General features: G+C 41.0%; 8 protein-coding genes and 1 long non-coding RNA gene across 15 annotated transcripts; 3 read left to right on the plus strand and 6 right to left on the minus strand.

Moving 5' to 3' along the window:
• Positions 1-981: 981 nt before the first annotated feature.
• On the minus strand, positions 982-16,968 carry xpo6 (exportin 6). The gene is made up of 24 exons (XM_020653208.3): positions 16,235-16,968; positions 13,912-14,002; positions 13,520-13,632; positions 12,993-13,190; positions 12,409-12,568; positions 11,556-11,633; positions 10,927-11,458; positions 9,573-9,699; positions 9,347-9,456; positions 9,078-9,186; positions 8,855-8,947; positions 8,266-8,335; positions 8,011-8,170; positions 7,036-7,128; positions 6,534-6,678; positions 5,887-6,036; positions 5,553-5,742; positions 5,308-5,463; positions 4,928-5,042; positions 4,605-4,776; positions 4,248-4,409; positions 3,946-4,044; positions 3,199-3,429; positions 982-2,026 (listed from the first exon to the last, which is right to left on the minus strand). The coding sequence occupies exons 1-24, from the start codon at positions 16,235-16,237 to the stop codon at positions 1,925-1,927; spliced, it is 3,459 nt and encodes a 1,152-aa protein (XP_020508864.1). The 5' UTR covers positions 16,238-16,968; the 3' UTR covers positions 982-1,924.
• A 1,265-nt stretch (positions 16,969-18,233) lies between these two features.
• antkmt (adenine nucleotide translocase lysine methyltransferase) lies at positions 18,234-23,745 on the minus strand. Of its 3 annotated transcripts, none has more exons than XM_020653201.3 (6): positions 23,650-23,745; positions 21,769-21,932; positions 21,311-21,415; positions 21,084-21,224; positions 20,771-20,821; positions 18,234-20,132 (listed from the first exon to the last, which is right to left on the minus strand). In XM_020653201.3, the coding sequence occupies exons 2-6, from the start codon at positions 21,928-21,930 to the stop codon at positions 19,905-19,907; spliced, it is 687 nt and encodes a 228-aa protein (XP_020508857.2). In that variant the 5' UTR covers positions 21,931-21,932; positions 23,650-23,745; the 3' UTR covers positions 18,234-19,904. The 3 variants fall into 3 exon arrangements, with proteins under 3 accessions (XP_020508857.2, XP_065821216.1, XP_020508858.2); XM_065965144.1 differs by having other exon boundaries at positions 21,769-23,384; positions 23,650-23,700; XM_020653202.3 differs by lacking the exon at positions 23,650-23,745 and having other exon boundaries at positions 21,769-23,643.
• A 606-nt stretch (positions 23,746-24,351) lies between these two features.
• On the minus strand, positions 24,352-28,197 carry hirip3 (HIRA interacting protein 3). Its single transcript, XM_065964691.1, has 9 exons — positions 28,065-28,197; positions 27,134-27,254; positions 26,904-27,048; positions 26,348-26,728; positions 26,111-26,263; positions 25,809-26,029; positions 25,514-25,661; positions 25,022-25,120; positions 24,352-24,770 (listed from the first exon to the last, which is right to left on the minus strand). The coding sequence occupies exons 1-9, from the start codon at positions 28,139-28,141 to the stop codon at positions 24,583-24,585; spliced, it is 1,533 nt and encodes a 510-aa protein (XP_065820763.1). The 5' UTR covers positions 28,142-28,197; the 3' UTR covers positions 24,352-24,582.
• A 1,020-nt stretch (positions 28,198-29,217) lies between these two features.
• On the minus strand, positions 29,218-36,202 carry kctd13 (potassium channel tetramerization domain containing 13). 2 transcript variants are annotated; one of them, XM_020653252.3, is made up of 7 exons: positions 35,798-36,202; positions 34,115-34,375; positions 33,643-33,812; positions 33,125-33,208; positions 32,077-32,129; positions 31,690-31,885; positions 29,218-30,662 (listed from the first exon to the last, which is right to left on the minus strand). In XM_020653252.3, the coding sequence occupies exons 2-7, from the start codon at positions 34,350-34,352 to the stop codon at positions 30,414-30,416; spliced, it is 990 nt and encodes a 329-aa protein (XP_020508908.1). In that variant the 5' UTR covers positions 34,353-34,375; positions 35,798-36,202; the 3' UTR covers positions 29,218-30,413. The 2 variants fall into 2 exon arrangements, with proteins under 2 accessions (XP_020508908.1, XP_020508907.1); XM_020653251.3 differs by having other exon boundaries at positions 33,125-33,214; positions 35,798-36,201.
• A 957-nt stretch (positions 36,203-37,159) lies between these two features.
• Positions 37,160-54,626, minus strand: sez6l2 (seizure related 6 homolog (mouse)-like 2). 4 transcript variants are annotated; one of them, XM_065964644.1, is made up of 19 exons: positions 54,381-54,626; positions 53,526-53,607; positions 53,185-53,313; positions 52,864-53,079; positions 47,179-47,312; positions 46,789-46,981; positions 46,421-46,606; positions 46,133-46,316; positions 45,866-46,029; positions 45,033-45,227; positions 43,119-43,257; positions 42,551-42,747; positions 41,693-41,887; positions 41,120-41,314; positions 40,823-41,014; positions 40,604-40,642; positions 39,861-39,978; positions 39,627-39,738; positions 37,160-38,506 (listed from the first exon to the last, which is right to left on the minus strand). In XM_065964644.1, exons 2-19 carry the CDS (start codon positions 53,581-53,583, stop codon positions 38,477-38,479), a joined length of 2,676 nt encoding a protein of 891 aa, XP_065820716.1. In that variant the 5' UTR covers positions 53,584-53,607; positions 54,381-54,626; the 3' UTR covers positions 37,160-38,476. The 4 variants fall into 4 exon arrangements, with proteins under 4 accessions (XP_065820716.1, XP_065820718.1, XP_065820717.1 ...); XM_065964646.1 differs by lacking the exon at positions 54,381-54,626 and adding an exon at positions 54,147-54,167; XM_065964645.1 differs by lacking the exon at positions 54,381-54,626 and adding an exon at positions 54,112-54,139.
• asphd1 (aspartate beta-hydroxylase domain containing 1) lies at positions 54,553-60,002 on the plus strand. The gene is made up of 6 exons (XM_020659009.3): positions 54,553-54,682; positions 56,342-56,805; positions 57,054-57,260; positions 57,700-57,907; positions 58,327-58,440; positions 58,981-60,002. The coding sequence occupies exons 2-6, from the start codon at positions 56,353-56,355 to the stop codon at positions 59,088-59,090; spliced, it is 1,092 nt and encodes a 363-aa protein (XP_020514665.1). The 5' UTR covers positions 54,553-54,682; positions 56,342-56,352; the 3' UTR covers positions 59,091-60,002.
• Positions 60,003-63,827: 3,825 nt separating this feature from the next.
• cabp5b (calcium binding protein 5b) lies at positions 63,828-68,036 on the minus strand. The gene is made up of 6 exons (XM_020659007.3): positions 67,807-68,036; positions 66,227-66,257; positions 65,998-66,141; positions 65,195-65,304; positions 64,912-65,059; positions 63,828-64,201 (listed from the first exon to the last, which is right to left on the minus strand). Exons 1-6 carry the CDS (start codon positions 67,855-67,857, stop codon positions 64,173-64,175), a joined length of 513 nt encoding a protein of 170 aa, XP_020514663.1. The 5' UTR covers positions 67,858-68,036; the 3' UTR covers positions 63,828-64,172.
• Positions 68,037-89,336: 21,300 nt separating this feature from the next.
• Positions 89,337-96,061, plus strand: LOC114918997 (Ig heavy chain Mem5-like). The gene is given in 5 exon segments (XM_065964794.1): positions 89,337-89,382; positions 89,476-89,790; positions 93,858-93,908; positions 95,269-95,550; positions 95,733-96,061. Coding segments are annotated over 5 exon segments (1,023 nt in total).
• LOC109979021 (uncharacterized) lies at positions 91,661-92,235 on the plus strand. The gene is made up of 2 exons (XR_003805972.2): positions 91,661-91,730; positions 91,819-92,235. It is a non-coding gene; the product is annotated as an uncharacterized lncRNA (long non-coding RNA).
• Positions 96,062-141,730: the final 45,669 nt, after the last annotated feature.

Consider the following 141,730-nt stretch of genomic DNA (forward strand, 5'->3'; position numbering starts at 1 on the left):
AAAACACTTAACCCACTCTTCAGTTTCAAGAACACATCTTTTCATTAAGATCTTAGACACATCCAGAAGTTGAAGCCTATTATCTGGCAATAATGTCCATGACCCTATTCCTAATGTAATTAAGGTTTATCAACACACTGTTGGGCACATGAACTTCCCATCCATCGCTCTGTTGTGTGATATCGAAGAACCACCTGTAGCTTAAGGTCCAATCGGTGAGATGTGTAGAGAGTGAAATGATAAAGAGAGCTTACTATATGATCAGACATTAAGGAAACATGTTGAAGTGCTGGCTTCTCTGACAACAATGTAGCAGCCAGTATGTCCTCCTTCTAACTTTAGATTCTGGTCCTGAATGCTCTGGATTTGTTTGGGCCTGATAATGTAGGAGGTTTTAAGGCTATACCTCCACACGGCCGTTTTGGACGCCCCTCGGTTTGCCAGATTTGAGAGCAGTTATCAGGTCAACAGGTGTTGCAGTGATGGAAGCGGGCAAGAGAAGTGGTTCAGATAGAAGTGATTGTACCCGACCTAAAAAGCCTCTGCATGTTTCTAATAAGCTCCACGAGCAGAAACGTGCTCAAACTAGGATCAATATTGGAGATGCTTTTGAAAAATGGAGAGAGGTTAGAACACAGAAAGGTTTACAGACCGATGCAGAGCTGGATAAACACTGAAGCTTCAGAGTCCACCACATGGCAACCTGCGTGACCATCAACTCTAGAGAGGAGGGGGCAGGGGAGACAGCTCTCTCCACTGTTTTGAATTTAGACTGCAGTCCCCATTTTAAACACTAGGTGTCAGGCCTACATAATGCACCTTTAACATACATATTATATATATTAGTGAAAACCATTTTCCTTCAGTGTCAGTATTTCAGTAAGGCATCCCCAGAGAAAATTAGTGGGAGTTTTAAAATCATTTTCAAAAGTCTCAGATGGACTAAACTATTCCTCGCCACAAGAAAAGAAGAAAAGAGTGTCAAGTTTTTGAAGGACTTTTAATATTCTCCCTGTGATGACGTTTACTGTGTTCTGCTTGCTGTGCCTTTCCACGACACCTGTCAGTGTAACACCTGTCTGTGCATGATTCATATCTGTGAAGGGTAGCCATCACCTCTGATTTATCCGTCAGCTCCGTCCGGTCCTTATCAGACAGAGAGGTAACTTGTGCATGTGTTCTCAGAAATACAAGAAAGGAAGAAATCAGCGGTAGAATGAATCTAGATTTAAGGGGATTTCAAAAAGATGCCATAAAGTCAAACAGTGTAAACATACAGAAAAGTCTTCAATCTCTTAAAACAACCAGTAATAACACTTCATAACACTGCAGGAGTGAAGCTCTCAGAGCAAGAAAATCATGAACTAGTACCCGAGTTTTACTAAAAAAGAACTTTATTATTAATCAAGCAGATTTCTCTTTTCAGAATGGAATGATATGAAAGATCTTAAGTCGAGAGTCCGTCTCCTTTGGAGATGAAAAAAAAAAATTGAAGGCAAAATGAATAAAAGCAGACATTTTTAAAAAACTCAAAATGAGTTGAAAGTGCTCAGTCCCAGCCCGGCTTTGTCGCCGCGGCGTGGGAAAGAAGGCCTGGCTCAGACTGCTCCAGGTCTGGGCAAAAGCCAACTGCAGACCAGGTTTACATTTCTTGCCAAATTATCATTGGCAACACATCAGGAGGGCGCTGCTTCTTGAAAAAAAATATTAATGCGCCAACCTTCTACAGTAGAAATCAAAGAGAAAAATCAGCAGCATCCTCAACCTCCAACTACTCAACAATACCGTTTGTGTTGCTCCGTCCTGTCGCTTACAACAGGCTCTGGAGAACAAGCTCAATTGGAGGAGGAGCGTTGGGCAAAGTGGTCAGCACAGGCAGTCCTTGAAGATCATAGTTGATGTGTGAAGTGGTTCAGTCTTTGTGCTATAGCTTGATGGTGCCAGTGGGCAGGCTACTGTTACACAGTCTGTAGTAGCGGAGGTCATTCACCAGCCGCTGCACGCTCTGAGTGAATGAAGGCAAGTCCTTAAGAGAAGAGACAAAAAAACACAACAGTGACATTAATCTTTAGAGGAGTCGAGATCAGGATAACCAGAAAATCAGCAAAAGGTCAACATGTTTTACAGGCAGCATGTTTGGGCCGGTAGGAACTCGTGCATACTTTAAGGAGTCAGCAAAAAACAAGCGAGATCTTAGTGATTTCTGTCTCCTCTCAAACTGACTGGAGGTAAGCAGAAGGTAATTTTCCAGCTTACTGAACTTCAGAAATATAAAAAAAATGTAAAGCAAGATCACATCCTCGGAAGGTGATTAAAGGACCTTTTAATAATTATAACTTAGATTTATATAGCGCCTTTCATGAAACCCAAGGACGCTTTACAAAGTGGGAGACAAACAAAGAGAGACAAACAAATGAAGGAGAAAGGAAGTGGGTGATCAGCTGGGGGAGTGTTAGATGAGGCTGAATGCTTTGGTGAACAGGTGGTGTTTGAGGAGTTTTTAAAAAATGACCAGAGATGCAGCAGTGCGGATTCGGCGGACATTAAAAGTCATTATGTAACTCTTGACACTGTGCTTCTTCACTTCTATTCATTGTGCAAGCAGTAATTTGATGTCTTCAGACTTGGGGGGGGGAAAAATGAAACGCCGTTCTGCATGCACACTGGAGGGGAGGTGGGAAAAGAAAAATATTGCAAAAAGCTTTCTTGATATAAAATGACAGCCGTCTGAAACCAGAGCCGAGGGAATGTGGACAACAGCCGTCACTTACGCTAACTTTTCGATGGTGTATTGAATCATTTTGAGGTTGTTGTCAAGAAAAGAGATAGAGAGAGGGAGGGGAAGGACATGAGGGAAAGGAGCCACAGGTGAGATTAGAACTCGGGCCGCCCACTTGGTGGACTTTCAGCCTCTGTACAAAGGGCACACACACTGACCACTAGGCTACTGGCGCCCCAGGGAGTGACTTTTGAAGCTTAGAGAAGACTGTGTTGCACTCTACTCTTGATTTTTTAAGTTGTTTCCATTCAACATGTTGTGAACACTTCCTGTATGTAACAGTGGTTGACCCCTTCTAACTACAGAAGATATTTCCATCGATGGCTCTATGGTCCACATATAGAATAACTCACAAAGCTGCAAACGTCGTTAAACAGCAGGAGAAAAGTGGGAGATAAATAATGCCATTTCATTCTTACCCGTTCAAGCTTGAAGTTGCGTGCGAGAACAGCTCGCTGGCTGGTGTCCACGCCCTGGCAGCCGTTGAGGAACTCCGGCATGAACGCCGAGTAGAAGGCATCGAAGTCGACGGAGGCCATGTTGTAGATAGCAACGGTGATTTCCTCCTGGAGAAGGTCGTGGCTTTTGTGGAGAAGGACCTGCAGCAGCACGTTGATGAAGTGGAGGAGCATCGAGGTCCGGAAAAGCTTCTGAAGAACAAAAGGGAAAACAAACAATGAAGATGTGGTTTGTACCCGACCTGTAATGAACTCACTGCTGCTCTCACACCGAGAGGACGAGGGGTCGAATACGCTCTTTATTACGAGTGAATCATTTTATTGAAAGAATATTATGGAAGCGCTTTTTGTGCTGCCTGAAACTTTATGCAGAACAAACAAATCACTTCACAATTTCATGATTCCAGGCCAAACATCTGAGCGTTGCTGTGCTGCTTTCGGTCCATTTGATAATAAACATTTTATTTATCCAAAGGGGATGTAAAGGAAAACAGTCAAATAGTGAAATTGTAAAAAAAGTAAGAACAATTTGGACCTGGGGGATGCTCAAAATAAAACGACAAGAGGCAGCTATGACATGAATAGGGTGACGTTGATGGAAAAGTTTAAAACAATCTGCAGTTCACTAAAAGAAAGTAAGATAACAGCTCGACTTCATGACGTGCTCCTCCTCCTCCTCCTCCTCCTCCACTTCTTAAAACAACTTACTCTGTGATACAACTTGTGCTTGCTGTTAAGAGACTCCAAGTAGGAGAGGTTCTGCTTGAAGATGTGGATATCAGGCTGCAGGAAAGACTGTCCAAAAGCCTGGAAGAAAAAAAGTTTAAAAATCAGAGTCAGTTAATGAAGCAGATTACACAGATGTGATGAATGTAACTAATTCTGTAACTTCAGATGATGCAAAAACAAACTGAACGGCATATTTATCTTTAACTTGAGGAAAAACAAAATCAAAGAATCGACTTGGTCTCCATCTGTCTGCTACAAAAGGTTAACGGCGGCATACACACCTGCATGGCGGCTGTGAACTGGGCCTCATTCTCCATGGTATCCTCAGCGGCTCCTCTTTGGACGCTTGTTAAGACTGAAGTTTTGAAGAAGTACCTCCAGTTTTGGTGAAGTATTTGGTATAGTAGTTCAAACATCTCGGCCTTGACATCGGGGGAAGACCGCTATGGAAGGAGGGATTTAAGGACCAAATGTTAATCAGGAAATTTAATGAATCCTAAAGACAGAACAACAGCCTAATAACATTTTCTTGAATTTAATTTGGTCGGGTATACCCTAATAACACCAATCAATCTAGTTACAAACAAAATGAAAACACAGACTGAATGTTAACTCGACACCGGCGAGCACCGACTGACCTCTGCCACGACCGGGTAAACCTGCTCCATGCACAGGGACAGGATGCTGGGCAGGAAGGGCTTGAAAGCTTGACCCGGCTCTTGGACCACCACCTGCAGGATCTTTAGAAACTTCTGTACCACTCTGCACCCTGCGCTTCCCTCCTGCAGAATACTGGCTGCCAGCTGTTCCCTGAAATACAAACAGGCAGCATAGCGTTAATAAGCTATAAAAAAAGGAATCCAGCATTTTCAGTGTTGGCTGTGAGAGTACGTAATACTTCTGTAGGTGGCTTAAATATATATATGCATGTACTGTTTTGAATAATTAAGTATTTTCTTACCTGGTGAACATGCTGAGGAAAGTGTGAATGATCTGTCCTGTGAAGGCAACACCCATCTGGACTCGCAACGCCTGAAACAGCGTCAAGAAGAAGGCCAGCATCTCGTCCGTCACATCTGGGGAGGAAAGGTCATGATGAAGAAAGCAGTGCAGTCAGACAACCTTTACTGTATTCTGACAGTTCTTCATGGATGTTACGCTCATGAAGAGAACACAAGTCTGGAATCAACCATGCATTGTTCCGACCTGAAGAGATTAAATTCACCCAATCAAAGTGAAAAAGTTTATGAGGACTCTTGTTCTGAGAAACGGACGCCTTGATGAGGCAAAGGGCACTTATTGTTAGAGTGAAAGCCAAAATCCAGCATGAGAGCCACTGACCTGGCTGCTGAATAAAAACTGGGAAGAGGCTGAGGGACACTTGGACCGACTCCTGGAGACTCTGGTAGCAGATCTGACGTGATTTGGTGGATTCTCCAGAGATGCTGTCCACGATGTCTCTGAGCACAGGCAGGGTCTGATGTATCACAGCTTTCACTGGAGTAGACAAAGACACTCATTAAGAAAGAACAGGAACAGGAAATAGACCAAGATAAGTGAAACAAAAGAAAGAAAGAAACACTGACTGTTATCCAGATTGGGCTGCCTTGGAGTAATGTTTACTGTCCCTCTTAAAGTACGATACTCCCGGGTGAGTGCTGCCAGGAGGCTGGCATGGTTGCTGGACCGGGTTTGCCACTGCTGTTCACTCTCGGGCAGGTTGGGCCACGGGAGCAGCAACATGTTGGACAACGCCCGACACACCAACAGGTGAGCCTGTGTGAGAAAACGTACAGAGTCGTTACTTTAAATATTGAATAAAAAATGTAATCACAATTTTGGAAACTCCTTGTAAACTTCTTGATTCCAACGTGTTTACTCAGGAAATGAGTCGTCTCATATAATGCAGTAAACATTTACCTCTGGAGGGAGTCTGCGGGTCTGACTCTCGGTGGTGTTGAGGTTGTAGATGTTCTGAACAGCCGGCAGAGTAACCAGAAAGACAGGCCGCACCGTGGAGGTGATGGACACCATCAGATGACACGATGAGAGCAGCAACTTCTCAGGTACCTGGAGACACAATGTTGAATTTGATATACTGTATTTACTGTGGACATGCATCAGTGGAGAGAAGTCAGAGTGGGGCTGCTGCACAGGGAGCGGTTGGGGGTTCGGTGCCTTGCTCAAGGGCACCTCGGCAGTGCTCGGGAAGTGAGCTGGCACCTCTCCAGCTACCAGACCAACTTCCATATTATGGTCCGCATCAGGACTTTCTCTTTCTCACTACAACCCTTAAATATGTTCCGCCTTCAGATTTCAAAACAGTTTTTTCACCAAGAAGTGAGTGCCCGATGTAGTTTCAGTATTCAGTAAAAGTGCAGACAAGGCAGAGACACTTGTGGCCTCGAGTGAGCAGGGGAATAAGTTTAAGAGAAAATAAAGATCTTTATTTTTGAAAATCCTCCTAGACCAGGAATCTAATTTGTCAGAGCTTTATAGAAATGTAAACATCACTTTATAAACCCCTCTGAAAGAAAGAGACATGTACTGGTATCTGGTTGGCTTACCTTCGCTGTGATGAGTGGGCTACTGGCGTCTATCGCAGATGTGATGAGGTTGATGAACTGGCTCGGGTTCTGACTGTGGACTTCACTGTAGAACTGTGCAAGCCAATGAGAGTAGGCTTGCAAAGCAGCAAGGGCCTGAGCATGTCTGTAATGAAAACAACACACACGAGGTTAATGTCGAATAAAACACACCTGCTTCTTATTTACAAAGCTCAGTATTGTGATGCTCTCGGGAGATTTAGTGACTGGCTCCGTCAGGTGACCCACTGCAGACTTTATGAAAAAAATAGCAACAAAAGAAAAGACAGACAACTTCATAAACACTTTGAAACCCAGAGAGCTCCTTTGCCATACACTAACTCGTCACAAACTCTGTTCCTTTATTATGTTGTATAAATAGTGACGCTGCAAAAAAACTTGAAACACCACAACATTTTATTGTTCTTATTTCAGAAGTGAAACTTAGTTCACGAATAGTGACAGTTTTACACCCTCTACTCACACATCGATGAGGTCTGGCTTGAGCACAGAAGGCACGGCGGTCTCCAGGTCATAAAGGGTGGTCTGAGAGCCGTAGCATGTCACTTCAACCAACCTTTAAAAAAAAAAAAAAAAAGAAGCACATCCATTTTTAAACTTTGTTCTCATGACCACTTTTAGACATGATGAAAGAAAAGCTAAATTGTGTGTGTGTCAACAATGTTGCATGAAGAAGTAGGGTTTCTACATATTTCTTTTAATCAAATGTAAGACTTTTTAAGACCCAAATAAATAATCAAATTAAAGGAGCAATATGTAACTCTGACAGCTCGTGGAGCTTATTAGAAACATGCAAGGGCTTTTTAGGTCGGGTACAATCACTTCTATCTGAACCACTTCTCTTGCCCGCTTCTATCGCTGCAACACCTGTTGACCTGATAACTGCTCTCATATCTGGCAAACAGAGGGGCAGCCATCCAAAACGGCCGTGTGTGGGGTCGCCTTGAAACCACCTATCTTCTCTGGTCCAAACAAATCCAGAGCATTCAGGAGCAGAATCTAAAGTTAGAAGGAGGACATACTGGCTGCTGCATTGTTGTCAGAGAAGCCAGCACTTCAACATAGCATGTTTCATTAATGTCTGATCATATAGTAAGGTTGTCATTTAATTCAGTATAAATCTTACATATTGCTCCTTTAATTCAAATTGTGCACCGCATAGCGCAAGTGGTTTCAAATTTCCTGTGTGACTCAACAGCCTTGTTTCCTATTGTCCGAGGTTTACTTTCTGTTTTGCATCTCTTACAAGTCACATCTGTTCTGTTGTTTGCCTCTGCCACCTCTTCCCTGTATATTTCATCTTAAAGCCAAATACATAATACGTTGCTGTAAATGCCTTATTCTAACGTTTTACGGCTCCATTATAACCCTGAGAATGTGTAATGTTAGTTTTTACTGAAATATGCACATCTCATTCAGAGACGATAAGAGTACTGACCTCTCCACCACAGCCAGGGCATCACTAAAACGTGCTGCAAAAATTTCCCCGATGAAATGCTCGGCCAAGCGTCCGACAGCTTGAAGGAGGGAGCTGAGGTCCCTGAGAGAACAGTGAAGGCGACGGCAGTCGTTCTCTGCGCTGATGTTTAGCCTCCGAGCTGCGAGAAAAACAGAATCATAGGTCATCCTCACAATACAACATTAAACTGGTTTGAAAGAGTACAGCTGTAGCTTACATGAGAAGGTTACTCACTTGTTCCAGAGGTGACTATAAACTGCTGCAAACCCATGTACACGTCCAAATTGTCTTGGAGGACAGGGAACTGTAGAGAGAAGAGACGATTCAGGAGGAGGCCGCGACAAACACTGACTAGCACCGTCCATTTCCATATTTGTTACTTGCAGACTTGAAAAGAAGAACCACAGCACCAACGACTCTTGCTTTGTCGCACACTGCAGACTTTCATACTAAATATTACATCACCTCGAGTATCATAGTATGCAATTTTGTGTATGCGAGAAATACCTGGATGTTTGGCCAGGAGAACACTGGTCATACTAAACTGCAGTTTTTGACAGTGGATGGTGATATTAGCATTTTCATGTGGACGATGATGTTTTTGAGGACTGAGCATGTGGACGGCGTTATTTTTTGAAACAGAGAAGGGAAACCTCTGTTTAAAATAAATACTCGCCTACGTGTGGACTCAGTGTAACAAATAAAAATGATCATTAGAAATGCAGCTAATTTCAATTTCTCAAACTTCTCCAATGAAGTGGACTTAAATATGCCCGAGACCTTAAAAAAAACTGTCAATGTAATACAAACAATGATTTCTTACCAGATTGGAAAATGCATGGGACGGGAGCAGCTCCATCACCTTGGCAACCACCTCCAGACTCTGACGCAGGTACCTTTGCCACTCAGTCTGTTGCTATGGTTACAAAATGAAGGAGGAGATTCAGGCTTTGAAGTGAAAGATATACGCCTCTGAAGGGGTTAATATGCTAAACACGGTAAGTTTTTAAAAAACAGGCTGTGAAATAAACAAGAACTGTTCTTACATCATCGTCCAGAGTCTCGTCGTCCAGCTCTTCCAGCTGAGCCTGATTGTATCTGAACTGTATGCGATTCAGGACTTCTCTTAACAGAAGGACTAAGGCATCTTTGTACCTGTCAAAGCAAACACACAGATATAAAAAGAGCACAACAAATGAAAACAATAAATCAAAAACCTTACGGACTTCATCGTCTGTAACTAATAAGGGTTTCACTGGGTGTTTCGGAGAACCACTTCAGTTTAAAAAGGAGACAGGGTTTCAAGCTGACTTACCTATTCAGGACACTTTCTCTGTCAGCCAGTCGGCTTTTGATTTTAGTTGTTAAAAAATCCAAAAAGATACTCCAAATATCCAAACAGGCAAAGTAGCCTTCATGTGTCGGCTGAAGAAAATATAAAAGACAGTGAAACAGGAGGTCAGAACTCTTATTTAACCCTAACATGTAGTGTGTACGACACAAACAAGACACTGTTAGACAAATAATAAAATCAGCATTACCTGGTTAAAGGTGTATTTGAAAAGCAGGGCGAGAAACTCTACGATTGGAAACTGAGGACTGGACTCAATCCTCCTTAAGTGAACGCTGACAAACAGGCGAAGGAAGTCTGTGAACTTTTCCAAATAACTGAAACAAGAGAGACGAAAAGGTGCAAAATTAACAGAACGTATAAACTAAAAACAATATCCTGCAACATGTCAAGAAGGGGGGTTACAAAACCCAAATTTCATCTTAAAAAAAGGACAATGCAATGTGGCTCATGTACCAACACAACCAAAAAACCTTTTAACTTTTAATGATTTAGTTGTCACAGATGAGGTGATTAAATGTTTAAAGGTCACATATTCTGCAAAATCCACTTCACCATGTTTCTCTAACTTCAATATGTGTCTCTAGTCCGTCTACAAACCCACCAATGATGAGAAAAGTCCATCCTCTCTATCTTTTACCTGCTCCACTTTTCAGAAAATGTGTGCTCAAACAGGCCGTTTGGAGATTTTCCCTTCATGACATCACAAAGGGCAGTAACCCCTCCCACAGGTGGGTGACACTCCCACAGCTAGGTGTTTGTTCTGCCCTCACCATAAACAATAGGACACAAAGCGAGACAGCACCAAGTACACCTAAGTCCTTCCAGAGAGGGGGTGTGGTCAGACACAGCACATTTACATATTTAAATGTACAGACACAGAAACAGCCTGTTCTGAGCAGGGCTGAAATAGAGGGGTTTATAGACATGATCAAATACAGGATCAGAGTGGATTTAAAACAAGAAACTTCACACACATGTTTTAAGAAGCTCTGAGACTTATTTACACTGGTCGAAGAGGAGGAGGCTATGTCACCTTTAAAGATTGAATTATTAAGCCTTGAATTAACTTTTTGTTCATTCTTTGTTTGGTCTGAGAAGAAGCTGAGTTTGAAAAAGTTGCCACATGAAATCTATACAACGAAATTTGATTTGATGGTAAAGCGATAGTGGGTGATATCTTAATTCTGTTCAATGGAACCACAGACACATCAGATCTTTCTTAACTTCTGTCTAGCTGACTGAAAAACCAACCCAGACAGTGTGAAGTTTTAGAGTTAGTCATAATTGCACCGTTTTACAGAGAGGAAGAGGCGAAGGTGTGACGGCATGTGATGGAGCTGAAGAACGTGGCTGTGAAAAGCCGGTTGAAAGGGCTGCAGGGATGAAAACAGAAACTGTCTTAAGATGAGACAGCCCGCTTAAAAAAAACCCAAAGCAAAACTGTAAAAGCTGGAATATCAGTCACACCGGTATTTAAGATGCGGCATGCTTTTTGAGGAAAAAAAGGTTGAAACCATCTTACTGCATGACCTGAGCCGTACCTCTCATCCAGCTCCTGTAAGCGGTTCTTGACGGTATGAGCATTATTCTCTCGTGTCAGCCTCTGCAGGAGAAAGAAGGTCTGCTGGAACATGCGCAGCAGGTACTCCTCAAAATCTATTGGCACACAGTTCTTTGACACCAGCTCATTCACACAGGTCATAGCGAGTACACCGAGCCGGGCACGATCCACCTTACTGCCCTCGCTGGGCTGTCCATTTCGCCCTCCACCATTCGATGTTGGTGGCATTGTCCCTGGATTAAGTTGCCCATTAGAAGAGGAGGAGTTGGAGGAGATAAAGGATCCTGTCTTTGCTTTAGTCCGAAGATCACAACCAAAACGTGCAAAGTGGAAAATGGATGCCAGCAGGGTGGGTGTGATGCTTGTGGACAGAGGGATCCAGCTGAACAGGTGAGCCAAACACTCCAACACGAGACAACAGAGCTGCTGACTCTCACTGTCCAACGCTGCCATGGGCTGGCAAAGCAGCTTTGAGTACTGGCTGCCCTGAAACAAACTGCCCAGCAACTCCACTGTTGGATTGAAGAGACAAAAAAAGGATGGGTTAACACTTTACAAACCAGCCATCATATAACTAGTCTTTGATCTACTAAAGCACAATTTACTCACAACTTTCCCCTGATGTGGGTGAAGGAGGCGGTGTGGAAGCTATGACGCTGTGCTTGTCCCAATAAGTCTCCAGAATACCTGAAAAAAAAAGAAGATCCTAATTATCCATGCACACTGAAGGTTTTCCTTCAAAACATCCGTTCTAACTCTAAGCTGTGGTTGTTTAAAATTATTAAAACTGGGCCTCACAGAACACTGAAACTGATTTTTACAAGTTAGATTGATTTGGATTTCATAGTATACTAACGCTCTGTGTCCACCTAGCATTTTTATATGAGCGCCAGCGTCTTGTTTTCAATTCTTTTTAATGAGTAGAGAGCGTTTGAAGCAGAAAGCGGCCGCCTGAAGAAAAAGCGGCCGCTCTGAGCGCTCAAGTTGAAAATCCTTCAACTTTTCAGAAAGGTGCTGCAGATGTCACCAGCAGCTCTTTTCCAAAATGTATGATATTCATCCTCCTCGCTCCGTGTCTGATCAAGAAATAAACTATGTAAAATAAAAAACATGCAGTAAAAAGTAACGGAGCAGTGTCGGTCATGCAGCGGCCGTTGTCAACAGACTGTTGCCATAGAGACAGGACGGACGTGCAGTGCTTTTATTCTCAGCGTTCAAATTCTTCATCTAAGCGACTCTGAGCGCACAGCCAGCGCTTTTCTGCCAGGAAAAAACGTGAGCTGGACACGGGTCCTGAAGTAATTGTTACATACACAAAAAAATCTCTGTCAACATCTCGACATTCAACGTTATTTGTTGCTTTTTTTGCAAAACAAAGAAAGGCAACTAAAATGTAGAGCTTATCAAATGTCATTACACTTGGGAGATAACGTTAACATAACAACATTAAACGTCTTCTTACCCGTCAACAGCCCGAGCACAGTTGGTACCTGCTCCATCAGCAGTTTACGCAGCTCTTCTTTTCTGGCGACGCACAGGTCTTCTCGAGGACATGCAAGTTCCTCTGATGTGGTTTTCAACATCACCAACCCCAGGGAAGCCAGAGCCGGGGACTGGATCAACTGAGGTTCACAAAGGATTGACAGACAAACGCTCGGATCAATAAAATAAAGGTTACAGAATATTGAACAAGAGTCATATGACTGAATGCAAGAACGATAGCAGGTTATTGGGAGTTGGTTGAAAGTTCTGTGACTTCCTGTGCTTCTGCAGAAAGTCTCAGGTGGACACTTGACAAACTGCAGGATTTTGCACTTCTGCATTGGCTCCATTTTTTAACACCTGAGGTTACCGCTTTTTATAAACATCTTGAATCTTGAGCCGAATCTTACCACACACAAACACCACAGAGAAGCCTGCACAGAAGGGTTTTACTGCTGATCAGGTGTCCGCAGCCTAACCAAACATTCAACCAGTACACAGCAACTGATGATAAATATTAACAGTAAAAATGTTAATCACAGAACTGTCACCAGCATGGTTTACCTGCAGGGTGTTTGTGAAGAAATCGTGGTAGAACATTGGCCAGTCCTGGCGCCCGATGTCCACAATGACTTTGCAGAGTTTGTTACGGATGAAATAAGGGACTGATTTGTGCTGAGCGAGTAGGAGTTTGGGCAGACAGCTGCGGATCTCCATCTTATCTTGTGAAGCAACCCCGATCCACATCTTGTTCACAAGGTTCTGGAAGTACAAGGAAGGAAGAAAAAAAAAATCAGCTGCTGTTTCATGTAATAGAGGATACTACAAACACAGTTATGTTAGATAAGGATGGCAGAACATGAAAACATGTCACATGATGATCAGCCGTCTGCCTCTTGCATGATATATTAAGATTTTAATGAGACAATTAACTTGTTGGGCTGAACTTAAGATTTAAAGAAAAAGGAAGAATGATCTCATTGCAACATTTTCTTGGTGTACTGTTAAAATTTAACACCATGAGAGTTTAGAAGGACCTCAGTTTCAGTGCTATGAAGTCCAATCATGTCCCTCCCTTCTAAAACACTTACTTCAAATACTGTGAGGCTGTACATCATTACATACTCATTCCGAGTATTGGAGAGGAAGAACAAGCAGTGGCGCCACGCTCCGGTCTGCTGAGCGAAGTTATTTAGCAGCTCTTCTGCAGAAAAGAGGAAGTGAGGTACTTGTCAGTGAAAAACTTCACTTGAGAAAAGCTGAGAGAAATGCGTCACAACACAGGAAGTGAACAAAAAACCACTTCAAATAGAAAGCAGGTAATTTCAGTTCACAAGAAGTCCCTAACCTGCAGAGACAGCTTAACCTGCACTGTAGTGCATGGTATCGTATTTTATGATTTTTAGACCAGCCAGGGCAGATGTGAGGGAACTGTGTAAAAAGAACTGAGCAGTCGTGGAGGGTTTTACTGCGTCAGACTTACCTATTTCTCTTTTTCGCTCATTGGTAGTGCAGCTGTGAAAGAACTCAGTCATGAGGCTCTCCAGTGCCCGCAGTGATGACTCCTCCGAAGCCTAGAGAATAACACAAGGTAAAGAGGAGAACAAAAATTGTTTAGTCACATTTAGTCTGTTTACATATTCACACCACTGAAGGGATCTATTCTGGTCACAATCATCTTCTCATAAAGAATCACACGTGGGCCCGCATCTGAGTGTGTGACCAAAAGATTTGAATAGCACAAATGTCATAAGGTAGATAGACGCTCAACTGCAGACTCATCCTGACTCCATCCATGGGAGCATTCCTCACAGGGAAGTCTACTACTGGATCCCGACTAATATATCTCGGGATAACAACGCTGGTTTTACAGTCATAGGGAGTTAATTTTGGTCCTATTCTCGAGACCTCAAAGAATTAACTCCAGTGCGTCCCCTAGGTTTATCAGCTAGGGGTGGTGGCCTGGTGATGAACATCCACTGAGGGCTTCCATAGACAATGCATCGGTGAAGGACCCCGCGCTGCGCTCAACTCGGCGGCAAGGAGATGCGCGCTTGTGCGGAGCAACCCAATACACAATGAATGGGCTTGAGAGCGGCACGCATCCTATCCGAAAAGTCCACAAATTGTCTCCATGACGTGGTTTAGACGAGACAGAAAAGCTCCTTCTAGATGATCTAAAGTACAATTTTTAAACATTTAATTTGAAAAACCTGACAGTTGTTGCTGCTTCCTGTTTGCATGTGAAGCCTGCACAGTACAATGCCAGGTTAACTGCAGCTTTGTGTAGCCTCACACATAGAAACAACAACAACAACAATAACGATATTAGTCATGATAATAAAAATATTGGAATCAGTATCGGTATCTGTACATATGAATCGGAACTGAAAAAAGTGGATCGGTGCATCTCCAACAGGAAGTACATCCAAGTAAATACATTGAGTTAAAGTAGGCCTGGATATGAAAACTAACTTCTGAATCTTTCTATTTATTTGAAATTGAAGCCTATTTTAAATCGTATCCCTGAACGATATGAGAAAAACCCTTAGTGTGCATTCACACTGCGATAAATTTTTTAAAAAAAGGAAAGAATCCGTATGAGCTTTAACTGACTGACAGCAATCACTCTTTCTGTCTGTTTGCCGTTCTTCGTGCTTCACAAAATGTCTGTGTTTGTCGGATGACTGCCAGGAATTCAAAATAAATCCAAACAGAAGTTGTTGTTGTTGTTTTTTTAGCTATGAATTGGCCCTGATTCATCTGAGGGTAGTTGAAAGTTTAAGCTTCATCTGACCATGACAGCATGGCCATTATACTGCTGAAGGCCTCCATGCAAAGGTCAAATATACGGATGCTGAGTCAGAAAGCATTGCTTGTTTACATTTTTAAAAATCTCATTCATTGCGATAAATTAAGACTTTTGATGCATTTATCACACATGCTCATATTGCAATATCGATTTACGGTGCAGCCCTAATTGGCATTCAAGTATCTCCTCAACACATCTGAGCATGAAGTTCACTCTAACATGTAGTCCTGTGTGAACTGATTTAAAGCTGGTGAAGTTCGTTCTTGTAAACATGTTTCATCTTTCTAAGAAATGTCGTTCAGAGAGTTTACCTCCATATGTACATACCTGCACACAACGACCTTTGCTCACAACAAATGCCAATGATTTCTTTTAACGTTTTGGCATGGTGTCATGGGGATATTATTTTGCGCAGTTGTCCAGTTCACAAATGCAATCTCACCTTCTCATATGGCAATAAATATGACACGACACTTACAACGGTTGCTCAACCGAGAAGTACAGGAGGACTCGCTTTGTGAAATGTCAATTGCAGTACCACAGTCAGACAAGTACAGGAAGTATTAGGGCCCTGCCTAGCCCAGACAAAGATAGCGAATTGAGATGTTAAAGAGCAGCTCCTGCGGCAGCCAGGCAAGCAGGCGGGCCTGAATTCCTCAAATAAGCCACAACTTGCCGGGGCTCACATCTCAAAGGAAATATTCGTGTTGTAAGATGGGCGTCTCGGACCGTGCAGAGGCTTAAACAGTCTTACCAAATACCTGCCTGCTCGCAAACCGTTGCATGAACTAACAGACACACAGGACCGTCATGCACGCAACCAAACACGACGACATGCACGGAAAACAATGCATTATTCTGATTATGAACACAGCGCGGAGGTCTTCCTGTTGATGAACACGAGTCCACCTCGGTGCACCATGATCGCTTCTTGCAGATACGATAGGGATAGGAATAAAGCATACATGACTGGGCACAGGGTTATTATACTCACCATGTTTAGCCGGCTTTGATGCTTTCTTCACGGGACGTAGCGTCGTTATTAACCGCTACAGCAATAAGCCAACATTAGCCACCTAGCTTACGTTAGCTGAGGTGTAACCGCAGGGGCTCATCATGGTCGACAGGTTAGCTTTAGGTCGACACTCAGCAAGCAGACAGCTAGCGGAGGGTGGCGTCGTTCACTCAGATTAAAATCACCACCTCAAACACAGAGTAAAAGTTATCTCGCTCACATGAAACGCGTGGATTACGAAGCATTCAGCCCTTAAATACTGACTCAGTTTCCTCCGAGTGGCACCGTGAGGTCCGTCGCTTAATTATATTCACCTTTATATTAATATAGCATTAGGAATATTTGATTTTGTGGCACAAATATCACGGAGAAATGTGCACCGTTAATTAGCTTTGAGTGAGAGGCATTTGGATGCTAACTGTCCGGGTTGCTAACGCTGCAGCGGATGGCTAACTGTGGTAGCTTTTGTAGAAGGAAGAAGGCTAACGGTAGCTGTCAAAAGTAGACATGTTTTCATGTCAGTCACGACAACTTATCGTTTCCGGTTGTAATATCACAGCGGGTGAATATGCACCGCAGAGATATACACCTGGCGGATTTGTATTCACGCTAAATATATTAACTCTATGCGCGCTTGCTCTTGTTATTCCTCTTTTCAATGCTTTAGGGCGGCTCAGAGATTCAGCTAGCTTGCTAGTAACAGGGTCTGCTGCGCAACTTCCGGTTTGGCTGCAGAAATCAACCAATCACAGCAGCCTTGTGTCAAGTTAGTCGGAGTGATAATTACACGATCTCCGGTTATTTTTCTTCAAAGTATGGATTTATTTTGACGAGTGCTAAATACAAACCAGTAAGAAAAATGTTAAAGGAATTCTCATTTGAATGGACATTTCATCAATCTGCGCACAAGCGGATTAGACATGATAAATGAATAATGTTAGGAGGAAGATTTTTTTTTTTTCAGTATGCATTTTGAGAAAGAAGTAGAAAAATGTCGAGAAAAAGGCAAAATGTTGAGAATAAAGTTATTGTTTTGAGAATAATGTCCAAATGATCAGAAGAAAGTGGAAATGTTGAGAATAAAATAAAAACCTTAAAGGTGCACTGTGTAGATGTGATAGTGAAATTTGAAAGTTTGAAAGCTATATTTTCTGAACTTATTTCACAAACTTTAGTCAAAGGAGAAAATGGGTCCTTGGACACTGTTTAGAGCTCATAACTACCAGGAGAATTATGGTTTCACTGTTGCGGGCCCCCCACCATAACTTCTCATTTCTTCATTTTATCTTGAAACAGTCACAGGGACCAAATTTGTCTCTGAGGACAGTTTGTGTTTAGAGTTATGAACATATACCACAGAATCTGTACACTTCTCTAACTTTCATATTTCTCAACCCAAACTACATACTGCACCTTTAATATTTAAAGTCCATGGTCGAAATGCAGAGGAAGAAAAGTCCAGGAAAAAGTCAAAATATTGAGAGAAAAAGTCAAAATGTGTGGAGAAAATAATAAAAAAGCCAATAGATAAATCGAAAGGTTGAGAAAAAAACTGAAATAAAAATTTGAGGATAAAGTAAAAAAGGTCAGAAGAAAGTCAAAAAGTTGAAAAACCATTTTGTGAAATTTCAACCTCATTCTCAAATTTTCCCCAAATCAATTTAATTCTCTTCATTTTGACTTTTTTTCTCAAAATGTGTCCAAATGACTTCCTCCTCGTGTTATTTATTTCTCAGGCCTGGCTCTAATCCTCTTCTGTCCACTGACTTAATAAAAACATTGTAAAAAAAAAAACTAACTCACTATCTGTGAATTAACCCACCTGTTTCATAATTTATTATCCTCTCTGTTTCAGTGTCTTTTTGCACTTTTCACCACTGCTCTATTGTCTCATGTAGGCTTGTAAGTTGTACATTTGATGGTTTATAATCGTTTGGAAACATCTAGACAGCAAAAGAGATTATTATCTGCACACCAGAAGGCTGAATTATTTTTTATTTAGTTACACTCTCAAACAAACAACGCATGCCTTCATCAAAACAAAGAAATATCTTTGTAATACAGGTGTGTAGTCCCTGTGATGTCTGTTTGACCTTTGAACCCCACATCTCAGGTATTTTTCTCTTCAGAACCTTCAAGACAACACTACACAATCGTATGAATTCTACACTTCTTAGAGATACTTCATTATCTCTCCACACATAACCGGGTCTTTTCTTACAAACATGCAGTTTAAAGATGTTTCATGGAGATCAGATTAGATATACTTCAGTTTCCCCCAGGTGGAAAATGTCATTACCATGGGTTACAGTGCAGAGGAAACACAGAGCTCTGTGCCAATTATAATAAAAAAGCAGAACACAAAACAGGAAAACCATAAAAACTCATTATGTAATGCACTGAACACAATAAAATAGACTGATCTCCATTTGCAAAGGTTTAAAAAACAAAAACACCCGCAATAAATACAAATATAAGAAGAAAGGCTGAAACACTCAAAAATAAATGAAAACAAGTTAAATAGTGTGCATGGACTCATTCAACAGGGGTCAGGTTTATCTGCTGTTCAGCAGTGTGACTGATGTCAGACGGATAGAGAGCTTATTACGGATACTCGTACACCTAAAGCCTTGGTAACGGAGTCCTGAAGGTACCAAATACTTGAGGGGTGACTCATGATGTACTGAGATCGTTCAGTAAATCTTTAAAGACGTCCTGAATGCAGTCGTTAGTGCAGCATTCTCTGTCATCGATATCTGTGGCTGCTCACAAAACTGAAAAGTTTTAGTCGCTGTAAACCAGTGCTGCTGCTGCTGCTGCTGCTGCTGCTGCTGCTGCCGGTTGTGTTTGGGCCTAAGCACTAACACTTCACAGTCCTTGATGCATACATTAAAGACGTTACTTAAGTAGCAACCACGACGAGAGAACCGAGAGAAAAAGGAACCAAAACGACAACAACAACAGACAGGGTTACGATATAGACCCCATGAGGTTGACACGTGTTACAAACGGTTCTGTAAGGTTAGGAAGAAAACACTCACTGTCATTGATGTCCAGAGCCGCATTCCCTGCTCTGCACTGACAACAAAGACATTTTCACATTAACTGGCAGCCTTTGGCAATGATCCACAAGCTTCAAAGTTTACATTTCTACTTCTGAAATTTGCTTGGAAGCAGTCGGACGGATGTTGGCCTCTTAAGAAAAACAAAACAATAATAGAAACATTCATAATTGGTACCTGACAGTCAAACAGACACATAAACTAAGGATGCTTAAACTCTAAAAGATGAGAAATTGAGGTAGGTGATTCCCCCCAAAGTGATACCAGTTTAGTGACTAAGGTGTGGCATTGCTTCCACGCTAACAGAAACTCTCACTCAGGAGATTCTGGTTCAAACATGTCAGTTAACAAATGTCATAATTCATCCTTCAAAACAGTGGCACACACATGAATCTATTTGCTGATCACTGCAACACTGAAATATAACTTCCAGTTGAAGATAAAAAAGATAGGATTTTAATTTAAAGGTAAAAGTCCTCAGAGTTCCAACGAAGGATATTCACATCTTATAATATGTTTTCTAAAGGTCACTCAGTCAAAAATAAATAAGACACAGTGATAAACAGTGGATTTACGTCCTTGTAGCTTTAAGTGGATCCTTCCTCCTTGGTACGTTCATCGTCTCTTTCTGTGACTGTGAGCTCGTCTTTGTTCTGCGAGTTGTCTCTGAGTGTCTTCACGCTGTACGCCCAGGCTCTGTCCACGCCGTGACCCTCGACCCGGCACGGTGTCCAGTCAGGGAAAGGAAATCGACCAGCCACCACTAAGGCATCATGGGGAAGCTCAGCCAGCAGCTTATCCTGCAGCAATGAAAGCTGTGAAGAAAAGAGCACAATCATTATTAACAAGGGACTTCTTTTTTTTCTTTTCTTTTTTTTTTAAGCATGGGTTGTTATTTTTTTCTTGGGCTTTTATCAGAGATTACGGCTGAAGAGAGACAGGAAATGTTTGGACGAGAGAGGAGGGGATGACATGCAGCAAAAGGAAGAGGCTGGAATCAAACCCACAGCTGCTGCGAGGAGGACCACAGACTCTGCACACGGGGCGCCCGACACAACCACTAGGCCACCAGTGCCCCACGCGTGCCATATTTTAAAATAGAAATCTACTTAAATCAAGCCATAACAATGCATCCATATGCAAATGCACATCATGTATGCCCTTACAGATTGCTTTAGAGGGAAATCTGATTTTTTTAATTCATAATATGAGTGGAAGAAAGTTAGATTTTTGAGTTCAACATTTGTGTAAAATGACTCAAATGTTTTTGAAACCATGAAACTTAGTAAACACGTGTACGCGTTTCCTGTTTCAATACAGAGTCTAGAATCTCTGTTGCCTTAAGGTGCCTGACCACACCTCCTCGCACCTTGCTTTAACATACTCACCCTCTCTTGTTTTTTGTAGATGCTCTAAATTTCACCAGACATCATGTAGTCATTATTTCACTCACCACGCTCGGAGCCAGAAACACGGTGACATTCTTGCATTCTGTCAAGTCGACCTGTGGTGAGAAACAGACAAGATAACTTTGTTCAGATTTAAAATATACAACAACACCAGATACAATAATCTACGTTGGCTGACAAGCGCAAAGGCTCAGTGACGGCCTTAAAGACTTACATTAAGAAAAGAAACATATTTAGAAAAGATGCAAATTAGAAAGCACACAAAAAAAAAGTCCAAAAAGAAATGCAACGACTGAAACGTGTTTATGATGTGGAATCCTCCGGGGTTATCAGAAGAAAAAAAATGAAGTGTCTAACCTTCCAAAGATCCTCTCTTCGGTAAGAAACTTTGTCATGACACTCTGCTCTCCACGCGTAAAAGCGAGCCAAGCGCACGAGCCAGGGGTTGAGCTCATAACCAACAGCAGGTGTGAATCCCTGCTGATAGGCCTTTAAGACCTAACGGATTTTAAAAAAACAAACATTTTAAAACCAGTTTCTCTCCAGTGCATGAAAAAGGAGACACAGTAACACGTGATACTTACAATGCGGCCGTCACCGGATCCCAGATCTGCCAGGCCTCCCTTTCGACCTCTCAGCAGTGTCATTACATTTTGCACCTGAGCTTTGCTGGCAGGAATGTACGGCACCTTGAACAGAATCTTAATGAGCTTTTAGATTACTTTTTTTTTCGTTGTTAAAAACTTTATGAACAAAAACTGGTAAAAGAAGAGCAGTGTCACAAGTTTTTATTTTTTTTATATTTTTTAAAGATTTATTATTGGGCTCACAAGTTTTTCTAAATGTTGTAAAAATGTCGGCCAGGAGAGGATTTGTGATAACTGAACACAATAATAAATAAATAAATAAATAACCAACCTCGTATTGGGTGCCTATCCTATAACTTCTATTTGCCGTGGTGTCAAACAGGGATCGATATCATTTAGATTTTTAAGAGTATCATATACTTGAGTTTGATATTCTGGTGTCGTGACAACCTTACCTGTAGCCTCAAGGGGACTTTTCTGAAGCCCGGCTGGAGGATTCCCACCCACATGGCATAAACTGCGAGTCCAGTGCCGGCCGCTATCTGAGCGACCCCCCATGCTCCGAGGTCCCTTGACTTCAGATCAGCAAAGACCTCGTCCGGTGTGCCATCGTCCATTTCTTCATGAAACACACACAGCAGGGGTCGATGTTATACTCATTATTAAAGAGATGCACGACACCTCTCAGGGAACAGGTTCAAGTAGGGCTGGACGATATGTCGAGTTTTTAAGATAAATTCATATATTTCCTTTAAAGCCCATTTCAGATTGTTTTGTTTTTTTCTGCAAAAGTGCAATCTTTGTATGTTCTTATTGAATCCCTGACAGCGTTATACTGGTGTCCCAGTTTGTGAGTCGGTGTTGAGGAATGACGGCCCAGCGGGAGCTTCACACACACACACACACACACACACACACACACACACACACACACACACACACACACACACACACACACACACACACACACACACACACACACACACACACACACACACACACACACACACACACACACAGCACTGTGCTCCCCCGCTGGCTCCACTGAAATGTCTCGCCTCTGTAACGCCTCTGTTACTCCCTCTGAAGACGTCACAGAGGGGGGAACATTTCGTCTCCCATTAAGCCTCCATGACATTCAGATTGAAGGCGAAAATGACTCAGGGGCGGCTTGAAATGGAAGTATAAAGAAGGGTTTTTTTCAAAGGGAATTTTTAGTTTTTTGGGTCTTTTTTGACATCCTGCAGCTGGCTGATGTGAAGAGTGTCTCTGCTACACTTGGCATTCATACCATGTGGATTTGACTTTGAACTGTTTGTTTCTTTAAAGGCTTTATCTGAGATTTTTCACACTTAAATATAATATAAATCAAGTATATCCTCTGAAAATAACTCTGTGAGTCATGACTGTCTACAATGGGTGTAACACCCGAGTCCCACTGTCTGTGATGTTTTCAGAGTTTTTTAGTCCTATCTTCACTTTGTTTACATCGTCAGGACGGCCGGCTGACTCCTCCCCTCACGTATAAAAGTTGTTTAATTGAGGGACTAGAGAAAAGAAGAATAACATACTGTACTCACTGCTTAACTGTGTTTCTAGATACGCTCATTTCAGGTAAATTTACATGCAGTGAAGATACGAGCATAATAAAGATCGCTAGCATGAGCATGCTAACACAACAATGCAGCACGAGTTGTTTTGGTTTCATGCTGGTGCTCAAGGGTGACATCTGCTGGATCAAAAAATCACATATAAAGCCTTTAAGAAAAAAAAACATATATATAAAAAAAAAAGTATATTTGTGTGTCTCTCCATTCAGCGAGATATGACTTGGTCCATATCAGCAGGTCTTTGGTAAGGTGCATGAAGAGTGAACAGCTTGAAGAGGTGAAAACGCTCCAGCAGCACTTGTAGTATGAAGATCAACTTTATTAACAAATCAGACCATCTTGTTTCTCTCTGGAGGCACAGGACACAGAACAATGATCCGGCAGCTGTTGTAACAACATCTGTCTCTGGTTCATGGATTTATTATTTGTCCTCTACGTCTAATGACGTCATCAGCTGATATCTGTTTAACAACACAACAAAACATGAAATAAAGACACCAAACTAAACACTCTGATCAAACTGTAAAAATAACCTCCTGTGTCACAAGTGTGTAATACAGGCTGAGGGTCACATGCAAACACTTTTATTTACACCCAAAGGTTTAATCTTAGGACAAGACGTGCAAGTGATCTAGTGACTACTTAATGTCCAAACACAAAGGTAACAATCACACAAACACGTTTAAATGATCCGAAATCATGCGTAAAGTAAAGAAACTTCTTGACCTGCAGGAATGCAAACAGTGCATGAGGACACATAACCCGGTCGGACCTGTCCGTCCGCGAAATGTTCCGTAGACTCGTAAGGCGCTTACTGAGAAAGGTTCCGGTGTCATGCCGAGAATTGCATCCCCCCCCCCTGTCGGATTTTACACCCACCCCAGAAATTTCCTCTGCAGACTCTTCAGTCAAACACTTAGTGCAGGTCATAATCTCGTAGGATAATGAAAATCTGTCTTTTAACGAGTCTGCAGAACAATAAGGAAACTTCACTTCACATACTTTGTCATCAAATCTCTGCCACCAGAAACAAGATGTCTATACCGTTTTCCAAAGTTTTCCGCGACGTGCAGGGATGCATTTCATACAATGGTGAATGGACTTAAGCTCTTTTACACCACAGGTCACACCTACACATTCACACACTGATGGTAGAGGAAACACCGCACCGCAGACGAAGCAGCGGGAGCAACTTCGGGTTCAGTGTTTTGCCCGAGGACACATCAGACATGTGGCTGCAGGAGCTGGGGATCGAACCCCCCGACTCTACCAACTGATCCACAGCCGCCCAGCCAAAGTGTCCTTCATGTCTCTCCAACATCATCGTGTCATTCGTCGTTCCTCAACCGTCTTTTCAAATGTCGACTGAACATGTCTGAAGCGACATCCTGCTGTGGTGCGTTTAAGAACGAGACTACCACTCAAAAGAGATTTTATAAATTTGTTCAATTAATACTTTTATTAGATATAGAACATAGATGTAAAAAAAATAATAATTTATCACCTTCCCCTGACATTTGACTTTTAAAATGAGAGAGAGGGAGAAAGACACATTTATTGCATCGACAGCTTTTAGAAACATTCATAGTGTCAGCACCTCGGGTATCAGAGCAACATGTAAACATCCAGAGAACGTCGGGGCGCCTGCAGGAGAAGCTGTTAGCAGCTGTCTCCATCGTCACTGATGATCCCCTTCAGGTTGTCCCAGTCCGTCGCTCGTCTGCCCCCTCTGAGGACGCCGTTTTCCTGCTCGCTGTCAGAGCCCGAGTTCAGAGAGCGCACGTGAACAGTTGAAGGAGGGCTGCGCTGTTTCTGCCACGCTAAAGCTGCTCTGCGCGTGGGTCGGCCTGAGAGAGGAGAGGTAACAACGGAGGGCGTCTTTCAGAAACACTTCTTAAAAAACAGAATTGAAAAGCAGCGGACAGAGACTGGACATTATTCTTAGATTAGAGTATCGATCGAGACTGCTGATCTTGTAGAGATAAAAAAGGAAAAATAAGAGACACTAAAATGTTCGACTTTAGGAATATTGAAACCCAGCTTGACAAACAACAGGATTTAAAAAACGACTGAACTGGAGAAGCTAACTCCAGGTTACCGTTTGTGGTGATGATGTTGCTGGTGTCGAGCTCAGCCAGCTCCTGCGCTTGCTCTCTCTTCATCCGAGCTTTTTTGCATTTCTTAATGGACGGCGTACCTGCAGGAAAAAACAAAAAACGAACGTTTCTCCACATAGTTCAGAGTTCCATTTGATCCCGTTTAAAGACAGCGTTTAGATCAAACATCCTGTGTAGTCTACTGAAGTTACTTTGGGAACCTTTTTCTATTTTTCCATGTATAAGGCCGAACAAATCCAACCAATCACACTTTTTATTTTTCCAGCTGATGTTTCAAAAAGGAGGAAAGTGGGAACAACAGAAGTAGGACATGATTCGTTCAAATGTTCCAAATACACCTTTACCTTTCACCACTTACAATGAACTGATTTTATACTGTCAATAGAGCTGAGAATATAAAATCAAAGTGAGACTCATGAACGTAACGAGGACGTCCAGAATGTGGGGTCTTCATATCAGAGGCTCCCACTGACCGTGGACTCCGAGCTCTTCCAGCTCCTTCTTGAGAGCGGCCTTCCGTGTGCTAGCAGAGCTGCAGCCGCCGAGGAGCTTCTTGTAATTCCGGTGAACTCCACACAGAGTGATGTAGCGCTTGAGCCTGGAAAGCGCTTTGTCATCATCCTGCAGGAAGAACACAAAAACACACACACACACAAGCGTTTTCCATCAGGTGAGGCACGGGTAGGACAGTGAAACCATGTGACCTTAAAAAAAACTAACATGTGGATGTTTAAGGTTTGACAAAACTTGATTCCCACATGGGCTCACCCTCTGATGAGTGGCACGCTCCTTTTTTTTGACATTCTTCTTTTTATTTTCATTATCATCTACTGCACCCTCCTCTTCCTCGCCGTTCACATTGGCGCTCTTCTTTTTGACATTCTTCTTTTTATTTTCCTTACTGTCTCCCGCAGCCTCCTCTTCCTCGTCAGAAGAGGCCGATGATGAACCCGAGTCTTTATCTTCTTTTTCCACCGAGGTTTTTTCTTCTGCAAACACGACATCGTCTTAAAACACTGATCATCAAAAGAAACACTGACATCATGAGAAATGAAAGTTTGCACATTCACCTTTCTCGCTGTCATCAGAGGAGTCGATCACATTCTTCTTTTTATTTATATTATTTTTATTTACTTTTTCATTGTCTCCTGCACCCTCCTCTTCCTCGTCAGAAGAGGGCGATGATGATGAATCTTCATCTTTTTTTTCCACTGCAGTTTCTCCTGCAAACACAACGTCATCTTACAACACTGATCATCAAAAGAAGAAACATTGACATCATGAGACAAGACAGTTTGCACATTCACCTTTCTCGCCGTCAGCAGAGGAGTCGTTCGAGTCGGCCGTGGCGTTCTTCCCTGACTCGCCGTCTGCGCCGGATTCCTCCTCTTCATCACTCTCCTCTCGACTTTTATCCCCCGCCGTCTCATCGTTCTTCGCAGCGTTTGGTTTCTTTTTGTCTGTTTCGTCTGGACTGTCAGCGTCCTCGCTCTCCTGTTCTTTTGTTCCCGACTCGTTCACCTCCTCATCTGAAGACGCTTCACTGCCCATCGGAGGTTCGCTCTTTCCGTTTGTCTTTCCTTCTGGTTTCTTCACCTCTTGCTCCTCATCCTCAGAACCAGATTCAGCACGTTCTTCCTCTTCACTTTCAGCTTTGAGGTTCTCTTTATCATCTGACTCTGTCATCACTAACAGAAGACAAATCTTTCATGTTATTGCTGCTGCTGCTGCTGCAAAAAAAAAACAACCTCCTGCAGCTGTCGTCGGACTGTTACTGACTGTTCAGCATATTTTACAAAGAAGAACATCCTGCAGACTAGTTCATCGACAGGCTCCTAAATACATCAAAAATAATGTATTTACCTGCTGACGAGCTGAACCGACTACGGGATTTCTTCGACCTGGACTCAGCTTCATCTTTTGTTCCGTTCATCTCCTCATCGCTCTCCTTTTCTCTTTTCCGCTTCTTTTGCTGCTTCCCGGTCTCCAACTCTTTTTCATTATCGTCCTTGCAAGAAAAAGAATTAAAAAAATGAGTATGACAGAAATCACCACTCCGTACAGTATGACCAGTACAGGAAGGATTCAGACACCTGCATTTTCACCAGCTCCTCTCTGACCACCTGCTTCATGAACGATTTGGCGTCTGACGTTAACGAGTCACATCTCGTGTGCGCCAGGTATCGCTTCTTCAGAATCCCTAAGGTCAGTGTGCTGGAATGAGACATGCAAAGATGACATCAAAGCGTGTCAAGAGGCAGGGAGTCTTAAGTCTTAAGGAAACATGCTATATTGAAGTGCTGGCTTCTCTGTCAACAATGCAGCAGCCAGTATGTCCTCCTTCTAACTTTAGATTCTGCTCCTGAATGCTCTGGATTTGTTTGGACCAGAGAAGGTAGGCCGTTTTGGACGCCCCTCGGTTGCCAGATATGAGAGCAGTTATCAGGTCAACAGGTGTTGCAGTGATGGAAGTGGGCAAGAGAAGTGGTTCAGATAGAAGTGATTGTACCCGACCTAAAAAGTCTCTGCATGTTTCTAATAAGCTCCACGAGCAGAGAGACAGCTCTCTCCAATGTTTTGAATTTGGACTGCAGTACCCATTTTAGCCACTAGGTGTCCGATTACAATAAAGGGTTAAAACTATGATAAATCTAAATCCACTCACTGGCAGCTGCTACATCCACTAAGACACTCACCTGTGAGTAAAGCTAGTTTTAACAACGCTTTCTAGAGGGGAAAGGTTATAGCGTGGTGTTATGGTGAAGATGGCACCCTTTCTAATCTGCGTCTCGTGTGTATTTGGTTATCTACGTGATTTACAAAGTGCAGTATTTGAAGTGTCGACGTTAAACAGGTGTCCACTGAGCGTTTCTACACAGGTACATGCTGCCGGCTTTGTCTTTTACACCTGTGTACAGGTCAAAGTTAGCAACAGTTACCATTCACTCAAACGGTGCACATAAAGACTCTCTGATACAAACATTAAACACAAACTTCTTCAAGAACAACCTGTCTCTACAGTACCTTAAATCTGTCTCTGCACGGAGCTGCTCACACACAAAAGTGCGGATACTTCTTTTCTGCTTCTCTGTCACCGTCATTTTGAACTGTGCGGGATCCTTTTTTGGCGGGGGGGGGCGGGGGCGCTCTCCGCGGACGAACCAGGAAGTGACGTCAGAACAGCGTCAAGCCCTTTCAAAAACAAATCTGAAATGTTTTGCGATTTGTATTTGTCTGCATATAAAACTAATTAATAATGATTTCTAAGAGTTAATCATACATGCGCCGATGTTCATAGAGAAATCATTAGTTATGACGTCACAAACATTTCTTCAGATTAAACTCTCCATCATGACTTTAACTAATTCATACATTTCGAAGATCATTTATTTACGGAAGCCCGAAGCAGACATACAACCATGCATTTTATTTAAAGTCTCCATGACATGAAATTGTTTTTCTCCCGGTTTTAATCCAGTGTTCTTGTGTTAAATGTTCTTCATTTATCTGCCAAATATAATAATAACTATAATGAGATGTATTTGGTATAGCACCTTTCACAGAAGTAATAAGAAAAGAACACAGAAAAACAACACATAATAACTACCAGATTAAATGTGGTCAAAAGCCAATATATTTCAATAAAGTGTTTTTTTCACATCTAAATAGCCGTTTTCTCTCTTCCTGTGAAATGTTGCAAATGTATGATGACTCATCCTGCACTCTGGGGCGTTTGGATATTTTTTTGACCAATTAAAAAGGTTTCTCGAGACACATTGTCCTACTATGAGTGGTGTGAATAACTTAAAATGTTTTGTGGGAGTTCAGGTAAGCACATTAAAAAGTTATCATGAAGTCAGCAGCTGTGGATCAGTTGGTAGAGTCAGTCGGCTCTCAACCGGAAGGTCGGGGGTTCGATCCCCAGCTCCTGCAGCGACATCTCCGATGTGTCCTTGGGCAAGACACTTAACCCCAAGTTTCTCCCGCTTCTTCGTCTGCAGCCTCTACCATCAGTGTGTGAATGTGTAGGTGTGACCTGCGGTATAAAAGCGCTTTGAGTAGTCAGAAGACGAGAAAACAACGATATAACCATTCACACTTTCCTGTGTCGACATTTCATTTAATTTCTTTATTAAACTTTCTGGACGAGCAGACAAACGAGAGCAGGAGTCGATGATGGATTGCACAAGTGATTTATTCAGAATATTCCCATGACCACGACAGGACGGATGTTCAGTTAGTGCATATAAAGGTGACTTTACTAACGAGGTGAGAGACACATTGACCTCATTGAGAGTGATTAGATTTACACAAGACACTGGTGAATAAACGACAGGACAAACTCGTCCTCTCCCTGAGGGTAAAACAAACACCGCCCAGTTTGAAACGCCGCCGCCGCCATCATCACTTTACGGACCAAAACATAGCGAGGGGACGTCGGGGTTTCAGGTATCAGACGTGACGAGAAGATAATGGCTCAGAATAAAAAAAAATGCAATATCAAAGAAATGGTCACGGTGTCCTGTTGAAACATTAAACCAAAAAAAAAACATGAAAGTTCACCGTCTCCGGGTCCAGAGTCAAAAATGTGACGTGTGCTCTCGAGTGCATCGTATCGTTCAGAGGATTAAAAAATGCACGCAAGGGGGCCGCGTCGCACAAAGATCGCAAACAATACATTAAATACCGACAATAAATTAGGTTCATAAATTAATTAATAATAAAAAAAAAAAACACATCTTGAAGCAACAGCAGTAATAATTTAAATAAAGAAAATTAAGCTGCTCAACAATCTCACTCATCCCTAAACACGCCTCCGCACTTCGATTCCAGTGTTTACGTTTTCTAACTAAACCTGACCGACCGCGGTGCGACGGGAGGAAAAGGCGGCGGGTGTTTAACGCCGTCTTTTTCCTTCAAGTCAAACGCGGAGGAGGTCGCCAGTGCATATCATCAAACTCCTACGCTAACAGTGGGGCTGCCTGCTCCGGGGAGAAATCCAACCAATCGGGTGGGGATTTTCTGGGGCCCGGATCAGCGACCCGCAGGAAGTTCCTTCACCTTTGTAAAGTAATACCTCCTCCAGTTTCACCTCCCAGGTGATCGTACACACATCCTAATTTATTATCTACACTTCCTTCTTTCTTGTAAACTAAAGCTTCTCTCTCTCTCTGTATCTCGCCCACTTCAGTTACAAATCAGTCATCAGCTCTCACGTCTGTGCAGAACAGAAGCACGTGCAGAGCCGTTGCTATGATCGAGGACATCATTCACTGAGAACATGAACACACACACACACACACACACACACACACACACACACACACACACAGGTGAACACGTTCCTCCATGTCCCGTGTTTTTTTCACATTATTAGTCCTTATAAACAGTCTGCTGGCCGGGCCCTCTTTCATCGTGCATTATGTGCCTCCTCACGTGGATTCTCCTCACTCGCCGGTCGCCTCCCACGGCGCCCTCCTCCTCTGATTGGCCGGCTCCCAGGGACGACCCGGGGCCTCTTGAGTCTAGGAGGTGTAGGCCGCCGGGACCGGATCCTCTGTTGTTCTCGTAGATGAGGATGTTGAGGGTTTCTTCAAAGATTCGAGCTTCAGGAAATTCAACCTGAAAAACAAAGACGGTGATTTATTTGTTTTAAAGTTTGAGTGGAAATGTTTTACATGAAATTCACTCTCCGTCTTTGAGAACATGTTGCAATAGTTTGCTGGTCTCTGTTAGTAATCCTGAGGCTGAATGTGTCGAGCTGTGTTTTTGATCAGACTGTGACGTCGTCAGCGGGAGACGAGCACAGAGACTGTTGTCATTATTTTCAATACTTCATGATTCCACATGTTTCAAAACGATATCTCTGTTATAATGATAGGATCAAAACATACCAACGCTTACACATCTTTTTCATAACACCGGTGTGTAGGAGAGAAATTAATCCTTCAAAAATTGCAGAAATACCTCAGCGACATTTCTTTATTGACAGTTTGCAGGAGTTCGCCTCCTTCTTTAAATAAAGGTAAAAAATAAATTTCCCAATATTGGGTATGACTTTGATTTTTTTTGCCATGGTATTGAAACTGGTCTCGATATTGTTCTATTTTTTGTTTTTTAAGATTTATTTTTGGGCTAGATAGGACAGCGGATAGAGTTGGAAATCAGGGAGAGAGAGAGAGATGGGAATGACATGTGGGAAAGGAGCCACGGGTGGGATTTGAACCTGGGCCGCCCGCTTGGAGGACTACAGCCTCCATACATGGGGCGCGTGCACTAACCACTGCGCCACCAGCGCCCCTATTGTTTGATCTTTACTATTGTCACAGTGAGGTTTTAAATTCTGGTATCGTGACAACCCTCAGGAGACGACTGGACGATGGAATAAAATGTGCTGAAGGTGAATAACCTAACAGTAAAAATCAAAAGGTTACACAATGTTTTCCAGCACGACGACTGGAAATGTTAAAAGAGTCCAGATGTGTGTTTCTTAACATCTGTTCGGGTTGCTGGTGTGCACATTTGGTAACCTCCCGACAGCAGCAGGCTGCTGTTCTGTTTTCTGTTTGTGCTAAACTCCCGAGCAGAAACCAAAGAAACACACTTCTTAACATCTTAGCATTCAGGGCTTTAACGTCCTCATCCTTACTTTGGTCTGCTTCTTCTCGGTGGCGTAGACGATGGAGGTGCAGCACACTTCAGCGATCTTGCGGCCCTCGCCGTAGAAAGACCAGCAGCAGATCTCGTCGCCCAGCACGTCTTTCACAAACAGGACGCGGCCGTTAAACCGCAGCACCAGCTTGTCAAAGAGTTCGATGTTCTTCAGCAGGTTGTCGTCAGAGTTGCTGGTCACAGAGAGACAACGGGGTAAGGGATTACAAACTGAGGAGATTAAAGAGCGCTCTTAGTTTTTTAATAAGAAAGTTGAAGTGACAGGAAAACACGAGACGCTGAACGTTTATCATGACAGGATCACGACTTTCACACTCTAAGAAAACTCCTGAAAAACTCCAAGAATCAACGCTGTGTGTCGTACCTGGTGTAAGAGTATTTGTTGTTTCCTCGGTTGTTCTGTAGTTTCACCACTGGCTGCAAAGACAAGAAACAGAAATCATCCAGAGTAAATCTGCAATCTGAGGCTCGTGCAGTCGATTCATCCGGACAGTAAAGCGCTGATTGTGCTCTCCGGAGTTCTTTCATGACGCGTTTGATCGCTGAGTAGAGCAACGCTGCACGTCCGTCATTGTCTCTATGACAACAGTCTGTGGACAACGGCCGCTGTATGACCGACACTGCTCCATTACTTTTTATTGCATTTTTTTTTTTTTTGGATCGTTTATATCTCGATCTTTCTGAAAAGTTGAAAGATTTTCAACTCGAGGGCTCGGAGAGGCCGAACAAAAAAGGCGTAGTTGTAAAAAAGACTCTGCATTTTTTTCTCCAGGCGGCCGTCTGCTGCTGTGAACGCTCTCTACTCATTTAAAACAATTTAAAAAAAGAGGCAACTTAAAAGTCCTCTAAGAGTTAAATAATGAAAATAAAATCATTTCTGACATAGTTTACATCTTCAATTCCAGTGAAACACAAAGAGACCCCGCAGACTTTTCTAACTGACTGGTGATCTAAACTAAATCATCTGCTTACCGTCTGTACAGAGAAACTATGACACCTGGTACAAGGGAGTACATCGCACAGTTAGGATCTCTTAGCTTCAAACATCGTCGTCATCGGCGCTCCTGACTGAGAGCTAATGTATTCACCAGGATCCTGAAGAGAGTGTGGAAACACGAGCACACCAGACCCATCCTGCACTCTCTACACCGGCTTCCTGTCTCACTCAGGATCAATATCAGATCTCATTACTCGTCCATCAATGCCCCTCCAGACCTCAGAGAACTGCTCACCCCACAAACTCCCACAAGACACCTCAGACACCCAAACTCCCTCAGACCCCCCAGGGCTCTACAGGAGGCACAGAGCCCTCTACTCTACTACTACTTATTCAGAATTTTTAGCACTTTGAGATGTGCTTCAAACGTAAAGTGCGATATAAATAAAATGTATTATCATTAACATTATTTTACCTTTCTACAAGTGGCGATCATCTTCTGTTCTTCTTTGGCCGAGGTGATCATGGGGATACGACAGACACTCTCAAAGACGTCCTTCTGTTTCTGAAGGGAGAGAAAGTTCAGTTATTGAAATTAATGTGCAACTTCTTCTTATACTTAGTATGACCAATAAGGCTTTCAGATTAAGGGCACGTATTCTTCTAAGGATCAAACTGAGGGCAGAAGAGCTCAGCTGGGTTTCGATCCACCCATCCATTATCTATTCCACTTTTCCAGACTACATCCTGGACTGTTCACCTGTCAATCACAGCGCTGACATATAGAGACAGACAACCAGCCACACTCACAGTCAAATTTAGAGTCAGCAGTTAAGCTAACGAGCATGTCTTTGGACTGTGGGAGGACGCCGGAGTACCCGGAGAGAACCCACACATGCACGAGGAGAACATGCAAACTCCACACAGAGAGACTCCTGTCAAACTGGGACTCGAAGCACTTTCATATCTAGTTCATCTGTGTCTTCAGTTTACCTGCATGGCACTGAGGCAGTGCTGGACGAGTCCCTGGACCCGATAGTACTGGGCCTCCTTGAGAACCTCATCCAGTTCTCTGTGATCCTCTGGAAGTGGCACTGAGCCATCTCGCAGGAAGTTCAAAACCAGTCCAAAATGTCGGCCAGACCGATCCAGAACCACCCAACCTGGGAGAGCAGAAGAATGTATTTATTTTGAAACCTTTAAAAAAAAGTAGACGATAAATGAGGTCCTAGCTGAACAGTACAAACACATCATGAATAATCATTTCCAGATGTTTGATAAGTCAGTATGGTCATTTATGAACACTTTAGAGCGGATCAACAGACACAGTTTCATCTTCACCGCCTCCTGTTTGGGAAACATCACCAAATATTAAGAACAAGTGTGGACACACCTTTCACATAGACACACTACAAAACACAAGAATTAATACTAAAAATAACAAGAAACAGATTGAGACACTCACCTTCTGAGTCTATGGTGACCTCAGTACTTCCATTACATATGCTCCGCAGCAGACTGTCCTCCTTGCTTAAAGTCTGGACGGTTGTGTAATGCAGCGAGCCGCCCACGTTTAATTTGACGTACTTGCTCCCCAGCAGACCTCGATTCCTGAGCGGGTCCGAGTCGTGGAAGGCAGGCTGGGAGACATCAGGCTGGGCAGAGTCAGCAGCATGACTGCCAACTGAAGCCTCAGCAGACATGGAGCTGAGGAGTCACTTCCTGACTGTGAGAAAGAAGAAACCCACAGCTGAACACTCCGCTCAGGAGAACAGGGCTCCAGATGTCTCAAAGCAAGAGTTACAGTTCTGTACAGCTGGACGAGCTTTAACGGGTTATACTCGGTCACTCAGCATAAGCAATCTTTACACATTGCACGGTATTATCAAGCTATGTGAAAGACTGCAGGTTCGACCCCTCAGTGACCTGACACAGCTGTACATAGTGAAGACTTCAGTCAATCCTGGCTGATCATCATTTATTCAAAGAGTTTAAGCTGCTTCTGTCCATCTACAGATTCATCCGGCCATCTCGCAGGACAAAGAGACTGAAACACTCGCATGTCTCTGCTGCGTTTACCTTTTTAAATCATTGATCGTGTTTACATTTTAACCTGTTTTGTATCTCTTGTAATTTATTGCAAATAAGACTTTAACTTCTTAATGTCTTTTTTAAGGGATGCACAATGTTATCTGCATAATATCAGCATAGGCAGAACATTTCTCCTACGTATGGCCAACATATCGGTCGTAGATATCAGCACATCCAGGAGACTGTAGGAATGAACCATAATGCTTCACCTTATCATGGGATGTATTTTAAGTTTGTGGACTCACCTCAGCTCAATTTTTTTGTCTCAGTCCTCATTCATTCTTTGTAATATAGCAATAGGTAAGATCTTTTACCTGCTTTTTGTAACATAACAATGAGTAAGATCTTTTACCTGCTTTTTGTAACATAACAATGAGTAAGATCTTTTACCTGCTTTTTGCAAAGTGTCTCGAGATAACAAATAAGAAATTGATTGATTGATTGATTGAGAAGTTTTAGGTCTGATCTACAGCTAGTTAAAATGTGTTGTACTGTATGAGCTCCACTTAGTGTATTTCCTACAGAGCTCACTGTCTGTCCGCAGGATTTGACAGTGATTACTTTAAAACAACAACAAAAAAAGTCGCCTGAAAATACATTTAGCATTTAATGTAAATGTAATGACTCTCAGTTTTATTACTGACTGTCGATAATTAAAAAGAATAAATGTAACAGTTAAATGTTGCTTCTCTTGTTTCAGGTCTGTTTTTAAAATACAGACTTTCACAATAAGAGTCAAATTGTTTCTAACACAGGAGAGACTTAAACACTTGAAAAAGGTCGATATCGACTAAAATAAGTTTTGAAATATCGGGAAAAATCAAATCTGTTGTCTGTGTGTTTTAATGATCCTCCACTTGGGGATAATACAGACAATCTTGGACCTTGAACATAGCTTTAAATATAGTCATGTGTTCATCAATTTAACCTTAACGTAATGTACGATGAATAAGACAAGAACTATCGTCAGCTCACAAAGAGACAGCACTGACTGACACCAGGTTAGTCACGACAATAAAGATGCTAGATGCTAATTTATCAAATAGTTTGTACTCACCACACTGAACATCAAACGCAGCTTCAAATATGAACCCAGGAGAGCAAACTATGAATGTAATAATCAGTCAAAGATTGATTAAAAAGGGCCAATCAGCTAGCATGAAGAGCTCAAAGCGCACAGATACATTTAAAACTCATCAGCCAGCGAAGCTAAATCAAAGCGGCTAACAACAGCTAGCTCTGCGTCACTCCCACGAATCCTCCTCTGAATATTACTATCGCTTCTTCTTCGCTGAATATTTAGGAACTAGCCACTAAACACGCAGCACGTTAATTTACACACGACCGGTTCCATTGTCGGGCATAAAGATTATTATCTGATGCTAACAGGAGAAGCTAGCTAAATAGGTCAGTCGGAAACGAAACCAGCGCATCTGCTTCCGCTGTTTTTCTTCTTCTGCGTTTACATTTCTGTGCAACGCAAGATGTGACGTAACGCGTCTGTCGCCTAGTGGAACAAAACCGCGTGTTCCTAAAACCCGCAGGACATGAAAGTTATATTTATACCACGTTTTTAATTCTCATAAAATGAGTTCATAAACTCAACAATACATCTTAAATATATCCAAACTTAACAAGCTGAAAACTAAACATGCTTTGACTCCAGATCAGACCCCTCACTCTTCTTCTTATGCTGTTTTCTTATCTATTTTTTAAAAATACATTTTTATATATTTTGTTTCTGTTGTTTGTACTAATATTAAACAATGATCAAGTCATTTTTACTGTAATCCTTTGACATTAAAAGGAGCATCATTAATAATTTTTGATTATTTTCTTGTACATGTTTTGAAATTTGCTCAATGCAATAAAAAAAAAGTTAATCATGGTGTAAATTCACGAGTCGTTGCTGTCCTCTAGTGGTCACAGTCGTGTCCTGCAACAACAACTCAGTTAAGTTGGCGCTAATGTGGCAGTGAACGCTTCCGGGAAATACTTTCAAAATAAAATATCCAAAACGAATTCAGAAACGACACCTAGAGTTTGATTCGTACCAAACCAAATAGATTAATTTATTTTGAATACATTATTTTAGTCCATTACATTACACTTCGGTCAATGGTATAATGTAATTGACACTGTGAACTTTTCAGTAAATAATAGAAACATTTGTATACTGCATCGTATAATCCTTAAATTGTTTTTATTGTTTAGTTTCTAAAGGTGCTATGTTAATAAAGTTATTAATATTATTGTCAGTACAGATGGAAATAAGCGACTTGCTAAATCTGAGTGCAACCATCTTTTCATTTTTCTTTTTTTCGACGTTGTTGCACAATGTCCCCTGATTAATAAAATAAATAAAACAATGTGTGCGTGTGTTATGTGAAGGAAATAAAACACATCTGTACACATGTAACACCATTCAACAGAGACTTTATTTCCAGTTCAGCATTTAAGTTCACTGCCTTCCAAAGAGTGTATTCATATATGAAGCAAAGAAATGCTACTGATGAGAAGAGAAGAAGTAATTCTACAAAGCAACAGTCTCCAGGATCCTTCATTTGGCACAGTGAATGACCCGACATTCACCGCCTCGACAATCAGGTATAAATAAATACGTAATGCATCACAGCAAGCAGCCAAAGTTTGTAATTTTCATCAACATAGTGCATACAACATCGAATCTGATAAGAATGAGAACCGTCCGGAACTAGGACGGTGGATGGCGAGATTGAGCAGAAGCAATATAATTTACAATCAGTGCATGCTTTAAGCATTGAATGACATTCATGTCCTCGCCTGGTCCTACGTGACGTGTGACGCGTGACGCTGGGTGACGACGCACGCCAGAGAGAGAGAGAGAGCGGAGAATTAAATAAACACTGCCTTCGTAAACAGTATCGCAACAACAGATGAAACACTTAGAGACATTAAATTATTCAACATTATATTTTGGCACTGAATTTTCATTACGTACAGATAATGAAAATATATCACCTCCCGACACCTTGTAGAAGAGTATACATGAGGCTCATATATCATTTAGCATTTATATCAACCTCATCAATATTAAGTCAGATATTTACATTCAATTTGTGTGTGTGTGCATGTGTGTGTGTGTGTGTGTGTGTGTGTTACACAGAGAGAAAGACAAAGTGAAGAAGAAGAAGAAGAAACGACTGTGTTGATCTAAAACTCGACTCATGATTAGAAACTTTTCTCCCCCCCCCCCCGTACTTTATCGTTTAGTAAAATGTAAAATATAAACATGAAGAAAACATTCAGCGTGTGCCGCATGGTCATGATCGTAACTTCTGTAAGTATTGCCAACTTCTCAGATGTTTTGGCCTCTTAATAATTTTACTGAACGAATAAATCCATCCACCCGTCACCCCTCCCCCCGTTTCCTCCCCCCTCCCGTTCTTTCGCCTCCCATCCCTCGCTGTTCATCTTTGTTGTCAATCTCTTGGTAAGGCACCGGTCCTGATGACACAGACGGATGTGAAGTAGGACCCACGTTTGGCTGACCGTATCAGTGCAACAGATCAAAAATAAAACACTGCCACGATTCAGAAAGCTGAGAGAAAAAAAAACATGTTCAAACCGATCATGAAAATAAACGGATGAGTCAAAGGGGGAGTGAGGCCTTAAAATACTACGAAATTAGTTTTTTTTTTCCCAAAAGATTTTCATCCTTCTGTGGTTTTTATTTCTCACGAGACGTTTTTCTCCTTTAAATGGAAACTTCGTACTCCCGTGTGTCCTGCGGGCGAAGACAGAAATCAATTAGAAAACATTGTAAACAAAAAACACTTTTTAAGACCCAAACAGAGAAAATCACAACTCATTTTTGTATTGTACTTTATGGAGACTAAATGTTCCTGATTCTCATTATCCTACTTTTAAAAGTTTTCATATCTTGCAACAATTCCCAGTTTTATTCTTCATCTTAAAGATGACATATCCTCCTCCTCTTCAACAAGTTTAAATAAGTCTCAGAGCTCCTCAAATCATGTGTGTGAAGTTTCTTGTTCTAAATCCACTCTGATCCTGTATTTGATCATGTTTATAAACCCCTCAATTTCAGCCCTGCTCAGAACAGGCTGTTTCTGTGTCTGTATCTTTAAATATGTAAATGAGCTGTGTCTGACCACGCCCCCTCTCTGGAAGGGCTTGGGTGTACTCGATGCTTTCTCGCTCCATGTCCTATTGTTTACGGTGAGAAGGCAGACTCAGAGGGCAGAACAAACACCTAGCTGTGGGAGAGTCACCCACCTGGGGGAGGGGTTTAGCCAGCCAGCCAGCTCTGCATCGGTCTGTAAACCTTTCTGCGTTCTAACCTCTCTCCATTTTTCAAAAGCATCTCCAATATTGATCCTAGTTTGAGCACGTTTCTACTCGTGGAGCTTATTAGAAACATGCAGAGGCTTTTTAGGTCGGGTACAATCACTTCTATCTGAACCACTTCTCTTGCCCGCTTCCATCACTGCAACACCTGTTGACCTGATAACTGCTCTCATATCTGGCAAACCGAGGGGCGTCCAAAACGGCCGTGTGTAGGTGCCTTAAAACCGCCTACCTTCTCTGGTCCAAACAAATCCAGAGCATTCAGGACCAGAATCTAAAGTTAGAAGGAGGACATACTGGCTGCTGCATTGTTGTCATAGCGACCAGCACTTCAACATGTTTCATTAATGTCTGATCATATAGTAAGCTCACTTTATCATCTCACTCACTACACATCTTACTGATTGGACCTTTAAGACCTCTCACTAGTATAAAAAAAAACCCCACCTCAAATATTTAATTCAAGACTTTTTATGGGTCCACATGAACCCTGATAGAAATGAGTCTAAGGTCTGAAGGGTTTGTTTTCTACTCACCCCCGCCTCGTAAAGAGGGTTGTTGAAATCGGACTCGACTGTGATGGGACTGTAGGAGTGTGTGTGAGAAAGAGACTTCCAGAAGAGCGGCTTCCACTCTAGTCTGCATATGCTGAGAGAGAGAGAGAGAGAGAGAGAGAGAGAGAGAGAGAGCAAATAGAGCGACACATAAAGAATCCAGTGTGCACAGTGCAGGGGAAGAAAACACACACAGAACGGTGACGTCACACTCACTTTGTATAGTACATGTAAATTCCTCCGATCAGCAGGATGACCAGGATGATCGGCAAAATGATAGCCAAGGCGATGTTCTCACTCAGGATCTGATGGGACGGCTCGAACGACTGAGACACTGAGAGAGGATAAAAATAAAAACATCACCACTAAAGAACATATTCATCACAGCGTTTTCGAAGAACTCGACTTCAGAAACCCGGAGAGAGAAGAAAGAACATCATGTGGTTATCGATTTTCTCAAATGTTTTCCACTCCTGATTTAATCACTTATGAACAGAGTTTATGTGTGTTTCCTGCGGTGGTTTGGAGCGTTGGTTGTCCTCAGAAAGCAACGCTATGTATCCCCGAAATGCAATATGCATATAACCACTTGGAGCAGTGTAGAGCTGTACGGTGATGAGACCGGAAATGACAACAACGGCGCCACAAAGTTTAGAAGAAAAGTAAATAGACCGAGTCTGCAACCACCCGCACCATGATGTCTCAGCGCCGTTGCAAGTATGTGGAAGTTTACGATGCAGCAGGTATACTTGTTGTTTGTAAAAAAAAACATGATCCAGTGTAAAAAAAAAAATACACAAAACATGCAGATCTATCTGAGCGTAATTCATCAAACCACCACTAGATGGTGCCAATGTTTCTAAGTCAGAGCTTCATGAAGTCGTTTCAAACACTCTGCGTAACAAACTTTTAATGACTTTAGTGACGTCACAAACAGAAGAGGCGAAAAAATAAATCACCTTCTAATTTGTGGTCATCCAGGAGCTCCTCGTAAGCCACTGTGAGAGAGAGGAGAAACAAAGTGTGTTAACGCTGATCTATGACTGAAGACAGGTAACAGCAGAACAACGCCGCTAATCTGACAGCGAAGAGACTTCATGAGACTGTTCTGGTTCTGCTCCCTGATTAAAAACAGTCACAACATGTAATAATAATTATGACATGATGGTAACTTTTACCTTTGCAGAAGGGCGGCGGGCTGTTCCACTGAGACGGGTGACCGGGCACGCAGCTGATGATGACCTCTCCGATGAGCTCGTAGCCCTCGTAGCAGAAGAAGCGCAGAGTCTCTCCGGCTTGGTAGCTGTGCTTGTACAAAGTTTGGTAACCGTTGTCAGGGACTCCAGGGTTCGGGCACGGGTCGTATTTTACTGTTCAGAGGAAAAACGAGGAGAGTCGAGAACTTTTCTCTTTTTTCTTTTATGAACGTCACAGACCGCCAGACAGAAGCAGCAGAGTGCGGCGGGAGAACTTACAGACACACTTTGGGCTGCGGTCGCTCCACTTCGGGGTACCAGTGTCTCGTCCGTGGCAGGAGATCTGGCTTGGACCCTCCAGTTGGTAGCCTTGGTTACAAGAGAAACGAACGACCGTACCGACGGCAAAACCAGTCTCAGGGCGCACTGAGCGCGCTCCGTTGACCACCTCTCCTGGATCAGGACACTGCTGGACTGTGAGGGACAGAGAGGGACAGACATGACGGCATTTATCTCCACCCTGTCGACTATATTCTAAGTTCATAGATAAACCTTGACTCTATATTTATCTAACCTTTACCTACTGTAAGATTTTTTGTACATTTTATGTTTTTTTTTATATTTTACATTTTTAAATTCTATTTTATATATTGTAATAGCTTCTTATACTGTATTATTTAGTTGTTAGTTCTGCTTTATTTCCGTGTTAATTGTTTAGCACCAATACACCAAGTCAAATTCCGTGTACTTGGCAATAAACCCAGATTCTCATCTGAAAAAAACTGTAAAGTAGTTCTGTACAGAGTGCATGCTTTAACTTTCTGTCTGGAGCAGCCATCTTTAAAGTCTGACCTTTGACACACGTGGGTGGACTGCTGCTCCAGGAGAGATCCCACTGGCAGGTGATGATGTCGGAGCCGCTGATGTCGTATCCCGGCTGACACTGATAGGTCAGCACGCTGCCTCTCACGGGGGAGGAGTGGGACGAGCTGATCCAGCCGAACTCAATCTGAGGGAGGGTCGGGCAGGTGTCGTTTGGCTCGACCTCTGCACCGAGAGAGAGAGAGAGAGAGAGAGGGAGTGGGAGAGGGGGAGAGAGAGAGAGAGAGAGAGAGAGAGAGAGGGAGAGGGAGAGAGAGAGAGAGGGAGAGAGTGAGAGAGAGAGAGAAAGAGAGAGAGAGAAAGAGAGAGAGAGAGATAGAGAGAGAGAGAAAGAGACAGAGAGAGGGAGAGTGAGAGAGAGAAAGAGAGAGAGAGTGAGAGAGAGAGAGAGAAAGAGACAGAGAGAGTGAGAGAGAGAGAGAAAGAGACAGAGAGAGAAAGAGTGAGAGAGAAAGAGAGACAGAGAAAGAGAGAGAGAGAGAGACAGAGACAGAGAAAGAGAGAGAGTGAAAGAGAGACACAAAGAGAGAGAGAGAGAGAGGGAGAGAGAGAGAGAGAGTGAGAGAGAGAGAGGGAGAGAGTGAGAGAGAGAGAGAGGGAGAGAGAGAGAGAGAGAGAGAGTGAGAGAGAGACAGAGAAAGAGAGAGTGAAAGAGAGACACAAAGAGAGAGAGAGAGAGAGAGGGAGAGAGAGAGAGAGTGAGAGAGAGAGAGAGAGAGCAACGACAGTAATTAAAGATTTCCTCCTTTTCTCGCAGACTTAATTAATGATTTAAAAGTTCAAACATCTAAAGACCTCACGATCTTAACACCAGTGAGGTGCACTTACCATGATAATGAATGAGGAACCCCTGACTCAGGATGAAACTGGAATCATCGGGGTCACTCTGAAACTGAATGGTGACCTCTGACCCCCCAGACACGACCTGGAAACGCTCTCTGGACCCCAGGTACTGTCCTATCACATGCGACATGAGATCACGTCCGTCGAACACAGTCAGCACATCGGTGTGGCGGATGTTCAGACTTTCAGGAGAAAAGAGAAAAACAATAAAAAAGACATTTGATACCCGTTTTGATTCCACAGCAACAAAAGAGGAAGTCCATAGCAACCAAATGTTGGCTCATTTATTGTTTTCAAAGATGAGAATTTGCAGACGAACTTCTGCACGCTATTTGAATTGCACAAACACGTTGGCAACATTTCTGTGTGCAGGAGTTTGCCTTCAATGTTTGATGGATTCATTCCTCTCCTCAGCTCCTCTCATGAAAAAGACTCTTTGATATTACCATTAAAGTAACAGATTGTATGTAAAGAAGTGAAGCGTGGAACATTTTGACAACCTCAGTAACTATTGTTTGCAGGGTGCTAAAATAAGACAATTTACAATCCTCACATCTGGACATCCAGCTCGATGCGTTTCTCCTCGTTGCCATGGATCTGCCACACACAGTCCAGTCCTTTGGAGTAGCTCTGGGGCCAATCAGGAGACAGGATGGTACCCGCGGGCTCGGTCAGCTCTCCTCCGCACAGAGCTTACAGAAGAGACGAGAGGAGGGGAGAGGAAGTGAGACCACGATGAGAAGGGTGATGAAATAATAAAAAAAAACATGGGATGGGAAAAAGACGAGCCAGTGGAGGAGAATGAATTATTGATGCAGAGAGAGAAATAAATAAAGAGAGAGAGGAATGATCAAGGAGAGCGGATGATGACGTCAGGCGGCTCTGACAGAGGAGAGATGTGATGACTTCAGCCGCAGCAGATTCATAAAAACATTTTCTTTAACCGGTAAAAAGAAAGGGGACGCATGAAGCAGCCACACTTAAAAACAAGACTAAAAAAAAGACACACAGCTGTTAGAGCTGATAAATGAATCCATGATTATTTTTTTTTTTACACCAACCTGTTGAGATCACTTCACACGGAGAAATATCTTTGCTTCATTTATCTTAACACATCTATTTCTGGAGAGCAGATTTAGATCTCACAGACTCTTCTTATATAACACCACGGAAACAAAATCAAGGACCCAATATTTGGTTATTTCTTGAAATTTCACAAATTGCAAGTCAACTCCTACACACCGTCTAATTTGCATGAACACATTGGCAATGTTTCCTTTTTTTTTTGTTGCACAATTTAGACAATCTGCAGAGATTTTTGATGGATTCATTCCTCTCCTATGTGCTTATGTTTACACAAAAATAAAATATATTTCAGTGAGTGCAAAATATACTGTAGTAACATTAGCATCACTACCAATCCCCCATCAGCCTCAGGTTGGAAGCGGTCCACAGTTTCCAGAAGGAGAAAGCCCTCGATGTTAAAGACGACCATTCAAACTCTGACCTCTTCAGTGTTCGGATCACTTCCCTTCACATCACTTACTAACAGCTACCAGTGTTTTCTAAAGCACACATTTTTCTGTGTGTCTTTCTTGCTTGGTTGAAAACTACCCCACCTGTGTTTTTTCAATTCTACAATTCACTTAGCAGACATTTTTATCCAAAGCAATGTACATCAGAAAGTAAGTACAACACTAATCCATTCATACACCACCACAAAGCAGCAGGAGCAATGCAGGGTTAAGTGTCTTGCCCAAGGACACATCAGACATGTTGCTCAGCTTGGGATCAAACCCTTGACCTTCCAGTTGAGAGCCAATGACTCTACCAACTGAGCCACAGCCGCTCTCTGACTGAGAGTCTCGTCTCCGTCGCTCTCAGTTTTCACAAACAGAGCAGCTGATGACACAGTCTGCGCGCCTTTACTCTTCATGCTTCAACATCTTGACACTCGAGGAAGCCATCGCCACACTTTTCAGTTTGAATATGAATGAATCAAGCAGCATGTGTTTTATAAACAAAGCTAAAAAGTGATTTGTTTGGGAAGCATTTGGCCTAGTGGTCGTTTGCCCCATGCACAGAGGCTATAGTCATTGTTGCAGCGGCCATGTGATCGAATCCGACTTCCCCCCTTTGCTGTGTGTCATCCCCCCTTCTCTCCCCCTCCCCCCAAAGGCAGCTCTACCTTGTTATATTCAGGACAAGATCCGCAAAGGGATATGACTTTTGTTCATTGTGCTTTCTCTAAACTGGATACTGTCCTCCTCATTGTGAATCTTTCCTGGGGTAAACAAAGCCTCCATGCTGTTTATTAGCTGTCTAAAGATATGTATAGAGATAGGTCATCTCTGAGCTGATGGTCCTGTTTGCTCTTAAAAACAAAAGGCATCAGTCAAATCAACAAAAATGAAGCTCAGGCACAAACGAGGGACAGATCGAGGGATTGAGAGCGTCTGGCACGTACCTCTGCACACGGGCTCGCTGTCATTCCAGTGGGGATTGCTCGGGTCGATACACTCAATGGTGGCCGAGCCTTGTTCCATGACGAAGCCCGGGGAGCAGGCGAAGGTGACGGTGGTTCCCAGCTGATACGTGATGTCACTGCTGCTGAAGTTGCCATGGGGCATGTAGGGCTCCCAGCAGTGTTCATCATCGAAGGCTTGAAGGAGAGACGCAGAAAAAAAGGGAATCAGACACACTGCTTTAATTTTCAGGATATACATTTCCGGGATTCCTTTAGTGGTTTTTAAGAAAATTAAGCAACCATAACAAAGCTTTTCATGACCCAGAATCTCAAACCCTTCTGGATGGAAAGAAGCAGGTGTGAGGCGCTAAAAGCTTCTGAATTGTGCATCTCCAGAGCTGAAAATAAATCCTGCTGGAGCGTGGGCAGACTGTAAGCACTCATGTGGTTCATTACTGCTCTCTTTAAAAACACATCAACTAACGCATGAGGAGAAAGCTTCTTTTTTTTTTTTTTGTCCATTTTTTAGCTATAGTCCATTAACTCCAAAACCGACTTTCAAACACTGCACATCAATACTCTATCAGACATCTTAAAATAACCACAGACAAAGTGACCGCTGATGTCTCTTTTGACTTCTTATAATCGATGCTTCTGGTTATTTTTTTAGAAATTATACTGAACTTGTTTTCAGGCTGAAAGCTGACACTGAACTTTAATCGAGGTTGGAAGGGTGAGCAGCTATGCGGTGTCATTTGTGTTTTTGTTAGATGTGGAAAAAGACTTCACATGAGGAGGATGCATTGTGGGTATCTGAGTTCTCTCCGCTTTACCCTCGTATCTCAGCGCCAGCAGCAGGGGGATGGAGGAGGAATCAGCGGTGAGCTCTAGGTAGAGCGTGGCGCTCTCACTCAGCAGCCCGCGCTCCGGGACGTCATCCAGGTCGGAGTCAAAGAGCGGTGGAGACAGGGAACTGTTTCCACTTCGCACGATTAACCTTTTGAGGGGAACAAACCACAAAGACGACCTGGGATGAGCTCGAGAGAAGAGCGAGGCATCACCATCGTTGTGTGAATCTGTATAAATAAATAAAAACGGACTTATCATCATCTTCATCCAGAGCGATCCTCTCAAAGTGCAGGTGGAGTCGGTGTCCTTCTTTGGCTTCGATTAACCAATGACAGCTCAGGTTGTTCCCGTTGCTGTGGTTACCGACGGACGGAGGAGGAGGAGACAGAATCCGGCCCACTGTTGCATTGCGAACCCATCCTCCGCAGGACACAGCTGCGGGAAAAAAAACCCCAATACTCCATGTTATATTCTGAGAGACACCTCAATCCTGACGTGTCTTTTTTATATTTCATTTAAATCTCGCTGGGTTTACCGACCGACACAGTGCGGCTCAGGGGTGCTCCAGTGCGGCTGTGTTGTGTTCACACACGTCGCCACCTCATGGCCGCGGACCTGGAAGCCGGGGTCGCAGTGGAAGTGAGCCTGACCTCCGGGATGGATGTCTGTTACTGTCACTCCCCCGCTCTCAGGAGACTGCGGGAACGGGCAGGACAGCAGGAAGGCTGAGGGGGTGATGCAACAGGAAGGAAAGTCAGTTTATTTGGTGTGAGATGAAAGATAAAAAAGTTGAGTTTAAAGTTCAAAAGAGTTCAAACGCTTCTCCTTTCAACATGCTTTGAAATAATATACTTTAAAAAAACATGCTTTCTCTAGTTATGTTACAAAAGCAAAAGGGTTCCTTTACCTTGATAGTGGAGGCTGAACACGCCGTGGTTGCTCTGCTGGAGACTGCGGTAGTGGATGTACACCTGATTGGTCGCACTGCGGATCACCTGACCCTCTCGCATCAAGGTCTCGTTGGCCAGGAGCTCAAGTCCCAAACCTCCATAACCCATGATGGTCAGAGACTCCTTCTTAGAAAGGTTAACCTTCCTCACCTGGAGGGGGAAAACAGTGAATAATGACATGCATCCTCTGTCTCTGCAGCTGTCTTTATGTAAACAAGTGAACAAGTAAACACATTGTAGACTTTATGAAACAAGGATGTGGACTCTGGCACGATTACAGCTGATTGTTTTTACTTTTGGGAAGATGTTTCTGAGGATGGACGGATAGGAGAGCATGCACATTCTACCTGAATCTCCACTCCATAACCCGGGTACACGGTGATGCTGTAGGTGCACTCCAGCGGGGAAAAAGAGGATGTCGATGCAGGATCGGGTGACTCGACGATATCTTCCATCGCTGACAAAGTTGCATTGCATTGCACTGTGTGGAGAGGGAAAGAGAAGAGGAAACTGTGAAATGTGTATCTGAGAAATACAACAATCCTTTCTTTTCCAAAACACAAGACAGCGCTTTGATTTCTTTTACAAAAGCTGGATGACTCACATCCTCACAAGTTTGAGTATTTACAGAGTGATGACGGATCAAAAAGACGGCTCTTCAACTTCTGCTTCTCTTTAACAGTTTCATAATGGAAGTGAGACAAACTTCAACAATATCTCATCGAAAAATTGATGTTCTCCTTGTTGTTTCTTTCAGCTGATTCATGTAAAGTTGTATTAAAAGTAAAACTATGTGGAATCTTTTTTTTTTGCAGAGGAAACACCGGAGCGTGAGCTGCTACTGAAAGTTGTTTTACATTAGCTCGTCGGTAAACAAATTCTCTTCCTCAGGTTGGTTTCACCTGCTTGTCTTGACCACAGGTCATCAAGTCGGAGTTCTTTTTCATTGGAGGGGGGAGGGGGGGGGGGACAGCCTTGTTTTGATTGATAACTAATCAGACCTATTTGTTTTTTGTACCAGGCTGTAAACATGATTTTTTTTCTGCTGTAAATGGCTTTTTTTTGGTTGTGGTGTGTATGTGACTTCTGGAGCTCCTAGAGCCAGCCTCAAGCGGACACCTGACAAACTCCAGGATTTCGTAGTTCTGCATTGGCTTCATTTTTCAAGACCCGAGGTTGCCGCTTGGTTTAAGTCAAATTTTGCAACATTTGATGGCACCAAAAATGCCACAACAAAATCTTCTAGCCCTCATAACATTTTGATCAAGAAACAATTTTTGGAGTGGGAGTGATTGCTGCCGATGTAAAGATGAGAGAGGCATCTCGATATCGTCTCTTGAATTGTGTGAACTGTGTGTGCTCTGCTCTGGAAGATTCCTCCCACACTGCTCATGATCTACCCTGAGTATACCAGGAATGTATTTTATAAAGGACTCCTTTTTATAGGCAAAATGAAGATATTCCCCCGAGCTGAGGTACCAACAGAGGAAAGCACAATCCCTGTGTCTCGCTACTCTGTTTAGGGTTTTTGTATTTGAGGCATGTGTTCTTGAGCTGAAATTAAATAATTACACAGAAGCTTCCCTGAAATTAGAAGGTTCAGACGGGCCACACACACTCCTCTTAAAGCTGCCACATGCAGAGCAGTGCTGTGGTGATTTAGGGAGCTGAAAGGAAGACCTTGATCCCACAAGCAATTGTGTCTCGCTGACGCTGAAATGAATTACAGCCACACAGGTCGGACTCTGCCTGGTCACCATGGAGGCTGTAATCAAATTAAAACTGTAATTCTGTCGTGCATGCAAATGCAATCACCGGTTGAGCAATGCTGAAATGCTCCACAGCAAGACATACAGTCACAGTTGTTTGCACATATGCACCTCACAGCGGGAGACTGTCCCTATTGGACGGGAGGGGGGGGGAGACATTTTTGACTTCATATTAATACTGTGTGTAATTTGACACGTTCACAACATCAATGAAAGAGCGAAGAAGAACATTCAGATAAACGCAAAGGGAAGCCGTTTCAGAAAGTGCACAGAGAATAATCCCCTCCACCTCCCTCGCAGGAGATTTTCCAAAACATTTGCACAAAGCAAACTGGAAGGTCGTGGGTTCGATCCCCAGCTTCTGAGGCAACATGTCCGATGTGTCCTTGGGCAAAACACTTGACCCCAAGTTGCTCCTGCTGCTTTGTTGACGACGTATGAATGTGTATGACTGGATGAGTTACTTCTGATGGACTTCACGCAGCAGCCTCTACCAACAGTGTGTGAATGTGTAGGTGTGACCTGCAGAGTGAAAGCCCTTTGAGTAGTCAGAAGACTAGAAAAGAAATATACAAGCTCAAGTCCATTTCTGATTTGGCCCGAACATTCAGGAAGTTTTCAGGGGTTTTGTGCATATGTGTAAAAACAATACATGTGTTTTTTTTGGGTGTGATTCTGGACTGTTGTTTTTGCATACTTGCACATAATAGAAAAAACATTAGTATTGAAAGAGGCATTAATTAAAGCATTTCTTGACAACAAAATATTGCATCGCTAGAAGGCAGTGACACACAGCCTACTGCTGAAATCTAAATAACAAACGGACACAGGAGACATGGCTTCAATCCTGGAAAATCTCATGAAAGTTGTAACAAATGGAAATCTCTCCTCTGTTGTTTGCGCCGATGCTTCAATGGGAACATAAATTTGCCAGGTCTCTGTACACCAGAAACTGCAGCACATTTGTGTGTTGGTGAAGGGGTTTACTGGACGACAACTAATGCCTATTATATTCTGAATGTCTCGTCTCCAGACGCATGTCTTTGTAGAGAGAAACAGAGAAATAATATCTGAATGTTTGGGCGAGTTTGATGTGAAACGCTTGAAGTGACTTGACTGGAGCACACTCGCCTTCGAACCCGCCTGTTGTATCTGGTAGTATTGTTTTGATTCATTGTACTTTTACAGTAAGAATATAGCATTAAGTTAGCATCAAGCTAGTGTTAAAACAGCGGGAAACAGCTAGCCTTGGTTCAGTCCAAATGTAAAAATCTGCCCATCAACACCCTGAAGCTCACTGCAGAACTGACTAGATCTTTAATATTTAAAAGTCTGTGTTGTGAATAATACGCTAAGTCAGGAGTGATGAGATTGACTACTTCCTGGCCATTTTTTTTTTTTATGACTTCCTGGAGCCTCTGCTTGTTGCCTGGCAACATCTACTGGCAGATATAAAGTCGAACAGATAACCTCTGGCAAAAAAAGACATTTGTTTAGTCTTAAACTTGACAATCTCTGATTAAACAAAGCAAGCTACCAAACAGTCTTTAGCGAGGCTAGCTGCTGTTTCTTTGGTCTTTGTGCTAAGCTAAGCTAGTCTTAACCAGCTGCTGGCTGTGGCTGCATATTTACCAAACACACTAGAAACCTGGCATGGCTCGATGATGAACACTGTTTCAGATATTTCTCTGATGGTCGTAGCTTTCACAGCAGGTTCAAAAAAACAAACAAGGAATATGCAAATCTTCCTGAATAATCACCTTGCCCTGAAGTTTCCCACTCACATCTGGTGTAAATCAGATGACCCACCTCCTTCCTGCTCATCACATTTCCTTTAATTTAATGAGCAGAATGAGTGACGGCTCTCGTCCGCCTGCAGTGAGAGCACCCAGGCTGACATGTTGGATCATGTAAGCGTCCCTCTGTCACTCGTACAGGATGGGATTCTGTCCTTCAGTGTTCCCTATTAGTATTCTGGTCATGATGGCCCTGTTGACTGACTGATTTGTCCAATACTTCTTCCTTTAATATCAGAATAACTACAGTGTTGATATGAGTGTTTATGGTTGCACCTGACTGCTCTCAGTTTACTGATTAAGTTATTTCACACTCAGCCCGGGCTTTCATTCACTTCAGTCTATGAAATGATCCGGCCTTTATTTGGGACAGGCAGCAATATGAGACCGGCCTTTCATTATTTCCAAACGAGCACATGCGCACAAAAAGATGGGGAAGACGAGAAAAGTGTAAATCGACACCAGAAAGAATGTTAAACTGTGTACAAAATTAGGACATCGATAAATAGATTAAATTACAAATCACTAATTTGATGTTGCTTTGTAAGACAGAACATCTCTGCCAACCTGCTGCACTGTGGAGGAGAGAGAGAGGGAGAGAGAGAGAGAGAGGGAGAGAGAGAGAGAGGGAGGCAGAGAGAGAGAGAGAAAGAGAGGGAGAGAGAGCGAAAGAGAAAGAGAGAGGGAGAGACAGAGAGAGAGAGAGAGGGAGAGAGAGAGAGAGAGAAAGAGAGGGAGAGAGAGAGAGAGAGAAAGAGAGGGGGAAAGAGAGAGAGAGAGGGAGAGAGAGATAGAGAGAGAGAGGGAGAGAGAGAGAAAGAGAGAGAGAGAGAGGGAGAGAGAGAGGGAGAGAGAGGGAGAGAGAGAGAGGGAGAGAGGGAGAGAGAGAGAAAGAGAGAGAGAGAGAGGGAGAGAGAGAGAGGGAGAGAGAGAGGGAGAGAGAGAGAGTTAATATAATCACTTATAAATGCTGGTCTATGGCTCGGTATGAACACTAAAGGGTTCAAATGTCCAATGAGAAAGAGAGGGAGAGAGAGCGAAAGAGAAAGAGAGAGGGAGAGACAGAGAGAGAGAGAGAGAGGGAGAGAGAGAGAGAGAAAGAGAAAGAGAGAGGGAGAGACAGAGAGCGAGAGAGAGAGGGAGAGAGAGAGGGAGAGAGAGAGAGTTAATATAATCACTTATAAATGCTGGTCTATGGCTCGGTATGAACACTAAAGGGTTCAAATGTCCAATGAGGGACGTAAAAACAAAATGTTTTCTTTTTCATAATCTCAACATTTATTCCAAACCGTAAAGCGAGCACGAGCCGCAGACTCGTCCCCGCCCCTCCTGCCTCTCACTGAGGTTTACCTTTCTTTAGTCTTTATCTGGATCATCATGACAGGACACTCTGAGAGGCAGAGCTCACACACACACGTGAATCTCCAGCTGACCTTTAACCTTATCCCTCACAGCGGCACACATACTGGCATTGTTCTGTCTTTCTCGGACACGTGCTGAAGTTCATCTGTGGGCCTTTTATTTGTCAAAACGTGCAGCATTACCAGGCTTGTAGAAAAGGACAGGGCCTTTAAGTAGGATGGGCTTTTGGAGGGCAGAGGACACACAATGTAGAAAATCATCTGGAGTGGAAAACCCCCTCTTATCTGTTTTTATATCTCACAGGTTTAAGCATCCAAATATTTTTTCAAAGTGATACGCTTTAATCTCTCCAAACATGTTTTTCCCCTCGCACTAGGTTTCAATTTTAAAATGTAATGTAATGTAAGTACATAGATAGTACTGGAGTATTGATGTTTTTGAGCCCTCTCAGCTCACACTGTTCAGGAGCCTGTTGATGTTTTGTCATGAATATTTTATGACAACATGTTTCACATTACCATGTCACTCAAGATCTCCATGTTACTCTCTTTTTTTTTCAAATTGAGGCAGGGAACAGAAATTAGCGAAGCTGCATCTGCATCCAAAATAATTCAGTAGGAAAAAAAAAAAATGCAGCAGCCAGGGCTGTTAAATCTGAGCAGCTCGAAAGCTACAGGTGAGAACTCTGATGCAATCTTGAAAGAATCTAACGATATCCATACCTGGTTCGATTCCGCTACAACAAAAATAGAAGGCACCCAATAATGGGTAATTTCTTTTCAAAAATTGCAAACTTCTGCTCACTGTCTGAATTGCACAAATACATCAGCAATGTTTCTCTACAGAAGTTATATCAAGTGCATTTGTACAAATAACACTGTGTAGGTTTTTGTCTGCAAGTTTTAGATGGATTAATTCCCCTTGAATGCACCTTTCTTTTTGCAATAGATGTAGCTTTTTAAGCGTGGGTACTTTTTCATGCTAGATCATTAAAATAACCGAGATTGAATTGATTTAAAACCTGAGGTATTGAAAAAGTATCACACATTCTGACAAGCTCTACATCTGCATAAACACACAAAGCCGAGTGGTGACATGCAGGTACCTGGCATGTGCATGGTGGTGATGGTGGTGGTGGTGATCAGGGTGGTGGTTGTCTCCTCCTCTACGGGCAGCGAGGACATGGTATTCCTGGGCCCTGTCTGGCCCGCGGCAGAAGAGGAGCTCAAAGCTGTGGTGAGCAGCCCTGGTGATATGACAGTCGCTGTGGACTCGGTCTGCCCAAGCCCAGGCACCGCCTGCGTGGGGTTGGTGGTGGTACCTGCAAAATTCAGAAGGTTGAATTCAATTTATAGCATCTCCGAGGAGCCGTATTGTCTTTTAACTGCATTATGTAATCCATAAAAAGCTGGTGTTAGTGTTGCACCTGTGCCTGCTGAAGCCTCTCCCAAGTACTCCTTACTCTGCAGGGCGGCGTGGATCAGGTCACCCAGAGGGTACGAGTCTGGGGTTGATGTTGGTGGTGAATCAGGCTCAGGAGTCATGAAGCTCATACCTGAAAGAGCCACGACGGATTATCGGTTTTGTCATTTTCAGATGCAAATTAAAAAGAAAATCTTGTTAGCGGAACACAAAACAGAAAACTGGTCGACTTCTAGATTTGAGATTCAAAACATTCAGTGTGAGTTCATGACTGTGTTGGAGCATTAAATGTGCATGCATTAGGAGACAACACACACACACACACACACATGTATGTACATTTACCTGAAACAAGGGGCATCAAAGTGACCAGCAGCATCACAGAGAGGCGTGCGAACCTCATGGCTTTGGATGAAACTGAAATGACCTGAGAAGGTTAAAGCGAGCAGATTGATTTGCAATTCATTATGTAACAGTATACACAGAGCCATCACTGTGTCTTGTGCTGTAATGCACATTAGTATCTCTTTTTTTCACTGAGGCAGAAACGGATATAATGCGTGTTGGCTGGTTGTGGAAACGCAGAGGGAATGATTAGTCAGATCATTAAAAATTCTCTCGCACTTCAGCTCCTGAGCATCTGTTTACATCACACAGGCCTCAGTGACTCGGACTGGAGGATCATTGCGAGGTGATCATGCAAAAGCTCAGCTCCATCAATCTGCAGAACATGCATTCAGTAGACAACTAGCAAAAACCTTAATTACATCGTATACCGTGTCTTTCTCTTAACAGGTGTAGGAATGGCGAGCAGGTAGACGATGCACACGGTATAAGGTTTAATATTCAGGCTCTCCCCCCTTGCATCCTCTCCCCCAAATCTGCAACAACATGCCCGAAAATGCGCTATTCCAAAATCCAACAAACAGACCGCAGGTAGACTCTGATCCTGATTCTGGTGTCAACCTGCAAATGGTGATGTGTCAAAAAGACCCTCCACGCTCAGTCGAGGCGTTTCCTCGGCGAAATTGTCATCCTGGTGTGTGACAAAATGATGGGGCTAAACGAGGCAGCATCACTCGCACCTCCCCCGGCCCTCTTTGTGCGGAGGACGATTTTTTTATTTTTTTTGGCATCAGTCATTACAACTGTGACACCGAGAACCATTTCAGCAAACGTCTTCAGGTGTCTGCCGCTTACCTTTTCCCCTGCAGACTGCGTCCTGCGCTCCGTTGCTTGGACTCTATCCTGTTGCTTTAGGCCCCGGGAACACGGCGGGGTTTGTGCTGGTGAGATGCCCCTAGCTGGTTACCGTGTGGTTGACGCATTCGGCTATGATGTGAGGGCATTTGTGTTGAAGCTCCAGGTGCGCTCTAGCGGCCGCTCACGAGAACTGCAGCGACGCGCGGGAGATTCTCCACATTGTGTCTGTGGGCGCTGGAGGAGCTGTCAACCAACACGGTGCTGAAGTGTGTCCGAACAACCCCGCACGGTTGATCAAGGTAAACAGACAGTGCTATGAGCGCTTAGCCTGCATGTACTAAAAGTAAAGCATGGCGAAGACCTTTTACTGACACGTTTTTCTTTTAGTGGGTGGGTGTTTGCGCTTACACGGAATGCGGACATTAAACATGAGCATGCTGAGCTGCGGCGGCTGCTGCTGCAGAGCGGAAACAAAATGAATGCTGAAGCAACTGCAAAACAAACAAAACCAGGAGAGATGCAACCCTTCTGGACATGCCAAATCGAGTGTAATCCATTTTCCAGACAAAGTGCTTACAGGTCAGAACTCAACCTGTTCTGTTATCTTCTACTCCTTTATTGGTGGTCATAAAATCAACGTCGAGGTAGAATAAGATGGAAACCAGATGACTGCCCAGGGCCCCAGTGGAGGATGGGGATCTTATTTGGCCTGAAAATAACAAACATTTTTTTATTTTATTTGTTTGCATCTAAGCCTAATTGTCATAAGACAATTGTCGCCCTTGAGCTCCAGCATGAAACCAAAACAAACTGCTGTTTGGCCACACCTCCATACTAAAGCCTCCGCTCTCCTCCAGAGACAAAGGCAGTCATGACTCACAGACACATTTACACTGGATAGACTTGATTTATGATATATTTATCTGTAACATGGTGCACTTTCTTCATTAAAAAAACATTTCAAGTGTCAAAAAGATGCATTCAAAACAAAGTTAAATAAATTTGAACTGCGATAGATTTATAGGGTGTAACACAACGTTTTGGTAATTTAAAGTATCGACAAGAAACCAGAATTTTAGACTTCAATACAATACTCGTAAAAATCAAACAGTCCGATACGTGAGTCGATACTAAGGCAACAAAAAAGTGCCAGACGTCAGATATTGGGTCATGTCTTGTTTTAATTTCGGGACATATCTTCTTTCTCTTGCTGTTTGAACTGGCAATATCGCAGGGTTGGCCAAGGCTGTGTTGGAGGCAGTCCAGTGTGTTTCTTTACGGGGCCCAGAAATCCTGGAGACGAGGAAAGATTTCACTACACAGCTCCTTATGTTTGACTTTGTTAATGACTCATGAATAGCATTCAGACTGAAGGTGGAACATCACTCAAAGAGGAAGTAAGCAACCTTCATGCAAAGGGAAACTTGACCACAGTCGATGAAGTAATGGGAGGCATGGCTGCAGAGTGTAGATGTGAAAACGTCACGTCGGAATATTGCATGCGAGGGAAATCGTCAGCTACATCCGCAGCTAGTTTGCCCGGAGAACAAAGGGTCCAAGATCAGGACTTACATAACAGCATGTAGTCAGCAGCAACTAAACCAATGAGTCAGTGGATCCGTGATGGACCGGTAACCTCTCATTAATGTTTCACTTGTGCATGCTGGGATTGGCCTCAGCTCCCTGTGACCCTGGAGGAGATTAAAGTGAAGAAAATAAATGAGTTGGCTGTTTGAAAGCAGCATCATGGCACTAAGGCTGTGCTTATCAGGAAAAAACGAGAGCCTCTCCATCCTCTACTGTGATGTATGAGGCTTCGACAAGCAAAAAAATGTCTGATTCGGATTGTTTAACGACTGACAATAAAAACAAAACACATTTAGTATTTTATTGAAACCCCTAATGAGCCCAGATTATTCCACAATACTAACCACAGCCTCTCACTCTTTCTGTTTCAGTATTTTAAAGGATGCACTGGTCAATGAGCACACTGCCCTTGCCTCCATATGTCGAGCTGGGGGTGCACTCACTGAGCGGCCTCCTCTGGACTCTGCTTCTGCTTTTCCTTTGGCACTGCTACCGGATTGGCTCAGACCTGCCGATCCCAGGCCACGCACATGCTGGAAAGCTCAAGTCAGGCTGCAGGCGGTCCATGATGTCCCGTCGAGGTAGCTGTGCTGGGACAAAGTGTAATGCACGATCCAAGCTGTCAAGGAGTGATCAAATTACTCCTTTTATTTCCATGGAAACGGAGGAGGACGAGGAGCAGGGACAGGGCTACCTCACTCCAGTGCTGAGTCATGCTTTGTTCCCAGCTCAGGCCTCTGCAGAGGCCAAGAAACTGTACGCAGCTCTGCAGGAGTACGCCAAGCGCTACAGTTGGGTGGGCATGGGCCGCATTCATAAAGGCCTCCGTGAGCAGGTATGCTCACTAAAACCTTAATCTGGTTTCTGTTTTTGGCAGGAGGTTATGCGTGTATGAGCTGTTTAACTAAACTGATAGCTAGTTAACTAAGTTTTTATTGATTCATTGAGGCTGGCTGGTGGGTTTTTAAAAAGAACTAAACTACCTGCCCATGTGAAAAACACCTTACTTGGTCAGACATGTTTCTTCAGTTGATGAAGAAATCAGATTCAGAATTATTTGCTTTGTCATTTTTCTTACCTCAGATCAGACTGAATGATCACTCCACCATACAGAAGCCTCATCTCTTCTTCCTCCCCGATGTCCCAAGCGTTCCTTTCTTCCCCCGTGATGCTCATCGACATGACATCGAGGTCTTAGAAGCCAACTACTCGGCGATCTTGGCTGAATTTAAGGCGGTTTATCAACGCGGCATTGAACAAAAACAAGGGTGGACCGTTCTGGGACCAAAGGTACGCAAGGGAATTCTGTCAGGCAAAGTAAAGGGGTAGCGCGAGAAACACTTAAATGCCTGAATTAAATTAGAGCAACAATATTTAACTATTTAAAGATTATCTAAAAGTACGATAACTGTGAACAGGGAGAATGGCGTCCATCCTAAATTCACAGAGCTCCTGGTGCCTCTTCAAAGTCCTCCTCACTACTGCTGACAGTTTTTCACCTCAGGGGACCTCTTAAGGACTAGGAAGCTCTGTGAATAATGTTTTATATTTAGCAGGATCTAGTCTTAACTTTAAGGAGAAATTCTTAAAAACATCATGACAAAGAATCTTCTCAGAATAGAGTCACTAGGAGCAGCTCTTTGTACTAGGAGCAGCTCTATGAATACGACCCCTGATGCATCAGTCTCACCTGGGTCGCATATTAACTGCAGCTCCTTGTCTCCTTCAGGGTCAGGCAGTGTTTCCTCTGTACAGTGCCGGTGTCTGCGTGGCAGGAAACTGCCGCTCCTGTCCCTGCACGTACCGCACACTTCTCTCTCTTCGGACATTCATAAGCAGCAACTCTTTGGGATCTGCTGGATTCTGGCTACTGGGGCCCGGAGCGACGCTGGGGAGCTCGTACGGACCCACCAACACACGCCTGAGATGTCATCTTGGTGAGTAAAAAGACAACATTAACATACCTTGGAAGAAAGACTTGTCGTTGCCTCTCAAAATACATTTGGCATGCCCTTTGTTTATCACATAATATACTGGTTTAAATTTCAGTGCTCTCTGCTGAAGACACATGGGAATTATTATTTACACAACTGAATATATGGACACATGGTTGTATTACAGCACATATCACATAATAATATTGTACTTTAATAAACCAAAAATGGGAAATCAGTTATTACTGTAAATGCAAAATTCTGTGGGTCATGTTTGAGGCTCGATTACCCTTTAGCCCACTTGTGCGGCGCTCCCATCTGGCTTTAATCCTCTTTTTCCAACACACACAGGGATGAAGTCCATGCTTTTCTTAGATGAGTATTTTTGTGCCAAACTGTTCAAACACACATCTTGTTTGTAGGTCTGCAGACTCCACCTTCGTGTGAGCTGGTGGTGGGAGGAGAGCCTCAGTGCTGGTCAGAGGGACACTGCCTCCTGGTCGATGACTCCTTCCTTCACACCGTCTCCCACAAGGGTTGGTGAATCATGACATTTCATCTTAGTAATTTCGTTGTAATGTGTGACCATTTATCAAATTTTGAGTGGTTGGGAAATTAGTGGATATATTCCCTTTTGGATTTTCATTTTAAAACAATGCAGCTGTGGCTCAGTTGGTGGAGTCGGTCATCTCTCAATCGGAAGGTCAGGGGTTCGATCCCCAGCTCCTGAAGCAACATGTTCGATGTGTCCTCTGGCAAGACATTTAACCCCGAATTGCTCCTGCTGCTTCAACACATGCGGTGTAAAAGCACTTTGAAGAGTCAGAAGACTAGAAAAGTGCAATATAAGCTCAAGTCCATTTACCATTAAAAAAATTAAAAAATAATATTGTATGCATAATTTCTGGGTGCAAAGCAAGCCGTAGAAAGTTTTGGACTCTTTACCAAAAAGATGCTATATTTACTTCTTAATGTCATTGTTTTGAATATATTTTCTAGAGAATTGTTCCACATAGTATGATCTAAATTCTTGACATATTTTGTTTGACTTATAATTGCACCTTTTTTCCCCTCAGGGCCGTCAGATGCTGGACCTCGGGTCATTTTCAGTGTAGACCTCTGGCATCCAAACGTGGCTGCAGCAGAGAGACAAGCTTTGGACTTCATGTTCAGCCCTGACTGCTGAATTTGCTCCTGAATATCTCAAACACAACACGTAGGGGTGCCTTACTCTCGCCCTGCTTGTTGTGGGTCATGCATCTCATTCCAGTCGATGAATCACTGTGTGAATCTGACCTAAGAATTACCCAAAGCCATTAGCCCCGCCCTCGAGGTGTGACTGGATTTTTGGCCTGCACCAGGAAGTGCCACACAAGTAAAGATACCATAGACCAGTGGTACTCAGCCTTGTTAGACTTAAGAGCCACATTGACCAAAAAATATTTCTGCAAGAGCCACAATCAAAAAACCTCTTTCTTTCCTGAAATATGTGAGGGGAAACAAAGTGACATGACTTGCAAAGAATAATTTCTGCTGACAATGTTTCCTTTTTTTAAACAATTACTTTGGATTTTTTTCTCCAAGTACAACCTAAAAGAGCCACAACTAGTCCCAAATTAGCCACATGTGGCTCGAGAGCCTTGGGTTGAGTATCACTGCCGCAGACAATACTAATTTGGCTTGAAACAACAAACTGACATCATTTGAAAGCACACAAATATCAAGAGAAGCAGATCTGGTGTTGTAAATCTTATCTTCACATCATATACTCTGCTAGTGAATGCTCTCTGCATGTTGAACCTCCTCGTCCTGATTACTGGACTTGCATGTGCTCTTAAGCCTTCAGGAAGTCTCGGACAAAGTCTCAGCGGGTTGTTTTATTTTGAAAGGTATATAGATTACCTTCAGCTTAACCAAAAAAACTGTGAAAAAATTAAAAAATTATATTCATGATGATTTCATTTATTTATTTTTGTTTCCAAAATGGATGCCGAACTTTTATAAACCTTTGCACACTGTGGTGATTCATTCTCTTCGTATCCTCTATGTACTGTATAACTTTACGTTTGTATCTATAAATAAAAATTAAATATGTGAACATGTTTGTCTTTAATTGTATTAGCAGTGGTTTTACAGCATTTTCTGTATTTTACGCAACTGGCAACCTCTGTTGTTGACAAAAAAGAAGCCAATAAAGAAGTGCAAAAAAAGTGCAGTTCTTTGAGTTTCCACTGGAGGCAAAAGCCAAGGAAGTCCCATACACACCCGTAATAAAACCCCATTTTTACATCAGAAATAAACATGTTTACAGAGTGCCACAAAAAAACGTTTTGTGTCTGAGTAGTTCATGTCTTTATTGGCACACACTGTATGAGGATGACATGACATGTTTTGATTTTATGAAGGAAGGAGTTATGCATATTTAGAGGCGTGACTGATATGACTGCAAGGGCACCTTGTAGCCGTTTGTTGGGAGGCTTAAGGCCCGCCTCAGCTCCACCTTTATGCCCGTTACTGGGTTGACCTAAAATACGATTGAGATGGTACTTCCAACATGGAAACCGCCATTGGTGGGCTTCAAATTTAGTTTTGGACTTTTGCATTTGCTGTTGTAGGAACAGTGTTTCTGACGTTGCTGCACGTATTTCCTGATGTAAGTCATTTCGGCTGTTGCAGGTCGGATACCCTTGCAGGCCACCGTAGCGCTGGTAGTAAAAGGTTAGAAAAAAATCAATGTGATCTTGTTGTTATTTATGGAGCTAAAAAAATGGCCAGTATCATTGTTTGTGGGAGGAGGGAGTTTGTAACCTTCAAAACCTTACAACAGTAAGTCACTTAATAATATGAACTGAACATGATTTTAAAACTCTTCCTGATTCATTAAGCTCCTGTGGTGATTTTTGGTTACTTTTGTCCGTCAGCTGATGAGAATTACAGCAGTGATTCTGTCTTATCCTCCATCTGTTCATCGGAGGGTCCCATGACAAGGATTACAGAGACTGAACTAATCCAGCCCAGGGAGACAGATTATTCCTCAGATTGTTAATATGTCGTATGTATGTATGTATGTATGTAGCGGCATAATGTATGATTCGTTCTACGCTTGACGTTTCATCCATGAGCTCTGCTTGTGAATTTTACAATGACCGATGGCTTTGCATCCAATTCCACAAATAATTCGCCAACACAAATCTCCAGTATTACTGTCGTGGGTGAGCATTAATGGATTAGAGTCAACTGTTAAATTTTTCTCCATGTCATCACAAGGAAGAAAATTGCACCTTTATATGCCACTGCAAAAGAATAATAATATTGCATTAGACTTTTATAGCGTTTTTCTGAATTGTCAAATACGCTTTACAAAGAACAACAACAAAACATAACAAAGAAGAAAGAATCTGAGAGAAGGAGGATGAGAACAGAGTCTGTTGGTGGTTCAGTGAGTTTTTAGGGATTTCATTGAAGGTGATGAGTGAGAGGGAGTCTCTGATGGTTTTTGGGAGTGAGTTCCAGAGAGTGGGAGCTGCAATGGAGAAGGCCCTGCCCCCCCAGGACCGATGATTGGTCCTGCAGGGGGGGACAGGAGGTTTGTGTCAGCAGACCTGAGAGTGTGGGTGGGAGTGTGCCGGTGGAGGAGCTCAGACAGGTAAGGTTATATAGCTAGGTTATAGAGTGCTTTAAAGGTGATAAGTTTAAAGTGGATACGCTGGGGGATGGGAAGCCATTGGAGGTTATGAAGGACGGAAGAGATGATGTGGTCACGGGTTTGGGAGTCTGCAAGAAGGCGAGCAGTGGAGTTCTGTATATACTGTAGTTTCCTGAGTGTTTTGGACGATGAACCGTAGATGAGACTGTTGCAGTAGTCCAAGAGAAGTCATTTTATATTTTTATTTTGTCCATCAATAAAAACAGTCTCAGCTTCGGTTCAGGGAGCTATTATCTTTGTTCGGTTGGAGAGTTGCATATCCTGTAAAGTCTCATTCACGTGTTTCCCCGACACTCTTGACTTTAGGTTAGAGCCTCTCTGATTATTATGAACAGCACATAGAAATAGCTCATTGTCTCATTCTGCAATCTCCATGTTGGCTTTTTATTATGCAACAGCTTTATCAACAGAGGGATTACATTCACTAAGAGACAGATGTCAAATGAACAGAGTGGTTAAAATATAAATCTGATTGTTATTGTTTGCAGTCTAATTTTTAGACGTACCACTCATATTTGATGAGAATTGGATTAAGCCCTTAGCAGACATAGATCATTACATTTTATTTAACTCAGCGATCCAATTTATTCATCTTATTATCTCGGGATAAGATCACTGGTTTCCCCATGGGCGACAGTAACTCAGTCTGTAGGGACTTGGGTCTGGAACCGGTTCAAGTCCCGGTGTGGACCAAATATGGAAATTGTTCTGGTTGCTGGAGAGGGGCCAGTTCACTGCCTGAGCACTGCAGAGGTGTCCTTGAGCAAGGCACCGAACCCCCCCACCAGCTCAGGAGCGCTCACTGTGGGATTCCCCCTCACTCTGACATGTCTCAATCAGTGAATGTCCATAGGATGTGTGTGTGTTTCAGCCTCTGTGTGTGTAGCATGTTCAACAATTTCCTCTCGCAGGGTTAATAAAGTATATCTTCTTCTTCATAACCAAGACATTCAGCTGCTTTCTCAAGTTCTCGAGAATCGAACTTGTTAGAACAGGAATACCAGCGTTGTTATCTGGATGTAACAAGATTAATTAGTTGAAATCTTCAGAAAATGGCTGAATTTTAACATGAAGACCAGCGTTCTTATCTAGAGAAAATGATCTAAATGAGTGGCGAGCTCGAGAAACAACTGAAACTCCCTCGTAATCTCAGGAAAACAGATGGGGATCTCAGGAAAAAATGTGGGGATACTTGTCCGCCAGGGCCTCTGTATTAATCTGCTTGATCTATATGGTATTTTATTAATCTAAGCATAGTTAAGCTGTATTTGATAACGGATGCCTTTTACAGTATGCACAGTCCAATGATTGTACTCCAAAACAGATCAGATTTAGATTTGAGAGAATCCCATCAAAGGAATCTAAATGAAAATGCATTTTCCAATACACTCAAGTTATAATTCAATGCATGCTGTCTGGTCGAAGTGCACACTGCATGCTTGAACAAAGTGTTAATTCGTTTTGGTTGGACATGTTGTGCTTCACATAATCATCCAAGATCATCCTCTTTGGGAGTCATGATATTAATGCTAAACTGGAGAGCCGTCCTGTCTGCTGCTCATGAACAGATTGTTGAATAGACAGGCAGAAGAATGGATGATCCAGCCTGCGTTTTTTAAAGGAGCTGCTTATATTTTCAGAGCTGTATTATTTAGAATAAAATTTATTCAAGTACATTAGCACAGTATCTGTTGTGACTTAGCTCTATTGTAACAAAGTAAGTGCTTTGCTTCCATGCACAATCCTACAATTTATTTAGGAGCCGCTTTTATCTAAAGCGGTGTACATCGGAGAGTAAGAACAACACAAGCGAGGATCTAGATAGGAGGAGACGACGACAGGAAGTGCAAACAAACAGCTTTAAGTCTGATCAGACACACAGGAAGTGACCAGAGGCAGAGAAAAAAACATCGACAGCTCTTCTTGAGAGTTGTAATCAGCATCAAAATCATCCTAAATATCACCATTATCATTAAGGTTGTAGGTGTTCATAAAGAGCTCTGGTCACCATCGTGTTTTATGTAACATTTATTATAAACTCTTGAAAGTCTATGTTTGTGCAAAATGCTTTCTTAATTTTGCTTTTAGTGATGGCTGAGAAGATTTTTTGTCCTTTATATATTTTTATCAACCTTGACCAAGACGCCTTGTTGACTGTCACACTCTGACATTAACCGTTTGAATGGATATATAGTCTAAAAGGAAAAAAAGACAAGGCTAACTTCAGATATTTATTAGCTCTTCAGCTGATGACGATTGACAAAGATGTGAACACTCTGAGAGACTAAAGGTAAAGTTACAGACATCAAACCTTATTTAATTTTCTGAACAGAAATACACAAAAACTTGGATCATACAGATGTGGCTGTCCAGAGCCAAACCCTCAAAACAGACTTAAAAGTTTTAAAAAACAAAAAACACATTTCCATTTTCAGGCTGATGCTACCTAAATAACAGTAAATAAACATACAATTACCACCAGTTATTAAGGTGTCATCAGCATACAGTTCAATACAAAATGCATTCTCTCCTGTCTCAGTCACCAGCTTTGATCTGTCGTCCTCATTTCTGTGACATCATTTTCACAAACTCTGTGAAGAGAATGGATAGGATGCTGATTAGTTCTTGTTTAAGGAAAACCGAGAAAAATATGTTTTGGAAGCTCAACACTTTGTCCTTCGGCACTGATGTTAAGTTGAAAGTATAGTATCTCTTCCAGGCAAATCTTTGATAAAATAACGAATGACATTGTGTGTGTTTGAAAAAATGCAAAAATCAAAAGAAATGTGACTTACAATGATGTCAAGATACAAAAAGAAGCACAATTAAAAGAAACCAAGAAAAGATTCTCAGTGACAACACATGCACGCTGCCGTGAAGTGGTTGGAGATTATTGTCTTTGTCCAAGAGAAACGAGTGCAAAAGGGAATTTGTGCAAAAGGATTCCATGTTTTTGGAGCATAAAAGCTAAAAGCAGATTTTCCGAGTTCAGACTAAACCTGCGTGAGTTGAAGCGACGAGATAGAAGAATTTGGTAGGGTCATAACCGTACTCGTCATGACATCATAAGCATAGGTGGAGTGCTGTGAGCCACACAAACGAGCTGACTACAATACAAAGGGCCCTGTTCACTTCTTTAAGTTTTATTTTACACATTTGAGCTGTAACCACCTATTCTAACCTTCTCTAACTCAACTTTTAGACTTCAGTTCTCAATATGAGGCTCTTCAAAGAAAAATAAGGTTGTTTTTTTTTTTGGGGGGGGGGGGGGGCTGTGTGTTTTTATGTATTTGTATCTTACCCTCAAAGTCAACGGTTCCATCTCCGTTGTTATCGGCTTCTCTGACCACTGCGTCGATTTCCTTTGTGCAGGCATGTTCTCCTAATAACTTCTTCATGGCATGCCTCAGCTCATCCGATGTGATGGACCCGTCACCGTCAATATCAAACTGTAGAAACATTACAAGGATTTAGTGCACGGTGGTTTCATTTTAGTTCTGATGATACACCAGCTTTAACAGTAACAGGAAACAGCCACCATGTGGTGCCAAAGACCAAAAACAGAGAATCTCTGCTGAGCTCACCTCTCTGAACGCCTCCTTGAGCTCCTTCAGCCCAATCATCCCCGCAGTTTCAGCGAGAAGCTTGGGCGTCATAAGTTCCACAAAGTCCTCAAAGTCCACCCGTCCCCCCACTGTGATGAAACAAGTGATATCAAACTGAAACCAGCTCTGACACCGCGTGACTGCCGTGGTTGATGCAATACCATAAAATGTGTGAGTGTCAGGCAGGCTTCATAAATGTGCATAAAGATGGTTAACAGTCAATAGTGGGACTTACTGTTCAAACAGTCAACCCTGCTTTATAACTTTAAAAACAACATTTGATCGTTCCCAGCTGGACTGTGCAGTCTGCTTTCGGGATGGAAATAGGAAAATAAGCTGCGTCTCTGGGGAATTTTTCTGAAACTGCTCTGTCTTTGCATTTTACTAATAAGTTATGAAACCAACGGTACAGCCAGAGAGAGAGAGAGAGAGAGGTTGTGCAAGTGCATAATGTGTTCTTATATTCTCTCATCTTATCTCTAAGTTATGTTTTCGTACCGATGTTGTGCAATATGGGGAATGTGCAGTATATGTTGTTTTACACTGGTATGTGCTCTTCTGTCTACTTGTGGAGTTTTGTTTGTTTCTATTCGTTTTATTGATTCTACTGTGGAGGCAGCTATGCGTGTGCAACACTTGGGAGTCAAATTTCCCCAAGGGGACAATAAAGTGTATGGTATCGTATCGAATGCATGAAGTAAAAAAATCCCCCAAAACCTGCAAAAACGGCCTCCCACAGTTCAGTGCTGGAGATAATGCACTGGTTAGAGGGCACCACTCACAATTCATGTTGATGTTTTGTCCCAGTTCTATGAGCTCCATTTCAGTCGGCATGTAACCCATCGTCCTCATCAGATTACCCAAGTCCTTACAGCTGATCAGACCGTCTTTGTCTTTATCGAACTCCACAAAAGCCGCACGTAACTCTAGATGGAACACAGACACGGGAGTTACACCTCTGGAAAAAGATAAATATGAGAGTCTGTCTGAAAGCATAAAAACAAACGCTACCTTCGATCTCCTCAGGTGTGAGAGATCTTTTCTGCAAAACAATAACAACACATTCATAAATGACATTTTAGTGCATTTATATTCAAACATCTGCAGTTTTTATTTTAACCTAATAGTAACATGTCTATTATTTTGCTCAGGCTTTAGAATCGTTGTACCTTACATGATTTACTTTAATTAAAAACATGTGGAAACTCCTTGAATGGACTGATTTGCACAAGCACTTTTATTGCCAAGTACATTTACACATTCAGGAATTTGACCCTGTTTTATGGTGCTGAACAATTAGCAAAGCAAAAATAGCAAGAATTTAAATTTAAATGCAAAGATTAAAATAAGAAGCAATTACAAATTTACATAATAGAGTATAAAAATATAAAACTCAGAGTGCAAGTCAACAGTAAATTTGAAGGCCAGTGAGCGTTCATTTTTCATTTGATTGATCTATTTTGAACATATTTCAAAAGTAACAAAAATATACATAAACAGCAAACAACAGAGGGTTCTTTCTATAGTGACTCGATGTTTTCTTAATTCCATGTTAAGGGTGTAAAGGATGAAGTGAAAAAAATCCAGTCCTACCCCTTTTTTTCTTTTTAGCTTAAAGAGTTAGTCCAAGGCCAAGTTTTACAAAAATAAAGTCAAAGACAAAGAATAACAAATCTAACAACTGATATTGATTCATTTTTTCTCATTGACTGTTCAATTATATATTTGTTAAATATGTTTTTCTAGAAAATGTGTTGTGTTATGTTTTTATTTCATGTTATACTTAAGCGCCTTCACATCACTGTGATGCTCGCTGACTGTGGGACTGAAAGGCTCGTGAATCAGGAGATTTCCTATTTAATAATGTGAAAAACATCTGGATACAGGAACATTTCTACTGCAGCTCTATTTGTCTGCAGGAGGGATCGAGGACTACGAGGTAAAACATCAACAGTTGGCTGTTTCTGATCAGTTTACAAGTGGTAACTATTTCTCTACATTTGGTGATTTCCGGCCGCTGTGTTGATTTCTATCGTGTAAATATTTCTTCTTAAAAATCCTTGCATTGAACCTTATTTTTTTTATAATCTCCCAGCATCCTATCTGTTTGATCAACAATAATATACTAGACACTTTTTTCTTTCCTTTCCACCTTAACCTCTCCCCCACGAGTGTACCTGTCGACGCTTCAGAGACTCCACTACCAAACCGAGGTGAGCTGCTCCACTGGTGTGTTTTCTGCAGCGCACCTTGTATCAACTCAACATTACCCGACACACCGTGAGCACGCCGGCTTCCATTCATAATAATAGACATTGCATTAATTTTCCATAATAATCAGCCCCGTTACATGATAACATTTGAATGACTTTTAAAAAATGACGTGTGCAGAGTTCAACCTTCTAACAACACAGAAATTTGCCCCCCGCCCTTCTACTCCAGTTAGGAGGTACTTTTTAAAATCGTTTTTGTCCCAATAACCGTAAATAACAACAAGAAGAATGACAATATTTTAAAATAGTACAGCAGTATACTGCACATACTTCACTTAAAGAAACTGAAATAGTAAAGAAATATGTTCTGTGACTTACTTTTCTGCTCGGTCCTCCTCTCAGAAAGATGCAGGCTTGTTTTACACTCATGATGAAAGTCTTCGTCGAGCTCCTGGGCTGCTTGTGTTGGTGTTTTTCTTTGCTTGAATAAAAATTAAAGCTTGCTGATTTAGATGTTCAAGTACGAATCGGACTCTTTATTTCTGTGCAAGCTTGTGAGTGAGTAAACCCTGATCAGTGGGGATCTGTGGATGCCTGAGAGGCGGGATGAGGTCTCTTATGGATTATCTCTGCAGCTTTGGTCTGGGGAATAAAAATAGGCTTAATGCTGTGCATGTACACATTTATCTGTACAGTCAAACATTGCTAAAAATGTATTTATAAAGACTTTCCATAAAGAATCAATGATTAAAAAATAGTTAGAATTGATGAGAGCACTGATTTTTCTACTAAGATTAAAATAGAAATATTATCTCATCTCTTTTATTTCAGGTCCTTTCATTTGGAGAAAGGAAACCTCATCTGTTTGCTTATTGTCTGCAGTTTGTGGGATCCTTTCAGCCGTTCATTGCTGCTGGTTCTCTAAATGACAGCCTGGATAAAGCTTTCTGTCTGATCAGTAAATGAAACAAAACCCAATACAACAGATAGGAAAGACTATTTCTGTTCCACTGTTAAACACAGGATTATACATTCACAAGTTTACAAAGTGCTTTGATATAAAGCAAAAAGCATACAAAAGAAAGCAAACTAAACCAAACACAGAAGAACAGAAACAACAGCAAGAATGTAGACAACACAAAAATAACCAGCACAATAAAATACAATCCAACAGCAAAGAACCCAACAAACATATTTAACTCGACCATCGCAAGAACCATTATAAGAACCATTACAAGAACCATCGTTATAAATCGCAATAATATGGTGAGCGTCAGCAGCTGTAGAGCAAGATTTAGAAATTGAGAAAAAGAATAAATAAAGAGACGGTACAAACATTAAAAGGGAATAAGAGGTGCATAACCGCAACAGAAGGAAATTGGTTAAAGCTTTAAAAGAATAATAGGAGATAAGACAACATTAAGAAGTAAAAGAAGATTAAAACTGTAAAGAGGATATGCTCACATAAAAGCAACTCTATAAAAGTACGTTTTAAGAAGAGATTTAAAAGAATTGACTGAATCTGCTTATTTCCTCGGTGAGAATCTACTGTAAAGAATATGAATCTTTATGCATTAGAAATCAGTTTGAATATGTGGCTTAAATAGAGTAGAACAGCTAGAAATTTGTATATTTTGACATTCATACAAACAGGTTCAATAAGTGATGTTTGTATGAAGTTTACTCTGTTTTCATACAGAAAATACGTCACCAACATATTACATAACCTCGTACGTATGCATCGGCAGAATTAAAGGTTCTGTGCATTTTAATCTGAGTTACAGGCTGCGTTGCATGAGAGGCCCATGTATGTACAATAATGAAGAGCACACGAGCATTTGATTTGACAATCCGTGAATTTATTCTGTGTGAATGAATGTAAACAGGATGTAGATTACAGGACATCCCATGATAATGCAATGAAATAACATTTTCTATCTTTTTACATAACATCCTGTGCACACACGTACCGCACATACAGCCAGGTCAAGTTCACCGTGTAAAGTGGAAATGTTACTGAGAGATGCATTTCACCTGAATTACCCTCTCTAATTCTTTAATGCTTCAGACATACACAGAGACAGACGCTGTATTGAATCGGTTACAGTTTTATGGTGACTCTTAACAGGGGTATCGTAAGAGTTGCAGTATGGGGATGGAATAAAAGATTTATTTATATTGATGTAATGCATTGTAAGAGTCCTGCAACATAAAACCTTTTGAGACCTTACATTTTGAGAGGGGTTTTTAAGGAGGTGATTTCTTGGCGGGGTTACACGTGGTTGTTGCCATACTGTGAGAAGGTTCCTGCTGCAGATCCCAGATAGATTATTTAGCAATTTATAGATTTATAGCAATCAAATGCAATAATTGCCTATAAAAAACAATCAGTTCATAGTGAGTATTGATGACACTGTACTGTCATCTTTTCATGCTCTGGTGCAGCTGTTGTTCTTAAAAAGGGGCTGGTCTGATGCAAAGGCCTGAAGTGTTTTTTTTTATTTGTATCTAAGTTTAACACTGATCAGCCCCCCATCCTTACAAAATGCAAATGCAAATCAGAGGATCTACTTCTATCGTCTCTCTCTGACTGACTGTCCACTTTGTGTCTTAGAAGCTGCTGAGTTGACATCTTTAGTCTAAAGATGATGGACAAACTGTCTGTCCTGCTGACGGTGATCTGTCTGCCCTGTAAGTTGCGTCTTGCCGAAGCTCTGATACGATGTGCATACATTTAATGTTTTGGCTTTATTCCTCCATTCTCCTTTTTGTTCCTCTGCAGGTTTTAACAGTCAGGCTCTGGAGTCCATTCCCTCCACTTCAGTGTTGAAAAAGCCTCAGGAAAGCCTCAGTCTTTCCTGCCGGGGATCAGGTTTTGATTTTAGTCAGTTTGGGATGCACTGGATCAGACAGCCTGCAGGGAAAGCTCTTGAATGGATGGGGCTTATTTACTATGATGCAAGTAAAACAAACTATGCAAGCAGTGTGCAAGGACGTATAGAGATCACCAGAGATAACAGCAACAGCATGGTGTATCTGAGTCTGTCCAACCTGAAGCAGGAAGACTCTGCTGTTTATTACTGTGCTCGACATCCACACTGTTTAATATAAGGGTGAAGTCTGTACAAAAACCTCAAACATCTTGTTCTTACAAACACCACCAGGGGGCAGTAGATCACCAAACTCAAACATGAGAAACCATTCCTACAGAGGGGAAAAACAACACAAACATGTTTAAAACTAATCATTCTGTTCGGCTGAAGGGAAACATATTCTGTAATGTTTTAACGATTTAAAGAATTATCATTTTAAGATAATGTTTTTTAAAAGAAAAAAAAGAAAAGAAAGGTGTTGGTCTTGAAGCCATCAATGAAAGCAAACACTAAGGAGTAAAAGATATAACTAATGCAGAGGTCAGACGACACGCTTTAAGGACAATTGGAGCCCGATCCAGCAGACGTAGTGTCACTAATCATACTAATTTTAACGACTAACATTTACATATTTAAGAGATTAAGGGTCGACCGATAATCGTGGGCAGATATTTATATTTCAGCGATTGCCGATTAAATTCATTACTTAAAATATGTGCCTCCGCTCAGCTGTGTCTTTCCTCTGGATCTGTTTTAACTCACCACTCTGTCTCACCTAACGTCCTGCCCACAACACCTTCTCATTGGCTAGAAGTCACAAGAGTAATGGCCAGTCAACACTGAAGCCTGAATGCCTCTGACATGCGTGGCGCAGGAGACGCCTTTAAACATTGGAGTTTTTTAAAATGTTTTTTTTAATGTTTTAATGTTCCAATTCTAAATTTTGACTGTAAATGCTTATCATTTCCAAATATCTGTTGTCAGTCTTGTGAACTACTAATATCGGAATCAACGCTGAAAAAACAGCATCAGCCTTGGAAAACCAATATCGGCCGCCCCCCCCTAAAAGAGATGTCATTATCCTGTGTACACTTCTTTAACTGTAAAAATTAAAACCACGCAGAGAGTGGAATTACGAAGTGCAGGGCCAAGAGGTCACTGCAGCAAAGGGTGACGCCTCACCAGCCTGTGAGGAGAGAAAGGAAGACCCGGCTGGAGTGCTGGTCCATCCAATAGGGAACGACCTTGGACGGGAGCATACCCAGTGCATCCTGGGAGTTATTTGAACCCTATTGGCAGAAGGAAATGACCTTGCCCTTTCTCTGGAATTTATCTGGCTAAGTGGCACCTACTCGACATGTCTCCCCTTTTATGACAAGACCATTTTCCCATCGACAAATTTCTTCTTTAACAGGCTGTTACATCGAGAGATTAAAGTTGAATATTAACGATCAGAGCACAAGACTTAAAAAATGAATAATGTAGTTTTTGTTATAAAACCACTAGAGTGCTGTCAGTGTCAGTTATTTAAAGTTGACATTCAGATCTTCTGTTCTCATTGATCTAAACTCATTTAGGCAAAGCACTCTGATGAAGTTTTTGCATTTAGTCAAACAGGTTTCAGTTCCTCTGCAGCTGGTTTCCACTCAAGGCTGTGGGAGTTTCTCTAAATGTCTTTGTGCTCAAACATCTGCGAACACTGAAACAAAACTATCAGAATCCAGAGTGTCAATGCAAATCTGCAGCGTTAGGCTTTCTACACGACCACAGCTGCACTCACTGGACAACGAGTACAAACAGGAGGAACACAAAAGCTTATAAATGTTCTGCTTCTATAACACAAAACATTAAAATCACTCATAGGTTGTAACTTATTCATGACTATGCTGCTAACAGTTCATGAATAAAGTTCATATCAATTCAGCTGGCAGTTAAACAGTTAGCAAGACATGGAAAGTATTTTTCAAAAAACATAATTTTTTTGATTTGAAAAAACAACAACAAAGAAACTCAGCATGACTCCATGATTGTGTTGAGATAAATAATGTGCACCCAAAAGCATGTTTAACAAAAAAAAAGAAAAACATTCACACCAATTGCAGGCACAGTGTAAGAGCTAAAACTGGGGGTCTCTTGTAACGACCATTTACTGCAGTGCTTTGTGTTGACTGTGGGTGTCGCTGTAAGACTTCTGCTCAGGTATGCATATTAGAAAGAGTCAGGTGTGTGATCCAGGAAGGTTTCTGAACGTGAGGTTTGCTGTTACTGTGAGTTTGGGGAAGTTTGTTTGGCTCAGTGATGGACTTTAATTCACATTGTTGCATGTTTGGATCAATGAACTGTTCTAACCACAACCCGGTGTGGCTGTCAGTCATTTGTAAAGGTTGAGTGTAAACTAAGGAAAAGCGTGTCAGCCAGGTCACTCCTTGATCAAGCATCTCAACAACTCAGTACTAGACTGACCTCCTTTACACACAGCGTTAAGTTCAAACTATATAAAATGGAAAATATTGACTTCAAAACTTCAAACTTACATCACTAATCTGTTTTAGAAAAAAGTGAAATAACATAATCTTCTTCTGGTGGGTTTTATGGCAGTAATGGAATCGTTAAGTGCTGCATTACCGCCATCTACTGGACAGAGTGAGTGCTTCCTTTTAATGTCCATTCTATAACTCGGACACAACTGAGTTTGCACAAGTCCTTCTCTCAGTGAAATCAAGTTTGTCTCCATCTTCCGGAAACCTTTTGGCACTATCCGGCATCATCTTAATACGTTCTGACTTACAACAGTGATACCCGCAGCACAATTTAACCTGACAACAAAAAAGAGAAAAAGAAAAAGAGAGCAGTATCAGAAAAAAAGTTCAAATGTTGGTGTTTTTGTAAAGAAAGCGACTTATTTCTCAGACTTTCTCTGAGGAGGAGTCAATGCAAATCTCCGATGTGTTCCTCCTCTACTTATGTGAGAGCAGAGAGGACGACAGAGAACAGTGGACACACAGTTGAACATGATGGACTATAGGACAGGACTGCTGCTTTTTACTGTCTGCTGGGCAGGTGATGATCATCACTCATCTTTACTCTAAAAAGTCTTCTGAAAGTGTCACATCTGATGGTTTTCTTTTCTGTCTCTTCAGGTGTTGATGGTCAGACTCTGACAGAATCTGAAGCAGTGGTTAAAAGGCCTGGAGAATCCCACAGACTGACCTGTTCAGCCTCTGGATTCACATTCAGCAGCTCCTGGATGGCTTGGGTTAGACAGGCTCCTGGAAAAGGACTGGAGTGGATAGCTAATATCAGACATGACAGTGCTAGCTCTAATTCAGTCAGAAGCCGGTTCACCATCTCCAGAGACAACAGCAGACAGCAGCTGTATCTACAGATGAACAGTCTGAAGACTGAAGACACTGCAGTGTATTACTGTGCCAGAGACCCACAGTGACACAATCCATCAGTAGAGCTGAACAAAAACCCTTCAGAGCCTGAACAGCAGTAACATGAAGCCACCAGAGAAGGAGCTATCACACCAATCATGATTATAACACCAATAAAACTGACAGCAGTATATTAAGGATATTAATACGAATCCAATCTTACTACTCAATCTCATCTCATTGAAATAAAGAAAAATCAGGAACATTCATTAGCTTGAAGGAAGAACAAGCTGGGAAATTCAGAACAGACGTCATGTTTAGGGGGGTTTTCTTGGTCTCTGTGAGATAGGACAGCTTTAGAGAAACAGGTAATGTGGGGATGCTTCAGGATCACGGGTCAAACTCTGACAAGTACAGCAAGGACAATAGCCGTATATACATACATACATACATATATATATATATATATATATATATATATATATATATTATGATACAAGTTTATCACAATTTACTCCTGGACTAGATAACAACTAAGCATCTCTGCTTTGGATCCCACATGCTAAAACTCTAACACATACCAAAGAAAACAGTATGTTACATCAATATTTTCTAACAGGAATTTTGGAGAACCTCAGGCATCTGTTCTTGACTTTCTGCTTTTCCTTTATGTATGACAGTCTGTCCTGGGACCTCTTTCTCTGACTCTATTAGCTCCATTCAGACCATCATTGATGCTTCATATGTTTGATTGTATGCAAACTCAGTGAGCTTCCTTGTTACTCAGCTATAAAAACTTCCCATCAGGCCGTCAGTGGAGTTCACAGCACGTCACTTTTAACATCAACCATGTTTTCTGTAGCTCTGCTGCTGCTGCTGGCAGCTGGATGTGAGTCTGTCTGCATCTGTCAAAGTCAACAGTTCTTCTTCTGCAGTTTAACTTGATCATTTCTTACTAAACATGTTCTCTTTTTAACAGGTGTGAAGTGTGAACAGTTGACACAGCCAGTCTCTGTGACTGTGCAGCCAGGTCAGAGTCTGACCATCACCTGTCAGGTCTCTTATTCTGTTAGCAGCTACCACACAGCCTGGATCAGACAGCCTGCAGGGAAAGGACTGGAGTTGATTGGAATGAGATCCACTGGATACACTTACTACAAAGATTCACTGAAGAACCAGTTCAGTATCGACTTAGACTCTTCCAGAAACACAGCGACTCTAAACGGACTGAATATGCAGCCTGCAGACACTGCAGTGTATTACTGTGCCAGAGACCCACAGTGACACAATCCATCAGTAGAGCTGAACAAAAACCCCTCAGAGCCTGAACACCAGTAACATGAAGCCACCAGAGGAGGAGCCCTCACACCAATAATGATTAACACCAAGCACTGAACCAGGGGAACAGAACCTTTTCCATTGCTGCCCCTCTCCCTCTGGATCTCTCTCCACAAACACACCTGAGACTTTATGGACCTGCCACAATTCAAATCACTGATAGAAACATTATAAACACTGCTTTAGATTGCTGATGTTTCTTTTTGTACCATTGTTTAAAAGTGTTTTTCTTTAAATGCGACTCTGTAAATCAAATAAATTAAATGTATTATAATTAATTTTATACATATTAAACACCAGTTCACTTTTACAGTCAGGAGAAAAACAGCTGTAAGACATTATGAAAATACCTTTGTTTTCAACAGAATAACTCACAATTATCAGGATGACATTCACATTAGTAACTGAACCAGAGGTCTTTAGCTTCCTCTATGGAGATCTTATTCAATCAAACTTTTAGAAAATGAGATTTTAATACCACTGTTGTTCTCTGATACCCTGAGCCCATGTGACAAAATCCTCCATGAATGTTGAGAACAGAAGACATCATCAAAGAACATGATGGGGATTAACTTCCTGTTAGATGTGGATATTTTTGGTACATGTGATCACAGATGTTACTGTATGTTCAATAACTGTCAAAAAGTGGAGCTGTGTGTTATTCTGCTTTGTGTTCTTACTGATTGGCTGCCTGAGTTGATATACCGAAAAAAATAAACTAAAGATTAACAACTTAAAAGGACACTTGTGTTTAGAATTTAATTCCAAACGTAAAGAAGTGATATTGAAATGAAATTACTTTCTTCTATCTGTGAGGAGGAGTCAATGCAAATCTCCGATATGTTCCTCCTCTACTTATGTGAGAGCAGAGAGGACGACAGAGAACAGTGGACACACAGTTGAACATGATGGACTATAGGACAGGACTGCTGCTTTTTACTGTCTGCTGGGCAGGTGATGATCATCACTCATCTTTACTCTAAAAAGTCTTCTGAAAGTGTCACATCTGATGGTTTTCTTTTCTGTCTCTTCAGGTGTTGATGGTCAGACTCTGACAGAATCTGAAGCAGTGGTTAAAAGGCCTGGAGAATCCCACAGACTGACCTGTTATGCCTATGGGTTTACAATGAGCAGCTAATGGATGGCTTGGGTCAGACAGGCTCCTGGAAAAGGACTGGAGTGGATCGCTATTATCAAATATGATAGTGGTGAAATCTACTACTGTAATTCAGTCAAAAGCCGGTTCACCATCTCCAGAGACAACAGCAGACAGCAGCTGTATCTGCAGATGAACAGTCTGAAGACTGAAGACACTGCAGTGTATTACTGTGCCAGAGAGCCACAGTGACACAATCCATCAGTAGAGCTGAACAAAAACCCCTCAGAGCCTGAACACCAGTAACATGAAGCCACCAGAGGAGGAGCCCTCACACCACTCATGATCATAACACCAATAAAACTGACAGCAGTATAACAAGGATATTAATAGAAATCCAATCTTACTACTTAATCTAATTTTATTGAAATAAAAAAATCAGAAACATTTAGAAGATAAGAATTACCACAAAAATGTGATTAGTCAGCTGTTTAACAAGATGTTTTAATTGCAGGTTTTTCTTGGAATGTAATCATGCGAACACAACAATGCATGCAGCAGGCAATTGCAGGTCGAGCCGAGGTCAATTTTGTCGATCGCTTGCACTAAACTCCTCCGTGTGAACTCGAGTTGAGGTAGGTTGGAGGAGGAGGAGTTTTTGCTGGAGGAGGGTGGAGGATTCAGTATGGCAGAGGTGTCGCCAAACATGATTTAGTTTTTGTTTCATGCTGGTGCTCAAGGGCGACATCTACTGGATCACAAAATCGCACATTTTTCCTTTAAAGATTATGTTGTTGAAAATAGTAATGGACAAAAAGTTTCAAATGAAAAATATCAAACTATTATCTTTTCAACACGAGACATAGATGTGGAAAACAGAAATACGTAAAGTCTCCAGCAGGACGAGGATCCTTCTTTCATAGCCTCCCTGTGTCCTTATATGCAAATTGAACTTCCTCACAGTCTGATATAAAGACTCGACATCAGGCTGTGAGTCAGAGAAGAACAGAAGCTCCATCAGATCACTTCAAGTGAAACAATGTTCTCTGTAGCTCTGATTCTACTGCTGGCCGCTGAATCATGTAGGAAGCTTTATAACTAATGATCACATCAGACACAAAGAATAATCAGATGAGTGATGGAGATAATGATGATTTGTGTTTCCACAGGTGTGCACTGTATCGATCTCATCACACCAGGCTCAATGGTTGTGCAGCCTGGACAGTCTCTGACCCTCACCTGTCAGGTCTCTGGTTACTCTCTGACTGATAACAGCTATGCAACAGGTTGGATCAGACAGCGTGAAGGGAAACCAATGGACTGGATCTGTCATAGGTGGGGTGGTGGATACTTTTACCAAAATAATGCTCTGAAGAACAAGTTCAGCTACAGGACAGACACGTCTGCTAGAACAGTGACTCTAACAGGGCAGAGTCTGCAGCCTGAAGACACTGCTGTGTATTACTGTGTGAGAGAGACACAATGAGAGACAATAACAGGAGAGTCGTACAAAAACTACTTCCTCTATTTTCCACCATAACGGGCAACATTCATATTTATCAGCATTGATACTGTTATCTACTGGAAGAGATGAAAATTCAGTTTCAACCTACATAATCAAAACTTTTTTCTTTGGTACTAATGTTTGCAGACTTTTCAAAACACTACTTCTGTTTTTTAGACAATGCAGCTGATTAAATTCTTTGTATCTGTTTGGAGAAACTGTGTCTACATTTGGTTTGAACTCCAAACATACAGTAGAGATCAACACGTGGTGAAAACATGAAAAGATTTAAAATATTCCACATGATATGAAGATAGTACACCAACATTATTAATGCGTAATTATATATAATCACATCCACACAATATGGATTAACATAAGAGTAGAAAAGCTCTTTCTAATAGCATTTCCTTATCACCTATTTATTGATTATTGCTGCTCTCTTTGATAAGATTAATCCTAAAATGAATGAAACCAGTTATTAGTAAACACTTTCAACCAATCTGATCCTACAGTATGATCACATATATTATATCTGTTATCATATGTAAAGCAGAGATGATTTCCAGTCATCTTTTCACTCTGCAGATATAAAAACAGTGAACAGACTCTCCTATTGGCTCCAGTCAGACCATCATTGATGCTTCATATGTTTGATTGTATGCAAACTCAGTGAGCTTCCTTGTTACTCAGCTATAAAAACTTCCCATCAGGCCGTCAGTGGAGTTCACAGCACGTCACTTTCAACATCAACCATGTTTTCTGTAGCTCTGCTGCTGCTGCTGGCAGCTGGATGTGAGTCTGTCTGCATCTGTCAAAGTCAACAGTTCTTCTTCTGCAGTTTAACTTGATCATTTCTTGCTGAACATGTTCTCTTTTTAACAGGTGTGAAGTGTCAACAGTTGACACAGCCAGCCTCTGTGACTGTGCAGCCAGGTCAGAGTCTGACCATCACCTGTCAGGTCTCTTATTCTGTTAGCAGCTACCACACAGCCTGGATCAGACAGCCTGCAGGGAAAGGACTGGAGTGGATTGGAGGGAGATCCACTGGATACACTTACTACAAAGATTCACTGAAGAACCAGTTCAGTATTGACTTAGACTGTTCCAGAAAAACAGCAACTCTAAACGGACTGAATATACAGCCTGCAGACACTGCAGTGTATTACTGTGCCAGAGACCCACAGTGACACAATCCATCAGTAGAGCTGAACAAAAACCCCTCAGAGCCTGAACACCAGTAACATGAAGCCACCAGAGGAGGAGCCCTCACACCAATAATGATTAACACCAAGCACTGAACCAGGAGAACAGAGCCTTTTCCATTGCTGCCCCTCTCCCTCTGGATCTCTCTCCACAAACACACCTGAGACTTTACGGACCTGCCACAATTCAAATCACTGATAGAAACATTATAAACACTGCTTTAGATTGCTAATGTTTCTTTTTGTACCATTGTTTAAAAGTGTTTTTCTTTAAATGCGACTCTGTAAAACAAATAAAACAAATGTATTATAATTATTTTTATACATATTAAACACCAGTTCACTTTTACAGTAAGGAGAAAAACAGCTGTAAGACATTATGAAAATACCTTTGTATTCAACAAAATAACTCAGAATTATCAGGATGACATTCACATTAGTAACTGAACCAGAGGTCTTTAGCTTCCTCTATGGTGATCTTATTCAATCAAATTATAAAAAAAATTAGATTTTAAAACCACTGTTGTTCTCTGATACCCTGAGCCCATGTGACAAAATCCTCCATGAATGTTGAGAACAGAAGACACCATCAAAGAACATGATGGGGATTAACTTCCTGTTAGATGTGAATATTTTTGGTACATGTGGTCACAGATGTTACTGTATGTTCAATAACTGTCAAAAAGTGGAGCTGTGTGTTATTCTGCTTTGTGTTCTTACTGATTGGCTGCCTGAGTTGAGATACCGAAAAAAATAAACTAAAGATTAACAACTTGAAAGGACACTTGTGTTTAGAATTTAATTCCAAAACTAAAGAAGTGATATCCAAATAAAATGATTTTCTTATCTCTCTGAGGAGGAGTCAATGCAAATCTCTGATGTGTTCCTCCTCTACTTATGTGAGTGCAGAGAGGACGACAGAGAACAGTGGACACACAGTTGAACATGATGGACTATAGGACAGGACTGCTGCTTTTTACTGTCTGCTGGGCAGGTGATGATCATCACTCATCTTTACTCTAAAAAGTCTTCTGAAAGTGTCACATCTGATGGTTTTCTTTTCTGTCTCTTCAGGTGTTGATGGTCAGACTCTGACACAATCTGAAGCAGTGGTTAAAAGGCCTGGAGAATCCCACAGACTGACCTGTTCAGCCTCTGGATTGACATTCAGCAGCTACTATATGGCTTGGGTCAGACAGGCTCCTGGAAAAGGACTGGAGTGGATTGCTTTCATTTACACATCCAGTTCTTATATCTATTACTCCTCGTCAGTCCGGGGCAGATTCACCATCTCCAGAGATGACTCCAGCAGTAAACTCTATCTTCAGATGAACAGTCTGCAGACTGCAGACACTGCAGTGTATTACTGTGCCAGAGACCCACAGTGAGAGACAAGAGCAGGAGAGTCGTACAAAAACTACTTCCTCTATTTACCACCATCACGGGGAACATTCATATTTATCAGCATTGATACTGTTATCTACTGGAAGAGATGAAAATTCAGTTTCAACCTTCATAATTAAAACTTTTTTACTTGGTACTAATGTTTGCAGACTTTGCAAAACACTGCTTATGTTTTTATACAATGCAGTTGATTACATTCTTTGTATCTGTTTGGAGAAACTGTGTCTACATTTGGTTTGTACTCCAAACATACAGTAGAGATCAACATGTGGACGAAACATGTAAAGATTTAAAATATTCCACATGATATGAAGATAGTACCCCAACATTCGTAATGAGTAATTTTATGTATTTATATATAACCCTAACCCTAACAAAACATTTTCTTGTAATGTAGTTAACTAAGTGGGCTATAATGAACTTGACTTACTTGCCTGGTGGTAATGGTAAGGTTAGCTAACATCAACAGTCACTTTATATTTGTTTCAGCTTCAACTGACACTGACTATTGATTACATATTGAATTAGAAATGATGATTAGCTGGGCCTACTAGGCAATATGGCCATAGTATAAATAGTATAATATACAGTATTTGAAAATGTATAAAAGGTAACTTTAGTGAGACTGTCAGAATGGACCTGGAGCATGTTTTTTGTTTTTTACTGTTTTAACACATAAAGCTGCTGCCATACATCCTGAATTCATGTACTACATGGACTTATTTTTATTCATACTAGTTCTACTTCATACTTTTACTTTACTTCTTTGTATATGGAGAATATTCAGAAAGGATTGTCCATATGATAATGTTCACTGTTCAGCTGGAGCTGCTTTTGTTCTAATGTTGTTTTTTCCCTTTACAGAATCCTTGTGGCAGTTTCAGTCTGGAAGGAGAAATCAGAGGGAGGTGCAGGTCCAGGGAACAAGTTTCCCTCAGAGGACAGGTTGTTTATTCAGTTTTGAACCTATAACAGAATTTTTTTTTCTCTTCTCTGTTTAAAATGTATATACCAAAACTCTTTTATTCACTTTTTATACATTGGAAATGGCCTTTGCTAAATGTCTAAAGGTCAATATTTGTGCTAGATTTTTTGCCTATTTAACCTTCATGTTCTTAAATTGTATTTTCTTTGTTTATGTCACAGTTTAAATAAAGGAAGATGTGGTTTGAGAAGACACTTTGAAGTTTTATTGTTTGTCTTAACATTTACGTTGCAATTTCAAAGGCACTGTTTATTTATTATTTTAAAACATGGTGTTTTATAACCTGACATGCAAGGAATCATTTATCAAATCACTAGGTTTAGAAAATAAATGTATTGTGTCCATTTTGGTAGAAGGAAATTAATCTATAGCGAGGTGTATTATTTACAATTCACAGTAAAAATCTGCAAATAAACAGTATTAAACAGTTCATTCTTTCAACAGTATTTTCCTGTTAAGGTTTAAAATCACAACTTTTTGCTGTATTTACAAAAACGGTAGAAAACTGTAAATTTCAGCAACAGCAATATACCGTTAATTTTACTGTAACTTCCTGGCAACCCTACTGCCAGTTGTTTACTGTTTTTTAACAGGGGGAATTTCTAAGAGTGTGGATACGAGCAAATCTCAGTGACATAAATCACATATATTTGGCAGCTGTTCCGACTCCTGCATCATTGTATACATAAAAAAGATTATTATCAAGTTAATCTCTGCTTTCACTCTACTGGCATGATACAACTGATGACCTTTCAACTTAAAGTATCCAAGACAGAAGTCAAATGTTATTTCTCTCTGAGGAGGAGTCAATGTAAATATCTGATGTGTTCCTCCTCTACTTATGTGAGAGCAGAGAGGACGACAGAGAACAGTGGACACACAGTTGAACATGATGGACTATAGGACAGGACTGCTGCTTTTTACTGTCTTCTGGGCAGGTGATGATCATCACTCATCTTTACTCTAAAAAGTCTTCTGAAAGTGTCACATCTGATGGTTTTCTTTTCTGTCTCTTCAGGTGTTGATGGTCAGACTCTGACACAATCTGAAGCAGTGGTTAAAAGGCCTGGAGAATCCCACAGACTGACCTGTTCAGCCTCTGGATTCACATTCAGCAGCTACTATATGGCTTGGTTTAGACAGGCTGCAGGAAAAGGACTGGAGTGGATCGCTACTATCAGTAATGATGGCAGTAGCTATATCTACTACTCTACGTCAGTTAAAGGCCGGTTCACCGTCTCCAGAGACAACAGTAGACAGCAGCTGTATCTGCAAATGAACAGTCTGCACGCTGAAGATTCTGCTGTTTATTACTGTGCTTGAGAGCCACAGTGACTGCAGTTTGTTGAGAAGATGTACAAAATCCTACAGGACTTGTTTTGACTTGACCGAGAGATCTACAATAAAATTATATTCTCAGTTAATGGCGTTGTCATGGCGTCGTGCTAGTGGCAGCCTGTTGCAGCAGCTCCGGTTTTTGTCTTGCGTTTTAAGTGTTTTGTTACGTGTCAAGTCACCTGTCATAGCCTATGAGTTAGTCAAGATGGACACTAAGTGTCTGAGTCGAGTTTTTACCGTTTTTACCCTTTTTATATATTTTTTTGTGTCGGGACAGTATGCCAACTCATACTAAGGAGAGGAGCTAAGGAAAAGACCCCGAGGATGCAGAGCCGGTGTTATAAGGAGAGCAAGGAGGAGAAGGTTCAAGCCCTGCATTCCCTTGATTGTCATGGGGAATGTGAGGTCGCTGGTGACAAGGTGGACGATCTCGGAGCACTCATAAGATCACAGCGTGAATACTGAGAATGCAGTTTAATGTGTTTCACCGAGACATGGATGCAGGAGAATATTCCGGACGCAAACACAACAATGAATGGATTTATGACTGTGCGGGCTGACCGGGATCACAGGCTGAGCGGTGCAAGGGTGTTTTGAGGCTACAGACTGGGATGTGCTCTGCGAACCCCATGGGAATAACATTGACTCCATGACGGACTGTATAACTGACTACATCTCCTTCTGTGTCAATAATGTGGTACCTACTAGGGAGGTGAGGTGCTTTGCAAACAATAAACCCTGGATCACCAGTGATTTAAAATGTCTGCTAAATAAAAAGAAGAAGGCATTCAGGGACGGTGACAGTGAGTTGCTGAAGAGTGTACAGAGGGAGTTGAGGTTGAGGCTGAGAGAAAACAAGGAGGCATACAGGAGGAAGCTGGAGAGCAAGCTCCAGCAGAACAACATAAGGGATGTGTGGCACGGTATAAAAACCATAACCGGCTTCAAGGTGAAAGGAAATCAGGCAGAAGGTAGTCAGGAAAGGGCCAATGAGATGAGCGTGTTCTTCAATAGGTTCAGCACGAGGCCTTTGGCTACCTCCCTGGCCCCAGATAGCCAAACAGACCCTACATCCTCCCCCCTCACAAAGGCCCCCCCCTCCCCGCAACTTATCTGGACGGCACCCACTGCCCCCCCAACATGCTCTGACCCCCACAGTGCCCCACCCCTACCCCACACTTCTCTGGCCTGTCTGTCTGTCTCCAGTAGCCTGGTGAGAATGCAGCTCGAAAGACTCGACCAGAACAAGGCAGCAGGTCCAGATGGCATCAGCCCCAGGGTTTTGAAAGCCTGCGCAGGTCAGCTATGTGGCATTCTACAGAATCTTTTCAACCTCAGCCTCAGCCAGGCGAGGGTGCCAGTGCTGTGGAAAACATCCTGCCTTGTTCCGGCCCCCAAGAAACCCTCTCCCTCTGCCCTCAATGACTACAGACCAGTTGCCCTAACATCGCACATCATGAAGGTACTTGAGAGGCTGGTCTTGGCCCACCTGAGACCACAGGTGGACCAGCTACCTGGACCCATTGCAGTTTGCATACTGCCCAAGGGTGGGGGTTGAGGATGCCATCATCTACCTACTCCACAAAGTCCACTCTCAGACAAGTCTGATAGCACTGTGAGGATTATGTTTTTTGATTTTTCAAGTGCTTTTAACACCATACAGCCAGTACTGCTACGTGAGAAACTGGAGCTGATCCAGGTAGACACCACCACAACATCATGGATCATGGATTACCTGACTGACAGACCACAGTTTGTGAGGCTGGGGAGGTCTGTGTCTGAGCGGGCGGTCAGTGGCATAGGAACGTCGCAGGGGACTGTGCTGTCCCCTTTCCTCTTCACACTATACACCTCAGACTTCCAGTATAACTCTGAGGCTTGTCACTTACAGAAGTTCTCAGACGATACTGCAGTAGTAGGGTGTATCAGTGGTGGAGAGGAGACAGAATACAGGATGCTGGTGATTAACTTTGTTGCATGGAGTGGGAAGAACCACCTGGTGTTAAATGTAACAAAGACCAAGGAAATGGTGGTGGACTTTAGGAGGGACAGGCCTGAGCTTAGCACCATCTCTATCCTTGGGGATGAGGTGCAGGTGGTGGAGTGCTATAAATACTTGGACATGAACAATAAACTGGACTGGAAGCACCACACAGTTGCTGTCTACAAGAAGGGTCAGAGCAGACTCTACTTCTTGAGGAAGCTTAGGTCTTTTAATGTGTGTAGCAAAATGTTATCCATGTTTTATCAGACTGTTGTGGCAAGTGCCATTTTCTTTGCAGCCGTCTGTTGGGGCAGCAGCATCAGGGCTTGTGACTTTAAAAAGCTTAACAAGCTGATTAGGAGGGCTGGCTCTGTGCTGGGGACTGCTGTGGAGCCCCTGGAGGTGGTGATGGGGAGAAGGATGATACAGAAACTGTTAAACATTATGGACAATAACATGCATCCCGTACACAATCTGGTGTGTGAACAAAAGAATGTTTTTAGTGGGAGGCTGCAAAAAGGACAGATTTAAAAATACTTTTTTACCTACTGCAATTGCACTTTATAACAACTCCCCTTTAAGTAAGGACAGAAGACATTTAAACTTTTAAACTTTAGCCTGAGTTGCATATATCAAACTGTATTGTGGGCTCATGTTTTTTTTGTATGGGTGGGATATATATGTATATATGTGTTGTGTTGTGTGTTTGTATGTATGCTGGCTGCTGGAACACCTAAATTTCCCTGCTGGGATGAATAAAGTATATCTTATCTTATCTTATCTTATAATAAATTGGCCCTGAAAAACAATTTTAATGAACAACAATATTCTTTAATCATTTGACAAAAAATCCAACTTAATATATCAATCAATTCCTCAGATATCAGCAAGAGTGTGCAAAACCATTTTAAGTCATTGCCCTGACATGAATTAAATAAACACTACATGTAAAGACTTTAAACACATTCATTTGTATATTATTTTTGATCAAAAAAAGTCACTTTATTGGAGAAAAAACTTGCACATTTTTACTGCAACTCGTTCTACTACCACTAGGTGGCAGTCAGTGTCAAGATATTCTGTTCCTAAAGGACACAAAGATTCACTTGTTGAGTTGATCTTAACTGAAAGAAACCCAGGATAGACAAGCTCTTCCTTTTACTGACTCTATTATAAGTTAATAAATACAGCTTTATGTATTCATTTAGTTGTAGTACACCATCTCACCTTTTCTTACCCCAACACTCAAAGGCAAACATGCAAAATCCTGCCAAAAATACTCAAATCAAGCGAAACACTTAACGTCTCTTTTAACTCTTTGATCTCTGAGAGTTTGATTTGTCAAACTGCATCATCTCTGACTGGCAAAATGCAAATGTGCATACTGACGCCCCTGCTCCACCCATCCTGCCAACAATATATTTATCCTTCATCATGGCCTTCACAGTTGCAGACTCAGCAAAGCTCCCACGATGATAGTTGCACAAAGTTTCCTCCTTGTTGCTCTCATTGGAGGTGAGTACAGTTATTCAGAGAAGAGGAAAGTGAGCTTTAGATGTCTGCTAGCTCCCTGTCATCTAAATCTCTGCGTCTCTTTCAGCTGCTCGAGGCCAGTCCCTCACCTTCTCAGAGCCAGTGGTCAGCAGGGCAGGAGAACCAGCCACTCTGTACTGTAATGTCAATGGACTTGCTCTTTCTTGGCTGCACTGGATTCGTCAGAAAACGGGGAAAGGACTGGAATGGATCGGGCGCATTGATAGCGGAACTGGCACGATATTTGCCCAAAATCTCCAAGGCCAGTTTTCCATCACAAAGGACACATCGAACAATGTTGTGTACTTAGAGGTGAAGAGTCTTAAACAAGAAGACTCTGCTGTTTATTTCTGTGCACGAGAGCCACAGTTACACAGCTGACGACAGAGCTGTACAAAAACTGAAAAACACTGATCGTTGACCTGGAAGAACTGAAGCATGTCAGAGGTTTGAAAACACATTTTCTTCTGAATAATGTTACGACCGTGGTCATACTGGGTGTATTTTTTACGGGTTTCTTTTGTCTTAGGTTGGTTATGTTGTTGTCTGCATGCTGTTGTTCTGTGTAAATAGGTGTGCCTCCAAGCAGAAGGCCTGAGTTCGAGTCCGGCCTTTGGCCCCTTTCCCACTTGTCATTGCCCTCTCTCTCTCTCCCCTCAATTTGTGGCTCTATCCACTGACCTGTATCTTAGATGAAGGTGAAAAATAAACCTAAAATAAGTTGAAGTAAAAAAAACATCATGTCAACATTTTGTGTCAAAATGATTTGGATGCAAATACTGGTATGTTTTAAATTTGGTATATTAAAGGTCACTTTGATTATCTGATTTAATAAAAAGAAAAATATGGACCAAAATGTCCTGTGGGAAGGAGTAAAGACAAACCTTTGTCTGTGCTGTTATGTACACATTTTGCAATGACTGTAGGGGTGACCAATCTGAAGGCACTCACTCTTGTTGCCCTGCTAAACGTTGCATGTATTATTGATGTGAAAACCAGAGTTTGTCAATGAAAGAAATATCTTTATATAGGAGAGAAAAAAAAGAAACAGGAAAAAGGAAGAGGAGTAAGCGTCGGGACACTGGCATGATGGTAATGAACGCTGGTTGTAGGGCCCAACAATAAATATTTACCTATAGGGCCCCAACAGACTCTTGAATCACCACTGAATATAGATCATCTTTCATGTCAGAACATTAATACTGACTTTTTCAACCTCATGCACACTTTAATTCAGATCATGCAAATCAGACTCAAAGGGGAAAAGCCATCTAACATTTAATTTCCAGTTCAAACAGACAAAAACTGAGACCCAAGATAATTCAGTCCATTTGAGGAGGAGTCAATGCAAAACTCTGATGTGTTCCTCCTCTACTTATGTGAGAGCAGAGAGGACGACAGAGAACAGTGGACACACAGTTGAACATGATGGACTATAGGACAGGACTGCTGCTTTTTACTGTCTGCTGGGCAGGTGATGATCATCACTCATCTTTACTCTAAAAAGTCTTCTGAAAGTGTCACATCTGATGGTTTTCTTTTCTATCTCTTCAGGTGTTGATGGTCAGACTCTGACAGAATCTGAAGCAGTGGTTAAAAGGCCTGGAGAATCCCACAGACTGACCTGTTCAGCCTCTGGATTCACATTCAGCAGCTACGCTATGAACTGGGTCAGACAGAATCCTGGAAAAGGACTGGAGTGGGTTGCAACTATTGATGTTACTAGCATCTACTACTCTAATTCAGTCAAAAGCCGGTTCACCATCTCCAGAGACAACAGCAGACAGCAGGTGTATCTGCAGATGAACAGTCTGAAGACTGAAGATTCTGCTGTTTATTATTGTGCCAGAGACCCACAGTGACACAGGAGGAAGTAACGCTGTACAAAAACAGTCAAAGTAGCATTTCACATTACACCAGTAACCTCACTGACTGGGATGTGTTAAGTAGCTGTACAGAATCCTTTGCTATTTATGTCTTGTGGACCTATGGAGCTTGTTCAATTCAGAATCAGGGATATAGTCCTTAACATACAGACTCAGACCAAGATGGAGTGACTGATTCCAAAACCAAAAACTGATTCGGCTACAAAGTAATGAGAAAATGATAAACCTGATGTAGGAGTTATTACTCTCTCTACATTAAATGGAGTGGTTTACTGCTCCTCTCTCTTACACTGCTAATGTCAACCAGAAGTAGATCAGCAGTTCTTCATTTTATTGAATTACATTTTAAAAGGATACTCAACAGGAATAAAGCACAGACATACTTTCCCTGTCAGAATAATTTTTAGGTTTGTAATTATCGTAGGCTTCACCACTTGAACGAAAAATCAATACCCACAAACATCCAGACCTCTTAAATCTTCACCAAGGATCCTGGAAAGGACTTTTAAACCAAACGTTAAACAACAACAAATGATTAAATAGACTAATAAAACAATAGTCTTTTCTTTCTCAATGCTGGGTCCTTAAAGCTTGAGAGGGCAGATATAGGTTTGTGTGTGAAGACATGTGCTCCCCTCTTATTGTTGTATGAACTGACAAAACTGCGTCCTGCCGACTCACTCAGCTGTATATTACTGAGTCTGTGTACGCTCCACTGACACAAATCACCAAAAGACCAGCACAACTAATCCAGAGCAATGCAGTTCAATCACACATAATGTTGACTTTATAAAGACAACACACTCTGATAAGTATGATGTGAGGAATCTTTATGTATTCACAGAACAATAGAGGATTTTTGTTTTACCTGTACATGAGGAAGAATAGCGTGCTATAAACCCAATCAGACTTCCACTGCAGCCGACATCAGTGCAGAAAAAAACGTAGAGAAGCTTGATTTTTTAATGTTGTGTATCGTGATCCCAAGAAATGCTTGGGGAAACATTTAATTCAGTGCTCATGGAATCGGGTAGAAAATATCAACTGATAACATATTTACATTAACAATATAGCTTCATCTCAAACACACAAGCTACAATATTCCCTTTTGCATATCAAGATGAAAAGTAAGAGATCATCATTTCGGGAAAAAACATGCTTTGTCGATCTGCCATGACTGTGATATTTTAGAGCTTGCTCTGTTGCTGAAGATATTCTCTTCTTATGGAAATGTATCAGTCACAGTTTCTCTTTTGAACCTGTAGAGGGAGGTCTATGCAAACTCGTCCTCTCTTATAAACACACCGTCAGTAACTTGAGGCAGATCAATCGGACAGTTCTGAACACTTTTGAAAATCTGAGATCAGACAGCACTGAACAGAGGAATGGGTAAAAGTAGTATCTGAAGTTTATTACTTGTAGTTATTCATGGTGAGACAATCTATCCTGCTTTAATACTTTGTGTAAATGTCAAACCTTTTTTTCAAGTTTTGTTGATAATGATCAATATTTCTATGACCACAGGAGTTTGGAGTGAGATCAGACTGGAGCAGTCTCCCTCTGAGGTGAAAAGACCTGGAGAGACAGTGAAGATGTCATGTATCATATCTGGGTTTGACATGACGAGCTACTATATCCACTGGATCCGACAGAAACCAGGGAGAGCTCTGGAGTGGATTGGGAGGATGGATGCTGGCAGCAATTCTGCTAGCTATGCAAGCTCCTTTCAAAGTCGCTTCAGTATGACAGAAGATGTGCCCAGCAGCACTCAGTTCCTCCAGATCCAGACACTGACAGCAGCAGATTCTGCTATTTACTTCTGTGCTCGTGATGACACAGTGAGTGAGGACAGTGGAGCAGCTGCACAAAAACCTCCACAGAGAATCAGCAGTGTGATCTCAATCATATTTGTTTTTTCATACCATCATACTAAGAGTTATTGATTTGATTTACAAAGAAAAAGAGGACATGAGACAAGTCTACAGTGTTCACTGAATTACGTTTTTTAAACAGACCCAACATAAATCATAGTGCAAGTGTGAAATCCAGTGCAAGCAAGCAGTTGGCAACATTTGGCAATAGTGGAAAGATCGGAAGAATCCTGGCTGGGCTGAGAAAGTAGAATAAATAATTAGAGCCCGACAGATTAATCAGCCAGCCAATAATGTCGGCCGATATTTCGTTTACTATTAAATATAGATATCTAGATATTTACTATTGGTATTGGCTAATGTTATTGCAGATATGCGTCAATATCACTGCAGTTATTCACCAGTCAAATCGCCTTTTAGTTGAGTGTCATTGTATTACACTATCAGTTCTCTTTCACCAGCAGAGGGCGCTCTTTGGATTACAACAAGCATTATTACTCCAAAGAGTCAAGTGAAGCACGTCCATGCGCAGTTACTTTTCAGTTCAGTGAGCATCTTGTCTTCATGAAATATCTTTTCCACAAGTGGTATCACTGCATTTGAGGTATAAACAAAATACATTCGTATATATCTATATTATCTATCCAGCTCTACAAACAGAAAATACATTTAAGAAAGATATCGGCCAATATATCAGTACCAGTTTTTTTTCTCTTCCTAATATTGATATCTGTATCGGCCCCGAAAATCACTTATTGCTCAGGTCCTACGAACAATCACAACAACCACAACAGATAATACAGACTTATGGCTACAATGCCAATTATGTGTAATATAAGTGAATATATGATTAAACTTTTATGAATAATTGCAGTCAATCAGGTCTCATATTCTTCTTTTCTCTGTTTACTGTCTGGTCACTGATGGAATTTATTTCCAGTTCCTGTGAGCAGTTTTTTTTAGCTTCTTATTGAACGGACTAAAAGTAAAATTCCTATGAACGTCCTACAAAAGCAAATGAGATGATCTGGAAGAAGATTGTTCTTTTTTTATTCTTTGTCATCTCTTTCACTGCAGGGTGTTTGTCAGGAAAGGCGATATACAGCACTCTGCCAAACTCCACACAAATGATTCATAAGTGATGTTTTGATGGTTAAAAGACAGCAAGATGATTTATTTTATCAGAAAATACAACTTTTCTCCAGCACGGGACAAGATCAGCATAAAGAGAAGATATGCTGAGTTGACAAATATCAAACACAAATGAAAAGTTCTTCACTGTCAATTTAAGCTAGCAGAGACGAAGGAAAATCTCCTAAAATGAGGTCAACAGTGAAAGTTTCAGAGTCAACACCCTCAAGTAATTCTTTAAATATCATTAATGCTTTCCCAATCCACTCAACACATATTCGTTGAGGTAAAAAGACTTTCACAATCCTTTCAGATGAAAATATGTTTGCATGTTTTCCCAAACTGATTGTTACAAATCTGACACAGAGTACAGGATCAACTCATTTTATGTTCTTCGTGTCTAACCAGCCTTGAAAACTCCATTCATTTAAAAACACATCTAGTGTAGAGAGATGAAGCAGAATCTACTTTTCATATATGTTTTTTTTCCAAAGCAACAAACATCAGAGAGTAAGTACAACTCAAGCAAGGATCTAGAGAAGAGGAAGTAACGTCTGGTTCAGACTGCACCAGTCAAATGATGTTGAAACTGACGTTGAATCTTCATGCTTTTCATTTTTAGATATGTGAGGTGTGGCAATGCAAATGTTCCCCTTTTCCATTGCTTTTAATCTCCCTGCAACTTGAGAACACACCAATCCAACAACCAGACCTATACACACATTTTTACAATGACTTTATCCAGGTGTTTAACGTTTCTCATGCTTTCAGTTTCTGGTAAATACACACACATATATAGCCTTGTCTTTGTATGTGTCAGGGTTTGTGTGTGGCTCTGTTCTGATCAGTCTGTTTTTCTCCACAGTGGTGCACAGTCAGACTCTGACTGAGTCTGAACCGGTGGTAAAAAGTCCTGGAGAATCCCACAAACTCACCTGTACGTACACAGGAATATCAGATTCCAGCGCTGATATCAGCTGGATCAGACAGGCTGAAGGAAAAGGACTGGAGTGGGTTTCCTTCATTTCTGCTCCGGGTGGAAGCACTAAATATTATTCCACGTCAGTCAAGAATCGCTTCACCATATCAAGAGACAACGATGTGGACCAGGTGTATCTGCACATGAACAGCCTGACAGCTGAAGACTCTGCTGTTTATTATTGTGCCAGAGCCCCACAGTGATACAGGAAGTCAGAGAGCTGTACAAAAACTGCTGCAGATGTTACTGTGTCTGACTAATGACTCACTGAAAGTTATGTAAAAAACAAACAAAAAAACAACAGTTTTTGTTTAGATTCACCCTTTTTTTAAACACCATGCCCTGACCCCAAGTTATCCTCCACAGATACAAATTGAAGTAGGAATAGTTCAAACACTAGGAAATGGAGAATGGTAAATGGACTTGAGCTTGTATAGCATTTGTATAGTCTTCTGACTACTAGTGCTTTTACACCCAAGGTCAGACCTACACATTCACACACTGATGGTAGAGGCTGCTATGTGAAGTGACCATCAGTGTTAACTCATCCATTCATACACATTCATACGCCACCAAAGAAGCAGCAGTCGCAACTCGGAGTTAAATGTTGATGTGGATTTCCTTGTTGTTGATATGTTTGATGATGAAGAAATTCGCCGTTGAGACTGACTTGCTTTCAAAGAGTATAATTTTATTTAAGCAAGAAACAGAGTCACTGGTCACGTCTGACCAGGAGGATCAAGAAGCCAATAATGATCTCTGTCGAACACACAGAGACAATTGCTTATGTGCGTCTAAACATCTGCTTTTCGTCATGGGTCATAAAAACATTAAGTTACACAACCATATATGGCAATACTCCTATACAACACCTCAATGTAAACATTCCACTTGAGGGGACTCCTAAATCTCCTTCAGATACTATCTCCAGACGCGCCCGTTGTAAACTTATATTATCTCTGTCCTAGTTACATCAGACACTTCATAGTCTTGCCCAAGGACACGTAGGCTATGTAGCTGCAGGAGCTGGGGATCAAACCCCAACCTTTCAGTTGAGAGACAGCCTACTCTACCACTAAGCCACAGCTGCCATACTCATGACTGATCCCTCCAATTGACTTATGGTCCATGCAAACTTATTAAATTAACTTGCAAACTTATTACATTTTTAATTCTCATTACAAAATGTTTGATCATTTGTTTTGATATTTAGACAATAAAATGTATTTTTAACAATAGATTCCTAAAATAAAAGATTGTGATGCTTTAGTTTGAGGATTATCATAGATAATTGAAGAATAGGCATCATCTTCTATTCACCATCATCTGAATTCTTGTTTCTCAAATATTCAGATTAATATGCATACATAAACCAAAGTATCACAATGATTCATTATGACAAATTATCAATTATAAGATGAAGAAAATTATAGAATTTAAGTTCAGTGTGATTGTTACCCACTGCTAATAAAAAACATTTCCTGACGCTCCATACAGGAAACAGTGTTTAGTTTTTGTATGAGGCTTTATCACAGTGCTACGTGGGGCACTGTGATATACAGCTGTACAAAAACCTGAGAGCAACAATCTTAAACTATCCTATTTTAAAGATGGACAAAAGGGGACTGGACAAAATATCTCACATTGAACTATAAGGAAACTAACGTGTAATGGTTTTTATAAGCAGATTTTTAGGTAAAAGTTGTTTATTTAGTAGTTTGAAGTCGTAGGTAGTTCATGTATGTAAATGTTATTCTTAGTAAATCTCAACTTTAAAAAGAGTCAAAGACTCAACATGAACATACGCTTATAGGGGGACACTAGAGTTTCCTACAGATCAGGACTTGGTGGTTTTCAAACCTTTAATAAGGTGTTTTTCTGGTTCTTCAGGTTTTTGTTGAAGCATTGAGTTGAAATGTATCACTGTGCTTACTTTGACTACTGGGGTCAAGGGACTGCAGTCACTGTTAATTCAGGTAAGTCACTTTAAAACCTTATTTTTAGTGATTACTATATTTATCTTTTTTTAACTGATTTTTGATGCTTGAGAAGTTGGACCCGGTCGTAATGTTTAGGTTTACAAATAGCAGAATCAGAAAGCAGAGACAGTTGGTTGGTAATGCAGCTGTTTCCTTGAAAGCATTAGAAAACGGCTTTCTTGGCATTACAACTCTATGCAGGACAGGGTTTTAAGTAAACATGACTTTGTCTGGATTTTAACTGCTGCTGGGGAGGACCTCAGAATTTTTTCCCCACATTAATATTCACCAACTTTTAATTTTGTGGATATTCACAAGACCTCATACTGTGTGATGAGAGGTAAGACTACCGTTGAGCTGAGATATATTTAAGTTTTCTGTGTGAAAGGTCTCTGTGTGAAAGTATAAAATAAATATAAAGTAAATCGCAGGAAAATTTACCTTCATAGGACTTTATTTTCGCAATGAAGATTAAATTGTTGACCGTTGATATTGAGAGCATAGCTCATGAAATAACTTTCTCCCACAAATTGGCAACTATTAAACAATAGGCTTACATAAATATTCTAAATACTCATTTAATACATTATATATACAAATTATATTATTATCATGACATTTTAAGGTTTTGCTTATGTGAGGTTCTTTCATTAGTATGTTCACCTCCAATCCGTTGACTGGTGTTGACCAGACAAACAAAAATAAGATGAATGTTAGATTTTCTCATATTGTTTTCAAAATATTGTCTTATATTTGTTTACTGTGCAAGCTGGCTAAATAAATTCAAAAAGTTGAAAGGTGTGAAGATTTCTGGAATCAACGTTATCTACATTTTTATTTAATCAGTAACCGTTTCTTTATTAAGTACAATTTAAAAATATATATATATTATTCAAACATTTGTTTCTGACAAGGATACAGGTTTAAGGAATGTGTTTTCATAATACCTCCATTTTCCGTCTATTAAAGACAATCTGGTATCCACGATTATGTGAGTTTTAATAAAGATGGAAAATTAATTTTTAATACTTTATAGACTGAATAAATAAAATATCGGGGGAAAAAATTGCCGCTGAAAACAAAACATCAAAATAATGTAAAACAATGAGATAGTTATGAGATAGGGGCGGGCAGTAGCTCAGTCTGTAGGGACTTTGGTTGGGAAGCGGAGGGTCAGCAGCTCATTCCCCCTCACTCTGACTATTTGATTGATTGATCTAACATAGAGTACTTTGGGTCTGCCTTTTGTTATTCTGTCATTAAAATATAAAATCTATTTTGTTTACATTTAAAAAAGGCAGTTGTGATAATAATCAGTAATTTCTATTAATTTGGCTTTATAAAATCTTTTCTAAAGGAACTGCACCGACTCTGTTCCCTGTGGTTCAATGCGGCTCTGGGACTGGAAATCAAATCACTGTTGGTTGTCTGGCTCATGACTTCATCCCAAAGAGTACTTTCCAGTGGACGGATGACAGCGGGACCAGTTTACCTTCTGTACAACATCCTGCAACTGTCAATGACAACAAATTCACAGGTCTTAGTCTGGCCCGAGTATCCAAATCTGACTGGGATTCAGGGAACTCTTTTAACTGTGCTATGACGTATCCTGGAGGATCCAAAAGTGTCAAAGTTGAAAGTAGGTGATTTTTAACCTTCTATCATGGCTCTTTTACGTTTTGTCCAAATGCATTTTCTTGTTTTTATGTTCAGAATTGTCTATATATTTCCAATTTTCATCCAGTATTATTGAAGAAATTCTTTCAGCTTGATCTGATTTCAACTTAATCTCTATCTCTGCTCTTTCATTCGCTTGCGTAGTGCCCGAACTCCCTCCAAAGATAACGTTGGTATTGGTGCCAAGAGGAGACACTCAGGCTCTGATGTGTTCAATTCATGATTTTTTTCCCAATGAATTGACGGTAAAATGGAAGAAAAATGAAATAGAAGAAACTGACTTCATTACTTGGCCCCCCAAATCATTCAGGAACACGTTTTCAGCTGTCAGTGTTCTGAATGTGAAGAACACAGACTGGGACAGTAAAGCCGTGTACACATGTGAGGTGACACACAAAGTTTTCTATTTCTATGATTTCAGAGAAAGAAAGGCTAACTGGCTTTTATCAAGCCAGCTAACTCGACTCACCTGAGCATGCCACACATGTGTTCCAGATGGACAATGGTGTGTAAAATCACAGCGGTCAATATAGTGTAGATGATTTCAGTTAGTTTTAGCTGGTTTTTATCAACCTAGCTAGGTCGACTCACCTGGAAATTCCTGCTCTTTGTTCATTTGAATGTCGGATGTGTTGCAGACGGCCAATGGCAGAAATTTACGACAAATGTACAGAAAGTGATTTCAGTTTGTTATAACATTTTCTAGAGTTTTCCTATGAAGGATTTTGGCTTTTTTTTTACAAAGATACACAACACACTCAGGCTTCCCCTCAATAGTTGATCAAATTTCAAGTTTAATACTCCAACTAGAAGCTGCATCATCGTTCGTCTGAGTGTCTGTCAGTCCTTTTCAAGTGTTACTTACCTTTACGGAAGGTGGACTTGTGAGGAAGATAAGTTGCATGTTTTTTATGTTATGTGAGAGAGTCCAGATAAGCTCTAGTCAAGTCAAGATCCAATGATTTATGTTGGGAACTGTAGGTGAGTAAAGCACCTGTTTTATGCAGCATTACTATGAAGCCACACAACCATTCTCCACTAGCTACAAAGTTTTCTAGTGAGAAGCCTAAGACAAACTGATTCATCTGCAAGGTCTTCGATCTACAGCTCAGAGGGCCAAAGTGACAGAACTCTCCGTGCTGTTCTAGTTAATAATCAAATTAATATAATAATCATTTGTTGGGGGGCACCGATAGCCTAGTGGTTAGTGTGCAAACCCCATGTAACCCCCTCTCTCTCTCTCCAATTTCTGACTCTTTCCACTGTTTCCTATATCTAAATAAAGGTATAAAATAAATATATCATGATTTGTTGACTAGCAGACGCCAAGCCTAGAATAAAGACTACTAGTCGACTAGAAAACTATTTAGAGGCGTCAGCCCTACATACTAAAACACACCTTCGTTATGTACCTCTGGATGTTTGAGTAAGCGTCCAATTCCACGTCTCCATGTTGCTGGTCGGCGTCCTTTCCCACCACACGCTCGGCTCTGATGAACACAAACAATCAGAGTAGGATAATCAAACAGAGGGAAGAAATCTGGAGAAAGACCTCCTTGTCTTAATATCCAAAATTACCGTCACATCAGAGCTCCACAGTTTCTATCTATCCTGACCTTATGTGTACAACTCCTTGTAAGGGAATTATTTGACTATTGTGACTGAAAAAAAATAAAATAATAAAAAGAGTTATGAGTTCATCATCAACCAGTTTATGATCAGAGAGAGCAACGCATGCTCTGCTTCCTCAGAAGTTCACAGGACAACTTGGGTGAAATATCTCTTGATTTTTAAACTAAATATTTCAAAAATGATGGCAGATTTTCCAGCAGCTTCCAGGCTAGGTGACCCCTAAACTCCTGTCAGTGCTTTATATATTACTGCACAGCTGGGCATCTTGGACACACTTTTTATGACGGTTTAGATTGCATTATCAATTATATACGTTGTTTTCTATCAGGAACAATTTTGGCTGGTGTGGATACCCTCTATTCATGTTCCACAGTAAAGTTAGTTTAATGTTGTAGGGCTGTCACCATTAACTAGTAAATTGTGATTAATTAAGGTTTGAAATGAATGCATCATTATGTTTTTCAAAGCACATGCTATGTTATCTCTTTAGCCTCCCCGTAGATAGTCGTCCTCAGTGTCTCCCTGTAGTCTCAGTGATGTAAAAGAAGGACACTGCTGCATCTTTGAATGTCTCATTTCACTTTAACAAACTCTCAGACAGCTCAGCTGACAAGTCCAAAGTAATATCTACCTTATGACATCACACATTGACCTCATGACATCACACATTGACCTTATGACATCACACATTGACCTTTGTTGCCATTCCTTTGAGCAGTTTGACGTCAGTTTGGGATCCCTAACCACTTACTGTTTCCGTGCTTAAGTTCATGTTGTAACCTTCCATCTACCAGAAGGGCCTTACTGTATTTCAAAACAAAAGGATTGAATTCAACCATCAAGTAGAGTATTCTCAGCTAAAGAGAGTACAAAAATTCAAAATAAAAGTTAGCATTTTTTGTAAATGCGAAAATGGAATTTTGAACATGTGTTTAAAAATGCAATTAATCCCAATTAACTATTGAAATGTTTTGATTAATAAATGTAATCCTTTACATACACTATTTATAAAAATATAAATAGTGTAAATAATTTTCCCTCTTTTTTGAGGTAACTGGAGTGATAGTCTCACAGGATATCTACCAGGACTAATTGGCTAGTTTCATTCATTTTATTCATTTAGCATTGGATGTAACTAAACATAATCAAATAACAGAAGCTCAAATGTATTTATGAAGGTAAAATGTGAAGAAAAAAACTCTACTAAGGATTAATGAGCACTTTACTATAGCTGTTACACTCTGGATTACAGATCTTATCATCCAGATGTGAGAAAACTTGTTAGACACAAACCACACATCCTCATGACTATTATTTTATATTTTTCACAATACTGTTTACAGTGTAAACCTTAGCTTTGTAGCCTGTCAGTAACCATCACATGAACACAGACAGTGCAACATAGCTAAATATAATAAATGTTTAACCATAACTGATTCACCACTTCTACTTGGTGTGAAGAAAAACGTCAACAGAAGATGCTAACTCCTCGACGAACCTTCAACGTTTCCGGCAAACGGCTCATTCCTCTCGTCCCGACGATATTAAAACTTAGGAGTGTGTTTTTCTTCTTCTCTTACAGAAGAGATGCTATGCTTCCATCTGGTAGATAACGACCTGTGCAGTCTTGCTACATTGTTTACAGTCCGACAAGAAACTTGTGATACGATAATGGAGACGGACTTCCACAGATGATGTCAAAGAGTGAATTGTTTGCTGAGCTTTGTCTACAGATATGATTTTATGGAGATTAATGAAGCTAAATCATTTTCATTGTCTTTTTTATATAGGATCTGTAAATCAAGATCATGTTATTGGACATCATCCACCATGTGGTCATACATACAATTATTTATTCAATCCATTCTTGCTCTGTTCACCAAAGTGCTTTACAGCCCACACAGAAATACTGTTTGCAAATAAGAGAAGGAAATGACCTTGCCCTTTCTCTGGAATTTATCTGGCTAAGTAGCACCTACTCAACAAATTTCTTCTTTAACAGGCTGTTACATCGAGAAATTAAAGTCGAATATTAACGATCAGAGCATAAGAGTTAAAAAATGAATAATGTAGTTTTTGTTATAAAACCACTAGAATGCTGTCAGTGACAGTTATTTAAGGTTGACCTTCAGATCTTCTGCTCTCATTGATCTAAACTCATTTAGGCAAAGCACTCCGATGAAGTTTTTGCATTTAGTCAAACAGGTTTCAGTTCCTCTGCAGCTGGTTTCCACTCAAGGCTGTGGGAGTTTCTCTAAATGTCTTTGTGCTCAAACACCTGCGAACACTGAAACAAAACTATCAGAATCCAGAGTGTCAATGCAAATCTGCAGCGTTAGGCTTTCTACACGACCACAGCTGCACTCACTGGACAACGAGTACAAACAGGAGGAACACAAAAGCTTAAAAATATTCTGCTTCTACAACACAAAACGTTAAAATCACTCATAGGTTGTAACTTATTCATGACTATGCTGCTAACAGTTCATGAATAAAGTTCATATCAATTCAGCTGGCAGTTAAACAGTTAGCAAGACATGGAAAGTATTTTTCAGAAAACATAATTTTCTTGATTTGAAAAAACAACAACAAAGAAACTCAGCATGACTCCATGATTGTGTCGAGATAAATAAATTGCACCCAAAAGCATGTTTAACAAAAAAAAATTCACACTAATTGCAGGCACAGTGTAAGAGCTAAAACTGGGGGTCTCTTGTACGACCATTTACTGCAGTGCTTTATGTTGACTGTGGGTGTCGCTGTAAGACTTCTGCTCAGGTATGCATATTAGAAAGAGTCAGGTGTGTGATCCAGGAAGGTTTCTGAACGTGAGGTTTGCTGTTACTGTGAGTTTGGGGAAGTTTGTTTGGCTCAGTGATGGACTTTAATTCACATTGTTGCATGTTTGGATCAATGAACTGTTCTAACCACAACCCGGTGTGGCTGTCAGTCATTTGTAAAGGTTGAGTGCAAACTAAGGAAAAGCGTGTCAGCCAGGTCACTCCTTGATCAAGCATCTCAACACCTCAGTACTAGACTGACCTCCTTTACACACAGCGTTAAGTTCAAACTATATAAAATGGAAAATATTGACTTCAAAACTTCAAACCTACATCACTAATCTGTTTTAGAAAACAGAGAAATAACAGCATCTTGTTCTGGTTGGTTTTATGGCAGTTATGGAATCGTTAAGTGCTGCATTACCGCCATCTACTGGACAGAGTGAGTGCTTCCTTTTAATGTCCATTCTATAACTCGGACACAACTGAGTTTGCACAAGTCCTTCCCTCAGTGTGAAATCAAGTTTGTCTCCATCTTCCGGAAACCTTTTGGCACGATCCGGCATCATCTTAATACGTTCTGACTTACAACAGCGATACCCGCAGCACAATTTAACCTGACAACAAAAAAGAGAAAAAGAAAAAGAGAGCAGTATCAGAAAAAAAGTTAAAATGTTCGTGTTTGTGTAAAGAAAGCGACTTATTTCTCAAATTTTCTCTGAGGAGGAGTCAATGCAAATCTCTGATGTGTTCCTCCTCTACTTATGTGAGAGCAGAGAGGACGACAGAGAACAGTGGACACACAGTTGAACATGATGGACTATAGGACAGGACTGCTGCTTTTTACTGTCTGCTGGGCAGGTGATGATCATCAATGTCTATTTTTTCTCTTGTTGTGTGCCAACTATGTTCAATTGACTTTTTTAAATGTCTTTACAGGTGTTAAAGCACAGACTCTGACAGAGTCTGAAGCAGTGGTTAAAAGGCCTGGAGAATCCCACAGACTGACCTGTTCAGCCTCTGGATTCACATTCAGCAGCTACCATATGAACTGGGTCAGACAGGCTCCTGGAAAAGGACTGGAGTGGATCGCCTGGGTTGAGAATGATAATGACAGAAAATACTACTCTCAGTCAGTTACAGGCCGGTTCACCGCCTCCAGAGACAACAGCAGACAGCAGGTGTATCTGCAGATGAACAGTCTGAAGACTGAAGACACTGCAGTGTATTACTGTGCCAGAGAGCCACAGTGACACAATCCATCAGTAGAGCTGAACAAAAACCCCTCAGAGCCTGAACACCAGTAACATGAAGCCACCAGAGGAGGAGCCCTCACACCAAAAATGATTAACACCAAGCACTGAACCAGGGGAACAGAGCCTTTTCCATTGCTGCCCCTCTCCCTCTGGATCTCTCTCCCCAAACACACCTGAGACTTTACGGACCTGCCACATTTCAAATCACTGATAGAAACATTATAAACACTGCTTTAGATTGCTAATGTTTCTTTTTGTACCATTGTTTAAAAGTGTTTTTCTTTAAATGTGACTCTGTAAATAAAATCAATCAAATGTATTATAATTATATTTATACATATTAAACACCAGTTCACTTTTACAGTAAGGAGAAAAACAGCTGTAAGACATTATGAAAATACCTTTGTATTAAACAGAATAACTCACAATTATCAGGATCACATTCACATTAGTAACTGAACCAGAGGTCTTTAGCTTCCTCTATGGTGATCTTATTCAATCAAACTTTTAGAAAATGAGATTTTAATACCACTGTTGTTCTCTGATACCCTGAGCCCATGTGACAAAATCCTCCATGAATGTTGAGAACAGAAGACACCATCAAAGAACATGATGGGGATTAACTTCCTGTTAGATGTGAATATTTTTGGTACATGTGATCACAGATGTTACTGTATGTTCAATAACTGTCAAAAAGTGGAGCTGTGTGTTTTTCTGCTTTGTGTTCTTACTGATTGGCTGCCTGAGTTGATGAACCGAAAAAAATAAACTAATGATTAATAACTTAAAAGGACACTTGTGTTTAGAATTTAATTCCAAAAGTAAAGAAGTGATATCCAAATAAAATGATTTTCTTATCTCTCTGAGGAGGAGTCAATGCAAATCTCTGATGTGTTCCTCCTCTACTTATGTGAGTGCAGAGAGGACGACAGAGAACAGTGGACACACAGTTGAACATGATGGACTATAGGACAGGACTGCTGCTTTTTACTGTCTGCTGGGCAGGTGATGATCATCACTCATCTTTACTCTAAAAAGTCTTCTGAAAGTGTCACATCTGATGGTGATGATCATCAAAGTCTTAGTTTTCTCTTGATGTGTGCCAACTATGTTCAATTGACTTTTATAAATGTCTTTACAGGTGTTGATGGTCAGACTCTGACAGAATCTGAAGCAGTGGTTAAAAGGCCTGGAGAATCCCACAGACTGACCTGTTCAGCCTCTGGATTGACATTCAGCAGCTACTATATGGCTTGGGTCAGACAGGCTCCTGGAAAAGGACTGGAGTGGATTGCTTTCATTTACACATCCAGTTCTTATATCTATTACTCCTCGTCAGTCCGGGGCAGATTCACCATCTCCAGAGATGACTCCAACAGTAAACTCTATCTTCAGATGAACAGTCTGCAGACTGCAGACACTGCTGTGTATTACTGTGCCAGAGACCCACAGTGAGAGACAAGAGCAGGAGAGTCGTACAAAAACTACTTCCTCTATTTATCACCATCACGGGGAACTTTCATATTTATCAGCATTGATACTGTTATCTACTGGAAGAGATGAAAATTCAGTTTCAACCTTCATAATTAAAACTTTTTTACTTGGTACTAATGTTTGCAGACTTTGCAAAACACTACTTCTGTTTTTATACAATGCAGCGGATTACATTCTTTGTATCTGTTTGGAGAAACTGTGTCTACATTTGGTTTGAACTCCAAGCATACAGTAGAGATCAACACGTGGACGAAACATGTAAAGATTTAAAATATTCCACATGATATGAAGATAGTACCCCAACATTATTAATGAGTAATTATATGTATTTCTATATAACCCTAACCCTAACAAAACATTTTCTTGTAATGTGGTTAACTAAGTGGGCTATAATGAACTTGACTTACTTGCCTGGTGGTAATGGTAAGGTTAGCTAACATCAACAGTCACTTTATATTTGTTTCAGCTTCAACTGACACTGACTATTGATTAAATATTGAATTAGAAATGATGATTAGCTGGGCCTACTAGGCAATATGGCCATAGTATAAATAATATAATATACAGTATTTGAAAATGTATAAAAGGTAACTTTAGTGAGACTGTCAGAATGGACCTGGAGCATGTTTTTTGTTTTTTACTGTTTTAACACATGAAGCTGCTGCCATACATCCTGAATTCATGTAATACAAGGACTTATTTTTATTCATATTAGTTCTACTTCATACTTTTACTTTACTTCTTTGTATATGGAGAATATTCAGAAAGGATTGTCCATATGATAATGTTCACTGTTCAGCTGGAGCTGCTTTTGTTCTAATGTTGTTTTTTCCCTTTACAGAATCCTTGTGGCAGTTTCAGTCTGGAAGGAGAAATCAGAGGGAGGTGCAGGTCCAGGGAACAAGTTTCCCTCAGAGGACAGGTTGTTTATTCAGTTTTGAAACTATAACAGAATATTTTTTTCACTTCTCTGTTTAAAATGTATTTACCAAAACTCTTTTATTCACTTTTTATACATTGGAAATGGCCTTTGCTAAATGTCTAAATGTAAATATTTGTGCTAGATTTTTTGCCTATTTAACCTTCATGTTCTTAAAGTGTATTTTCTTTGTTTATGTCACAGTTTAAATAAAGAAAGATGTGGTTTGAGAAGACACTTTGAAGTTTTATTGTTTGTCTTAACATTTTATGTTGCAATTTCAAAGGCACTGTTTATTTATTATTTTAAAACATGGTGTTTTATAACCTGACATGCAAGGAATCATTTATCAAATCACTAGGTTTAGAAAATAAATATATTGTGTCCACTTTGGTAGAAGGAAATTAATGTATAGCGAGGTGTAGTATTTACAATTCACAGTAAAAATCTGCAAATAAACAGTATTAAACAGTTCATTCTTTCAACAGTATTTTCCTGTTAAGGTTTAAAATCAAAACTTTTTGCTGTATTTACAAAAACGGTAGAAAACTGTAAATTTCAGCAACAGCAATATACCGTTAATTTTACTGTAACTTCCTGGCAACCCTACTGCCAGTTGTTTACCGTTTTTTAACAGGGGGAATTTCTAAGAGTGTGGATACGAGCAAATCTCAGTGACATAAATCACATATATTTGGCAGCTGTTCCGACTCCTGCATCATTGTATACATATAAAAGATAATAATAAACTTTTCCTATTATCAAGTTAATCTCTGATGGCATGATACAACTGATGACCTTTCAACTTAAAGTATCCAAGACAGAAGTCAAATGTTATTTCTCTCTGAGGAGGAGTCAATGTAAATATCTGATGTGTTCCTCCTCTACTTATGTGAGAGCAGAGAGGACGACAGAGAACAGTGGACACACAGTTGAACATGATGGACTATAGGACAGGACTGCTGCTTTTTACTGTCTGCTGGGCAGGTGATGATCATCACTCATCTTTACTCTAAAAAGTCTTCTGAAAGTGTCACATCTGATGGTTTTCTTTTCTGTCTCTTCAGGTGTTGATGGTCAGACTCTGACACAATCTGAAGCAGTGGTTAAAAGGCCTGGAGAATCCCATAGACTGACCTGTTCAGCCTCTGGATTCACATTCAGCAGCTACTACATGGCTTGGTTTAGACAGGCTGCAGGAAAAGGACTGGAGTGGATCGCTACTATCAGTAATGATGGCAGTAGCTATATCTACTACTCTACGTCAGTTAAAGGCCGGTTCACCGTCTCCAGAGACAACAGTAGACAGCAGCTGTATCTGCAGATGAACAGTCTGCAAGCTGAAGATTCTGCTGTTTATTACTGTGCTTGAGAGCCACAGTGACTGCAGTTTGTTGAGAAGATGTACAAAATCCTACAGGACTTGTTTTGACTTGACCGAGAGATCTACAATAAAATTATATTCTCAGTTAATGGCGTTGTCATGGCGTCGTGCTAGTGGCAGCCTGTTGCAGCAGCTCCGGTTTTTTTCTTGCATTTTAAGTGTTTTTAAAGTGTTTTGTTACGTGTCAAGTCACCTGTCATAGCCTATGAGTTAGTCAAGATGGACACTAAGTGCCTTAGTCGAGTTTTTACCGTTTTTACCGTTTTTATATATTTTTTCGTGTCGGGACAGTATGCCAACTCATACTAAGGAGAGGAGCTAAGGAAAAGACGCCGAGGATGCAGAGCTGGTGTTATAAGGAGAGCAAGGAGGAGAAGGTTCAAGCCCTGCATTCCCTTGATTGTCATGGGGAATGTGAGGTCGCTGGTGACAAGGTGGACGATCTCGGAGCACTCATAAGATCACAGCGTGAATACTGAGAATGCAGTTTAATGTGTTTCACCGAGACATGGATGCAGGAGAATATTCCGGACGCAAACACAACAATGAATGGATTTATGACTGTGCGGGCTGACCGGGATCACAGGCTGAGCGGTGCAAGGGTGTTTTGAGGCTACAGACTGGGATGTGCTCTGCGAACCCCATGGAAATAACATTGACTCCATGACGGACTGTATAACTGACTACATCTCCTTCTGTGTCAATAATGTGGTACCTACTAGGGAGGTGAGGTGCTTTGCAAACAATAAACCCTGGATCACCAGTGATTTAAAATGTCTGCTAAATAAAAAGAAGAAGGCATTCAGGGATGGTGACAGTGAGTTGCTGAAGAGTGTACAGAGGGAGTTGAGGGTGAGGCTGAGAGAAAACAAGGAGGCATACAGGAGGAAGCTGGAGAGCAAGCTCCAGCAGAACAATATAAGGGTTGTGTGGCACGGTATGAAAACCATAACCGGCTTCAAGGTGAAAGGAAATCAGGCAGAAGGTAGTCAGGAAAGGGCCAATGAGATGAGCGTGTTCTTCAATAGGTTCAGCACGAGGCCTTTGGCTTCCTCCCCGGCCCCAGATAGCCAAACAGACCCTACATCCTCCCCCCTCACAAAGGCCCCCCCCTCCCCGCAACTTATCTGGACGGCACCCACTGCCCCCCCAACATGCTCTGACCCCCACCGTGCCCCACCCCTACCCCACACTTCTCTGGCCTGTCTGTCTGTCTCCAGTAGCCTGGTGAGAATGCAGCTCGAAAGACTCGACCAGAACAAGGCAGCAGGTCCAGATGGCATCAGCCCCAGGGTTTTGAAAGCCTGCGCAGGTCAGCTATGTGGCATTCTACAGAATCTTTTCAACCTCAGCCTCAGCCAGGCGAGGGTGCCAGTGCTGTGGAAAACATCCTGCCTTGTTCCGGCCCCCAAGAAACCCTCTCCCTCTGCCCTCAATGACTACAGACCAGTTGCCCTAACATCGCACATCATGAAGGTACTTGAGAGGCTGGTCTTGGCCCACCTGAGACCACAGGTGACCAGCTACCTGGACCCATTGCAGTTTGCATTCTGCCCAAGGGTGGAGGGGGGTCTACCTACTCCACAAAGCCCACTCTCAGACAAGTCTGATAGCACTGTGAGGATTATGTTTTTTGATTTTTCAAGTGCTTTTAACACCATACAGCCAGTACTGCTACGTGAGAAACTGGAGCTGATCCAGGTAGACACCACCACAACATCATGGATCATGGATTACCTGACTGACAGACCACAGTTTGTGAGGCTGGGGAGGTCTGTGTCTGAGCGGGCGGTCAGTGGCATAGGGACGTCGCAGGGGACTGTGCTGTCCCCTTTCCTCTTCACACTATACACCTCAGACTTCCAGTATAACTCTGAGGCTTGTCACTTACAGAAGTTCTCAGACGATACTGCAGTAGTAGGGTGTATCAGTGGTGGAGAGGAGACAGAATACAGGATGCTGGTGAATAACTTTGTTGCATGGAGTGGGAAGAACCACCTGGTGTTAAATGTAACAAAGACCAAGGAAATGGTGGTGGACTTTAGGAGGGACAGGCCTGAGCTTAGCACCATCTCTATCCTTGGGGATGAGGTGCAGGTGGTGGAGTGCTATAAATACTTGGGGGTGCACATGAACAATAAACTGGACTGGAAGCACCACACAGTGGCTGTCTACAAGAAGGGTCAGAGCAGACTCTACTTATTGGGGAAGCCTAGGTCTTTTAATGTGTGTCGCAAAATGTTATCCATGTTTTATCAGACTGTTGTGGCAAGTGCCATTTTCTTTGCAGCCGTCTGTTGGGGCAGCAGCATCAGGGCTTGTGACTCTAAAAAGCTTAACAAGCTGATTAGGAGGGCTGGCTCTGTGCTGGGGACTGCTGTGGAGCCCCTGGAGGTGGTGATGGGGAGAAGGATGATACAGAAACTGTTGAACATTATGGACAATAACATGCATCCCTTACACAATCTGGTGTGTGAACAAAAGAGTGTTTTTAGTGGGAGGCTGCAAAAAGGACAGATTTAAAAATACTTTTTTACCTACTGCAATTGCACTTTATAACGACTCCCCTTTAAGTAAGGACAGAAGACATTTAAACTTTTAAACTTTAGCCTGAGTTGCATATATCAAACTGTATTGTGGGCTCATGTTTTTTGTATGGGTGGGATATGTATGTATATATGTGTTGTGTTGTGTGTTTGTATGTATGCTGGCTGCTGGAACACCTAAATTTCCCTGCTGGGATGAATAAAGTATATCTTATCTTATCTTATCTTATCTTATAATAAATTGGCCCTGAAAAACAATTTCAATGAACAACAATATTCTTTAATCATTTGACAAAAAATCCAACTTAATATATCAATCAATTCCTCAGATATCAGTAAGAGTGAGCAAAACCATTTTAAGTCATTGCCCTGACATGAATTAAATAAACACAACATGTAAAGACTTTAAACACATTCATTTGTATATTATTTTTGATCAAAAATAAGTCACTTTATGGGAAAACTAAATTGCACACTTTTACTGCAACTCGTTCTACTACCACTAGGTGGCAGTCAGTGTCAAGATATTCTGTTCCTAAAGGACACAAATATTCACTTGTTGAGTTGATCTTAACTGAAAGAAACGCAAGACAGACAAGATGTTCCTTTTACTAACTCTATTATAAGTTAATAAATACAGCTTTATGTATTCATTTAGTTGTAGTACACCATCTCACCTTTTCTTACCCTTCTCACCCTTTATTTTCCTGTCATCTAAATCTCTGCGTCTCTTTCAGCTGCTCAAGGCCAGTCCCTCACCTCCTCAGAGCCAGTGGTCAGCAGGGTAGGAGAACCAGCCACTCTGTACTGTAATGTCAGTGGACTTGCTCTTTCTTGGCTGCACTGGATTCGTCAGAAAATGGGGAAAGGACTGGAATGGATCGGACGCATTGATAGCGGAACTGGCACGATATTTGCCCAAAATCTCCAAGGCCAGTTTTCCATCACAAAGGACACATCGAACAATGTTGTGTACTTAGAGGTGAAGAGTCTTAAACAAGAAGACTCTGCTGTTTATTTCTGTGCACGAGAGCCACAGTTACACAGCTGACGACAGAGCTGTACAAAAACTGAAAAACACTGATCGTTGACCTGGAAGAACTGAAGCATGTCAGAGTTTTGAAAACACATTTTCTTCTGAATAATGTTACGACCGTGGTCATACTGGGTGTATTTTTTACGGGTTTCTTTTGTCTTAGGTTGGTTATGTTGTTGTCTGCATGCTGTTGTTCTGTGTAAATAGGTGTGCCTCCAAGCAGAAGGCCTGAGTTTGAGTCCGGCCTTTGGTCCCTTTCCCACTGGTCATTGCCCTCTCTCTCTCTCCCCCCTCAATTTGTGGCTCTATCCACTGACCTGTATCTTAAATGAAGGTGAAAAATAAACCTAAAAAAAAAAGAAGTGAAATAAGTTGAAGTAAAAAAAACATCATGTCAACATTTTGTTTCAAAATAATTTGGATGCAAATACTGGTATGTGTATATTATATTATATGTATATTAAATACTGGTATATTAAAGGTCACTTTGATTATCTGATTTAATAAACAGAAAAATATGGACCAAAATGTCCTGTGGGAAGGAGTAAAGACAAACCTTTGTCTGTGCTGTTATGTACACATTTTGCAATGACTGTAGGGGTGACCAATCTGAAGGCACTCACTCTTGTTGCCCTGCTAAACGTTGCATGTATTATTGCTGTGAAAACCAGAGTTTGTCAATGAAAGAAATATCTTTATATAGGAGAGAAAAAAAATAAACAGGAAAAAGGAAGAGGAGTAAGCGTCGGGACACTGGCAGACATGATGGTGATGAACGCTGGTTGGAGGGCCCAACAATAAATATTTACCTATAGGGCCCCAACAGACTCTCGAATCACCACTGAATATAGGTCATATTTCCTGTTAGAACAATAATACTGACTTTTTCAACCTCATGCACACTTTAATTCGGATTATGCAAATCAGACTCAAAGGGGAAAAGCCATCTAACATTTAATTTCCAGTTCAAACAGACAAAAACTGAGACCCAAGTTAATTCAGTCCATGTGAGGAGGAGTCAATGTAAATCTCTGATGTGTTCCTCCTCTACTTATGTGAGAGCAGAGAGGACGACAGAGAACAGTGGACACACAGTTGAACATGATGGACTATAGGACAGGACTGCTGCTTTTTACTGTCTGCTGGGCAGGTGATGATCATCACTCATCTTTACTCTAAAAAGTCTTCTGAAAGTGTCACATCTGATGGTTTTCTTTTCTGTCTCTTCAGGTGTTGATGGTCAGACTCTGACAGAATCTGAAGCAGTGGTTAAAAGGCCTGGAGAATCCCACAGACTGACCTGTTCAGCCTCTGGATTCACATTCAGCAGCTACTATATGGCTTGGGTCAGACAGGCTCCTGGAAAAGGACTGGAGTGGATTGCTGAAATTAGTAGCAGTGGTGGTAGCAGCCAATACTACTCTAATTCAGTTAAAAGCCGGTTCACCATCTCCAGAGACAACAGCAGACAGCAGCTGTATCTGCAGATGAACAGTCTGAAGACTGAAGACACTGCAGTGTATTACTGTGCCAGAGACCCACAGTGACACAATCCATCAGTAGAGCTGAACAAAAACCCCTCAGAGCCTGAACACCAGTAACATGAAGCCACCAGAGGAGGAGCCCTCACACCACTCATGATCATAACACCAATAAAACTGACAGCAGTATAACAAGGATATTAATAGAAATCCAATCTTACTACTTAATCTAATTTTATTGAAATAAAAAAATCAGAAACATTCAGAAGATAAGAATCACCACAAAAATGTGATTAGTCAGCTGTTTAACAAGATGTTTTAATTGCAGGTTTTTCTGGGAATGTAATCATGCGAACACAACAATGCATGCAGCAGGCAATTGCAGGTCGAGCCGAGGTCAATTTTGTCGATCGCTTGCACTAAACTCCTCCGTGTGAACTCGAGTTGAGGTAGGTTGGAGGAGGAGGAGTTTTTGCTGGAGGAGGGTGGAGGATTCAGTATGGCAGAGGTGTCGCCAAACATGATTTAGTTTTTGTTTCATGCTGGTGCTCAAGGGCGACATCTACTGGATCACAAAGTCGCACATTTTTCCTTTAAAGATTATGTTGTTGAAAATAGTAATGGACAAAAAGTTTCAAATGAAAAATATCAAACTATTATCTTTTCAACACGAGACATAGATGTGGAAAACAGAAATACGTAAAGTCTCCAGCAGGACGAGGATCCTTCTTTCATAGCCTCCCTGTGTCCTTATATGCAAATTGAACTTCCTCACAGTCTGATATAAAGACTTGACATCAGGCTGTGAGTCAGAGAAGAACAGAAGCTCCATCAGATCACTTCAAGTGAAACAATGTTCTCTGTAGCTCTGATTCTACTGCTGGTCACTGGATCAAGTAGGAAGCTTTTTAACTAATGATCACATCAGACACAAAGAATAATCAGATGAGTGATGGAGATAATGATGATTTGTGTTTCCACAGGTGTGCACTGCATTGATCTCATCACACCAGGCTCAATGGTCGTGCAGCCTGGACAGTCTCTGACCCTCACCTGTCAGGTCTCTGGTTACTCTCTGACTGATAACAGCTATGCAACAGGTTGGATCAGACAGCGTGAAGGGAAACCAATGGACTGGATCTGTCATAGGTTGGGTGGTGGATCCTTTTACCAAAATAATGCTCTGAAGAACAAGTTCAGCTACAGGACAGACACGTCTGCTAGAGCAGTGACTCTAACAGGGCAGAGTCTGCAGCCTGAAGACACTGCTGTGTATTACTGTGCCAGAGAGACACAATGAAAGACAATAACAGGAGAGTCGTACAAAAACTACTTCCTCTATTTTCCACCATCACGGGGAACATTCATATTTATCAGCATTGATACTGTTATCTACTGGAAGAGATGAAAATTCAGATTCCACCTACATAATTAAAACTTTTTTCCTTGGTAGTAATGTTTGCAGACTTTGCAAAACACTACTTCTGTTTTTATTCAATGCAGCTGATTACATTCTTTGTATCTGTTTGGAGAAACTGTGTCTACATTTGGTTTGAACTCCAAGCATACAGTAGAGATCAACACGTGGACGAAACATGAAAAGATTTAAAATATTCCACATGATATGAAGATAGTACACCAACATTATTAATGAGTAATTATATATAATCACATACACACAATATGAATTAACATAAGAAGAGTAGAAAAGCACTTTCTAATAGCATTTCCTTATCACCTATTTATTGATTGTTGCTGCTCTCTTTGATAAGATTAATCCAAAAATGAATGAAACCAGTTATTAGTAAACACTTTCAACCAATCTGATCCTACAGTATGATCACATATATTATATCTGTTATCATATGTAAAGCAGAGATGATTTCCAGTCATCTTTTCACTCTGCAGATATAAAAACAGTGAACAGACTCTCCTATTGGCTCCAGTCAGACCATCATTGATGCTTCATATGTTTGATTGTATGCAAACTCAGTGAGCTTCCTTGTTACTCAGCTATAAAAACTTCCCATCAGGCCGTCAGTGGAGTTCACAGCACGTCACTTTCAACATCAACCATGTTTTCTGTAGCTCTGCTGCTGCTGCTGGCAGCTGGATGTGAGTCTGTCTGCATCTGTCAAAGTCAACAGTTCTTCTTCTGCAGTTTAACTTGATCATTTCTTACTAAACATGTTCTCTTTTTAACAGGTGTGAAGTGTGAACAGTTGACACAGCCAGCCTCTGTGACTGTGCAGCCAGGTCAGCGTCTGACCATCACCTGTCAGGTCTCTTATTCTGTTAGCAGCTACTGGACAGCCTGGATCAGACAGCCTGCAGGGAAAGGACTGGAGTGGATCGGTAGCGGATATCAATCCTACAGATACTACAAAGATTCACTTAAGAACCAGTTCAGTATCGACTTAGACTCTTCCAGAAAAATAGCGACTCTAAACGGACTGAATATGCAGCCTGCAGACACTGCAGTGTATTACTGTGCCAGAGACCCACAGTGACACAACCCATCAGTAGAGCTGAACAAAAACTACTTCCTCTTTTTACTACCATCACAATATTTCATGTGATTCACAATCAACTATGACAATTCTGAGTGTTGAACAAATACTTATCAAGTCATCAACTTCAATTGTTTTTTTAAAACACAGTTTCTCAATAAATGGAAGTTTAAGTTTTAGCCCCCTCTTTCTTCAGTGACATGGAAGACACATTCAAATTGTGAATGTAGACAAGAACTAATTATTATAAAATATATAGAGCAGCAGTTAAATCTACAGCATCTCTATGATACATCCTAGAAGTAATCATTCTGTAGTGAACTATTTAGATGTGCATGCTTGGGGAATGTAAACTGCAACAACAAGAAGAGTTTTATAACTTCATGTGTTGAAATTTTACCATGAAAGACTTCTGACATGTGGTTAATAATATCCATCAAGCTTTACTGTTTCTGAGCACCAAGTGACATTAATGAAAAACACAGTTTCTCCCCTTGTGAACACTTGTTCCTTAAAGCCACCAGAGGAGGAGCTCTCACACAACAAATGATTTCAACTTCATTTGACTGTAACAGTAAAGAGAGAGAGAGAAACAGTCTTAAGGCTTTATTAGATCTTCTAATAAATGTGTCACTTAAATATTGTTTCAATCTCTATCTCTGATTAATTGAGAGTTTAAGAGTAATACTCAATTTTACCAGGATTTTAAAATATTTTAATGAACGTAGTCGGCTGATTTACCATCCTGTGTATGTAAATTAGTCTCCTCTTGTTGCCATATAAGAAAGTCCACTGGGTGTGTTAATGCATCAAGTTCTCACATCAGATCAGCTTCATCATCAGTCATGTTCTCTGCAGCTCTGATTCTGCTGCTGACCGCTGGATCCTGTAAGGATATTTTCAACTGTTTAGAAACAACTCATAATCAGATGGATGATGGAGATAATGATGATTTGTGTTTCCACAGGTGTGCACTGTATTGATCTCATCACACCAGGCTCAATGGTTGTGCAGCCTGGACAGTCTCTGACCCTCACCTGTCAGGTCTCTGGTTACTCTCTGACTGATAACAGCTATGCAACAGGTTGGATCAGACAGCGTGAAGGGAAACCGATGGACTGGATCTGTCATAGGTGGGGTGGTGGAGACTTTTACCAAAATAATGCTCTGAAGAACAAGTTCAGCTACAGCAGAGACACGTCTGCTGGAACAGTGACTCTAACAGGGCAGAGTCTGCAGCCTGAAGACACTGCTGTGTATTACTGTGTGAGAAGACCCACAGTGAAAGACAATAACAGGAGAGTCGTACAAAAACTACTTCCTCTGTTTACAACCATCACTGGGAACATTCAGCTGTCTCAACATCACATTACAAAAACTGATTATGAATACGTGTCAGAAATACAAAAATCTAAATGTGATTGACTCAATATCAGACTCCTACATCATGGTCCGGAGTTATTACTGGACTGTGATTGGCCGCAGGGTGTCAAATAATTTTTAACTTTGACAGTTTCTTCTCCAAGTTGTCTGTGAGTTCATGATAATGGACATTTTGTTTAACAATTCATAACCACACTCAGATGCAGAGGAAAGTCCAGGACACAAAAAACTGATAGTAAGAAAAAGTTCTCTACTCAAATGTTTGTAGGTCAAACACAGAGAGGCAGTCAGCGAGGGGAGAAAAATCCAACGACGGCAAATCCACAAAATCCAAAGAAAGTTCAAAACCGGGAAAAGCAAACAGGGAAAATAAGGCTGGAAAGCATGAACACACTCAGGAGACGATGACAATCTGTCAGAGGGCTGGTAGAAACACAGGGGTGAATATACAGGGCGGACTTATTGCAGGTGAGACACAGGTGTGTTGGGACAAAAGGAGGGAAACCAAACAATTGCAGGAAGATGGGCTACATATTATTCACAAGCAGCAGATAACAACATAAAACAGGAAGTGAACACAGAACAAAAGAAAACAAAATGGCTGGACTAACAGAATATCACAAATTTTGATAAAGAAGCTGCAGAATTATCCAGTTAGCTTACAGGTGTATTTCAGTTTACTGGAACAGCAGACGCAATTATTCCTGAGCATCGGCTGACAGCATGTTTAAAGGAGGGTCACTACACACACACACACACACACACGCACACACACACACAAAGGGATGGATGTGAAAAAACTCAGAAAATTGAACGTGTTCCGAGAGAAATAATAACAGACGGAAATTTCAGAGTCATTGTGCAAAAGTAATTGACACAACTACGATCTTGTTTTTTTTCCACATGCGTCAATTTTGGACACATTTAACACAGAAAACAAAATGTACTCAGAAATAATTTAGTATTGAGGTCTGAATTCTCACACCTCTGAATTTTTAATTGAGATTTTGTGAATGTCAGGACAAAGAAGGATGAGGAAATGATCATATTCAACATCAGGTTTTTCTACAGAATATTGCCAGACCATGCTGCAGTTACAACACAGAAAATAAATGCTGAAATATGACTTGACCACACATCCATCAACCAAAAATACAGACTCATTTTACCTGAAATAGCAGGAGTCAATGCAAATGTAAAGCAGAGATGATTTTCAGTCATCTTTTCACTCTGCAGATATAAAAACAGTGAACAGACTCTCCTATTGGCTCCAGTCAGACCATCATTGATGTTTCATATGTTTGATTGTATGCAAACTCAGTGAGCTTCCTTGTTACTCAGCTATAAAAACTTCCCATCAGGCCGTCAGTGGAGTTCACAGCACGTCACTTTCAACATCAACCATGTTTTCTGTAGCTCTGCTGCTGCTGCTGGCAGCTGGATGTGAGTCTGTCTGCATCTGTCAAAGTCAACAGTTCTTCTTCTGCAGTTTAACTTGATCATTTCTTACTAAACATGTTCTCTTTTTAACAGGTGTGAAGTGTGAACAGTTGACACAGCCAGCCTCTGTGACTGTGCAGCCAGGTCAGAGTCTGACCATCACCTGTCAGGTCTCTTATTCTGTTAGCAGCTACTACACAGCCTGGATCAGACAGCCTGCAGGGAAAGGACTGGAGTGGATCGGTCAAAGAGTTGGATCCACCATATACTACAAAGATTCACTGAAGAACCAGTTCAGTATCGACATAGACGCCTCCAGAAACACAGCGACTCTAAACGGACAGAACATGCAGCCTGCAGACACTGCAGTGTATTACTGTGTCAGAGAGACACAGTGAGAGACAATAACAGGAGAGTCGTACAAAAACAAGTTCCCCTTTTTAAAATAATCCCTTCAAACCTGAACTCTGGTATCACTTGTTTGCCATAATGATTGAGATAAACATTACATGATCTCATGTGACTGACTGGTTATTCCATTTCTCTTAAAATGCATTGGGTTGAGAGAGTGGGGAATGACATGCAGCTAAGGGCAAAGGTTGGATTCAAACCCATGGCTGATGTATAATTCCAATATTTGCTCCTGCTATTGTGTATAAGACTAACTGTGATGTCTAAATATTTCCCCAGGGATTAATAGAGTATTTCTGATTCTAATTGATGTAGAAAATGTTTGCATACATACAAATGTCTTGATGAAGAATAAAATAATTTTAACTCAAACAATACATGTGCAGTTTATTGGATTAACCCTAAAAGATGTTTATCTGCAGAAACAATAACTCTGTGGTTCTGTTTCTGGATTTGCAGCAGAACAGAGAAGATGCACCAAGAATAACGTGAAGATATTACTGACATCTCAACATGAGAAACTAAACATGTTGGAAACAAGTCCTTAAACAATGACTACAACAAAGAATCACTGATGTAAACACACAGTTTATCTTCTCTCTTCTGATTTTTAAACAATACAAGTCAAAACTGAACCAGAAGACTTTAATGTCCTATATCCTATATTTTTGTCATTCAAACTTTCATAAATTATGCTTTCAATAATCAATTCATTAATGTAAAGAAACACTTGTATAAAAGCTTGTTGAAAGATATAATTTGAAAAACATCATGGGGAGCAACTTCCTGATAGATGTAAGTTCTTAGTACACGTGGGCACAGCTGTTATGTTCCCAGCATGTTGGATGAAGGAGCTGTGTGTTTTTAATTTGCTTTGTGTTATTGCTGAAATGCAAGCTGTCCAAATGGAAATATAAAAACCCCAAAGTTTGCCATCTTGAATGGACACTAATGATTTACTTCTAACTGTGAGGAGGAGTCAGGATAAGATCGTACTTTATTGATCCCCAGAGGGGAAATTCGGGCGTTACAGCAGCACAGACAAGAAAGCTCAAAAATACACATTAAACAGAATAGATAAATAAAAATAAAAATAAAAATAAAAATAAAAATAAAAATAAAAATAGAAATAAAAATAAAAATAAAAATAAAAATAAAAATAAAAACAGGGGGTATATACAGTACAAAATGAATGATAAAGTTAACTGGGGGAATTGAGAATTGAGACAGTATTTGCAGAGAATGACAAGATAAGTGACAAGTGATTAAAGTGACTTGGTATGATAAATAGCAACAAGTAATGTAAACAGCAGAGAAGAGAGGCAGTGTTGTACCACAGTCATGCAGAGTGCAGTTATATTATATAATGTAGTATAATATAATATTGTGCAATTTGAACAATATAGTGTAACATATTGAAATGTTATATAGACTAGTATAATAATATAATAAAAATATATAGAATGTACTGTATATATGTATATATACATTGATGCTAAATAATAATAATAATAATAATAATAATAATAATACAATAATACAATGATAATAATGAAGCAGGTCATGTGGGTAGTGTTTTATGGGGGTGAAGTTTAGTGTCAAGGATGGACTGTTATTGTTGTCATAGGCTGCTGTTGTACAGTCTGATGGCAGTGGGCACAAAGGAGTGCCTGAAGCGCTCTGTTTTGCACCTGGGGGGGATGAGGCGTTAGCTGAAGGAGCTGCCCATCTGCGACAGCTCACCATGTAGAGGGTGAGGGGAGTTATCCAGGATGGATAAGATTTTGTCCTTCATCCTCCTCTCAGCCACTGTCTCCAAAGTGTCCAGATCAAGACCCACTACAGAGCGGGCCTTCCTCACCAGCTTGTTCAGTCTGTTTGCCTCACCAGTCTTGATGCCACCCCACCAGCACACCACAGCAAAGAAGAGGACACTGGCCACCACAGACTGGTAGAAGGTCTTCAGGAGTCTGTTGCAGACACTGAACGATCTGAGTCTCCTCAGGAAGAACATCCGGCTCTGTCCCTTCCTGAAGAGGGCGTCAGTGCTGTGAGACTAGTCCAGTTTATTGTTGATGTGGACCCCAAGGTACTTATATGAGTCCACCCTCTCCACTTCCTCCCCCTGGATGATGACTGGGGCAGGGGGCCTCTTCTTCTTCCGGTAGTCCACTACCACCTCCTTTGTTTTGCTGATGTTGAGCTTCAGGTGGTTGCTTTCGCACCATGTGACGAGGCTCTCTAACAGTCCTCTGTACTCCTTCTCGTCGTCATCAGTGATGCACCCAACAATGGAGGAGTCGTCTGAAAACTTTTGGAGGTGGCAGGAACCAGAGTTAAATCTGCAGTCTGATGTGAAGAGAGTGAAGACAAAAAGCGCCAGAACAGTTCCTTGAGGTACTCCTGTGTTGCCCGTCACTACATCAGAGACACACTGACATTGTTCTGTGCCGTCGACTCTGACATACTGTGGGCGGCCCGTGAGGTAGTTAAAAATCCAAGCTGTGGTGTCAGGGTGCAGCTGCATATCCAGCAGTTTGTCCCTCAGGAGGCAGGGCTGGATGGTATTGAAAGCATTGGAGAAGTCAAAGAACATGACTCTCACAGTGCTTCCCTTCGTCTCCAGGTGTGACAGGGCTTTGTGGGTCAGGAAGATGATAGCATCCTCCACACCAATGTGCCTCTGATATGCAAACTGCAACGGATCCTGGAAAGCAGTGAGCAGGGTCCTCAGGTGCTGGAGAACCAGCCTCTCAAATGTCTTCATGACACGTGACGTGAGTGCCACAGGTCTGTAGTCATTGAGAGCGCTGGGACGACCTTTCTTTGGAATTGGGACGATGCAGGAGGTCTTCCACAGGTCAGGCACCTTCATCAGCCTCAGCCTTTGTACCTGGCTGGTAGTAAGAGTGAGAGTGGAACAGTGAGCGGGGGAGGGGTGTGGAGAACTGTCTATTGTCATGCAGGTACCTGAAGGGAGGGAGCTGGGGGGTGAGGGGGGGCTGTCCTTTGTTCTGGCAGGCCGTCAACCAACGATCTCGAGGAGCCTAAGAGAGTTCAAGAGCTCCCAGGAAAGTAAGTGGTTAGTGACTGAGATTTACAGACAGATACATGCAGTAATATGATGTACTGTATATGTACAGAGAGAGAGAGAGAGAGAGAGAGAGAGAGAGAGGAGCTTAAGGTGCCAGTTCCCCCGGTAGTCTAAGCAGCATAACTATGAGATTTATCAAAAAGCAAATTTTAAAGTCTATTCTTAAAAATACAGAGTGTGTCTGCCTCCCGGACCCCGGCTGGAAGATGATTCCAGAGGAGAGGAGCCTGATAACTGAAGGCTTTACCTCCCATAGTAAACTTAGAGACTGTAGGTACTTCTAGCAGGCGTGCATTCTGGGACTGTAATGTTCTCGAGGGGCAGTACGGGACTAGTAGCTCCTTAAGATAAGACAAGAGCAGAAGAGTCGTACAAAAACTACTTCCTCTATTTTCCACCATCACGGGGAACATTCATATTTATCAGCATTGATACTGTTATCTACTGGAAGAGATGAAAATAAATACTAATGTTTGCAGACTATGCAAAACACTACTTCTGTTATTTAGACAATGCAGCTGATTAAAATTCTTTGTGTCTGTTTGGAGAAACTGTGTCTACATTTGGTTTGAACTCCAAGCATACAGTAGAGATCAACACGTGGTGGAAATATGAAAAGATTTAAAATAATCCACATGATATGAAGATAGTACACCAACATTATTAATGAGTAATTATATATAATCACATACACACAATATGAATTAACATAAGAAGAGTAGAAAAGCTCTTTCTAATAGCATTTCCTCATCACCTATTTATTGATTGTTGCTGCTCTCTTTGATAAGATTAATCCTAAAATGAATGAAACCAGTTATTAGTAAACACTTTCAACCAATCTGATCCTACAGTATGATCACATATATTATATCTGTTGTCATATGTAAAGCAGAGATGATTTCCAGTCATCTTTTCATACTGCAGATATAAAAACAGTGAACAGACTCTCCTATTGGCTCCAGTCAGACCATCATTGATGCTTCATATGTTTGATTGTATGCAAACTCAGTGAGCTTCCTTGTTACTCAGCTATAAAAACTTCCCATCAGGCCGTCAGTGGAGTTCACAGCACGTCACTTTCAACATCAACCATGTTTTCTGTAGCTCTGCTGCTGCTGCTGGCAGCTGGATGTGAGTCTGTCTGCATCTGTCAAAGTCAACAGTTCTTCTTCTGCAGTTTAACTTGATCATTTCTTACTAAACATGTTCTCTTTTTAACAGGTGTGAAGTGTGAACAGTTGACACAGCCAGCCTCTGTGACTGTGCAGCCAGGTCAGCGTCTGACCATCACCTGTCAGGTCTCTTATTCTGTTAGCAGCTACTGGACAGCCTGGATCAGACAGCCTGCAGGGAAAGGACTGGAGTGGATCGGTCAAAGAGTTGGATCCACCATATACTACAAAGATTCACTGAAGAACCAGTTCAGTATCGACTTAGACGCCTCCAGAAACAGAGCGACTCTAAACGGACTGAATATGCAGCCTGCAGACACTGCAGTGTATTACTGTGCCAGAGACCCACAGTGACACAACCCATCAGTAGAGCTGAACAAAAACCCCTCAGAGCCTGAACACCAGTAACATGAAGCCACCAGAGGAGGAGCCCTCACACCAATAATGATTAACACCAAGCACTGAACCAGGGGAACAGAGCCTTTTCCATTGCTGCCCCTCTCCCTCTGGATCTCTCTCCCCAAACACACCTGAGACTTTACGGACCTGCCACAATTCAAATCACTGATAGAAACATTATAAACACTGATTTAGATTGCTAATGTTTCTTTTTGTACCATTGTTTAAAAGTGTTTTTCTTTAAATGTGACTCTGTAAAACAAATAAATCAAATGTATTATAATTATTTTTATACATATTAAACACCAGTTCACTTTTACAGAAAGGAGAAAAATAGCTGTAAGACATTATGAAAATACTTTTGTATTAAACAGAATAACTCACAATTATCAGGATCACATTCACATTAGTAACTGAACCAGAGGTCTTTAGCTTCCTCTATGGTGATCTTATTCAATCAGACTTTTAGAAAATGAGATTTTAATACCACTGTTGTTCTCTGATACCCTGAGCCCATGTGACAAAATCCTCCATGAATGTTGAGAACAGAAGACACCATCAAAGAACATGATGGGGATTAACTTCCTGTTAGATGTGAATATTTTTGGTACATGTGATCACAGATGTTACTGTATGTTCAATAACTGTCAAAAAGTGGAGCTGTGTGTTTTTCTGCTTTGTGTTCTTACTGATTGGCTGCCTGAGTTGATGAACCGAAAAAAAATAAACTAACGATGAACAACTTAAAGGACACTTGTGTTTAGAATTTAATTCCAAAAGTAAAGAAGTGATATCCAAATAAAATGATTTTCTTATCTCTCTGAGGAGGAGTCAATGCAAATCTCTGATGTGTTCCTCCTCTACTTATGTGAGTGCAGAGAGGACGACAGAGAACAGTGGACACACAGTTGAACATGATGGACTATAGGACAGGACTGCTGCTTTTTACTGTCTGCTGGGCAGGTGATGATCATCAAAGTCTTAGTTTTCTCTTGTTGTTTGCCAACTATGTTCAATTGACTTTTTTAAATGTCTTTACAGGTGTTGATGGTCAGACTCTGACAGAATCTGAAGCAGTGGTTAAAAGGCCTGGAGAATCCCACAGACTGACCTGTTCAGCCTCTGGATTCACATTCAGCAGCTACCATATGAACTGGGTCAGACAGGCTCCTGGAAAAGGACTGGAGTGGATCGCCTGGATTGAGAATGATAATGACAGAAAATACTACTCTCAGTCAGTTACAGGCCGGTTCACCATCTCCAGAGACAACAGCAGACAGCAGGTGTATCTGCAGATGAACAGTCTGAAGACTGAAGATTCTGCTGTTTATTATTGTGCCAGAGACCCACAGTGACACAGGAGGAAGTAACGCTGTACAAAAACTTAGCGTGTCAAAAAGTACACTCTCTGTGTTTCATTTATAGAATAAACTTCAGTTGGATTTAAAAAAAATAAAGTTTCAGTTCTTGTGCATCTCTGGTATTCTGTCACATGTTGTTAAAGAAAACTGATAAAATCTCATATTTAGTGGATCTGACTGTTAACGTGAATCTTCTTGTTTGAAGCAGCTTGTCCTTGTAACTTTTAACTAAGGGCATGTGTCGTCCCCACAACCACAGCCTGACGCCCAGCCTCCACCATCCGACTGTGTCGACCCTACAACCACCGCCGTCCACATTCATGCTCAGTCTGCTCCGACCTCCACCTCAGCGGCAAGGAAGTGTGGACAACAGGAACACGAGGAATACAAATGAGAAATCCTTCCTGCATATCATCCCATATGCTCTTTTGTAAAGTTTCTTGAGATAACAATTGTAATGAATTGATGCTATTCACATAATGATTGATTGGTTGACTGAATGTGTCTGTCTCTCCTTAATTGTTAAAAAGAGCGATTTTAACACCTATTGAAATGATGTGTGACAAAACTAAAGTTTTAATGAAGGGAAACATCTTTACAATTCATCCTAGTTTTGAATCATTGAATGACTCTTTGGTATAAGCTGATCTTCTGTCATGAGTATGTTGATTAGGTGGCCTCTGTGTTTCCTCACAGTGTGTGTTTGAGTATTTGTGTGTCAGAGGACACAAGTTTAGTTCAGCTTCATCATCATTCATGTTCTCTGTACTGTAGCTCTGATACTGATGTTCACAGCAGCATCCTGAGAGGAGATTTTAAACTATTAAAAACACATCAGAATGACAAAATTAGTAACTGAATTAATGGAGCTCATGTTGGTTAGTGTTTCCACACGTGAGATCTGTATTGATCTCATCCAGCAAGACTCAGTGGTCGTGCAGCCTGGACAGGATACCGCTGGTCTTATGTTTCCAGTTTGATCGGACTGAGTGAAGGAAACCGATGGACTGGATCTTGTGTTGCTTTGGAGAAAGAGACATTTTGAATACCTGCGCTGTGAGGATTTTCATTTTCTGCACACACACTTAAAACAAAATGGTGATAATAGACCATGTTTACACAACAATGATTTCATCCTAGTAATAATTACCAAAGACACCAGCCTGTTAAAAAAAAAAAAAAAAAACACCTGTGTAAACCCGAAGCACACCATAAATGATGAGGCACCACGCACAGAGAGTGTTATGCGTATAGGGAGGGGTGGGTCAGAGTAACTCTGCTGCAGAATGAGTATGTTTAGACGACCTGCAGAAAAGATCATGTTGGGGCTTTAAGCAGTGATGCAACCAAAAGGTCAAATAGACTGCTGTGTATTACTGTGTGAGATTTACCCACTGATAAAAGAGGCCAGAAGAAAAATAAAACCTGACGAAATGCATTTTTACAAAGGCCAACAGAGGGCGATAAAAGATCAAACATATAATGGCAGAGCATTGTGACAAAGTCTCTTAAAGCTCAATCACAAGAAGGAAACATTCAGCAGCAGTTGATTCGGTGGGTTCAGCCTAACTGTTGGTTTTAAATCATAGAGACAATAATAAAAAGCTTTGTGACCTGCAGGCTGTCACTTCATTGAAGCTGGTGACGTCTAAAGTTGTGTTTCTCTCTCGTCAGAATTTAGCTGACAGTAAAACTACTTTGTGACATTAAATACATTGAAAAAAAGATTTATCAAAATGTCTCAAAAAATCCAATCTCCAGTGTTTCAGTATCACGTCCTGGACTGTGACTCAACTTGAAAACAAGCACTGGTGATTCAAACCAGACTTCAGCATTGACTCCATTCAGACTTGGAATTTCAAAAAATGGCTCATATTTATTGATTGAAAAAGACTTTTGATTTTTTTGGTCCTAAAATGTATTCACTTTCAAGCATGTGCTGGCACGAGAGTTCACCTGCATGTGAATATTGTCTCTTTAAGGATGCCGAAAAAGGAACCACAAATTGTGCAGACATCTATCAAGGATTCATCCAGAAAAGTAACTCAGTTAACGAGGTCATGACTCTGACGTGACTCTGTTTCTTTGACTCATACTCCAGATTTGGTGATTCCACAACAACACTGCCTATCTCATTGTTCTACCCTTTTATTTGGCTACGTTATTTAAACACAGATTAACATCACCATGACAACAGGTAAACATGTTCAATTTGTCTATTGGTGAAACGATCAAATCATGATTGGTAGATATTTATAATAAACATTCCTGTGTCAAATAAGGATAAATAAACAGATACATCTATTATCTAAAATGTCAACAAAACCATAAAAGGTGAACACTAACTATCCCAGAACCAGACAAAATACTTTAGACAATCAAAAAATCACCCTTCCATCCCATAAACAGAATATGAAGAGATGATGAGAAATACATTTGCTTGCTAGGAGTCGAGCCAAGTCTGTCTCTATGCAAATTGAACTTCCTCACAGTCTGATATAAAGATTCATCATCAGGCTGTGAGTCAGAGAAGAAGAGAAGCTCCATCATGTCAGGTTCAACACCAACCATGTTGCCTGTAGCTCTGCTGCTGCTGCTGGCTGCTGGATCCTGTGAGTCTCACTGAGGCAGACGCACTGACAGTATGATCACAGCATAATGACTCTAAACATACTGATTCAATATTCAACATGTTTTCCTCCACAGGTGTGAAGTGTGAACAGTTGACACAGCCAGCCTCTGTGACTGTGCAGCCAGGTCAGCGTCTGACCATCACCTGTCAGGTCTCTTATTCTGTTAGCAGCTACTACACAGCCTGGATCAGACAGCCTGCAGGGAAAGGACTGGAGTGGATTATACGAGGTGCTGTGGGATATAGCACACATACCAAAGATTCACTGAAGAACCAGTTCAGTATCGACTTAGACTCTTCCAGAAAAACAGCGACTCTAAACGGACTGAATATGCAGCCTGCAGACACTGCAGTGTATTACTGTGCCAGAGAGCCACAGTGACACAATCCATCAGTAGAGCTGAACAAAAACCCCTCAGAGCCTGAACACCAGTAACATGAAGCCACCAGAGGAGGAGCCCTCACACCAATAATGATCATATCAAACATTCAGTGACACAAACAGTCTATAGATAAAGTGTACATGGCAATGAAATGAGGAACTGATGCAAAAAAAGGTTCCTAATCCTTTTGGTAGTATGAGATGAAAAGATCATCCATGAGAGGACAAGTCAACCTCACTGTCTTACACCTTTGGGGAACAGACTGCAGAGAAAATCACAAATGTTTAAGTTTCACTGCAGCTTTTGTTTGATCCAAGGTAACAGAGTTCATCTGTTTGACTTTTAATAAAACACAACAGGTATTCATGGTGTACCCAGATTTAGAAAATGTGAAATCTCAATGACTTAAATCAAACATATTTGGCTGCTGTCCCAACTCCTGCATCATTGATTACGTATATAAAAATAAAATGTCCTATTATCAAGTTAATCTCTGATTTCACTCTACTGGCATGATACAACTGATGACCTTTCAATTTAAAGTATCCAAGACAGAAGTCAAATGTTATTTCTCTCTGAGGAGGAGTCAATGCAAAACTCTGATGTGTTCCTCCTCTACTTATGTGAGTGCAGAGAGGACGACAGAGAACAGTGGACACACAGTTGAACATGATGGACTATAGGACAGGACTGCTGCTTTTTACTGTCTGCTGGGCAGGTGATGATCATCACTCATCTTTACTCTAAAAAGTCTTCTGAAAGTGTCACATCTGATGGTTTTCTTTTCTGTCTCTTCAGGTGTTGATGGTCAGACTCTGACAGAATCTGAAGCAGTGGTTAAAAGGCCTGGAGAATCCCACAGACTGACCTGTTCAGCCTCTGGATTCACATTCAGCAGCTACTGGATGGCTTGGGTCAGACAGGCTCCTGGAAAAGGACTGGAGTGGATCGCTACTATTACTAATGGTGGTAGCAGCCAATACTACTCTAATTCAGTCAAAGGCCGGTTCACCATCTCCAGAGACGACAGCAGACAGCAGCTGTATCTGCAGATGAACAGTCTGAAGACTGCAGACACTGCAGTGTATTACTGTGCCAGAGACCCACAGTGACACAATCCATCAGTAGAGCTGAACAAAAACTACTTCCTCTTTTTACCACCATCACAATATTTCTTGTGATTCACAATCAACTATGAAAATTCTGAGTGTTGAACAAATACTTATCAAGTCATCAACATCAATCGTTTTTTTAAAACACAGTTTCTCAATAAATGGAAGTTTAAGTATTAGCCCCCTCTTACTTCAGTGACATGGAAGACACGTTCAGATTGTGAATGTAGACAAGAACTAATTAATATAAAATATATAGAGCAGCAGTTAAATCTACAGCATCTCTATGATACATCCTAGAAGTAATCATTCTGTTGTGAACTATTTAGATGTGCATACTTGGGGAATGTAAACTGCAGTTACAAGCAGGGCCGTCCCTGGCCAAATTGGGGCCCTAAGCAGAATTTTATTTTGAGGGCCCCCCCATGATACATGACTGTATCACGAAATGCCATTTAGGTTTACAACCTTTATTAGTCGGAAGAAATCAAATGAATAGCCTCTATCAACAATGGAACAGGCCTTTTACAGATGCACACGTCTGCATTTTCTGGATGCAAAGTCATCAATGAGGTCATCATATGACAGCTGCTGTGCCTTAAAAGGCCCTCGGCGCACAAATTCAACCCGGTCGATGTCTGATAGGTGTGCTGGCCACAGAGCAGGATCAACTGGTTGTGCACTTGGAGTAGTGATAGTATCATATTTAGCTGAAGAGATGTTGCTTGATGGCCCTGGTGATATGTTGGGTGCTGCTGCATTTGTATCTGTTGACATGGTGCTTGATGGCCCTTGTGACGTACTGGGCGCTGGCTCCGTGTCACCCTTAGTAACAAACTTCAGCATTGACGCTGTTATGACAAGAAATCCATCATACAAGCAGATTATTCAGATTTGTTTTGGTCCTTAATGGTAAATTACACAATGAAATGAATGTAAATACTAGCCTCACAAAGATTAAAATGCAATTAATGCAAATATGACTACAACTAATGATAATATTCATTATGATTTGATTTGATGACATTTCTATATTTAAATGTTTTTAGATACTTATTTTTACATTTTCTACTTAGGTTCTATATTTCTACACTGCTGTTTGCTACTGCAATGTTTTAAATCTCTCCATTGTGGGTCAAATAAAAGATTATCTTCATTTATCTTATTTTATCTAATCTTATATGACTGTTATAAATTAAATTCACCAATAGATGACGACATTTCACCTCCATAAAAATAGCCCAAAACTTCTATTGATAGCATAGATTGATAGGCTATAAACCTGAGCCAACACACGACCACCAACTGGTCAATTAACCACTCCTTTTTCAACAGAGGTGAATGTATATGCAGTTAACAAGACATTCAATAAATGATAATCAGGGCCGCTGGAACATTTAATCTCCAGTCCACATCTAGACAGAATGATCCTCTCTTCTGTCTCATGATTAGCAGGCTAGCAGCTGGGGTGTTTATGCCACAAAGTTTTTCTTTTTTATTTCAACAACATACCCACCTTCAAGTGAAGCACGAGCCTCCTGTTGTTTTGACTTTTTCTTTCTTTTGCTTGCTCCCGATTCATATTGCCGTTTGGAGGCCATCTCTTCACCTGCCTGTTGGCGCATCTGACCGCTGATTGGTCAGATGCTGCGTGCTGTCAATCATTGCGGCAACGCGTGCGGTGTCAGATTACTCGTCTCTTTTTTTTCCTCTCCTGCCTCGGGCTGACTTGTTGCTCTAGGCGCGCCTCACGGCAGCGACGCGCATCATTTGCGCAATTGCAGAGAATGCGTCCCCTTGCGCAAAATGGGGCCCCCCGTGGACCGTGGGGCCCTACACACAGCGCGTGTTCTGCGTGTAGGGTGGGGCGGCGCTGGTTACAAGACAGTTTATATAACTTCATGTGTTGAAATCTTACCATGAAAGACTTCTGACATGTGGTTAATAATATCAATTCAATTCAATTCAATTCAAATTCAATGATAAAGAGGTCATAAATAATTGTTATAAGCGGTTAAATGAGTGGTCTTAAAAATAAATAAGAAATAGATCATTTGTTCATGAGCCTGATAGATGTGGGAGCAAAGCTTGACATGGCTCGATTAGTCTGGAAAGTGAGAGATCTGTATCTGTGGCCTGAGGGGAGACGGTTGTAGAGATGGCAGAGTGAGTGTGTGCTGTCTGAGGCTATGTGTGGTCCTTTTAGTTTTGTTCTCCTGTTGTAGATACTGATCAGTGGTTCCTGTTGCTGCACGATTATTTTGCTGCTTATTGTTATGATCCTGTTTAATGGGTTACGATGAATGTTTGACATAGACCCAAACCAGGCTGTGATGTTGAATGTTAAAACTGTCCGTCAAGCTTTACTGTTTCTGAGCACCAAGTGTCATTAATGAAAAACACAGTTTCTCCCCTTGTGAACACTTGTTCCTTAAAGCCACCAGAGGAGGAGCTCTCACACAACAAATGATTTCAACTTCATTTGACTGTAACAGTAAAGAGAGAGAGAGAAACAGTCTTAAGGCTTTATTAGATCTTCTAATCAATGTGTCACTTAAATATTGTTTCAATCCCTATCTCTGATTAATTGAGAGTTTAAGAGTAATACTCAATTTTTCCAGGATTTTAAAATATTTTAATGAACGTAGTCGGTTGATTTACCATCCTGTGTATGTAAATTAGTCTCCTCTTGTTGCCATATAAGAAAGTCCACTGGGTGTGTTAATGCATCAAGTTCTCACATCAGATCAGCTTCATCATCAGTCATGTTCTCTGCAGCTCTGATTCTGCTGCTGACCGCTGGATCCTGTAAGGAGCTTTTCAACTGTTTAGAAACAACTCATAATCAGATGAGTGATGGAGATAATGATGATTTGTGTTTCTACAGGTGTGCACTGTATTGATCTCATCACACCAGGCTCAATGGTCGTGCAGCCTGGACAGTCTCTGACCCTCACCTGTCAGGTCTCTGGTTACTCTCTGACTGATAACAGCTATGCAACAGGTTGGATCAGACAGTGTGAAGGGAAACCGATGGACTGGATCTGTAATAGGTGGGGTGGATCTTTTTACCAAAATAATGCTCTGAAGAACAAGTTCAGCTACAGCAGAGACATGTCTGCTAGAACAGTGACTCTAACAGGTCAGAATATGCAGCCTGAAGACACTGCAGTGTATTACTGTGTGAGAAGACCCACAGTGAGAGACAAGAGCAGGAGAGTCGTACAAAAACTACCGTATTTTCCGCACTATAAGGCGCACTTAAAAGCCTTTAATTTTCTCAAAAAACGACAGTGCGCCTTATAATCCGGAACGCCTTATATATGGATCAATTGGTTAATTGGTTGATCCATACTGGTTGTACACGGCGCTCAGCGACACTGACTCGGATAATGACGAGAGGGAGCCGGGCATGTTGGATGCCGTACTCGCCCAACTGTTCAATTCGGACACTGAAGAAGAAGAATTCGAGGGATTCGTGGACGGGGAATGAACTGAAAAAGTGAGCTTTACGTGTTATACGTAACTGAACAATGTTGAGTTATGCACTAACGCAGGGGTGCCCAACCTTTTTTGAACCAAGATCTACTTTTAAAGTTACCAGTCTGCCGAGATCTACTAGTCCACATAGTGAGCCATAGCCTTTACCAACAGCCTACAAACGCATATAATACTCACACAACAAACAGAAAATAATAAATGAGAGTTCTGTAAAAAATAATGCAATATCGACATCCTTTTTTTAAAACTGTTATTTTAGGGTAGGCTACATTTTAATATAAAGTTTGTATTTATATCACATATGTTTTCCCCTTAATTTAGTTTACAACAAACAACTTTAATCTGTGTGGAGATGTTCACAGACTACAGCAGGCTGCTGTGAGATGATTTTGCTTTTGTTAAATTAGCTGCAGACACGGTGAGAGTGAACGGAGTAAAGTCCAACCGACTGTTTGACCGGGTCACGTGTGTTCCCGCCTCGGTCCGTAAAGATCACGGATCAACTGTATGCTGTAGCACTAAAAGTAAAAAGGTTCGCGTGGTGGCTGGCGCTCCAGTGCAAGTGTGTGTGTGTGTGTGTGTGTGTGTGTGTGTGTGTGTGTGTGTGTGTGTGTGTGTGTGTGTGTGTGCGTGTGCGTGTGCGTTTGCGCTGTTTGTTGGTGTGTCTCGTCCCCCGCGATGCTCACAGTCATGACAGCAAAGAGGAGCAGAGAAAAGTAGCTGCAGCTTCATCAAATGCGCTTAATACTCGTAGCATAGTTTCTATATATGACTTTTTGGTAAAACGGTTTTACCTGCACGTCATTGCGCATGCCTGCACTCTCTCTCTTGCGCGCGCTCTCTCTCTCTCTCTATCTCCGCCGCTCGCTCTCATGCACGCAGCAATTTCATGAATAAATGAAAAATTAAATACACACAGGTCGGAAGTATACTTGGGCTCCCCACACAGGTATCGTGTGTGGGAAACAGTGCAATGAGATGAAATTGAAATCACTTTTCTATTTTACAATTGTATTTTATAGTGACAAAACATCTCGCGATCAACTGAGAATCAGTCAGCGATCTACCTGTTGATCGCGATCGACTGTTTGGGCACCCCTGCACTAACGTTTGAATTAGCGGTATCAGACTGTGTTTCTTTTACGTGTTTACAACTGAACAAGGCTGGGAGATATTGTGAATATGCACATTAACGTTTGAACAACGTTGAGTTATTGTGAATGCACTACGTATAAAACTACGTTTTGAGAGTTAAGAGAAACGTCAAAGAAATAATTTATTATTTGGGGAAATCGTCTTATGTACTTTTGTTTTTGTAGTTTTATACGTTACGTTTTATACGTATTTATATTTATATATTCACAATATCTCCCAGCCTTGTTCAGTTGTAAACACGTTCTATTCTATGCGCTTTATAATCTGATGCGCCCTATATATGAAAACAGTTCTAAAATAGGCCATTCATTGAAGGTGCGCCTTATAATCCGGTGCGCTTTATTTACCACCATCACGGGGAACATTCATATTTATCAGCATTGATACTGTTATCTACTGGAAGAGATGAAAATTCAGTTTCAACCTACATAATTAAAAACTTGTTTTCCTTGGTAGTAATGTTTGCAGACTTTGCAAAACACTACTTCTGTTTTTTATTCAATGCAGCTGATTAAATTCTTTGTATCTGTTTGGAGAAACTGTGTCTACATTTGGTTTGAACTCCAAGCATACAGTAGAGATCAACATGTGGACGAAACATGTAAAGATTTAAAATATTCCACATGATATGAAGATAGTACATTAACATTATTAATGAGTAATTATATAGAATCACATACACACAATATGAATTAACATAAGAAGAGTAGAAAAGCTCTTTCTAATTGCATTTCCTTATCACCTATTTATTGATTGTTGCTGCTCTCTTTGATAAGATTAATCCTAAAATGAATGAAACCAGTTATTAGTAAACACTTTCAACCAATCTGATCCTACAGTATGATCACATATATTATATCTGTTATCATATGTAAAGCAGAGATGATTTCCAGTCATCTTTTCACTCTGCAGATATAAAAACAGTGAACAGACTCTCCTATTGGCTCCAGTCAGACCATCATTGATGCTTCATATGTTTGATTGTATGCAAACTCAGTGAGCTTCCTTGTTACTCAGCTATAAAAACTTCCCATCAGGCCGTCAGTGGAGTTCACAGCACGTCACTTTCAACATCAACCATGTTTTCTGTAGCTCTGCTGCTGCTGCTGGCAGCTGGATGTGAGTCTGTCTGCATCTGTCAAAGTCAACAGTTCTTCTTCTGCAGTTTAACTTGATCATTTCTAACTAAACATGTTCTCTTTTTAACAGGTGTGAAGTGTGAACAGTTGACACAGCCAGCCTCTGTGACTGTGCAGCCAGGTCAGCGTCTGACCATCACCTGTCAGGTCTCTTATTCTGTTAGCAGCTACTGGACAGCCTGGATCAGACAGCCTGCAGGGAAAGGACTGGAGTGGATTATAGTAGGTCGTGTGGGATATAGCACATATACCAAAGATTCACTGAAGAACCAGTTCAGTATCAACTTTGACTCTTCCAGCAACACAGCGACTCTGAACGGACTGAATATGCAGCCTGCAGACACTGCAGTGTATTACTGTGCCAGAGAGCCACAGTGAGAGACAATAACAGGAGAACCATACAAAAACTACTTCCTCTTTTGACAACAATCACTGAACAATAATTTTGTTCAGTGATTGTTGTCTGTATATTTGTATCACTAGTCTTGTACTTTTACATAATATTATCAATTTCATTTCAAAAACAGAGTTTAAGAATAAATCAAAGTTGCAATCCCTTTAATATATAATAAAATATATCCTCTAATTTGATGTAAATATTTTGATTGATGTGCTCATTTACAGAAAAGGGACCAAATGTGCATTACATGTATGCAAAGTGACTGATTTAAATGTGTGTAATCAGCACCAGAGCTCAGAGACTTTGTCTTTCTTGCAACACAGGTTTTGGTGATATGAGGATAAGATGGTTTCTTATTGTCTCCTTTGTGCAGATTTTACTGAGCAACATAATTCTTCTTTGATCTTGGTTCAGAGTTCCTCCTTCTTGTGCAGACTTTTTTTCATTACTTTAAGTTACAATCATATTTGCAACATTGAAAAAAATCAATCACATTATCCCACATTATTCAGTATTAAAACTTAAATAGAAATGTGTCAGGTACTCGTTCTGGAACTTTCCTTGTTCAAATTTAAAAGAACCTTTTTAAAGTCTGAACCTTTTAAATACAATTAAATACAAAACTGACTATTGTTAGAATCATACTGTATGTACATCACCACCAGAAACCTTGTTCATCAGCAAACTTAATAAAGTTGTTTCCTAATTTATATAAAATGGTTATTACGACATGATTTAAATTATGTTAAAGTAACTGAAGTTCCACCTTTTCTTCCGACTAGGGAAACAGGGAAAGGAAACACCACAACACGTCCCCATCATTTAGAGTTTTTAGAAACTAAGTCAGCTGATCTACAACCCTCTGAATGTAAATTGGCCTCCATGTGTTGCCATATAAATAAGTCATGTGTGTATGAGCATCAGTGATAGGACAGACCAGCCCACATCAGATCATCTTCATCATCAGTCATGTTCTCTGCAGCTCTGATTCTGCTGCTGAGCGCTGGATCCTGTAAGGAGCTTTTCAACTGTTTAGAAACAACTCATAATCAGATGGATGATGGAGATAATGATGATTTGTGTTTCCACAGGTGTGCATTGTATTGATCTCATCACACCAGGCTCAATGGTCGTGCAGCCTGGACAGTCTCTGACCCTCACCTGTCAGGTCTCTGGTTACTCTCTGACTGATAACAGCTATGCAACAGGTTGGATCAGACAGCGTGAAGGGAAACCGATGGACTGGATCTCTCATCAGTGGGGTACAAGTGGACTTCGTCAAAATAATGCTCTGAAGATCAAGTTCAGCTACAGCAGAGACACGTCTGCTGCAACAGTGACTCTAACAGGACAGAATATGCAGCCTGAAGACACTGCAGTGTATTACTGTGCTAGAGTCCCACAGTGAGAGACAATAACAGGAGAGTCATACAAAAACTACTTCCTCTGTTTACCACCATCACTGCACATTCAGCTGTATCAGCATCTTTAATTTCAGTTTAAAAAAATCTGTGTATTGGTTGACTGAATATTGGAACCATATACTATGGTCAGGTTTTATACTCGATTCTGATTGGTCACAGGTTGTTGATTTAATTCTAACTTTGATTAGTGTCCTCTAAGTAGTTCCTGATAATGATCAAATCATCTCTTGCTCCTTATAGTTCATGGACAGTTTATAAGTATTTTGAGAAAATGATCTATGATATATGATGTTGCCCTGCTGAACTTTGCATGCATTATTTTGCTGTGGAAACCAGAGTTTGTCAATGAAAGCTGATAAAGAAAAATGAAGGAGAATTATCCGTATATAGGAGAGAAAAAAAAAAACTGGAAAAAAAGGAGTAAGCGTTGGGACACTGGCAGACATGATGGTGATGAACGCTGGTTGGAGGGCCCAACAATAAATATTTACCTATAGGGCCCCAACAGACTCTCAAATCACCACTGAATATAGATCATATTTCCTGTTAAAAACATTAATACTGACTTTTTCAACCTCATTCACACTTTAATTCAGATCATGCAAATCAGACTCAAAGGGGAAAAGCCATCTAACATTTAATTTCCAGTTCAAACAGACAAAAACTGAGACCCAAGTTAATTCAGTCCATGTGAGGAGGAGTCAATGTAAATCTCTGATGTGTTCCTCCTCTACTTATGTGAGTGCAGAGAGGACGACAGAGAACAGTGGACACACAGTTGAACATGATGGACTGTAGGACAGGAGAATCCCACAGACTGACCTGTTCAGCCTCTGGATTCACATTTAGAGGCTATAAGATGAGCTTGGTCAGACAGGCTCCTGGAAAAGGACTGGAGTGGATTGCCTTTATAAGCACATCCAGTACACCAATCTCGTACTCCTCATCAGTCCAGAGCAGATTCCTTGCTACTAATGTTTGCAGACTTTACAAAACACTACTTCTATTTTTATTCAATGCAGCTGATTAAATTCTTTGTATCTGTTTGGAGAAACTGTGTCTACATTTGGTTTGAACTCCAAGCATACAGTAGAGATCAACACGTGGACGAAACATGTAAAGATTTAAAATAATCCACATGATATGAAGATAGTACATTAACATTATTAATGAGTAATTATATAGAATCACATCCACACAATATGAATTAACATAAGAAGAGTAGGAAAGCTCTTTCTAATAGCATTTCTTTATCACCTATTTATTGATTGTTGCTCCTCTCTTTGATAAGATTAATCCTAAAATGAATGAAACCAGTTATTAGTAAACACTTTCAACCAATCTGATCCTACAGTATGATCACATATATTATATCTGTTATCATGTGTAAAGCAGAGATGATTTCCAGTCATCTTTTCACTCTGCAGATATAAAAACAGTGAACAGACTCTCCTATTGGCTCCAGTCAGACCATCATTGATGCTTCATATGTTTGATTGTATGCAAACTCAGTGAGCTTCCTTGTTACTCAGCTATAAAAACTTCCCATCAGGCCGTCAGTGGAGTTCACAGCACGTCACTTTCAACATCAACCATGTTTTCTGTAGCTCTGCTGCTGCTGCTGGCAGCTGGATGTGAGTCTGTCTGCATCTGTCAAAGTCAACAGTTCTTCTTCTGCAGTTTAACTTGATCATTTCTTACTAAACATGTTCTCTTTTTAACAGGTGTGAAGTGTGAACAGTTGACACAGCCAGCCTCTGTGACTGTGCAGCCAGGTCAGCGTCTGACCATCACCTGTCAGGTCTCTTATTCTGTTAGCAGCTACTACACAGCCTGGATCAGACAGCCTGCAGGGAAAGGACTGGAGTGGATCGGTAGCGGATATCAATCCTACAGATTCTACAAAGATTCACTTAAGAACCAGTTCAGTATCGACTTAGACTCTTCCAGCAACAGAGTGACTCTAAACGGACTGAATATGCAGCCTGCAGACACTGCAGTGTATTACTGTGCCAGAGACCCACAGTGACACAACCCATCAGTAGAGCTGAACAAAAACCCCTCAGAGCCTGAACACCAGTAACATGAAGCCACCAGAGGAGGAGCCCTCACACCAATAATGATCATAACAGCAGTTCAATGACACAAATAGTCTATATTAAAGTGTACATGGCTATACAATGAGGAACTGATGAAAAAAAAAAGATTCATAATCCTTTTGGTAGTATGAGAGATTCCCAAAAAATATATTTTTTTAAAACAAATAATCAAATCTCGATGGTTCAATCAAATATATTTGTCAGCTAATCAAACTCCTGCATCATTGATTACCTACAAACAAAACAAAAAACTTTTCCTGTTATCAAATTAATCTCTGCTTTCACTCTACTGGCATGATACAACTGATGACCTTTCAACTTAAAGTATCCAAGACAGAAGTCAAATGTTATTTCTCTCTGAGGAGGAGTCAATGTAAATCTCTGATGTGTTCCTCCTCTACTTATGTGAGAGCAGAGAGGACGACAGAGAACAGTGGACACACAGTTGAACATGATGGACTATAGGACAGGACTGCTGCTTTTTACTGTCTGCTGGGCAGGTGATGATCATCACTCATCTTTACTCTAAAAAGTCTTCTGAAAGTGTCACATCTGATGGTTTTCTTTTCTGTCTCTTCAGGTGTTGATGGTCAGACTCTGACAGAATCTGAAGCAGTGGTTAAAAGGCCTGGAGAATCCCACAGACTGACCTGTTCAGCCTCTGGGTTCACATTCAGCAGCTACGCTATGAACTGGGTCAGACAGGCTCCTGGAAAAGGACTGGAGTGGATTGCTTATATTAGTAGCAGTGGTGGTAGCCAATACTACTCTAATTCAGTCAAAAGCCGGTTCACCATCTCCAGAGACAACAGCAGACAGCAGCTGTATCTGCAGATGAACAGTCTGAAGACTGAAGATTCTGCTGTTTATTATTGTGCCAGAGACCCACAGTGACACAGGAGGAAGTTTCGCTGTACAAAAACTTAACGTGTCAAACAGTACTCTCTCTGTGGTTTTTATTTATAGAATAAACTTCACTTTGATGTGAAAAAAATAATACATCTCTGGTATTCTTCCACATGTTCTTCAAGTAGTATGATAACATCAAATATTTAGTGGTTCTGACTATAAACGTGAATCTTCTTGTTTGAAGCAGCTGGTCCTTGAAACTTTTAACTCAGGGAATGTGTCTGTCTCTCCTTGATTGATAAAAATGGAGATTTTAACACCAATTAAAATTATGTTTTAAAGAGACGTTTGAAATACCAACGCTCCGAGGATTTTCATTTTCTGCGCACACACTTAAAACAAAATGGTGATAATAGACCATGTTTACAAAACAATGATGCCATCCTAGTAATAATTACCATAGACACAAGCCTGATAAAAAAAATGTTTTTAAATCACTTACGCAAACCCGAAGCACACCATAAATGATGAGGCACCACTCACAGAGAGTGTTATGCGTATAGGGAGGGGTGGGTCAGAGTAACTCTGCTGCAGAATGAGTATGTTTAGACGACCTGCAGAAAAGATCATGTTGGGGCTTTAAGCAGTGATGCAACCAAAAGGTCAAATAGACTGCTGTGTATTACTGTGTGAGATTTACCCACTGATAAAAGAGGCCAGAAGAAAAATAAAACCTGACGAAATGCATTTTTACAAAGGCCAACAGAGGGCGATAAAAGATCAAACATATAATGGCAGAGCATTGTGACAAAGTCTCTTAAAGCTCAATCACAAGAAGGAAACATTCAGCAGCAGTTGATTCGGTGGGTTCAGCCTAACTGTTGGTTTTAAATCATAGAGACAATAATAAAAAGCTTTGTGACCTGCAGGCTGTCACTTCATTGAAGCTGGTGACGTCTAAAGTTGTGTTTCTCTCTCGTCAGAATTTAGCTGACAGTAAAACTACTTTGTGACATTAAATACATTGAAAAAAAGATTTATCAAAATGTCTCAAAAAATCCAATCTCCAGTGTTTCAGTATCACGTCCTGGACTGTGACTCAACTTGAAAACAAGCACTGGTGATTCAAACCAGACTTCAGCATTGACTGCATTCAGACTTGGAATTTGAGAAAATGGCTCATATTTATTGATTGAAAAAGACTTTTGATTATTTTGGTTCTAAAATGTATTCACTTTCAAGCATGTGCTGGCACGAGAGTTCACCTGCATGTGAATATTGTCTCTGTAAGGATGCAGAAAAAGGAACCACAAATTGTGCAGACATCTATCAAGGATTCATCCAGAAAAGTAACTCAGTTAACGAGGTCATGACTCTGACGTGACTCTGTTTCTTTGACTCATACTCCAGATTTGGTGATTCCACAACAACACTGCCTATCTCATTGTTCTACCCTTTTATTTGGCTAAGTTATTTAAACACAGATTAACATCACCATGACAACAGGTAAACATCAACGATCAAATCATGATTGGTAGATATTTATAAGAAACATTCCTGTGTCAAATAAGGATAAATAAACAGATACATCTATTATCTAAAATGTCAACAAAACCATAAAAGGTGAACACTAACTATCCCAGAACCAGACAAAATACTTTAGACAATCAAAAAATCACCCTTCCATCCCATAAACAGAATATGAAGAGATGATAAGAAATACATTTGCTTGCTAGGAGTCAAGCCAAGTCTGTCTCTATGCAAATTGAACTTCCTCACAGTCTGATATAAAGATTCATCATCAGGCTGTGAGTCAGAGAAGAAGAGAAGCTCCATCATGTCAGGTTCAACACCAACCATGTTGCCTGTAGCTCTGCTGCTGCTGCTGGCTGCTGGATCCTGTGAGTCTCACTGAGGCAGACGCACTGACAGTATGATCACAGCACAATGACTCTAAACATACTGATTCAATATTCAACATGTTTTCCTCCACAGGTGTGAAGTGTGAACAGTTGACACAGCCAGCCTCTGTGACTGTGCAGCCAGGTCAGCGTCTGACCATCACCTGTCAGGTCTCTTATTCTGTTAGCAGCTATGCTACAGCCTGGATCAGACAGCCTGCAGGGAAAGGACTGGAGTGGATTATAGTAGGTCGTGTGGGATATAGCACATATACCAAAGATTCACTGAAGAACCAGTTCAGTATCAACTTTGACTCTTCCAGCAAAACAGCGACTCTGAACGGACTGAATATGCAGCCTGAAGACACTGCAGTGTATTACTGTGCCAGAGAGCCACAGTGAGAGACAATAACAGGAGAACCATACAAAAACTACTTCCTCTTTTGACAACAAACACTGAACAATAATTTTGTTCAGTGTTTGTTGTCTGTACATTTGTATTACTAGTCTTGTACTTTTACATAATATTATCAATTTCATTTCAAAAACAGAGTTTAAAAATAAATCAAAGTTGCAATCCCTTTCATATATAATAAAATATATCCTCTAATTTGATGTAAATATTTTGATTGATGTGCTCATTTACACAAAAGGGACCAAATGTGCCTTACATGTATGCAAAGTGACTGATTTAAATGTGTGTAATCAGCACCAGAGCTCAGAGACTTTGTCTTTCTTGCAACACAGGTTTTGGTGATATGAGGATAAGATGGTTTCTTATTGTCTCGTTTGTGCAGATTTTACTGAGCAACATAATTCTTCTTTGATCTTGGTTCAGAGTTCCTCCTTCTTGTGCAGACTTTTTTTCATTACTTTAAGTTACAATCATATTTGCAACATTGAAAAAAATCAATCACACTATCCCACATTATTCAGAATTAAAACTTAAATAGAAATGTGTCAGGTACTCGTTCTGGAACTTTCCTTGTTCAAATTTAAAAGAACCTTTTTAAAGTCTGAACCTTTTAAATATAATTAAATACAAAACTGACTATTGTTAGAATCATACTGTATGTACATCACCACCAGAAACCTTGTTCATCAGCTAACTTAATAAAGCTGTTTCCTAATTTATATAAAATGGTTATTACGACATGATTCAAATTATTTAACAAGAACTGAAGTTCCACCTTTTCTTTCAACAAGGGAAACAGTGAGGTGTTCTGTTGTTTCTCTTCCCCATCATTTAGAGTTTTTAGAAACTAAGTCAGCTGATCTACAACCCTCTGAATGTAAATTGGCGTCCATGTGTTGCCATATAAATAAGTCATGTGTGTATGAGCATCAGTGAGAGGACAGACCAGCCCACATCAGTTCAACTTCATCATCAGTCATGTTCTCTGCAGCTCTGATTCTGCTGCTGACCGCTGGATCCTGTAAAGAGCTTTTCAACTGTTTAGAAACAACTCGTAATCAGATGAGTGATGGAGATAATGATGATTTGTGTTTCCACAGGTGTGCACTGTATTGATCTCATCACACCAGGCTCAATGGTCGTGCAGCCTGGACAGTCTCTGACCCTCACCTGTCAGGTCTCTGGTTACTCTCTGACTGATAACAGCTATGCAACAGGTTGGATCAGACAGCGTGAAGGGAAACCGATGGACTGGATTTCTTATCAGTGGGGTACAAGTGGACTTCTTCAAAATAATGCTCTGAAGATCAAGTTCAGCTACAGCAGAGACACGTCTGCTGCAACAGTGACTCTAACAGGACAGAATATGCAGCCTGAAGACACTGCTGTGTATTACTGTGCTAGAGTCCCACAGTGAGAGACAATAACAGGAGAGTCATACAAAAACTACTTCCTCTGTTTACCACCATCACTGCACATTCAGCTGTATCAGCATCTTTAATTTCAGTTTAAAAAAATCTGAGTATTGGTTGACTGAATATTGGAATCATATACTATGGTCAGGTTTTATACTTGATTCTGATTGGTCACAGGTTGTTGATTTAATTCTAACTTTGATTAGTGTCCTCTAAGTAGTTCCTGATAATGATCAAATCATCTCTTGCTCCTTATAGTTCATGGACAGTTTATAAGTATTTTGAGAAAATGATCTATGATATATGATGTTGCCCTGCTGAACTTTGCATGCATTATTTTGCTGTGGAAACCAGAGTTTGTCAATGAAAGCTGATAAAGAAAAATGAAGGAGAATTATCCGTATTTAGGGGAGAAAAAAAAACTGGGAAAAAAAGGAAGAGGAGTAAGCGTCGGGACACTGGCAGACATGATGGTAATGAACGCTGGTTGGAGGGCCCAACAATACATTTTTACCTATAGGGCCCCAACAGACTCTTGAATCCCCACTGAATATAGATCATCTTTCCTGTTAGAACAATAATACTGACTTTTTCAACCTCATGCACACTTTAATTCAGATCATGCAAATCAGACTCAAAGGGGAAAAGCCATCTAACATTTAATTTCCAGATCAAACAGACAAAAACTGAGACCCAAGTTAATTCAGTCCATGTGAGGAGGAGTCAATGCAAATCTCTGATGTGTTCCTCCTCTACTTATGTGAGAGCAGAGAGGACGACAGAGAACAGTGGACACACAGTTGAACATGATGGACTATAGGACAGGACTGCTGCTTTTTACTGTCTGCTGGGCAGGTGATGATCATCAAAGTCTTATTTTTCTCTTGATGTGTGCCAAATATGTTCAATTGACTTTTTTAAATGTCTTTACAGGTGTTAAAGCTCAGACTCTGACAGAATCTGAAGCAGTGGTTAAAAGGCCTGGAGAATCCCACAGACTGACCTGTTCAGCCTCTGGATTCACATTCAGCAGCTATGATATGAACTGGGTCAGACAGGCTGCAGGAAAAGGACTGGAGTGGATCGCCTGGGTTGAGCGTGATAATGACAACAAATACTACTCTCAGTCAGTTAAAGGCTGGTTCACCATCTCCAGAGACAACAGCAGACAGCAGGTGTATCTGCAGATGAACAGTCTGAAGACTGAAGATTCTGCTGTTTATTATTGTGCCAGAGACCCACAGTGACACAGGAGGAAGTAACGCTGTACAAAAACAGTCAAAGTAGCATTTCACATTACATCAGTAACCTCACTGACTGGGATGTGTTAAGTAGCTGTACAGAATCCTTTGCTATTTATGTCTTGTGGACCTATGGAGCTTGTTCAGTTCAGAATCAGGGATATAGTCCTTAACATAC

The sequence above is a fragment of the Labrus bergylta genome, chromosome 16, assembly GCF_963930695.1.
Source record: "Labrus bergylta chromosome 16, fLabBer1.1, whole genome shotgun sequence".
Classification (NCBI taxonomy): Eukaryota; Metazoa; Chordata; class Actinopteri; order Labriformes; family Labridae; genus Labrus; species Labrus bergylta.

Coding starts and splice junctions, on each gene's coding strand:
- xpo6 (XM_020653208.3), bottom strand. Junction 13,633..13,911: donor TGAGCGAAAAAGAGAAATAG/GTAAGTCTGACG, acceptor TCTTTTCTGCAG/AAGAGCTGCTAAATAACTTC. Junction 4,045..4,247: donor AGTTCACAGCCGCCATGCAG/GTGTGTATGCCG, acceptor TTTTTCTTCCAG/GCTTTTGGACAGTCTTTCCT.
- antkmt (XM_020653201.3), bottom strand. CDS start 21,930: ATGGACGATGGCACACCGGACGAGGTCTTTGCTGATCTGAAGTCAAGG. Junction 20,822..21,083: donor GAAGAGAGGATCTTTGGAAG/GTTAGACACTTC, acceptor TTCTCACCACAG/GTCGACTTGACAGAATGCAA. Junction 20,133..20,770: donor TGTTTCTGGCTCCGAGCGTG/GTGAGTGAAATA, acceptor TTTTCTTCACAG/CTTTCATTGCTGCAGGATAA.
- hirip3 (XM_065964691.1), bottom strand. CDS start 28,141: ATGACGGTGACAGAGAAGCAGAAAAGAAGTATCCGCACTTTTGTGTGT. Junction 26,729..26,903: donor TCGGTTCAGCTCGTCAGCAG/GTAAATACATTA, acceptor GTCTTCTGTTAG/TGATGACAGAGTCAGATGAT. Junction 26,030..26,110: donor CTCTGATGACAGCGAGAAAG/GTGAATGTGCAA, acceptor TCGTGTTTGCAG/AAGAAAAAACCTCGGTGGAA.
- kctd13 (XM_020653251.3), bottom strand. CDS start 34,352: ATGTCTGCTGAGGCTTCAGTTGGCAGTCATGCTGCTGACTCTGCCCAG. Junction 32,130..33,124: donor TGATCGCCACTTGTAGAAAG/GTAAAATAATGT, acceptor TTGTCTTTGCAG/CCAGTGGTGAAACTACAGAA. Junction 30,663..31,689: donor CCGAGAAGAAGCAGACCAAA/GTAAGGATGAGG, acceptor TTTGTTTTTCAG/GTTGAATTTCCTGAAGCTCG.
- sez6l2 (XM_065964644.1), bottom strand. CDS start 53,583: ATGAGGTTCGCACGCCTCTCTGTGATGCTGCTGGTCACTTTGATGCCC. Junction 41,888..42,550: donor GTTCCTCATTCATTATCATG/GTAAGTGCACCT, acceptor CTCTCGGTGCAG/AGGTCGAGCCAAACGACACC. Junction 41,315..41,692: donor TCCACCCACGTGTGTCAAAG/GTCAGACTTTAA, acceptor TGTCCCTCACAG/TCCAGCAGTGTCCTGATCCA.
- asphd1 (XM_020659009.3), top strand. CDS start 56,353: ATGCACTGGTCAATGAGCACACTGCCCTTGCCTCCATATGTCGAGCTG. Junction 56,806..57,053: donor ATAAAGGCCTCCGTGAGCAG/GTATGCTCACTA, acceptor TTCTTACCTCAG/ATCAGACTGAATGATCACTC. Junction 57,261..57,699: donor GGACCGTTCTGGGACCAAAG/GTACGCAAGGGA, acceptor TGTCTCCTTCAG/GGTCAGGCAGTGTTTCCTCT.
- cabp5b (XM_020659007.3), bottom strand. CDS start 67,857: ATGAGTGTAAAACAAGCCTGCATCTTTCTGAGAGGAGGACCGAGCAGA. Junction 65,305..65,997: donor ACAAAACATCAACATGAATT/GTGAGTGGTGCC, acceptor GTTTCATCACAG/TGGGGGGACGGGTGGACTTT. Junction 65,060..65,194: donor TCAAGGAGGCGTTCAGAGAG/GTGAGCTCAGCA, acceptor ATGTTTCTACAG/TTTGATATTGACGGTGACGG.